Here is a 137,642-nt window from a genome sequence, read left to right as displayed (position 1 = left end):
GAAAAACATGTAAGTGTTGCTGCAGTTTTCTAAAGTGGAGTCCTGGAAAAATTCATGTAAGCTGTTCATAGCTGTAATGTGAAAGGGGACATTTGTTTCTTCAGAAGGAATTACTATAGTGCAAAATATGTCTTGGGAGATAAACAGAACATATTTGCCCAATCTGTAAATAATTTTTTCTTCTGTAAAACTTCTAGTGAATAAGTAACTTTTTGAAAGGCAAAAACACTGCATCTCTTTAATTTCTGGATAGAGAGACATACCTGTTCCTTAAAAAAAGGGGGGGGGGGGAAGAAAAGAAGGAAGGTAAGGAAGGTAAGGAAGGTAAGGAAGGGAGGGAGGGAGGGAGGGAGGGAGGGAGGGAGGGAGGGAGGGAGGAAGGAAGGAAGGAAGGAAGGAAGGAAGGAAGGAAGGAAGGAAGGAAGGAAGGAAGGAAGGAAGGAAGGAAGGAAGGAAGGAAGGAAGGAAGGAAGGAAGGAAGGAAGGAAGGAAGGAAGGAAGGAAGGAAGGAAGGAAGGAAGGAAGGAAGGAAGGAAGGAAGGAAGGAAGGAAAGAAAGAAGGAAAGAAGGAAAGAAGGAAAGAAGGAAAGAAGGAAAGAAAGAAGGAAGGAAGGAAGGAAGGAAAGAAAGAAAGAAGGAAAGAAGGAAAGAAAGGAAGAAAGGAAGAAAGGAAGAAGGAAAGAAGGAAAGAAGGAAGGAAAGAAGGAAAGAAGGAAAGAAGGAAAGAAGGAAAGAAGGAAAGAAAGAAGGAAGGAAGGAAAGAAAGAAGGAAGGAAGGAAGGAAGGAAGGAAGGAAGGAAGGAAGGAAAGAAAGAAAGAAAGAAAGAAGAAGGAAAGAAAGAAAGAAAGAAAGAAAGAAAGAAAGAAAGAAAGAAAGAAAGAAAGAAAGAAAGAAAGAAAGAAAGAAAGAAAGAAAGAAAGAAAGAAAGAAAGAAAGAAAGAAGAAAGAAAGAAGAAAGAAAGAAAGAAAGAAAGAAAGAAAGAAAGAAAGAAAGAAAGAAAGAAGAAGAAAGAAAGAAAGAAAGAAAGAAAGAAAGAAAGAAAGAAAGAAAGAAAGAAAGAAAGAAAGAAAGAAAGAAAGAAAGAAAGAAAGAAAGAAAGAAAGAAAGAAAGAAAGAAAGAAAGAAAGAAAGAAAGAGTGAATTTTTTAATTCTACCTTTTGACCCCAGTGGTTTTGGCACAAGTTTCAAATGTCAGACCAAAGAGTATTGCTCATGAAAAAAAATCTGCTGGCAAAAGTAATTCTCCTATCAGGGTCATATTCTAGAGTTCAAAATGTGGGAAAAATTATAGTGTTTCCCCATTTTCCTAAGAGATTATTCACATAAGCCTTTTTTAGTTAGAGAAAGCACTACTTGTGACTTTGCCTATTGAAATGCATTCTAGTGTCCATTTGCGCAGTTTCACTTGCGCAGTTTCACTGGAAGAGATGCCTGCCTTTCACAAGCTGTGTGCAAGCAGGTCCTTCCCCACTGCCTGACCTGGGGGAATAAAAACCTCTACAAACCCCTGCAGCTCTACAGACAGAGATTTCTCGTGGGCTCAAGCCCGAAGAGGTCTGTGCCCACAGAGGTGCAGTGTGAAATCCAGCATTACCTGCTGGTCACCTCACTCACTGAGACCATGTGAATGCCGAGGTGCATCAGCTGTGTTAGCATCAGGCAGGAACTCTCAGCTGGGCCTGCCCTCCTGAGCCCACAGTCAAAAAGGCTTTCTGCTGCAAAGCATGACAGAGCTGATGCCAAAATTTGCCTCACCAGAGGGAGAAGGGTGGGAGAAGTGAGTTCTGCTCAGATGAGTCAAGAAGATACTTTTTTCCTCTAAGCTATGGTCACCTCACCAGCCTGGATCCTCTGACAGAGGATGTTCACACCCCATGCTTTTTTTCCCAGTTTAATGGTGAGTCTATCAGGACATGGAACTCAAAGATTTCCTGGGTGTTAGCATGGAATCTACGTGTACCCACTGTTACATCAGTAATTTTGATACTTGCCAGAACTCAACAGAGTAGTCTCATCTCCTTGCCTGTTTTCTTTGGAAAAATTACTTTTAGCTACAATATTTTGCCTGAAATTTTCTTCTGTCTGCTTCTTTTTGAGTTGCCAACGGCAGAACTGCTTCATTATTTGCTGTATCAAAAAAAAAAAAAAAAAAAAAAAAAAAAAAAAAAAAAAAAAAAAAAAAACAACCCAAAAAAAACCAAACAAAAAACAACAACAAAAAATCACAAAACAAAACAAAAAATGATAAAGGAAAAAAAACCTGTTTTAGTTAATAGTCTGTCAGGAGACTACAGTACACAGATAGACATGCTTTTAAAAGATTGACCACAACAAAAATATGGGGTTTTTACATTTTTTGGCACTCAGCAGGTTGGAAGTACTTGGTATTTTCTCATGATTCACATGGAGATCCACCACACACTTTAAAAGAATTAATGAATATATCACCCTGCAGAACACTAATGCATGCATTACTCATTTTGCGTCAGCTTGTTTGAAACGTTTGCATGAAAAGGAACTCAAGTAGGTACTGTTTGATTTCATCACTTACAGTGTCTGTAACCTGACTGTAGTAAAATTTACAGCCCTGGACTCTTGTAGGACTAAAATACTACTACCCTAAGGATCTGTTGTGTTTTAGGTACCATTATATGCATGTGTTTCTGTTGGGATAGCAATCTGTGACTTCACGTAATCTACATTTAAAGCTAGGAAGTGTTTCCTTAAATTATGTTTTCAATATTATGGATCAGACATAGGAGATATTATGTGAAACTAGTGGAAGAGCTCCCTTGGAAGCAGCTGATACAAACCAAGACCACCAAGTTGCTTATGTCTACTCATCTGTAATTTAAAACTCGTTAACTCCCCAAAACAAAAAGACCTATAGTACTGCTAGACAAGTAAATTAATAAAAATCCAGCAAGGTGTCCCTCAGTTATGCAATAGAGCAAGGGAGAAATGAAAACTTCAAAACACACAAACTCTGACACCTTTTTGGTTTTATTCCTGAAATTCTTTATCATGTGAAGTAGAAAACTGCACAGAAAAGCCCCAACCAAAATAAAACTTGGAATAGCTTGCTTGTGGTGAAATCCACGCTGCTCAGAGGACAAAAGGCAAGTGGGAAAGAGAACATGAAGCCATAATACACGTGTCTTGGTTTAGATAGACAGGTATCTGCCAGGGAGGGTTGGAGTCTCCCTTAAAATGTAAGCCCCTCCCCTCTTTTCTAAATTATCATAAATTTGCAATTAAAAGGTTGTCAGGCAAAGATTTTGGAAATAGGTATAGCAGTTCTTTACTAGGGATATAAAAATACAGATGTTGTAGTACAGAAGAATAAGCAAACAAATAAACAAACAAGAAATCCTAGAAAACCCTGACAGAGTCAGAAATACAACCTGACACCCTGTTAGTCAGGGTGTTGGGAGCAGTCCAAAGTAAGCCCTCCTGGAGTGGCAGATGTGGTTCTGTTGGAGTAGAGATGGTCCCGTTGAAGAAAAAAGGATCGAGTACTGGTGAGATGGGTCTGGTCTTCCTCCAGGGATCCGGTGGAAAAACTGGATCCCTAGTGGGACTGTGGCTCCTTTTTATCTAGGTTAAGATGGTTTGGCTCCTACTCCCTGTGTGGAGCAGCTTACAAAAGTGCACTGTAATGTGTAGTGTCATTGATGAGCTCTTAATGGTCCATTAGCAGAAGACATTCCCATGGAAGTAGTGAAACAATGAAGAGAGATAAGTAGCACTCCACCATCTGGTAAGGGACACTGCCCCATTTGGGCAAAGATAAGCAATTCTGCTCCACCCAGATGGAATAGAATAATTTGCTCTTTACAAAACCCATGACACTATGTCACTAACTACCTGCAGCGCCCTGGCCTCCCCAAATGTGAAATGAGACACAAACTGAATACTGGTGACAAACTGTGTATGCAACTCCTTCTGAAAGCAGGGACGGAGATGGAGCACTTGAAAGCCTTCCTCCATGAACAGCTGCCTTGCAAATGCTAGCTGTCTCCTTCCCTAACTGAATTACATCGGGAATATTTGAAATATCATGGTATAGCTGCTAGAAGAAAAATATGCTAAAGTGTAGAACTATAAGCTAAAGGCAAATTTTTTAACCTCTCTTTTTTTTTTCTGTTCCTCACATGTGTGTGATTACAAAAGGTCCCCTCATATTTTTAATTAAAATTCAGTGCCAGAAAGCAGCTTACAAGCTCCTACAGTTCTTGTAATCTGTAGCACAGTCCTTTAGGGCATCATTTACCAAATTTGACCAATATGTTTAACTGTTGAAACAAAATTAGAAAAGGTTTGTATTATACACTGCTTGAATTGTGTGTAGTTAAGAGTAAACAAGCTCTGTTGGTTCCATTGTTATCTAATATGATGTTATAATAACCAGAGAGAGACAATCTTTGCTGTTGGAAAATTTATGCTATTGAAATGTCATGAAAAACTGGGACTTCAGACTTCACTGTAAATTATTAAGACACAACAGAACTCATGAGACAACACTCCTTTATAAAAGATGTGATCACTGAGAGATCCTTGGAAAGATATCATTTTGTAACAAATCATTCTCTAACAACAGTAGAATTGATAAGCAGCAGCTACCTGAGGGTCTATAATGCAGTGACCCTCACTTGAGTTTTAATGGCAGATGAGAGCAGATGCAGAAAATACAAATAGAAGCGAACAATCACTATTTCAGTTTTAAACACTTGTGATATTTGATTACAGTGCTGTAAAAAAAACCCTGAAAGTTGTCCAAAACAGTAAATAAACTTCAGGATAGCAATTTACTATAAACAGGTAAAAACACAATGAAAACATAAAAATCCAATTGTATAAAAATGTGTTCATGTACCCTGATGTTGGGGGTTAGGTTTGTTCCTTCTTTCTCTAAAGAATTTTTTCCCCATAAGTTACCAAGGAGACCAAGTGTTGGATACTTGACAGTACTTAACCGAAACAAAGAAGTGGACAAAAGTGGAAGGGGGAGATAATGCAGGTAAAAGACAGAGCTTGAGGCAGCTGCAGGCTCTTCTTTTTTTCGGCGTTTGGGGAGAGAGAGAACGGCTGTTGCTGGCTGGAAGAGTTTCACTGTGGCCAAAGGGATCCAGTCCTGGGAAATCTACTATCACCGGTTCGGCCGGAATCCTGAGTTTTCTCTGCCACCCGCGGGAGGTGGGGAGGCTCTGCCTCGCCTTCAGCTTCTTCGGCGCTGCTCCTCTTGCTACAGTGTGACCCTGCACCCCCTGCGCTGCCGGGACACCCTGCCATCCCAGCTACCAGCCCGGGACTTTTCCACTGTTTCAGCTTGGTGCTCTGAGGATCCTGCAGAGACACCAAAACCAAACTGCCCTGGGTTTTGTGAAACAAAGCCCTCAAGGTTCTTGGTACTGTTTTCATTTGTTATTAATGCTGTAGTTGTTTGGTGGGGGTTTTTTGTGTTTGCTTGCTTTGTAATACATACTAGAAAAGAACTGCTATTCCTATTTCCCAAATCTTTGCCTAAGAGCCTCTGATTGTAATTTATAATTGAAAAAAAGAAAAAAGGGGGTGAAGGGGGGGGGGTTTACACTCTCCATTCCAAAGGAAACTGCAGTTGGTTTTTTTTATTACCTGGCAGATACCTGCCTTCCCAAACCAAGACACCTGAAAAGACACTATCACTTCAGTGTTTATGCACTGCACAATGCATAAGTAAACTTATGCATGACTTTCAAAGGAATGACAAGTAGGAGGAAATTGTTAACAATAATTACTGGTTGATAGATTGGATCCGCACTTGAACTCCCATTCTGCAAGTCAAATGCACAGAATTTGGCAAGATGCAACAACATGTATTTTCATTTTGAACAAATTTTGGTCAGAAATAAAAATCAGAATTGATTTTTCACTGGGTGATTTTTAATTTTTTTTTTCCCCAGATGATAGGGAACAGTTTTGTTTGAATGTTTGCTTTTTATTTCCAAGAATGCAGTAACACTTCACAACAACTCAGTTCACATGAGAAGAACATGTTCAGCCTGAAGTAATTTGAAGAGGTAGACCTCACCTCACTAAGGACAAAGTATCATTCCAGATCTGAAATATCAAAATTTTAAGAGCTGACACTTAGAAGGAAGCAGTTTAGTGGAAAATGACATTCTGACACTACAGAAAGTCTGTATTGATATAAACTCACTAACTATGGGATATTATGTATATCTAATATATAACTAATATTATGCATTCTATAACTTAGATTATTTTACAAGTCTTCATATTGCATTTCATTATAATATTTGGATCTTATTTTTTTTTACATAGTTATACAAACTTTTACATAGTTTATATACTTACTAGAAAATTTAGCAAGGAAAAGAAGTCATGGGACAATGTGCCCTGGGTGAGGGTTACCTGCATGTGCATTGACATATAAGTGAAAGACTTAACACAGTTAAACAAAAGACTTAACACACTGATCTGGATCAGTCAGGAAAAGGCCCTTCCTCCTTTTATATCAGTTTTTCGATTGCTATCAGATAGATGATGCAATTACAGAATCACACAGAATCACAGGATCAGTTAGGCTGGAAAAGACCTTTGATATCATTGAGCCCAAGCTATGACCCAGCATCTTGTCAACTAAATCATATGGCACTGAATGGTAGTCCAATCTTTCCTTAAACACTTCCAGGGACAGTGATTCCACCACCTCCTTGGACAGTCCATTCCAATGTCTGATCAACTCTTCTGCGATGCAATTCTTCCTGATGTCCAACCTGTGCCTTCCCTGGCACAGTTTAAGACTGTGTCCTCTTGTCCTGTCACCGGTTAACTGGGTGAAGCGACCAATCCCACCTGGCTACGGCCTCCTCTCAGGAGGTGACAGATGGGCTGTACATCCAGGCACAGTTCTGTTTGCATAGCAGTGACAAGATCAAGTGCAACTACATAAGCAAATACAAATACACAGAAGGACAGTAAATATCCGACTGGTGTTGACATTGCCCACACACTTTTTTCCAAGTTGTGAATTTCCTGAGCTAGTTTTTCTGTAGTGAATGGTCACTACCTCAAGAACAGAATATTTCCTCTTGGGCTTTGTTCCTGTCTATCTTTTCTCTCTCTTTTTGTTTTGGTTTTTGGGGTTTTTTGGGTTTTGTTTTGTTTTTCTTTTTCTGACTTCGATGTGTCTTTCTTTACACCCACATTTTCATCTTTAAGGCAAACCTACACACAGATCAAAAGCACTGTTGGGAAAACCGCATTTCTGTTGACTCAAGTCATGGTGCAAGTCACTGTTAATGCTACAAAGGAGATGGAGACCAGCACTGTAGTGGCAGAAATAGGACCCTCCTGATGGCTGCCTCATGGTTCCACGTTCCAGGAGAGGCCAGCATCCAAACTTAAGAAGGGTAGCACAGGCAAAAATCAGCCACAAGTATCTTGTGCTCCGAAGTAACAAGGTGTCACTTCAAACTAAGCTCTCTTGATTTTCAGATGAAAAAGCATAAGGCAGGGAAAGAAAAATTCTGCTGCCTGCGTGGACTTAGACACTATTTGTATGTTCTCAACAGACGCACAAACTATTGTCTCAGCTGCCAATTAGCTTCTTAGATGTATTTATGTGGAACAAGTGACATCCAGTGGCCAGTACAGTCAATAACTATTCAGCTCTCAAACCAGGTGCTCCAGCATCCATATCTTTTTTCTTCCCTTGTTCTGCTCCCTCTTTCCTCCAAGTGCCCAAACCAGTTTTTCTGATTGAAAAGAACTTCTTCAAGGCCCTCACTAGAAGAATCACATGGGAAACTGACACAAGGATTAGTGAGGCACAGAGATAGCTCAGATCACGTTTAAATTAGGATTTTGATGTTCAGCTTTGCAATAGAATTTGATTGTAAGGCTATTTATTTTGCAGCTTGTTTTAATCCTCAAAAAGGCAGAATGAAAATTGATTTCCCAAAGGCAGTGTGATGAAATTTGCTACCTGTCTGTGATATTCATCAATTCTCACGGTACTGCATAGAATACTCACAAAAAACACAGCTAAACAGCTGAATTGAGAAGACATATTAGAAATTGTGTCTAAAAAATACCAGCAATACTGTTCTAGGACTAGGAAATGGACCATAGAAGTCACATTAGGCAACTTTCCTGGGTATTCTGTATTCTATTATGGTGTATTTTCATACCTGTAAACTACATTCAACCTCATCTTTATGAGCTCAAGCATTCCCATACTAAGTTTCACAGAAGAGATAAAAGACCTAGGAAATCATCTCATTAATCTGTTTTCCGGAACACTACTCACAGTAGCATCACATGGACAGAAGGCATACACCAGAGAAAATGGAGATGGGCAGATCTTCCACCTGCACACTCTGCAGTGATTCCTGTGACTGTCACAAGCACAAGGCCCAGTGACAGCATCAGGGACTTGGACCTTGCTGTTGTTCTTACCACCAGAACTCAGTGGAAAAGGAAATAGCACAGAAAAGCAGGCCAGTCCCTATCAAAAGGCAGCTACCGACCATTTGTGCCATGAAAACTACTCCATGTTACTTAGGGACACAAATGAATGTCAAGTTTATGGTTGGATGCCACGATCCAGTTACATAATGACAGACTGCTACAACACATGTAATTCTGTAAGAGACTGAAGTGTTTCAGTTAACTTTAAAGAAATATTTAATAAAATGTACAAATCAAGTACTCTAGTGTGGAAAAGATCAAAGGCCAAAAAACACCATACAGTATTTTTAAAATTTTGCCTTTTTTTCCTATCTTGAAATATCGTCTACACCTATTTAATATGCAGGCACATACTCTTTTGTTTGCTGTTCCCTACTTAAAGGAACATGATTAATTTTTGCTGCGTCAGTAGAAACATGTACATTCTATTTTAAGTTCTCATTTAAGAATTTTCAAGATGTTAGGATTTACAGTAAGATTAACAAATATTTCTGCTAGAGAAAAAGGAAAACAGGCATTCATTCAAGAATAAATACCAGAAAAAAACCCACACCAGATATATTTAGTACCACATTTATATTAAATCATTTTAGATCCCACAGCAATAAGAAATTTTATAAAAGTTTGTTTAACTTGCAATGGAAAGCAAGTTTTGTAAGAAGAAATAAAGTAAGACCCAACAATATGGCTTAGAAAAGGACAGGAATATTTCAAGCTAAGCACACTTCAAAGCTAAGTACAAGGCCAGTTCTTACTAGAGGAAGAAAATGAGGGCTGAAAAAATGAGTCTATTCTTTTCCCAGCTAAAGCAGTTGCCTAATAAAAGATGTCAACTCTCCCTTTCATTTTTAGTGTGTTATGACAACAGCAGACCACCAAACAATAGCAACAACCAATCCACCAAAAAGTAAAGTCTTTTTCAGAAGACAATGCCATAGCTGCTCCATTACACATTCTGCACGAGCTTAATTCTCAGTGGTAATGCAAATACAACCTAAGTCGAAGAGATCTGTTGTTTTTGGAACAAGCTTTCAAAAAAACTCTCTAAATATGCAACCAGGCAGCAATATATATTAAAGTCTTGGATACTTGAGCAAAATGTGTTTGTAGAGATATTTATGTGCTGAAACATAAGTTTTGACAGCATACTGCAACACACATACAGAGCGTTCTACCCCCACTGTTTAGACCTCAACAGTATTTATTTCTACAGGATTTTAATAAATCCTGTATATTTATTAATCTACAAAGGCTACTGTAGGCAAAACATTAGCCTTTAAAGATCTTACTTTGTGGGAACTCATGTTCCACACCCTGAACACATAACTAGTGGTTGGGGTGACAAAGATCAAAAGTCCTCTTGTAAAGTAGTGCTACCATCAAGGGCAGATATGAGGCAAACTGGGACTCCCCTGTTCAGAGTATCAAACCTGCCCTGGGGGAGAAAGGTCTGTTATTAAGGGCCTTTCTTTTCTACCATCCCTTGTTTAGGGATGCTGAAAATATTTCCTACACAGCAAATACAATCCAGTAAGGGGATAATGGTTTTAATGGTTTATCTATTCTTTAATCAGAAAACATGAATGTCATATATAAACATCTGAACGTTTATATTTCTTAAATGACTTTTTTTTTCTTTTTTTCTTTTTTTCTTTTTCTTTTGGTTTTTTTTTTTTTTTCCTGAAAGCTTGTGAATACTGTAATAAATCACAAGTAATTCCTATAAGGAATACAGAAATTTTTGGATACAACATCAGATTCAGGCTCTTCATTCAGGATGAAGTATCTTCTTTATTTTGTGGAAACAATTGTAAAAACACGAAAAAAATTTTGGGAAAAAAGATGCTGTACATACCGAAGTCCTCTTTGTCTCTGTTCCCTTTCTGCTGTATTTATATTCAACACAATTTAATTGCTTGCAAAGCATGGTAATTCTTTCCCATGTTTTTATTCCTACAAACTGTGGCCACCTCCTCCAACACAAAATGCAGACAATTAAGAAAATAACCAAAACTAATTTTCACCCACAAAATGAATGCATTAAAATTTATACTGCAAGATCATCAGAGTAATTCCCAAGGCAACTACAACTAGTCTTTAAAGTAAAAGCCATGAGGGAAGCAATCTTTGGAGCTAGGTAGCACAAGAAAGTTGATTCTAACTCTGCTTGGAAATGGAAAAATACCAATGAATTTAAACTCTGGCAGAATGCTTTGGTATTTCCTGCAAAGAACATAAGTCTTCAGGTATGGTACACCTAATGTCAAACTGATCAAAACCTGAGCTACTTTCCTGTCCTCACTTTGTAATATATTAGGTAAGTCTGGATGAGAGTCAAATCAGTATATTTTGAAGATCGAATAGAAAAGATATTGGTTGAAAACTAAGGATCAAATACTAACTTTTGCACCTCACTGGCATGGGATTTTTTGCGGAAAGAAAAAGCATTGTCTGCAGGAACAATTCTAACAAACTATCCTCTCAAATACATGTCTTTCACAGAGTAGAACTAACTCCTAAATTAAAGAGACAAGTAGGCTATAAAGCTTTTACAGCTATTTCGTGTGAGGAGTTACCTTATCCATGGAAGTATGTGCTACAGGTTTATTAAAATCAAAGGGTATAATACTGCCTTACAAACACAAGAGCAGCATGGGACCAGTTTGTAAACTATATGTTTTCCAGGTTCTGGCCGGCAAAAGATCCAGCTTTCTTCTTCCCTTTTTAAGAGCTGACAATTTTGAAAACAATTATTCTGAGAAGAATGCACGCACAGAAACAATGTGTTGCTAAGGCTACTACTTACTTTATTTTAAAAATGGTTGCTGTTTGTAAGCCATTGTACGTTTTCTGAGATGGAAGGATATCACACCCTTCCAAAGACTGAGATTTAACTGTTCAGCCCAAAGCCACAGAACTGGTCCTTGAATAGAGTGAAAGAGAATTGACTGTTACAAAAGTCAAAATCAACCCCTCTTGAATTTTTTTTTAATTTCTCATGTCATCAGCAAAGGACATAAAATTTAAGATGTCTCCTTAGTCAGAAGAATGCACTGCAATTCATTAGGGAGACCAATCCAACACATCTGCAGGATAATCCAAGCAAGCCTTTTTATATGCAGTGTTATACTGTTTATTACACTAAGGTTTTCAAACTGTATTTTGGTGTTCAGCCATCTCAACTTCATCCCAACATTGTTTTACTTAAACTTTTAATAAAATTAATTTTAACAAACCTGAGGAATTTCAAGGTATGTCTAACATGAGGACTACGTCATCCCAAAGTAACACAATACACCAGAACATGTTTCCACATTAAAACTGAAGCTTCTCACTCCTAACATCTCCCATCCAGGCTGTATTTATTTTATTCAGACCTGTTACTAAACACAAGGGGTTTACCTGTGCCAGTGCCTCACCACCCTCACTGTAAGACAAATGAGCACCAGGCAAGTAACATTTTAGGAACAACCCCAACAGCTGGTCCAGCAGAAATGAGAAGCTCCCTCTCTTTCCTAAACCTGGCAGCAGAGCTAGAAATACAGGGCAGTAAGGTGGGGCTACTGTAGAGTTTCCTGTAAGATAAACTCCATAAAAAACTTGCAAAGATGACTAGTTCCCAAGGTGGACAACAGAAACTAGATGCCTCAGACATAGTTAGCATTTAAGTACAAATCTCATGATAATGTCTCACAAAACACAAAATGGAATGAGTAGGTTAAAAGGCAACAGATACTGTTATCATCCTGCAGGAAAAAAAAAGTGGTTCTGAGGTCTACAGCCAAAGTTCAGCAGCTCTGTGGAGCTTAACCCTCACCTTAACCCTTTTCACTGATCAAATTAACCAGTTATAAAGTGTGGCTTATGATATTTCTGAAAATTTAAAAAAATAAGTCAGTGTTGCATCAGCAATATCACATGAAAATTATAGCAATACAGAGCACATTGCATTTGTTGCCATATTTTACTTTTTTCAGGTTTCAAAACTCAGATATAATTCAATCACATCAAATTATACAGTTCACTAAACTAGCATTAAATGGCTATTTCGGGGGACAAAATGCCAATGAAAAATAAGAATTGTTGATGTTGATTAGAGACTTCCTGTGTTATGTCCATACATCAACAAATCCACCATAACTATTGAAAACTGAAGTTCATTGTTCCATGGTCCGTAACAAAAATGAGCTTCTGAGAATGTAAAATCAGAAAATTAAATGGCTTTTCTTACCCACATCTGTAATATTTTAATAGGGGGAATAGGCAACTGCTAGTTATTACTGCATGAGACAGCTTTAACATCTGCTTGAGCTTTTTATGTTCATTAGCTGTTAAGTTTCCATTCTGTTAGGGATTTTTTTTTTTAAATTATGGGTTAGACTGACCATGTAATAGAATAACTTAATTTCATGCTGTACTAGAGTTCAACCTCAATCTCCTTTCAGAAGACAGTTCTTACTGAGTGTGAAGACCCTTCAGTCCTTCTGTCCTCCAGTTCCTTTGTTGCTTCCTTTAATAGGGAAATGATTGGATAATAACCAGTTTTATGGAGTTTTTTGTCAACAAAGGACAGGAAAAAATGGTCAGGAGACAGACAGGGCCTTTTCACAGTATCACATCTAATTGCAAAACTTCACACTCAGTAAATGTCATCCTTAGCACATCTAACAGAACTGCATTGTGTATAACCTTATTTAAAAGCCATACTTACATGTGAGGTAAAGGGCTGATCTTTACAGCATGACTCCTTTAATTCTCTGACATACAATTCCTTTTCCTCCTTTTCTGGCCCATTTTGACTCTATTATCAAAAAAAATTGACATCTTTTCTACCTTGTTTACATAATATTCTAAAGCCAGTTGTAGTTGGTAAATAAGGTGTAATAGCTACTTTCCACATACTTTTCCAATTAAAACTGCTTTGCAGAAGTATATAGAGTTCAAAAAAAGTGTCAAGAAGTATGAATTTAAAAATTAATAATGTAGAATTTACACAGCTATTTCTCTAATAAGTGAGTAAAAATGGGTATCAACATGTAATTTATGTATGCTGTGCAGAAAATTGGACTCTGAAGTGCCAGGTTTCAAAGTGACATAGAGGCCTACATCCAGCCCTGGAGTGTATGAGGTAAAACAAAACCGATGAACTGTCATTAAAGTAAGAACACAAAACTAACTCTGCATACATTCAGTTGAAGAACATGATCCCACTCATTCTCAAGGAACATGTGTCTCCAGGCAAAAGTGAAAAAGAGAAAGCAGAATAGTTGTTTCCTCTAACACTTTTTCCTGATTACTGTCTTCCCATTAGCTAACATTCCTCACTGTCTTTGCAACTGGAGAAAACACTTTCCTTCAAAGTCATTAGGATGATCACCCTGAAATAAGGGCTATAAATTAGTCCATTAATTTATCAAGTAACACATTAAATTAGTATTTTTGGATTGTTTCTGCTGCTCCAAAACATGACCTTTTTCAGAACTTGGAGCTTGAATTATTATGAAGTCCATTTATGGAAACATGTATGTATCTTCCTCTCAGGAAGAGCCATGCATCACAACAGCCTAAGACAGCAATGCAATATATCCCCTGGGCAGCTGCAGAGCAGTTGGATTATGCAAGTTATTACCATTTGTAATTTGCTTATTCACAAACCACCCCACACTAATCACATTGATGGAACAATACTCATTGCAAGTATTATGAAATGGGTATTTGAACTGCACTTCTTGGGTACCAAACAGAGGACTCAGACCTTGTTCCACTCAAATCCCCTTCTGTAAAGTTTTCCTGCAGAATTTGAAAGCTTACACAAAAGCTCACACGTGCTGGTGGTGCAAAACACTCTTGATTTGGCATGTTTCTTTGAATTGAAATGTTAAGATTGATCACTACAAATAACTGAGCCTTAGAATGGAAGACACTGAAATACATTCCCTCATCATCTCTTATGCACTGCAGATCTGGAAGACTACCTCAGCAGCTATTTTGGCACTCTAGAAACAAACCAAGCAAACAAGGCCTTCTGTGCTGAGGACATGAAATCCATTCCTATTTGTTTAAGGGTGTTTACTGTGGATGACCTCCAATCTAAGTCCTACAGACTAAATGTTCCTTCATGGTGCTAATATATCTTCTAGTTTCAAAACACCCAGGTTTGTGTGCTCCAAGAGTGCCCTGCAACAGAACCGAAAACGTAGCAAGTGGATAAAACTCCAGATGCTGGGGTTTTTATTCAAACTTAAAAACAGAAGCAGGTTCAGTCCCCAATTTCTCTATTTGAATGAACCAGAATTACATGCTTGCTGCATGAAACCAATATAGGAGGATACATGACTCATTAGATTGGAATTTCAGAAACCACATCATAGGCTAAAGCAAGAATCGGAGAGATTGACAGATCACAAAACAGAAACATTGCCACTTTGTAAACAGTAAATTTCCCCTATTTACAAAAAGATTCAAAGACAATTTAACAGCACAAATAATTTTGTACTTCTCAGTACAGAAAGTAAGAAATGTGTTTCTTAGAAATACCATATTTTATAAATTTAACTTCTAATCTAAGTAAGTCTCTGGCTCAAGAAGAGTGGAAAAATGATGAAAGATAGTTGGGCTTCAGTTCTGTTTTCAGTTCATCTTCCCCCACGCATCCCCTCCCTTTCAGCTGCCTCTGATGTTCAATGTGGTTTGTCTAAGATAAGAACACCAGGTGGGTATTGCAGAAGGGACTGGACGCTTGCACAATTAATGCATTCCAGAGATGGGGGAGCACATCAGCCTACAAATGCGTATGAAATGCTTCTGGAGACTCGGACAACTGGGCAAACTGGTCTCCTGAGGTTGCAGGCAATTCCAGTAAAGGAAATTCTAATTACCATTGAAAAGGAAAATCTAATTACAATTTTTTAAAAAACTCATTTGTTCCCAGCTGGAAGAATTGAACATTGTAACACAGGGAGGCTGACATCTCCACCAAGAAGTTCAAATGAAAATCTGTACCAATCCAATCAAATCGGACCTGTTTCCAGCAGGGAACTGGGTCAAATTAGTGAATCTTTCCAAAATAAATTTCTCTGTAACTTTAGTAATGTAAAAATTTGAATTAAAAGAAATAATTTTTTAAAAAAAGGAAAAACAAAAACTACAGTAAAAATTAAAGTTGTCTCAGTGAGTCATGGACACACGCTGCAAACTGCAAAAACTCCACAGCTTAAACAGAGACAGATGTCCTGCATACTCTCGTTCTTGCTGATCTGATTTCCATGGCCTGCTTGAGTCAGGCTAGAGCAAGCACCTCTTGGGTGATAATAAGATGATCGAGATAGGGTAGAGAGGGGAAAACCTTCACAGCAGCAGCCAGATCCATAGGAGACAGGCTAAATCTTTATCCTCTGTCACACCACGAGCCCACAGGCTCTGTGTACCTGCTTCCTTCTTTCCATCAAGTGGGAAGACAGATTACTTCATGAGCCAATGCCAGGCTGCAGCCCCTGGAAGAGACCTCCAGTCTGGACTGCACTGAACCTTGAGGAAAACATGATATTACTGAACAAACTGTCAGATGGCTAAAATTATTCACTTATCACTCACTTTGAAGGTAGAAACTGAAATCATCACAGCAATCAACTCAAAAGTCTTGCAGAACTAAAAAACAATTGAAGCAAACTATATGGTACCTGGCTCAAAGGGATAGGATTCATCTCACACCTCAGCCACTGGAAAATTAACTACCCAGACCAGGCAGTTATTCTAGCTTTTCTTTTTTCTTCTTTAATCTCAAAAAATCAATGTATCTTGTTCAAACACTCTCAGTTGTCTAACCCTCTTCATTTACTAGAAAAGATAAGTGAAGTTGCTACAGTCAGGTGACAGTCATACCTAGAAGGAAAAAATGTAAAGAACCAATGCAATTAAAAAAGAAAAACGAAAAATAATATTTTATTATGATTTCCATTCACTGCAGCCTTCAATCTCAACATTCTTTGGTGGCAGCTTGATTCTCTTAATTTTTAAAAGTAATCTTGGACTAGTTACCTACTCAGGAAAAACAACAGGGGAAAACAAAGACAGTAATCAACAGAGGAAAATAACTGACTTTTTATTAGCACTTCAACAATTATCTAGTGTTCCAAGGTAAAGCACATGTTAAAGAGAACCCTAGTACTAGTGATCCAAAGAAACAGAATGGGGTTTTTATCTGAGTACAAATAAAAAAAGTGTTCCCCCTCCCCTGTTTGCTAAAAGTAACTTTACTAAAATGTTCCTGATTCACAGCATCCATACAATCCCCAAAAGAAAATTATGCTTAGATCTCAAATCATATAAGTATCTATTTCAGAGAATGTCCTGAGTTCGAAGGGACATGCAAAGATTTGCTTCTGCTGGCATCTGTTTGAAATTTATTTTTAAGTTTTGATGAAATCAACAGTTGCATTGTCTATACCAGCCAAAAAACAGCTTTGATGATAAGACTGAATACAGTTTTGGCACAGTATTTTTTAGTGAATTTCCATGACAGAAGTACAGACAGTAAGGAGGAGGAAGTCAGTAACTACTTAAAGATGGCCATGAGTTATTAGTTCCTTCTTGTAACAGCACAATGTTGACCTTAAAAAGAACATTTTCATTCTCTTATGCATTGTCTCATTGGAGATTTAGTTTGAAGGGCTAATCTGCCCATGTTTTTATAAAAGTCTATATCCCCTGACCGAACTACATCTCCTAGGAGTCAATGCAGACTTCTCCAAAAGCCAGCTGCCTGATGAGAGTGAGAGATTCTTCTACCTCTCATTTTCTGTGACCTCTGTGACAAAACTGTAGTTGGAAATAAGAGCAGAATACAAATCAGTATTTAGCTTTGGTATGATTCCCTGACTTTGGCCTGCAGGGCATCACAGGTCTTCTTCGCATCTCCCAACAACATAGCAGTATTGGGCTTGTAGAAGATGGGATTGTCCACTGCTGCATAACCAACTCCCAGAGATCTCTTCATTACAATGACCTGCACATAAAGAGTTCATGCTTGAAACAGCAAAGCACAGCCACCACCCTTCCTCAAACAAAGGCAACACAAAACCAACCAATAATATAGGAAGAGAAACTTCTGATCAAAACAGGATGCTCACTGCTATAAAACAGTATTTCAAATTTTAATATAGCAGATAAATTGATATCCAGACCAATTTCTGAAAAATTTTGTTGTTAAAAACAATGTTACATTTCAGATTAAGAGATTGTGGAAATTACACATGCATTTAATCTATTCCATTTAATAAAGTCAAAGCAAGACCACTTTTGATGTGGCCATCATCCACTGACAACCACAACATTGAAGGGTTTTGAGACTTTAATTTCAAAGTGTTCAATTCCCTGACAAAATTCAGATAAGTGTTCACATAAATACTTGGTGCAACAGTCTCTTTACTATTTATCTGTATTACTTCATACATGGGACATTTAAAAAAAATCAGCCAGTTTTAGCTATTGTCAAATTAGTTAACTATGTCACCCTCAGCAGAGAAACTGAGTTTTACCTTAACTGTATTTGCATTTATTTATCAAATTGCAATATATGGCTACACACACTGCTGATAAATGTATATGCCTGTGACTGTGTACTTGAATAGACAACCCACAGAACAACTGAGGCCACAACTGCATTCAGAAAAAGGTATCAAAGATTTCACACCAAGGAAACACAAGTATATATACTTTAGGTTAGAGGAAAACTGTTAAGGAACTAAACTATTGGTTTAACTTGGATAGTCTAAGTTCTCTACTTGACTCAGCCATGCATTGTTTTGGGTTTTTTTCTGGTTTTTGGATAAGGATGTTTGTTGTCTTTTATTTATTGCTTTTTAATTTTATTTAAGCATTTTATTCATTCTTGCATTTCCACCTCAGAATTAAAGTTGCCAACTACAAACTTAACAAAACAGGTACTTTTTTCAGGGCAGAAATGTTTCAGGGCTGCAGATGTAAGCACTCTAACTGATCTTTTCTATTGCAGTAATCATTTGTCTCACTGAAGCACTTGATGATGATTATAAAATCATGAACAGTGCATTGCACTTGCAAAGCACGGACCATTTTATTGGACAACTTCGAGAAAGGCTTCTTGTGGAAACCAGAAAAGTGGAAGAATCCTGTTAGTTTATCCTATAAACCATGTTTCAAAAGCTTGCTAAGAGTAGGTGATAACTGAACTCTGTTAATCTCACCTGTTTGGACTTCCAGACCTCAAGAACTGGCATTCCAGCTATGATAGAGTTCGGATCTTCCTGAGCTGCTGAGTTAACTGTATCATTTGCACCAATTACAAGGACCAAGTCAGTTTCTGCAGCAAGACAAAAAAACACTGATGAAAAATTATCTGAAATGAGAACACTGAGCTGATGAACATTCTAGGCAGAAGAACCCCTAATGGTTAAGCATGCATGCAAGTATTTTACAAACTTATCAGGCAAATTATATGTGAGAGTTCAAATACGCTGCCAGCTACCTCCAACAAACTGCACACATCCACAGCCCAGTTCCAAGGGACTCATTAGACCACCCTGCCACACAAAATTTAAATCCTTTTGATATTTTAATATGGTTGAATATTAAACATAGTATCATCACTTTCAAAATTTTTTGTGCCTGGCTTTTCTTTTGAATATTCTTCTGAAAAACATTTTACTAGCAAGCTGCCTTTTAAATAAAGATACAAGAAAGCAAGAAGTTGCCAGTACAATGCTGTACAGGTTTGCAGCACATGACAGGGTTCAAGTCATCCACAATACTTGACCTAAAGAAGTAACAATAATTTTCCTCCGAGGAAATGGGGCAGTAACAGAGATAACGAAGATATTGCATGGCCATTTACTTCACAGCTACAAGCAATTAAAACAAAAGCTCTCCCTACTCACATCCCCGAAAAAGACCTCTAATCCTCTACAAAGAGAAAGTGAATGGCTTGACTTCTTGACTTTTTATTGTTAAAAATCCCTGTGCAGTGCAAAAACAGAATCAAATAAATCATCCAGTCTACTGGAAACTTATTGCTCACATGCTAACCTGGGAAGTCTTCATTGATTTCATCCATTTCCAGTACAATATCATAGGGAACACCAGCTTCTGCTAGCAGTACATTCAGCTGACCAGGCATACGGCCAGCCACAGGGTGAATTCCAAACCTAAAAGGGAAGAAACCCAATTAATAAGTTTGGGCCACTGTGTTTTATACATTAAAATTGTCACCTGTGACTTACAAGGCTAGAAGTTCTTAAGTACAAGCACAAATGGCAATTAATAAAATGAAACCTATTAAAATTTAACAGTTCACTTTCCAAGCAGCACCGTGTTTCAAACCTTGTGACAGGTTTTTCTGGGCTTTTACAAATGAACCTTTTAACTCCAAAACTACCATCCACACGAATATGTTTTTCAGGTCACTTACATCACCAAAAACATCACAGTCTAAATAAAATTGCCATGGAAAAAGGCAAGGGACTAAGCCACCTTTCTGAAGCAAAACCACTCCTAGACCTAGAGATGCCCTTGGCAAATGACTTTATTGACACAGGTATGTCCAGAGTATGTACAAGAAACACTTGTATGAGCACTCTTAATTCAACAGAAAAATTAACAGGGAATCCACTTCAAGCACAAGTCAATGCTTTGCTGAATAAGGTTAACATGCCACTTTCTTCTCAGAATTGACCTTAGGAGGAAATGAAGAGGGGACAAAAAAATGGATGGGGAGTGAAAAGGTGGAGAGCTAAGAAACTGTAACAGTTTAAGTATAAACATTTCATAAAATGTTTTCAAAAGAGCTCAAAAACAACTTAGAGAAAAAACACTGCTCATGAGTTACTAAAACTTCAGATAGACCAACAGAGTGGCACCTGGGGTGCTCAGGCACATATGCAGTTCCCTAAGAGTGAAAACCTGAAAAAGCCAGAATGAAGATGTTAAACTGGTTTAGCTGCAATCACCAAAGGTATATTTGGTTAGAAGCAAATCTGTTTCCTGTTGGTACTCTTCTGATTATCTACTGGCCCTTACAAGCAAGGCACATCCATGTCTACCGTCCTGTGCACTTTCTGTCTTGCCGTCTCCAGAGCTAGCACCAGACGGAATGGTGACTCATAAACACCAGAAGTGCCTCATATTAACATTGTATGGGGCTGAAGATGTTTAATTCAGAAGCCTACAGTTACTTTGGAAGAGAAGGGAAAAAGCTTGGATTTTTGAATTCTTGCATTTTGGAAGAGAAATTTCTGAACAGAAATCAAAGTAACTTGGGAATTAAATGAAAGTATTTCAGAATTCTTCAGAAAGGAGAGAATTACTAATAAATCAATTTGCCATGACAGATAGTCATATACGTCTATTTTCAACACCACTGTGACGGGAGTGGATAACAACACTGATGGACCACAAGTCACAGTCCAAACAGCACAGATCACTTGTGAATTGAAGACTATACAAATACATCCTTAAATGGGCAACTGAGCACTCCATCATCAAGGCAACATAAATACAATAAGAAATGAGACAATTGGAACTCTAGCAACAAAATTAATGACATATGATTAATCCACATAACACTAGATACACTAAAAATTTAAGCTCTAGGTCGACCAGTAGGATAAAAGCTACTTTTAAAAGGAATGCTTTTAAAGAAGAACGGGAATATTGTACTCAGCTAGTAAACATTTGGGACCCTGTTGCAAAGGCCAATACCTAGAATCAGAAGGAGAGCAAATACACAGCACAAAATACTAACACCTTATGTTTCACACCACTCACTCAGTAACACAAGCCATGTGTAGTACTGCAGATAGATCTCAACTATACCAAATTTGATCACTAACAGTACAGTAGGAGAACTCTTATTCTGAAGTACCCTTGAGAAAACTCTTCACTCCTCTGGCAGTGAAAATAGATTTTCCAACAAAATTCTCTTTTGTGTCTAATAAAATTATTTGAGTGCCTTTGTGACCAAAGCTGCTTTGGCAATACACAAAACAAAATACTCGTGAGGTTTCTATTAAGTACTATATACACATACAATCTTATTTCAAGGGCTGGAAAGCCAAAATTTAAGCTGCCAAGAGAATGAATTTCACCTTTGACTTCGCCATTCTTGGCAATAGGGAAGGAAAGAAGAAAAGAAAGGGACAAATTATCTTCATGCAGGAAGAGTTATGGCACGAACCATCAGTAGTTAGAGATTTCTGACAGACTCTGCTTGAAACCACATACTGTGTATTCACAAAGTTTGCGAAAGCTGCTCATATAAAAGCTTTTTTGGACAAATATTGAAGTGACTCCCAAAAGTCTGCTTGTAAGAATCTGTTAACCAAATATGACAGTAGCTTGCCAGTATTACTCGAAACTGGGTGTGCAAGAACATCCAAAACAATAATTAAAAACTAAAGCTTCTCTATGGCTCTCATTATTTCACAAGGTAACATTTACCCACCCCTGGAGTGAAATCGGCCTGTCCAATAGAAAGCAAGATTCAGAATTCAGGTAACCATGCAAAACAGATACCAAAAATCCTTGATTGTTCATAATGTGTCTAACAAAAGCAGCAATCTTGCCTCCAACTCACAACAGCAGCAGCTCTACAAAGCTATGTATATTTCAGCAAGAACATTTTGTTACATATGCTGTCTCAGATGTTTATAACATGAACCTCATTCATATTCAAAAAATTTAACACAGAAATTATTTTAAAAGAGAAACATGTTTTATGGCAGAAAATGCTTACAAGTGAAAAATTGTGAAGTTTTTTTTTTACTCCTTTGCCATCAGTAATGCAGGAGCTCCCTTAGGTTGGTTGGTTTGTTTATAAATCAAGAAGAAATCTTAAATCAGAACACAAAGTCACAATCATGTTGTGTATGACTTGAAACATTATTATGGTGTTTCACTGAAACACAGAATTCAACAAGATTTTTTTCTTTTGACCCTGACAGCATGAAGTGGGGCTTGCTTAACACCGACAGTTCCAATTACTGAAGTAAGTGTTCATCACCTTGCTATTCACACTTCATAGGAAACTAGCTTGGGGCCAGGATATTCAACTTTTTAAACCAGCCTCTACCTTTTAGTTTTATAAAGGCAACACAGCACACAAGTTTACATTTTGAACTTTTTCAAGTAATACAAAAAGTGCAGCATTTTATTTTAAATTTCAACTAAATATCTAAAACTCCTGACATACATGTATCTAGTACTTTCAGCACAGAAAATGCTTCATCTGGAGTTGGAGGGGATAGAAAGGACTGAAGGTGGCCAAAGTAGTATGAAGTTAGTAATATCAAAAAGACAACTGTAGCATGAAAAAATGACTGAAAAATCTCAGAACAGAAATTACTTTTCATACATCTCACAAAGTCAGTATCTATCCTTATTAGAGCTGGCCAAATAATATTCTTGTAATCAATACTGAAAGAGCTGGCTCACAAGAGCAGCACCTAACCTAGTGAAAAAGTGTTTCAGGATCACTTCATCAATGTGAAGATAGGGTTCCTGTCATTATACCAAAGCTGGGCAGAACATCTGGCTGGTGCTTAATTTAGCCTACTCAACACTTTAAATGTAATTCCCCAAGGGTTTTGCCTCACATCTCATTGTGCCTCCTCACATCTCATTCACTTTATTTAAACACCTCTCTGCAGCTCTGTTTTCAGTACAAACAACAATCCATTATTCTAGGTAACAGGAAGAGAAAAAAAAACCACAAACAAACTAGATAAACAGAGAAGTGCATCATTCAGGTATTCCCCAGCTTGAATCCTGCCATGTAACAGCTGCAGTGCAGCATGACTCAGAGTATAATGTTTATTACACATATGGATGACTCTAGGTTGCAAGCATCAACACACAGAGCTAGCCCAGCTAGCTTAGACCTGCAGTCATGCTAAAGGCAGCATATGCCCCCCAAACCAGTCCTACAGCATGGACCAAGCACGGTGGCTCTGCTGCAGTCAAGCCAGTTAAATTTAAATTGAGTTAGATAGGTAAATTACACATACTTAAATGATGGCTGATACTGGCTCCCTATTTCCAACCACTATCGTTTATGACAGCAGGGACAAGATCCAGATGGATCTTAGCTTTGTGCAATAGCCTTCCCAAGAACCCAACTACAGGCAAAGATCCTGCTTCCACAAGCACCATATACTGACCAGGTAAGTCATCCAGAGGTGGGCTGACCCATATGGAACCAACAGCACACCCACAATACTTCTCCCAAGAGCACACAGCTACAGCGGCATCCTTGAAGAAGCCACCAGGCACTGCATGGTTTGCAAGATCTAACTACAGCAATAAAGCACCAGAGCTTTAAACAGACATGTTGGACTCCAGCTGTCCCTTCATCTGCAGCATTAATAATTCAGAACCCATGCACCAAAGATTACAACAAACAAAGAAATGACACACAGGTACACACTTTGTGTTTTCATGCTGTGTATAACTCAGTTTCCCAGAAACGTGCACCAGCACACATTGTTCTTATGCTGCCACTCATCAGTGACAGTAATTTCCATCTTGCACAGGTGAGCTACACAGTGTAGCTAAGGCTGCTTGAGACGAGCATCTTAACAGCTCATCCTTTAAAATTCTTTTAGATTTTCTTGTAGAACCACAACTGATGATGGCTTTAAAGTGATACCATAAACAGTTGTAAGTAATCAGTCTTATTTATTAATTTGCAGATTAATGTGTAATTGATACTCATGCACATGTTCGATTGCTTTCAAGAAATTAAAGAATGAAGAAAACAATCAGAACACTAAACACATTTTATTAGAGCTCAGCCACTGAGGTATCAATAAAAAAAATTTAAAAGCACAGGTACAACACTAAATCAATACTACCATATTTTCAACAATGTAGAAAACTCTTGTTTTCATGTGTTCAAAAGTAATAACATTCTCCAGCATCAAAAGACAGAAATCCAGGTCCTTCAAGATACCTACCTACAAAAAGGTTAATAAAACCCAAACCAGAACACTAACTTACTAGCAACAATTTTGAAAGGCTGTTTAAGAGGCCATGTGCATGTTTCTCAACTATGAATTTCCAGAAAATCAACTTATTAACTATGTAATTATTTAGAAAGTCTACACGAAGCACAATTTTAAGAGTCTTTCCATACCAAAAGGCATTTTTCTTATAAAGAACATCTTACAATGCAGGAGAACAAAACATATTGATAGAAAATGTCTCAGGAAAGTCATACTGTGGTAAGAATTAGGACAGTTAACTGGATGTGGATATGGACAGCATCAACAACCCTTGCATATATTAGAACATACAGTTTTAGACTGTAATTATGCTTCTATATATAAAATTACTACAGAATATAATTTTATTATATAGAAAAAAACCAGAATTTCACAAGCAGGGTTCGACAAACAACATAACATGTGGCTGATGAACTTTAGTAAGGCAAGAACTCTCAACAATTTACTTGCTTCTAACTTTGCAGAAATACAACACCAGTTGTAGAACAGCCATTTCCTCTCCAAGGCCAATAGATTCTAGGGGCTATGGGATTTAGCCTATTAAAAGTTTTGTTGTTTATCCATCCATGACAAGGGAAAGCTATACTCTAGCTCAGTAATATCCAGCTTTCCCTGTGACTTTACTAATGCATTAAAGATGTGATCTGCTGCGAGACCATCTCAAGTGAGCAATGATGTTAGCAATGCAACTGAGTAACTAAAACAGTCTAAAGTTTCCAAAATCTCTCCTGTATTTCTAAATTTAAATCCTAGTCAAAGGTTACACATCATGTTATATAATCTGCAGTCTTCACTGAGAATGTTATGGCTATAGGCAAAGCAAATTAAAACAACAGCTTCTCTGGATCAGTGGTGAGCCATGACGCAAAAAAACCAGACCATATGACAGTCACAATTTTTCTTGGCACACGATGGGCATTACAGACTGATGCAATCCTGTGTCCATGCTGGCAGCCCTCCACAGAGTGTGTGTGAGAGTGTCACTACATCTGGATGGTGAGTGCATTAGGGTCCCGAGGCACTTCAGGCCTACTGAAACCAGAGGACAACAGCTGCACTCAATGAACACCATGGGAGCTCAGCAAAGTGATGAAAGGCCTGAATTACCACAAACTGTAAATACAGATTTATTTCATTAAAATACTAGGTAACCGCTTCAGTGATCCCTTCCTGAAATTTACTCATTTCAAGTATAAGCCATTTATTTCAAGGACTCATTCACTTTTCTCCCCTGCAAAGCCAACATAAAAGACACAAAGAGTATTTATTTTTTTTTATTTCACCAAGGTTGGTCAAAAAGAAGCTAACCTCCCACAGAAGCACTGAAAGGAAAGCCAGAAGTATACAAGACTGTCATCACATTAGCCATGAAAGGGTTTTTTTGTTGCACAACTAAGGCATCTTCAAATGTTTTAATGCGATCTGGACACACACAGAGCTGTTGCTAAACATGGAGAAACAAGGTGTGAAGACTGCTCCAGGAAGCAAATACACAACCACATACCCTCATTTCTCATGCATGCACAAACAAATACATCCATAAAGCAATTTTATACGAAAAATTGCAAAATCCTGGTTAAACACTAACGAGTTATTGCTGTTAAACCCTAGAACTCTGCTGTTATCCAACGCAATGCTGTAATATGCTGCAAAAGCTGACATGCAATTTTTTAATAAGGTTGGAAATGTAGTAGAAGAAAAACAAAACCAAGAAACGTAATTACTAGAGGACTGATTCCAAAGGGGAGTCACCATCTAACTGAAATAAACATATGGAAATCAGAGAATGAGTCTGGCTAACCAACATCTGCCAAAATACCTTGTTTGAAATGAACACAGAGTCTTAACTGATTTTAAAATATTAAGTTATCATAATTAGAAAACAAGCAAAATTTCAAAAAAACAGTAAGAAAGACATAACATTTGCTTTTCAGTGCTTTCAGAATCTGTAAGGTCTACAGAAAATCTGAGGGAGGAAAGGACTTGAAGCCAACACTGGCAACCCAAGAATTATCTCTGTGTTTTGGAGCAGCACTACAGCCGAATAAATTCATGAGACTGGAGACATGCACTGCCATAATCCTTTCATGAGATACTCAAAGATCTCTAATAAGCAGTCTTCCCTGCAATAGCAGAATCTTACAGGAACCCTCTAAGTGTAGGTCTAGGTTGCTTAATGGTTTGGAGTATCTGTCATAACAAGGAGATGCTGAAAACTGGTATTCTTCTGCCTGCAGAAGAGAGGGAGCAAGGGAATCTTATCGCTGTGTATGAATACAGATGGAAGGCAGTAAAAAAGATAGAGTCAGATTCTTCTCAGGGGTATCCAGGGAATGGGCAAGAGGAAACAGCTGCAAATTGCAACACAGAAAAAACTGGTTTTACCCTAAGGATGACTGAACATAGTAAGAAACTGCCCAAAGAGGCTGTCAGTCTTGGTCTCTGGAGACAAGATATTCAAAACCCAATCGGAAAAGATTCTAGGCAACTTCTCCAGTTGATTCTGGCCTGAGCAAGGGGGCTGGATGAACTAGACAATCTCCAGAGATCTCTTCAACTTTGCTATTCTGTGCCTCCATCAATACTGAAAAAAACTGCTTAACCAAAGCTCAGACTTTTTAGAGGTTTTAATGGAATTAAAAAACCAAACCAAACCACCTGTAATACTCTTCATCAAGGAAAGCACTTACCTGACGTTTTTCCCTTGTTCTCTCAACATCTTCACCAGATCAGCTATTGGGTACTGAGCTTTTGCTGCACATAAACCATAACCTGAAAGAATTACAAAATTTTAACCTATTTTCCTGTTTTAGTGCAGAAAGACTAGTTGCAGACAGTAAGTATACCTTCCACACAAAGATATGTTCTCATAATTACAAATAAATGAAAGAAATAAAAAAACACACATCGGATTCTCATATATTCCTACCCTGACCACTCTCTCTTAATTAATCTCTTTTTTGATCTCCTGACCACTTATAGTGCAGGGATTTGACCAGTCAAACTACAGAAGCACTTATTTCACCTTCACAAAAAGACATGCTCCTTTCTCTATCAGAAGAGAATATATCAGGGATATATTTTGAAAAATTGATAAAAGGGCAGTTGCCAGATTACTTCACAACCATTATCCTCAACAGAATTTCAATCTGCACAATGCAAACCTAGTAGCTGGATATAGCTTTTAGCAGCAAACAATCTTTTCAGTCTGTCTGAGCTAATTCATCATAGCAACTATACCTAGGAGAAAAATAAAAAGCCTATATTATTAATGGTGTCCTCAAGGTTTGACCACAGGAGAAAGAGGCAAAGTCCTTGAAGATGATAGCAAGCTTCATTAAAAACAAAGGTAGGTTCCCAAATTAGAACCCTACCTCACTGATGGTCTCATTAAACTTGAAGAAAAATAAGGGATGACTTTGTACTTTAGCATTCTTCACCTTCCAGTGCTAAAATGAGTTTAACATGATAGTCATGCCATTCAGTTGAAGGAGAAGTCTTGTGTTCCTTTCAGGGAACATGCTACTGAACAACGTGAACAGCCAACATAATTGGTTCAGACAATTCAGGATTTGGTTTTCAGGTTGGGGTTTTTTTACTTTAACTACAGTATTTATATTAACTACATTTTAGATGGGGGTTTTTGGCCTTTTTTCTCCCATAAACCAATGCAGAATTGAGCAAGTGCATAAGAAATGTAAACAAAATCCTGTCTTTCAGGATTTAACAGACAGATATATTGGTACCACTGGTGCTGTAGTTGTGCTTGGAAATTCAGTTAATTTTGTGTACAGCTGATGTGGTGTAAGCTTAATTTACAAAAGATTGTCTTTGTTTTGAATAATTTAAAATGCAAATAAAAAGGACAAACTCTGAAGACACATACACAAGGAAAAATGAAGTGGCACATGTCTCTGCACAGGGAAATGATAGCTGACAAGAGAACTAAAATAAATCACATGGACCCAGTCAACATCTGATATGCTGCTGTCATGCTGCAACCTCAGGCTACCTTTTTTCGGTTTGTTTCGTGTTTGTTTGGTTTGGGTCTCTTTTTTTAAACAATTGCATCCTCTGAACATCTTGCTGTATAACTCCAGAGAATCTTACCTGGAGTAATAATAATACTATTGGCTTCTTTTATCATTTCTACTGCGTTGTCCACACTGATTTCTGTATGAGTTCCAGTAATTTCCATGGGTTTCCCACCAGCTGTTGACGCAGTGCCATAGCCCCCAAGAATCACATTTGCAAGGGAACGGTTCATAGCCTGAAAGACAGGATGGTTTTGATCACATAAAGATGAAATCAAAAAATAAAAGTGAGAGTCCACAAAGAAAAGTTCTGACTAAGTTTTCTGAAAATATTAAAGGCTTCCTGACAACAGTCTTTATAAGCTGATTTGCCTTCTTATAACCCAAAGACTCTTAAAACAGTTTACCCCAGCAATCAGCAAACACCAGCTTCAAATGCATTACATTACACACGTAGTGGGAGACCACCAATATTTCTCCAAAACAAAGAACAAAACTATGCAAATAGCAAATATTGGTCTCTTTTTGTTCTTAAAAGGGAGGAATATGAAAGAATTCATGTTAGATGACAGAGTTTCTAAAAATCTTTTTGCATTGGTATATACACGCACACATGTTTTTGCAAGATACTTTCCATAGTTTTTAATCAATTCAACATGTAAGCACAGCACTACTCCATGACATCATGGAATCCACAAAGCTCTTACAGGTAGTACTAGAGAAAAACTCCTAGAGCAACAAGACAGGAAAACACAAAAGCAACTAATGAGCCACACAAAACCAGCCACATTGTAAAGTACTGAAGGGGGCCACTAACTTACTGGCTGACCACAAAAGGAAAACAAGAGATTTTAACTAGAAGGTTTAAGAGAAAAACACACCCTGGAAATCTGGCGCTATTAGACACATAGCCAGGAAAAGCCATTGACTAAATGCTTTCTTTGGCACGTCTACTTGTGACTGTGGTCCCAAAGCAATATCTGTCAATAACTGGAAATAGACAAAACTTGTAACTACAGGGGAAAAAAAAATTTGAAGCAGGAAAAGAAGAGGATAAAATGCTTCTTTAATTACACATATGAGTCATACATCTTCTGTACTAGCTGAGAAACCATGACTAAATTTAGGAATCGATCTGGAGAGACACACATATAAGTGGGAGAAATCACCCCTACAAAACTGTGCTTCCAGATGTCCGTTCTCCACTGACATTTCAAATCACTCAGTTCCACAGGTTTTTTGCTATAGCCTCAGAAGATGTGTCATTCTTTGAAATTTATCATAGCAAATAAGCAGAATGATGATGTCAGAAATTTTGTTTTTCCTGGTAAGTCATCACTGTTCCAGATACTGTAAGGGATGCACACAAACACAGTGAAATCAACATCTTTTACTGTCTGCAGCACACAATAGTTCACATGCGCTAAGAACACACTGTCTTTGGCATCTTTCTCAACATTACAGCAGCTGTGTCAGACTAGGCTGGTAAGACAGCCTAGGCAGAAGAATATTCGCTTCAGATGTTGCACATGCCAAGTTTACAGGAAGCAGAGCACTTTCTACAAATATCTAAACCAAAAGACAACAGTTAGACCAAGTCAAAGGGAAAAAATGAAGTAGATAAAATATTATTAGAAATCTGAGAACCAGCTAAAAGCCAGCATGAGTTTAAGCACCCTTGCCTGGCTCCACTGCAAAGAGCCAAGAACATCCCTTCCAAGAGAAAATGTGAGAGGCACAGAGCACCCAAAACCTTATCAAGCCATGGTTAACCAACATAGCTGGGACAGTGTGAAAACTCTTCTGCAGCCTCTTCCATCCTCTTTACCACCACAGACCACAAACACAGAGGTATAAACTGCAGGCTTCATCACTCACTGACAATCCAACAACTGACAGAAAGTCCTCTATGCTGTGCATCGATAAGTAACAATGGCCAGGAGCTTACAGTCCAGAGAAAATCTGAATCCTGAGAACTCCAAGTGCTTCCACTGTGCCCACAGAAACTACATAGCTAATACATGAGTGGTCAGCATACAATTTGTAAGACTAACAGAGTTTGTCCCCTCTCTTGCTCTGTTTCATCAACCCAGATAATGGTTCCTCTTCAACCTTTAATTTCTTCTGCATCCCATAATGATTCTAATACCAGAATTGCAATCATCAAGTACTCCCTCTGGGGAAGAAAGGAGGCACAAGGATATGCTAACAATCAAATGTTCTGAAGAAGATGTATTGTGTTGGTGTCTTAGAAGAGTCACAATTCACAGGATGAGCAAACAGTACATGCCTTTGCTTTTTGAAGTTAAATTCTCTGTCCTTACATGAGTTATCAAGTGAAGCTTTAAGAGATTAGCTAGACTGCCTCTGGGTGATTAAGCTACAGTTTTAATTGAAATTAATAGAAAAAATGTTGCAAAAATAAGGTTTCAGCTATTAAATTCTTTCCACAAGTACCTTTTCACCTGCACTAGTTAAGTATCCATAAATATACTGGTTTTGACAGAAATCATACTAAAGAGTAGGTGGGGGGGAATAAAACCAAACTGACCAAAAAGCAAAACAAAACAAAACCCCACAAAACCAAACCAACCAACAAAAAAACCCCAAACAAACAAACAAGCCACAAAAAACACAACAAACAACAACAAAAAAAAAGGGGGGGGGGGAGGGGGAAGGGAAGTGTTGCTTCATTAGCACAGGTTGAAACACCAACAGCAGAATTCATTGACACTCTTGAACATTTCTGTCTCCTGAAATGCAGATTCAAGACAATGATACTGAATTCTCTCATTATAACAATTCTTTTAAAAGTAATGATTTCTATTAAAGGAAATAAAGCAGAAAAGAAAAATTCTGATCTAAGAGCATGTTATTCTGCTTATTGTGCAGAAATGATACCAAATAACTTTCATTTTACTGGTTGATGAACTTCAGTTGTCTAAGCTTATATAAAACAGCACAAGATTTCTAGACACTACCTCAAAAACTAAACTTCCTGTAATCTGAGAAACATAGAGGGAAGCTACTCTGTCACTACCTATTTTGCTAACTATTCCCCCAGGCTTCCTATTTACCTGGCTTCCTCCAACCAACGCTGTAAGTACTTCAAAACTCTCTTGTGAGTGCTAAGAGAGGTGAGCAATATTAAGTAAGGAAGGAGACAGTAAAAGAAAAATAAAGGTATAGATAGATTACTGGTAAATACATAGCGAACAGTTCACATTTTCCCTAAGGTTTGCAAGAATTCCGTCCTTAAGGAACAGAGTTTTCATACCTGTGTTACCCATAAGCACTATTTTTCCTGTGATATGGACAAACTTCCTGAATGCATACAACTAAATATATGAGCTACATAATTTGATTTCCTTTTGATAAGGAGACAGAAAATGTTCAAGAATAAACAAAGTTCTTTGAAATTCATATCTGGAATTGTTCATTTGAACTCACTTTCATGTAGTTGCACAAGAATAACTTTTTAAGCTTTTCTGAAATTCTTCCTCAAGAATGATGAAAAAGTGTGATACCGAACATTCCTAACATGGTAACTATACTATTTGTCAGTGGAGATGAGGCAAAAGATGACTGCCAGAGATGACCAGAAGAAAACGTCAGACAGGAGAACTGATCACACCAGAGCACAAGGGCAGAAATGAAGCAGAATTACACAAGAGAGATTGAGGCCGGCAGCTGTTGCACCGCAAACACTTTTCTTTAAACCATTACCTCTCCATCTCTGAATACAAGACTTTTATACAAATGTTCCAGAAAAAAGGAGGTCATTACTAATAACACAATACAACTCTCACACCAAGTTGAAGTTCAGCCTTGCTGACACACAGGCACATCAGCAGTGAACTCGTGGAAGCCTGCTGCCACCCCGTGGAACTCCAAAGTAGCTGCCCTGAAGAAAAGAGTACACCTTCCTGCACTCCAAAAACCAAACTGTAAATCACTGGCTAACCAATAGCTTTTTAAATGAACACACTACTTAAAGTATCTCCTGCTACGTATTAAATCTAGCTTAAATTTAACCACATTTCAGAAGCTGTAAGACTAAAAAGTAAACAGCTGACCACAAGTAATTATGCTTCTTTGAACTCAGATTCAAACCCTTAATGCTTAAGTCAATGCAAGGGCTTTCCTCAGTTTTGAGATATGTCTCTCACTAAAGCAAAGAAAAATGACTGACATCTAGTCCAACAGTTTCAATCAAGAATTTTCTAGTCTATAAACATCTAAGCGTTTGAGATCCAATGGCTTATCTTCCTAAGAAACACGGTTAAAGTTTATTCATTACTCAGCAAACAAGCATAGTTTCTGTTGACTTCTTACCACACACATGATGTAAGAAAGGATGGCCCCAGAGGAGCCGATGAGTGCACCAACAATGGTCAGCAAGTTGTTGTTCAGGAGAAAGCCCTCGGCACACAAAGCCCATCCAGAGTAACTGTTCAGGACAGTAATAACTACAGGCATGTCAGCACCTCCAATAGCTGCTGTTAAAGTGACACCCTGGAGAAGGAAAGAAAATACTTCAGTGTCAGCAACAACTTAGGAGAACACCCAAAGACACTCAGCCTGCAGCATTGAAAAATAAATATGGAATCACAGAATGGTTTGTGTTGGAAGGGACCTTAAAGATCAGCCAGTTCCAACTGCCCTGCCTTGGGTGGGAATGTTACCCACTAAATCATGATTGCTTAGGGACCCATCCAACCTGGTCTCAGACACTTCCAGGAATGGGGCATCCACAACCTTTCTAGGCCACTATCAAGTTCCTTAGATCCTATTCAGGTATTTTCAGTGCAGGTATTCAGGTTGTGGTCTGAGGATTGGACTTACCAAATCTGGCTTTTCAGAGAGGACAGAAATGTACGCCACCATACCCATGCTCTGCTTAGACACTTATTCTTTAACTTGCAAAATTATCCTACCAGCTCCATGGAACTGTTCATACCATTAAGACATTCATATTGAGCAGTGTATGCAATACTCAGTTTACAAAATGGCAATATTCAAGGTAAATGTTGCAACACTGGTGTACACTGGTTTGAGCGAATGGGGGAAGTTACACATGACATGTCAGAAGTCATCTTAAGAAGTTATCATAATAATCTGTAGATCCAGAGCTCTTTGAACTATTTTAGGGATTAACTTCCCAAAAAGTCTTCTGAAATATCACTTTGTCATTAAAAAAAACTTCATTAATCAACAGCTGCAAAAAGTAATTATAAAAATGCATGCCAGTTCTCTGGAACAGTTCTTGGTGACAGCTAGATCTAGAAAAGTCAGTTGCTACTTGCTACTGCAAGTTGCCACACAGGCAGGCACCATGTCCACTGTGACTCAGGATGGTAAAACATAATCCATAAAGAGGAGACTTGCAAAACTGGAGAATAAAGTCCTTGTGTAACTTGTTTCACTTTCTACAATTCCTCAACTTACCATTATGGCTGAGAGTGCTGATACAGAACCCAGGCAAGTAATTCCTGTGGTGTAAGAAGGATCAATCATGTAGGGAACCATCCCACCAATGCTGGCAGCCAGCAGTCCTGCATTCAATGCATGTCGACCAGGCAAGAGCAGAGGCGCAGAATTCAGGATACCTACAATCAAATGCATTTTCAGACATGAACATGTGCATTCAGGGAAGCCTGTTTCTTACTTTCAGAGAAGGCTGAATAACTCAGCAAAAGAAAAATTACAAAACAGAAAAAGGGAGGCGCAGAAGATAAAACAAGTTAGTTGAAACTGAGATCTTCTGCTGACTCAGAATTGCAACACATTCAAACTTCCTCTAGATTCTCAAACACTCTTGTTTAACTCTGTTTACTTCCTAATTTCAGAAAGTGCTCCAGAATAATCAGAAAGATCTCTTTTCCTTTTGAAAAGCCTTTTTACTTTTCCTGCAACAAAGTCCTTTAACTTTGTCTCCGGGTCTTTGTATGTTGAATATGACACACAGTAGAAAGAAGCTTTTAGCTGGAACTTCTCCACAAGGATTATCTCAGGCTCTCAAAAACTGTGTGCTTAGAAAACTATGACTAGACAGATAACACCAAGTACGAAACACTCCTGCTTTCCTGCATTAGTTTCACAACTACCGTCAGTCACACGGAACTCCCACAGCTTCCCACATCTGCAGAAACTTGAGGGGTGAAAGGGGGTTCAGTATTTGTGTGATTCAGTTTAAAAAGACAGTCACATTTATTTCATGCTAGGATTTGGTTCTTTTCAAACCACATGACAAAGGGTTGAAACAATGTAAGTTTCCCTGTAATTACTTACATCAGAAATAACAGTGTCTTATTCAAATTTAGCTGAATTCAAGGGAAAGAATGAACTGATGGTCTCAGGCAAGGGTGTCAAAATATGTGACTTACTACCCTTTTCCATATCATAGGATCAGTAGTTCACTAGTATAGACAAGCTTACGAGCTTCACATTTCATATCATGATGATATGAAAATGCAAGGGAGAAAAAAGTAAACAGAAATAGGAGAGCAGGCTCAAACAGGCAGAGAAGTTCACCAGGGACATGCGCACAAATCACTGAGGCATTACAATGGAGACAGAAAAAATAATCGAAAAGAATTAAATTAATAATTACTTAGCAGAGATACATCAGAAATACATACTAAGGACAAATCCTTCAAAAGATTATTAGAGAAGACAGCTTTCCATCCTTGCCATATTTCCTCCTTCAATGGCTGGTCTCACAAACACTGAAGAAAGCAAACAGATGTTTCCCAAAGGAACTATTGCAAAGTTAACAACAGGATTAGTAACAGGAAGCTCTTAGCCTGAAATTCTTAGTACAAGTATTACCTCAGCTTCTCAAAAGCTGTATGCTTACGAAACCAAAAATAAATGCAAAAAAGAAACCTTCACATGCATAAGAATCAGGAATTAGTGAGTATTTAACTTAGAAAGCATATTTGCTAGAACAGCAAGAGGCTTGGAGCATGATGTTTGAGCTGTAGATAAATAGACAGTGAACTGAATGGTTTAAAAGTGAGGCAGCCTCAATACTGCAAGCTTCCTACCTCAATGAAGATTACAGTGTTAAGAACAAAATCCTAGTAGTCTCACTAGTGCTTACTTAACCCAGCAACATCAGAGTTTCAATTAAAATATCTGCTCAGAAATACAAAGTTGCAATCATACAAGTACAATAAAATCAGTTCAAGAAAAAGCACCAGGTAGTGTCTTAACAACAAAGCAAAACTTATTTCTAGACAAGATGAATAGTAGCCATATGCCCAAGCACTGAAGACAACCTTTCATAACTAAAGCTGTACACAAATCCACAGAGTTAGAAACAAAAAAGTACACTAGTAAAAATTAAACATATAAACTTTTACCTGGTGCTAAATACAATGTTTCTTTCCAATTACACAACAGCCTAAAAGTAGAGCTAAACTCTGAGGGAAGAAAAACCCTTTACCAAATATTTAATTCTGAATAGAAGGTCTCACCTTGCAGTTTTCCATATGCAACAAGAGAGCCACTGAAAGTCACTCCACCAATGTATGTGCCAAGATATGCCACAATCTTGGTGAGGTTTGCAGCAGGATCAGTGGCGAAGTGAGGATATTCAATCATGTACTCTGCTATACAGGTGAGCACAGCAGCCAAACCTACCAAACTGTGGAAAGCAGCTACTAGCTGAGGCAGATCTGTAATCTGGATGCGTTTAGCAATTGTCAGACCTATTGAGAGTTGAAGACAGAAGAAAAGTCTTAGAGAGTCTTAGAGAGTCTTAGAGAACACAACCAACCTATTCAGCTAGAAATTAGTACAGGATGGTTCAGTGTGTAATGATTACACACACACAAGCAAGCCTGTTCCAACTAGAAATTGATATGGCATTGAACTGAAGGCTGCACATGTGTATTTTGTGCAAGGGGGACATCATGAAAAATAAGATCAAAGCATATCATGTGCTAAGCTTCACTAAATAGTGAGAAATTAATTGTTTTCTGTGACACAGGCACAGTGTGAAAGAGGGAATTTGGCAGTATTCAGTCAGGAACTGCACAGAAGTATGAAGCTGGGCAAGATCATTTACCTCTGGACACAGTTTCCCTATCAGAGATGATGTGCTCCCGCTTTTCCACCAGTCAGCCCATTCTTTATCACATTCTGAGGCATTAATAAAAGCCCTGAAAGTTGTGATATTTTGTTCACACATTTGCAAAATAATTTTGCACAAGCATGAATGTCAGTTAGACAATTCACCTGCAAGCTATACAGTATTTCATGTACATACAGGTTGCATACATGCATGCATGGAACACAGACTGTTAGTTCATCATACACATACCTATGGTCCCACCAAGTGCCATTGCTCCTGACATCTGTGCCAACAGTTCAGGTGAGGGATTAAGGCTTCCAAGAGTTGCAGCTAAACCTCCTGCAACACCAATCATACCCAAAGCATTTCCAAGACGAGCTGTTCCTTGGGCAGACAAACCAGCCAGGGCACCAACACAGCACAGACCTGAGCCCAGATACATCACCTTTAAAATAAGAAAACTGTCAGTATAAAGTAGTGGCAAATTGCATTGATACACAATTATTGATTATTACACAAAAGAGCTGATTTTTCCAGAATGTGTTTAAGACACAATTCTCAATTGAAGTTGAGAAACTGTCATACAGGATGTGTTTTTGACCAGTTAAAATGTGATACCTATAAACCTTCTCCCCCACTTGATAATCTCTGTTTATCTGCAGAATGAATATTAACTAGAGCCAAACGAATTCTCCTCATCAGTTCAAATGCAATCTTTCGTTTAGCACAAAGTCAAAGCTAAATGGCCCTGTTCATGATAGGATTAGTTTCCGAATTTGTTTATGGCAAATTTGGACTAAGAAATAGTTTAGATAGGTCTGAACTACCAGCAATAAAGCACCCCAAAAAAGACACTGGAGCAAGTCCAGAGAAAGACAACAGAGCTGGTGAAGCACCTGGAGCACAAGCCTCATGAGGAAGGAGTTGGGGGTGTTCAGTCTGGAGAATAAAAAGCTCCCCGGAGACTTTATCACTCTCTATAATGCCTCAAAAAGAGGTTCCAGCCAGCTGGGAAATTGGTCTAATCTCCCAGTTAACAAGTGAGAGGGCAAGAGGAAATGGCCTCAAGTTGCTCATGGGGAAGGTTATATTAGATATTAGGACATTTTTCTTTCAGGAAAAGCATGGCTGAACTTTAGGATAGGCTGCCTAGGAAAATGGTGGAGTCACCATCCCTTGAAGTGTTCAAAAAAACTTGTGGATGTGGTACTTGAGGACATCGTCTAGTGGTGACCATGTCGTGAAACCCCAACACCATGGTGGTGGTGCAAGTCTGACAGCTGGACTTAATGATCTTAAAGGTCTTTTCCTACATTAATGATTCTGTGGCATTCTAATACTTTTGTTTGTAAAAAGTAAAAACAAACTTACATGAACTGAACTATAAATGTCCAGGTAACTGAAAAAACACAAATACATTACAAGCACCTGCCATAACAGTATGTTTGGATTCACTTTTTCGAAATGTACAAGGCAATACAGATTGATTTTTCTTACTATTCAAAAAAATTGCAAACAAAAGTTTACTATAAAAGGTGCTATAGGTAAAATCCCTGTACATCCCGCTGTGCTGAAAACTGGTCTCATCTCTTTTAACTGTCATGCCAAGTTGAACTTTCAGAAACACTTAAAACAAAGACAGATTTCTGTAGTTATTGTATTATTTAGACTGTAATTTAGGAAAGCAGTCCAACAAATAAAAGCACCTGCATTATGTTAACACAAAACCAAACAACAACAGAACTTTTAAAGTATGTTAGCTATGTGACTAAGCTTACAATCAATCAGCTTCAGATTGGCCTTGTGGGAGCGTGCAGCTGATGGAAAGACCATAGATTATTTGTTATTTACTCCTCAACAGAACTGGCATGAAGAAACATAACACTGAGCATTGGGCTAAGAGCCATAAAGTTATTTTCTTACTTGTTCAATGTTATAGCCACCACTGAGAGCAGCTGCATAGCCTCCTACAAATACACCACCAGGGAGCAGGTACAAGTAGTTGTACTCAGGAGGGTCTGTGGGACGTTTGAACATATCCAGCATTCTCTGTGTAACTAAAAAGCCACCTGGACAAAGTAAAGGAGCAATCTTAAAAAAATAAAACCTGAAATCAAGCACATGCCAAGATATAAGAGAAATATTTAGTAATAACATATTACCACACAATTCAGCAACCAATAAAGCTAGGAACCTAGAAAACCACCAGAAAACAAAGGTATAATCAGGGTTATATCTTGCTGTCTCTTTTAGCCTTTGGAAGAAATTCAAAAGAAAGGGAGGACTTGCTCTGGCTCCATACTCTACACTTACTGTAGGATACAGTTTAGTTTATTTATGACTGTGTTCTTTACCCCACCTACTCTAGCAAAAGCAGTATTTCTAAGTGACACTGCTCACTTTCTTGTCTTTTTTATTATTGAAGCTGAAACTTCTAAAGCTCAAGGAAACAGAATTTTGTTCTATGCCACTAGTATATATTTCAAGTAGGAAAATTAATACAAGTACAAATCCTCTACAACTACCCTCTTGGATTATAAAAAAAAATATATTGTATATAATCATCACCCAAAGAATACTGTGAAAGGAAAATACACATTTAAGTATTTCCTAAGAAAGGTTACTTCACAGGGTAAGCAAAATACCAACAATAACTACTGTGAAAATTGGAGGTGTGATAGTTTTTATTAATAAACTTTATTTAATAATTATTAATTAATAAATAAAATTTAATAATTAAATTTTATTAATAAAATTTATTTTATTAATAAATGCTCTCAGATTCTATTCTCAGACTAGTATTTCTGGAATTATACAATTAAATAGCTAGAAGACATTTAAAAATTACAGTAGTACTTGAAGTTCCTTGGGAGAAAACCTAACATTCATACCTGCAATATTGACTGAAGATATAAAGGCTGAAAGCACTGCTAGGCTTTGGGCAATGTTGCCAGGGAGATAGTGTCCTCCCATCAGTACCAGACCACCAACTGCAGTCAGACCTATTTAGAAGAGAAAAAAGTGTTACTGAAAAAGGTTACTGTGTAACCTTAGGCTCTATACCTATAAGAAGTTTACTTTCAACTGTTGGACAAATACCAGACAACTCAAATTTTGACCCCTACTTTACACATACGGGAAGACTACCACCGTCTTTTTCAGGAATACAAACATGTTTCAAAAGAAAAAAAAAAATTGTATATGAATGTCGTTTTGAAGAACACTGTGCCTCAAGCACAGAGTTACCCAAGTAGTTGTTCAATGAAAGAAACTTAGCTTTTAACAACCAAAGTACATCATTTGTGACCTGCCACATATAACCAAACACAGATATATAAAATCTTATTTATAAGAATTATGAATCTTATGGGTTTTTAAGGATTTCTTTTCTTTTTCTCCCTCTCTCAAAACACATACTTTGAAGAGATGGATAAAAGAATGTAAAAAAAGGAAAGGTAAGTTATTTTCAGGGCAATCTTTTGGAGAGATGGGAGGAAAGATGTGGACCATGAAAGGAGACAGCAGCAATCCAAATAAAACAAACTTTTAAGCAAAAAGTGAAAAAAATTACCTATGAAAATTAAAAGGATACAGCATCACATTTGCCTTTCTTTTGAAAAAATCATACTCTCAGAAATACAATGTTTCAAGCATCCTTGCTATTTATGAAAGTAAACTCAATATGCACAGCAGTACTAATTCAGGTAAAAGAATAGTGCCTACTTCCAAGTAGAAAACAAGCAGCTGTGTGACAGACACTTACCCGAGATAGCATTAGTCACAGACATGAGTGGGGAGTGCAGAGCAGGAGTCACACCCCACACGGTGTGGTACCCTACTATTCCAGAGAGGCCAAATGTTGTCACCATTTGTGTGAAAGCAGCATTAGGGGCTACAATGCCCAGCCCTAACATACCAGCTAAACCTAGAAGGAAAGCACAGGAAAACTTTGTAACTTTTCAATGACTTCTTACATTTAAACTGTATACAGCATGGGCCTAGTACTGACACAAAAGAAAAATGGAGTTCTCTGCATGGACTAGTTTCAAAATCAGGGAGATCATTTTGTCAAATGATACAAATACACAAAGTTCTTTCAGTACTAGTGTTTCTTTTGTAACAGAAGATAAAGTCATAAATATAATCCACACATATTTGTTACACATGCACACAATGCAGCAAAGATAGGTTTCTACATCAACACTGAATCCTGTCATTCTCCTGTTTTACAGAAAAATGTAGAAGTCACAATTATGTTGAGATATTACTTGGACGTATCAAAGCATATGTATGAAGAACAGGGATTAAAATTAAGACTACTGAATTCATTAATTACTTCATGCAGAAGTTCTGACGCACTGGGAGTAAAAAATGAAATGAAGAGCCAATAATTATTTGTCAAAGCAAATGTCCTATTTCCAATACTTCAGTAGATTGAGGTTATTTAAGTCTCCCACAATACAGTAAAATCTGAAGAAAGCAAAAACATTGAAGAGATCCTGCTGCAAAGTATGAGCACCATCCTAGGAGGAATCCTTCAGAATTATAAGCATTTTACTAATATTTAAGTAGAGCCAAACACACATATATGCACAGAGAATGAATCAGCACCTGTTGAAATGTCAATACTTTCAGTAAAATTTCAGAAGTTTTGTTTTTCCCTCTCAAGCAATTGTTACCCCACACTGATTTTGCACCAGGATACACCAGCCAGTCAACTGCTCTCCCAAACAGTTATTCAATTGAATGAGCAAGATGATGGGTCATTCAAAAGTATTAACCAAATAAGAAGCACACTACACTGATTCCCCAGCTATGGAAGCTGCCTACCTGCTGTGTATGCAGATGCTGTAGTCATGGTTTTTCTAAAAGGTGTAATAGTAGCTGCTTTTTCTGCTTCCAGCTCTGCTACAGTCTTCTGCTTCACTGGTGCTCCTTGAGGAATGTTGTTTGGTGGAGGTGCTGGGAAAATCACTTTGCCATCCTGACAAGAGATATTTACAGTTATGCCTGACATGGCAGATGCTTAGTGCTTAGAGAAGCCTTTTCTTCTTAATCCTGCAATTCGGGCAAGTGCTAACATCCTACAGGCATGCCCAGGAACAGGCTTTTTTTCTGCATCAGCAGAAGTTTGCAAGGCATGACCAAGTTAATCATACTGGTTTACACATCCTTCAGAAAAGATCTGATACTAGTGTCCAAGAGCACCTGGTGAAGATATGATCCTTAAGTGAAAAACACTTATGCAAAATAGAACAAAGCCTTGGAAATAACAAAATCTGCTACAAATGCGAACTGTAAACACAGCCTTTCCACACCTCAGATAGGAACCAAGGATGATAATCCCGCATTTCTTGTTATTCTTCAGGCCTCTGAGGAGCTATAAACACTGAGCTGTACACACCACTTGAACGGTCTGGGAGAGCTGAAGTCTGTGCCCTGAGGTTTTATTTTATTATTTTCTGATAAAGCTTTAAGTATTCTGCATATTCTAGTTTCACTACTTTTTTCCTCTTACTATAAAAGGAACACCTGGGGGTATTTTTAGGAAAGGAAGAATGTTTTTCTGGAAGAATGTTTCAGTCTGGTAAAGCCTCAAATACATTTTAAATAGCTATGCTTTTATCACATGAAACACCCAAACGTTATCTTTTTCCTATTTTCCATTAGTAAACACATTAAGTTCAGCCTTGACAAGAAGACAAGACTAAAAAAAGAGGAATTTTCAGCTGAATAAACACACAATTACCCACACGTTCAACCAAGCCACCTCTGAAGTCTCTTGACATGCAGCATCTCTGAGCACATTTTGAAGAGACAGAAATGATGAATGTTAGGTCTGTAGTCACAAATTAAGAAGAGAGTATTTACTGGCTTACCTTCATTACTACAGTTCCTCTAATAACATGATCCAGAGTCCCATAGTCAAAGTTATCTTTTGGATCAAAGTAGAAGTTCTCTTTGTCAGGACTAATAGCCTTAAGAAGTTTGATAATATTATTAGAATATAGGGTACTGGCCTGAGTAGACATTCTGCTAGGCAGATCTGTGTAGCCAATGTGTGTAACACCCTGAAAAAAAATCCAAGTAAAATAAGAAGGATATGTACAATCTCTGAAAAAGCATCATCTCTTCCAGTATATCCGTCTGGAAATATATATCCAAACTGTTTCACCTATCTTTGTTTATAACCCCAACTGAATTGACTACCTGCAGCTCTGACACTACTAAGTTAGGGACAGATCACTCAGAACAGCTACAGAATCCATCATGATCAAATCCAGCATCTTAAATTCTATTAGCAACAAAACTTCACAAAAAGGAAGACATATTGGTGCAAGAGCTTGTCTTCTCCAAATCCTACATTCTCTCAGAACCTAACTTCTTTAAGCAATCAGGTAGCAGATTAATTTGCCTAATGCTTAGCATCTTCTCAGTTTTTCTGAAAGGCAAGCACTGGAGACAACTTTCTGTATGCCAGTGGCGAGAACGGAGCTCCCTCAGAGCTGTGCAAGTAATACACCTGAGTTCCTATGTATGTAAAAATGTAACCTAATATATCCTCACTGCTTAAAGAACTAATGAGAACTAAAGGATATCAGGCTTTATGAAGGAATGGGAAGCTGAGGCTGGCATACACTCTTGGTGTACAAAAGCAGGCCTGCATTAAAACACTGCTCCCACAACTTACAGCTAAGATCCATGCATGCTTCCACAACTCTAACTTCTTAATGCAATGCTCTGGCACAATCCTAATAGTTGTGCACCACTGCTATTTTCCATAGCACAGAGCCAATACACTATATCCAGGGGTAATACTCTGACTAAAAGCGTTCCCGAAAAACTTTTCATGCAAGTATCTGCTCACTTCTCTTCTACACTCTCTAGTTTCAGGTTTTAAGCAATGACATCAAAAGCCCTAGAAAGCCACAAAGACAAATGCAACATGTGATTCCTTGAGATATACAAACAGAATTCTGCTTATGTCAATGACCGCCATGGAGTAGTGTCCTACAGGCTTCCCAGATAAAGGTATTATATCCTTGCATTACCAAATTACAGCCTAGGAAATCTGCTATTATAAATCTCATCACCCAGATTTCTGTAACTGTTAGCAGACTTCCCATAAGTACCAAAAACAAAACCTAAATAGCAGAAAGACAAGTTCTCAACTGAGCAAAGGAACACTGGAGCACAACCAAAGTAGTTCGGTCCAGACCAGCTTATGCTACATCTCCTTTGGGTTCCAAGTGCTTTGGCTACTCTATGGGAGACACACTCATGTTGTTGAAGACAAAGACAAGCAAAGCCAGCATCCTCCTGAAGCTGAAATACCACTGAGTAAGCCAGAGACTTTGTATTGAAGTAATCACAGAGAGTCTGGACCTCCTTAGCTTCATCTATGATAGAGAATGTTAATCTCCAGTCACAGGAAGTGATAAGCAAATCAAAGAACTACTGCTGTGTTTTTTAGATAGACCAAGAAATAGACATCAAATCCCAACTTCAACTCTGAAGAGACAAACACTGGACTTGGAAATTTAAGTAGCAAGAATTCCCCCATTAATTGTAGTATCCATTGACCACCAAATTAACACTATACAAAGGTGTTAGTTCTTTAAAAATAATCAAATTGATGCATATAAATAGTGACCAAGTGTAAATCTAAAGGATAACTTCAGCCCAAAGCAGCTGAAAGGCTGTTGAAAATTCAGCTGCTTATTTTCAGCATACAGTTTACAAAACACCATGGAAGTTCAGGTAAACTGAGAATTAATGGCAGATTAAAATGCTTACCTTATGAACATACATTTCTCCAGGCTTTGTAGTTTCTATATTTCCCCCTGCTTCTGCAGCTAAATCCACAACAACTGAACCTTCCTTCATTGATTCAATCATATCTTTCTTAAACAGGATTGGAGCTTTTTTGCCTGACAAAACAAGGCACATCAAATAAAACACAAGAGAGAGCTTTCTATCTCTTGGGTTTAGGAAATTACTTTTCCTCTTTGCTCTATATATAAGCTTAATTTTGTAAGCAAAATTTTCAAGTAATCGGTAACTAGGATAAAAAAAAACATAAGGTTTTGGTTGTTTTTTTTTATAAAGACAGAAGAGGTGCTAGAACATCCTGCTCCAAAAGCGTACAAGAAAGTTATGCATGGCAGTCTACAAAAGGTAAGTCCAATTCTGCCAGCAAACTGACAGCCTTAATATCCAATCTTACAATTCCAGTCATAATCAAAAGAAAAAAGAAAACAAAAACAAAAACAAATACAAATACAGTGTAAATTATTAAAATACAAGATTTAATACAATATCTTGTATTTAAATACAAGATGTTGTGCAACACAAAGCATTAAAATCTAAGTTCTTGCTTACTATGTTTCAATTACAAAAGACAGTACTGTTTGGATCAGACTTGATCCACTGCAAAGTTGTATAGCAGGAGTAGCAGTGATGCAATAGATATGCAGATATGCAAGAGAATTATATATTCTTACTCTATTACTATCTACTCCTTTTTTTAGTAAGAAAAACATAATGGTACTTGAGTCATACTGATAGTCTATGAAAACAAAAGTTTTCAAAAGTTAAAAAAAAAAGGACGCACTTTAAAACCAGGCCTTTATCATAGAAGTGTAAAAGTTCATGCTCACACAGACATAATTCACTAATCCCTCTGTTTTCATGCAGATGCAACTTAAAAACATGACAACTTGCCTAGAATTGAAAACTAGCACTTTTCACATAAAACATACCTGGAATAAGTGCTGTAGTGATGATAATGTCAACATCTTGGCACTGTTTGGCAAAGAGTTTCATTTCAGCTTCAATAAATTCTTTGGACATTTCTTTAGCATAACCACCTTGCCCCTCTCCAGATTCCTTTAAGTCTACTTCCAAAGGCTCAGCACCAAGAGACTTGAACTGTTCCAAGGCTGCAGCTCTAGAAAAAGAAAATTGTACAAGAGAAAAACCACTATTTTAAAAATACGCCATGACTTTACCAGTGGTTTTGGTAGCAATCTTTAGACAAGAGATGTAACTTATTCTAGTATAAGGGAGACCATAACAAAAGTCCTCAGCTTTCCGTATTCAGTGCAAAAAATAATTACATTGATAAACTTAGGTTCCAGACAGATTTGAATAAAGAATGAAGGCAGCCTGTGGTTTCCTGTATAGCCAGCAGAGTTGCTTCAAGAAAAGCCTCAAAGTTGAGGCTTGGCTGATTAACTCTCCTCATGCATTTCTGTTGTCATGACTTGGTAAATCTACAGCCCAAACTAAGGTGCCAAAAATGGAAGATAAGCACAGAACCTGTGACCTTGTCTTTTAACTGTGAGATGGGAAGTACGGGTGAGTCTTATTTTCACAGGGAAAACTGCCAGGGGGTGGTGGTGTTTGGACTTGTGACTTGTTAATATTCTGTAATTTATTTTGCATTGTATGACATCACATTAAATAATTAGACTAAATTTCAGTGTTAAGTGAACAGCCTCAACATGCAGAGAATTAAACAGAAATGTTCTTGCATAAAAGTATCTAGAGTGCTTCAGAAAGGAATTAAAATGAAAATGGAAAAGTTTTAGATAGGTTTTAAAATTAAAAAATTAAGGACTAATGATGACATAAAAATGGTAGGAAGTGAATTATGATTCAGCGCAGTACAAATTATTTCACTTTAATACAGCCACAAACAGCTTAATCATAAAGTAATTTCAGATTGATATTACAATTTTCACACCCTTACCTTGTATCAAATCCACGAACCACTGCACCCATCGATTTTGCTGCTCCTGCAGAAGCCAGCCCAGCAACCCCTCCTCCAATGATCAGTACCTAGAATGATAAATCTCATTAACCAGCCATTTAAACAAGATATCTTAGGATAAAACCAAATTTACTTTAGTAGACTTGCCCCATACATCCAACAGTTTAAAAGCTGTAACTCCTAATTACACATATCTAAGAGCCAACTTTTCTGTAGCTAATAGTTTATGTAAGCAAACACAGGTTTGCTCCTTCCTTTATCTTCCTTTTTTCCTTCCCTAATTCTACTTTCCTTTCTCTTCAACCCAATCGACCTGTAATTCCAAACAAGTAAACCTTTCCACTGCACTCCTCAATGCACCAGGACTACCAATATCTCTGAATTTTCTTAACTGCTTCTTCACATTCTCCTATTTTGAAAAAAAATTCCAACGTCATATAGCTAATCTGATGTTTAAAACTAAGGAAATTTAAATAAAACTCAAATTATTCTATTATTCCCAAAACAAAACCAGAACTGTTGTGAACAAAAAGTGGTATAAGAATAATTATAATGATTCCTAAAGACTCTAGAAACAAAGGCAGGAAAAAGAAACTTTCAACATAGTTTCAGCAACAGCTACCTCTGCTCAGAAATTAACATATTCTTTTGCCACAGTATGTGTTTAATTGCACTTACCTTCGCTGGAGGAACTTTACCAGCAGCTGTGATTTGACCTGTGAAAAATCGACCAAAGTGATTTGCTGCCAGGACCACAGCCTTGTAACTGTCAATCAAGGATGAACACATATCAGTGCCTTCCCAGATTCAGTAAAATTCCATTCATTACACCAATCTAAAAGATGAACATCTGACCAGAGCATGTGTAAGATAAAGCAAGTTTAGTATTTTACCATTGAACACAAGCTTAATATCTTTGTTCATATTTCTTTCCATTTTTGTTTTTTTTTTTTTAGTCATGGAACACATTTTCAGACATAATTTTCTGACTGCAGTATACTGGATGCCTACAGCTATTCACTCTCACAAATAAAATTTTACTTGAAAAATAAATGCCTGACTTGCCAAAAGTTAACTCTGTGGTTCTTAAAACTACCTTCCAGGTCTGTAACCTGAGGCTTGTTACAGAAGGGAGCATGAACAAGTAATTGCAAAACCCAGAGTAACTCTGCAGTTGGCTCACTTAGGCCAGAAAAGGCACATACAAGAAAGGTACTCTAAACCAAACTTCACAGAGCTATATGGCTTGGGGGAAATAACCTTCATTTGCCTCATCCAAGAATGGGTAGCTGGACACCAAGTTAACACTAGTAGAGCTACCTGAAAATAAAGATTAATGTGTAATTTTGTCTTAACATCTGGGCATATTTTCTTGCATTTATACTAACAGTGTTAAGGTTCAATAGTCCCATTCCACTTTTTTTCCTATTTCTAGCAAAAAGGTCCGTATGCCATAAAATTAGCTCAAATTTGGAATACACCTTGTATATTCTGTGCCTTCAAACACATTATGAATTTCTGTATTTTAGTAAAATTACACCAAATGAAAACATGAGCTAACATGTGGATGGATGTACACTGTTTGTGTGCACAAAGTCTGACAGCCTTCGCAATGGTTTATGCCTCAGACATCAACTAAGTAAAAAAAAGAATAACTTCAAAAAAATAAAATAAGCCATAAAAGAAATGTGGTACAGCAACATTTTAATTCACTGCAAGACCTAAAATTCTAGTTGCAAAGCATGGAGATGGTCTGACAATATTTGATCTTTTGTTTCTAACTGCCAAGGCAATAGCATTCACACTGAGTGTTGTTTGGGTTAGTTAGTTCCTAACAACACCAGATCCCCATGACAGACAATCTGTGTTCAAGATAACCTAGTTCAGAGCAAAAAGGTACTAGACAAAACAGCCAAGGCATTAGAAGAAATGTGTTCAGTTTTGTTTATTTTAAAAGCATTGCTCTGATCTGCTGCAAAGCTAACCATAAGAAATTTGAAATTTGCTTGAAACAGCTCGGCACGACAATAGAGATGTAGAATCATTTTAGATAAAACTAAAATCAAAGGAGATGATTTTAAACCAGCTATATGCAGTGAAGTAAAAAAAAAAAAAATCATACCCAGCAATGTTGGCCATGGAGCTAAGTGCATCATATCCCTGAGCAATGGTGACCCGTGGAACCTGATCCATAGCCAAGACAGTAGCTTTTTTTTCTGCAAGTTTTTTCAGGAGGTCTGGATTTTGTGCTGGATAGATAAAACTAATCAGGGTTGCTGCTGTCTTGAAAAGATCTGCCTCATGTACACCTAGAGATGAGTTATATATAGGAGCTCTCACCTGAAAAAAGACAGAAGTTTTCAAGTTAATCAGAGGACAGAAATCAAAACACATTCCACTTCCTTCCCCCCAGGCTGCAGACTGCCCATTCGCAATCAAAAAGTACAGAAGGAAGAAAGTTTATCGAAGGCTATTTACACAACTGAACTGAGTAACTGCACTTCTCAGCTGCAGTCCACATCATGGAATTGGCTCTGGGTGGATTGGTGACAGGGCAAAAATTGTCAGCACACACCTTCAGAAAGACCTGATGACTTCTAACTAGCAGTCACCTGCTTTTATAACAGACAGCTACCCTCAAACCCACCATTTTTACGCAAAATGATTGCTCAACAGATATGACAATTAAACTCTACAGACTAAGAACCACTAATTAGGTGGCAGTGCATGACTACACACAAGGCATTTCATGCCAGATATCCAGCTGACACTGACCTTCATCTATATTCACTTCTGAGTTTCTCACTTTTCTCCAAAGAGAAACCTACTTAAAAGGGCTGTTCACAAAGCAGCTCACAGAAATTCTATGTTCAATGCTGATGGGATAATTTTAAACAGAGCAACTGAGGGAAGCCTCAATAAGGTAAAATCCTTTTTCTTTTTCTTTTTTTTTTTTTTCCTTCAGGACTCTGCACAACCTAAGACCTCTGAAGTAAGATTGCTTTTAGCTGTTTTCCCAAATTTTTTACACATTTTTGCTGTGGAATTCAGAAAAGTCACAGAATCATATTTTCAAAATCCCAAACCACACTATTTAAAGGGTAACTAGAGTTATAGGTTACCCGTTTTGGATAAAAGATTTCTTAGAGGAGGGATCTCATCCGATTAGATTCCAGAACTAGTCTACCTCACTCTAGAAAACACAACTCTTAGATAGTTAAAAACTTGCTAAGAAATTATCCACATTTTTTTCAACACTGTCATTTACTATTTTTTTAGCATAAGTGCACACTTGAGCTATTAAAAAAATAGAAAAGTTGAATCAGATATCAAAATGGAAAACACTAATTTAAAGGATCTTCTTTACTGAACTTTCATAGATTATCAGAAAAAATTACCTATACATTTCTTCAAAAACAATGTAATAGGAAATATACTACTAAAGTAATTACTTTCACAATCAAATCAGAAGTCAGGACTTCCTTGGTCGCCTGGATCTTTGCTCCAGCTTCTCTGTAATGGTCATCAGAAAATTTGGAAGCTTCTCCAGCACCAGATTCCACCACAACATTGAAGCCCTGCTTAACCAAGGCTTGAACTCCAGCCGGTGACAGAGCCACTCTCTTCTCATTCTCAAATATCTCCTTGGGGACACCTACAGTCAGCTGTTTATAAGGAATTCCTGTAAGAGTAGCAGAAAAGACAGTATTAGTGTACTAAACACTAATTAACTGATATAAGGGACACTCTTCAATGTTGTACAGACACATGCAGACACATGTCACAGTTAGCAATTCTCCCTCCTAAGGGAAGAGGAAGCAGAATGCTATTTTCTAGGAACGTTGTTTACATTTCCTTATATTACACCATCTTCCTAGAGATCCGTGTTCTCTCAGCAGTCAGCAGATGAGCACAATCAGCCACACAAGCAGTAACAAGTGTTTGGTGCAGTTCATATCCATTGGCATTTACAGTTTTGATTATGTAACTGGCATTCTGATTTACACAATACCTGGTGTACTGGTGATAACACATTCTGCCTCAGGCCAGGATTTAAATCACTTTCTAGTCACTTCCAGGTTATTGCAAACAAAGCAAATGAGCTTGAACAGTGGAACTGCATTTTAACTGAATATGTTTGTGATGTATATCGAATTGCAGTTGTAATATACATTACAGTTTGTAATGTATATAGAGTTAGACCAAATCTGAATGGTATATAGAGTCTATATATGAATGCAACATGTGCACCACAAAGTACATCGAAAGGCATAACTACATCAATAAACTACTCTAAAAGCTACCACAGAAAAGAAAAATGTGAATTCAGAGGTAGTTGAAGAATAATGGAATATCCAGTACTAGTTTCTTTGAAAATATTTCTCTTCAAAGTTATTTCCTTGTCTTAACTTGTTCAAAGCTCCACTAAGTAGCACCAGGAAACTGTTGAAGCTGAAAATTATGTTTTAGTTAAAGTTTTCAAATTACAAACATCTAGCTTCATTTGAGTACAATTTGGGGGCTTTCAGTCTCATATCTAGGAGGTAAACTTCTCTGATCCAAACAAGTGTTTAAATATATTATTTATGAATACACAGGCTCAAGCAGAATAATCATACATAAAACTAATAAATTGATTCAATTACACTGACAGCATGCAGTCCAAGACACAGGCTGAATCCTGTACCAGCTTTCACTGACATCTATCCAGAGTGTAAACCTGGATTGTGACATTCTTATGTAAAACATTTACACTACATGAATATTAATGAACTGTAATTTGAGCTGTCTAAGCAGTCATTCATATTAATGATCAAGCAACAACAACAATACCCACCAAAGAAACCCCAAAACTAAAAAAGGGGAGGAAGTGGATGAAAGGCTTGTTTAAAATTACAAATCTCTTTTTAAATTGTTCAACAATACTACGTATTGCGATACAAAAAATTGTAACAGGCAAAGAATGCAAATTTTAAGAAGGGCTCCTTTTGACTTTGAGATAGAAACATGCAAAAAAGGTTTAAAACATACTAAGATATAAGAACTTTGAGGAACAAGATTTAGATTTAAAATATCAAAATTAATTACCTATGAAATTGAAACTGGACTGCAATGTGCTTAAAGTTGACAATCTGAAAATGTTTTTGGTTAGAAACTCTCAAGATATTGTCAACTTATTATGTTCTGAAAAAACGGCACAGAATTTCTAAGAACCGGTACTTAAATACCTACTTATACTTCTCAGCCTACTAACTCATTATTAAAAAAAAAAAACAAAAAACCAAAAAAAAAAAACAAAACACATCTAACAAGACAGAATGAAAGCTCAGCAGACAAAGAAGTTCATTACTTCTAATTGCTACATCAGGGGAGGTTTTCTGTGCCACAGGAGGTACAGATTGGACACCAGGAAGAACTTTTTCACTGAAAGGAGGGTTAAGCATGAGATGGATTGTTAAAGGGAAATGGACAAGTCACCATCCCTGGAAGTGTTTAAGAAACGACTGGTGCTATGATTTAGTTGACAAGGTGGTGTCCAGTCAAAGGCTGGACTTGATCTTAGAGGTCTTCCCCAGCCTTAATGATTCTATGATTCTAATTACTTTCACTTTTTTTTATTTTAGCTTTGTCTTTGAAAATTGACAAATAAAATAGTAACAAATAATTTGAAGATAGAAGTGTTTTCATATTTTATATGTTGGAGAACATTTGAAATGTTTCAACCACAAGACAACATTCAAATTCAGAAAAACAAACATTCATAGAGCATAAAGTCACAACAGAGGCAAAAAATGCACATCTAAAACAACAGATCCACAGAGGTAACAGAGCTTTGCAAGGATTTGTTCCACCAGCATACACCAGATCTAAACATTGCCGTGCAGCTCAGGCCATACCTACCACAGCAGCACTAACCACTTGTTACCAGCTGTGGTAACTGTTGCTGTCACTCAAATTACCCTTGTCATTTGAAGATACTTTTCTCCCAATCTCTTCTAATTACTACACAATAAAGTCCTGCTTCTGATTTTCACTAAATCAACTCGGTGGAAATGAGCTCTCTTGTCTTTCAGAAGCAAGAACGAAACCTAGAAGATTGAAATTTGTTAGGATTAAAGAGACCAATCAGAATTTCAGAGAGGAAATAGCTCTGGGGTCTATCTTCCCTTTCTCCTTTTGGAAGTTTTTGTAGCACAAGAATGCCAAAGGGGAGGAAAGGAGGGGGGAAACATGGGGGAAAATAGGGAAAGGGAAAAACAAGGGGAAAAGAGGAAGGAAAAAAGGGAGTAAAGGAAGAGTAAATGAGGGAAGGAATAAATTACAGCATAAAGGAAATAGATAACTGCAAATTTAAAGGCACGGAGACATCTGACTAAAGCTTTTCTTTTATTCAACCTAATCTTCTTTTAGCTCCACAGGCTCAAATGACAATAGATGCTTCTAATTTCCTTTTGCTCACGTGCTTCCGTGTAGAGAACCAGAATAGAAGAGTAAATGGCTAGGCATAACAGGACAGAAATATACACTCACTACATGCCAGATGCATTTCCTCGTTCCTCAATTCTTTCTTTCTTGCATGCAATTAAAATTAGTACAACTTTTTCAGATAGAAAGTACTTGCACCTTATTTAGTAAACAGAATGATTACAGACCAGCACTGAGGAACATGCTCTTCTCCAGAGCTTTGGGAGATAAAATCCAAGATAAACATTTCAACAAGTCTCATTTGCCTCACCTACTTTTCTTCTCTGTCCCACTACAGAACTCCAGTAACCCATAAAAACAAAAGCAAATGAACACATAAGCAAACTGTCAGTTTGCCAGCTTTTAGCTAGAGTAGGTATAGGACACTTTTCAGGTAGACTACCCTGAGCTTCCATATGATTCAGCACCAAAATGAAGCAGATATCTACAGCTCAAAATCAATGATCTACCTTAAAAGTGCAGTACAGGTCTTGGGAAGAAAGGGTTAAGAAGCAGAACACTGCCAAGGAGGATTGCAAAGCTCCCTTTCAGCTGGAAATAACTCTTGATAAGCCCATGAGAACAGCAGGTCTGTGATGATTTATTGGTGCCTGTGTCTCCTCCTGTTCTCCTCTGCCTGGGTGCTACTTCAGCAATATCCTCTCAGCGAAGGAATGGAAATAAATTTACCCTTTGGATTCGAGACATGAGTTTGTGGCTGTCCCAGCTGCCTGTCTGTGCTAGCACACACAACAGGGTACGATCAATACTCTGGCTGGAGGAAGCTTTGTAGTTAACACAGACTTGGTTTGTTGAATTTAGCAATTTCATCAAAGTCAATAGTTTTGAAAGATTGAAATCTAGGATTATAAATTCATGTCCTTGATTTAGGTTTTATTTTGAGGAAGCTCATCTGCTATTCTTGCCAGGGGTTTAAAGTTACGTGAGAGTGTGAAGCCTACAAGTTGTCTCTCTAATCCTTCATGTCAGATAATCTCTTTAAGAACTGCCTTGAGTATGTTTTAGAGACTTACTGCTTTACAACACCGCGGACATCTTCCAAATACTGACTGATACACACATACCTGGAGCACCTTTTTGAGTGATGAAGTTTTTTTTAAATATTGAGTAGAAGATACACAGTACTTAGATCCTGCCACTATCAGAAGTAGAATCAACACATTTCACAGGTCTTAGAATGGAATATACATTCCAGTGAAATGCTGCGGCTTATACATAATTTAGAACTTTGAAAAACTAGTAAGAAGCCACTTTCTCATGCCCTTATCATAATCCTAACTGTGTAATGAAGACATATTCAAACTTCAAGTACACAAAGCTATAACACTGATTTTCTCCATGTAACTTTTATCTACAAGAATCTTAGAGAAGATTCTAAGTCAAAACTATAGCAGAAAATACAGGGTTTTGAGCTCCTTAACCTGACTTTGGGAAGCAATATCAGCCAATAGAGAGTGACTTAGGGAAAAGGTAAAGGAGAAGTTTTGACTGCATGCCATGTGTTCTGGGATTGAAAACAGGATGCCTATTTTTTATGTTACTCTAATAGCCTTTAAACAAACCATCTCACCTGTTCTGAAGACGAGGACAAATTCCGAAGAACAGCAATATGATGTTGGCAAAAAGAAGAAAAAATGGTACAGAAGATTAAATGAACACCAGATCCCCCCTATTACATAAATAAGGAATTTAAAAAAAAAAATAAAGGAAATTAAAGGAGAATGTTTCTTGTTTATAAATAAAATAAAGCTTACTTAGAGAACTAATTTCAAAAGAACTGCTACACGTTTAGAAAAAAACAGGAAATTTTAAGAAGGAAGCATCAAAATAAAAAGGATATTGAAAATCCCAAAAGAGAGAGGGGGTAAAAGTCACAGAGCTATAGGACCAACTAATATGGAAGTATAGCTCAGTCAGTCACTCCCATATGCACCTTTCCCAGGGCTTCATAAAGTTTTTTATCTGTTTCTGAAGCAGCTGGTCCCAGTGACTATCTGGCACAGATTATAGGAATAATTGTTCACACCTGTATGAAAGTTCCTATGCTTCCAATAAGCAAGCAGCAGCATAATAGCTGGCAGTAAGAAAATTATCCATGCTCCAAGTTTACTTTTCAGCTGACTCTGTATCTCTGTATTTCTTCTCCTCAAGCAGCTATTTCTCTTGTACATAACATAGCCTGGATGGAATGAAAGCTAATCTAAGACAAGGAATGTAATAACTACAACCTTAAGAAGAATCACTGTGACACTAGTCTTTTCAGAAAACTTACTCTTCTTAGTGATACAGTGATTTTATCAAGTGTTACTATAATCAAAGCTAATTTCTGAAAGAATAAAACACAGTTATTTTATATCTGTTACATTTTGATTCAAGATCACTTTGAATATAAACATAAGCAATAGCCCTGCTTCTAATTTGTCATTAAATTGCTGTTTTATCCTTGATTTGTCCTCTACTGAATGACAAATCACATTGCCACGTTACCAAAGTGTACTACAACAACAGCTTAATTATCAACCAAAAGACTACCAAACTTGTAATTCTCCATATTAAATAACTGCATTTCATGAAAACTACTAATCCTTAAATAAGGGGTTCCACACAACAGATTTGAAGGGGCAACACTGAATGTTTCAACACATGACAATAACGGGAATTCTCCAGCCTTGTGGGAAAATTTTTCAAAAAATATTCTTAAAAATGAGAAAATTCACACACACAAAATAATCTGCCAATTTCAGTAAAATAAAAGAGATTCTTCAGTTTCATGATGAAATTTGTGGTCTAAGTCAAATACAAAATTGATTCCAAACTCAAATAAGGACACTTACCTGGGATACTTCAGAAAGAACTTTGAACCTAGTTTCCCATGTTCCAGTTTACGCCCCCAACCAAGGGACAATCTGCCATATGAAGACTGACAGATGTCTTTTTCATTCAGATGTTTAACACAGAAAAAAAAAAATTGGAGCATCTCTAATCTATCAAAGAAATTCTGCATGCAACAGTGATATAGATTTATCACGAGCCCTCAAAGAAACTTCCTCTCATGACACTTCTTTGGAAGTTCCAAAATCTTCAGTCACCAAGTTGAAAGGACCACAAAATGCACCATTCATTGTTAGTGCTGCCACAAATTCTACGCAACATAGGTTTCTCAGAGCTACTACATGCTACTTTTGTGTCCCATGTTTTCACAACCAGGCACTTCTGTTTCCAGCAGCACTACTTTCCTAATACTCTCAAGTATCTTATGCAGTTACCTACTATCTGCATTTGGAAGAAGCAGATGTCATGTGTGCAATCAGTCCAACTCTCCACATTAATCTTTTGCAGACGAAGATCCTACATCTGCACAGAAGCAGAGTCTCTAAATTCCAAGGGAGACATGACCCATGCAGTAATAATGGGCAAAAATAGCATTAAACCTGCATTAGGTATTCTTCAGTCTTCCAACTGTTAGGTATGTACAGCATAGAAGAGAGGAAAAAAATTGTCAGTTCTGATCTTCATATACCAGGCTCATATTAGAAACTTGAAACAAGGGTGCCGCCTTTCCCAGGTTTTTTTTCCCCTGAAAATACCTGAACTCATCCATTATGTGCTGAAATGCAATTTGTGCAAATACTCCAACAAATCCTAGACATGAAGACACAGATCAATAGTTTTTCAAAGTAATACGTTTCCTAAACAAAGGGTTTTTAGACGGGATAATAATGTCTACATATACTCAGGCTAGCAGATGCTGTCTTTGTGACGTCTGTATTTTCCTCTCACATGCACACAAAGAGCTGCACAACCAAAACTACCAAAACTCATGGGGAACTCAGGCTCTTAACTAAGAAAAGCATTTATTTAAATACTTCCTTCAAACAATGAAAGTATTAGCAGGAGCTCAGACCCTGTAACCACAAAAACTATGTGGATCCAAAGCATTCATAATAAATACAAACACCTTCTGCACAAGCCCTATAAAGCCAGTCTAAAATCGTGCTGCAACTGGCTCAAGTATGCTGCTGACATGATTTAAGAGTGTTCTTTCTATTTTAAGTCTTTTCTGTACTAATGCAGATCCGAAAGAAAGAAAAAAAAATTAAACAATTTATATTCATGGGGATTTTTTTTAAATATTATTTACAGCACTTTAATCAATTTACCTGGCTTTGGAGCTGCCTGAGACCCAAGCACCTGGTGGGTTCTAAACATTCGCAAGCACGGCATCTTTGTGGAATGCACCTTCGATGGGAACACATTGCCAAAAACAGGAGCTGAGCACCCACTGACAGCAACACGCAAAAGGCTCGCCATTGCACCTAGACCTCGCAATAAATTCCTTGCCACGTATGGAATCCCTGCAGCAAATGTGAAAACAAATCACGAGTTATTAATGACACTGGATGGAAGGTATGTAAACACAGCAGGTTTAGGACCAGTCGACTGCCAGCAGCCACGAGACAATCATTCCTCACCGCCTTTATCTTTCTGGCTAGAAAACAAAATCAAATTTTTCCTAATTAAATAAGACCAAAGCAACTGGCGTGACCGGCCGACGTGGGGATCGCATTTCTGAGACTCAAGACCATTTTCTCTTCACACCGTTGGTTTAAAACAGGAACTCTGGTACGGGAAAACCGCGGCGCCCCAAGGCACCAAAAAACCGACTCCAATCCGACTCCCTCAGGAGTGACCTTGGGTGGGACACAGCTTGCGGGCTCCTCAGCAGAGCACGCACTTGGGGCGGGACACGCCGGGCAGCGGGCAGGGAAGCCGGGAATGCGCTCTTCGTCCGGAATCCCGCCGGGCCCCCGCGGCAGCGGCCCCTTCTCTCTCCCGTCGCTATTTATAGCCCGCGGCCACCGAATAACCTTGGGCGGGCGCCTCGTCCCCCGCCACGCACTGTCCCCGCTCGGGGAACACCCCACAGCCGCCACCTCCCCGCTCCCGGGCACCGCTTCCCGGGCCACCTGCCTCCTCCTGCAGGTCCATCCCGCCACGCTCCTTCCCTTCCTTCCCTCCCTTCCCCCCGACAGCGGGACTCCGCTGCCTTCTCCCCGCCAGCGGCTGGCCCCCGCACGCACGAGAAGAGCGAGGCGGTGCCGGCGCAGCCCCGCGCGACTCGGCGCACACGCCCCGCACGGAGCCCCGCACAGGCTCCTCCCGCAGCCCCGCACCGAGCCCGCACAGCCCCGCACACGCCTCACGGGAAGCTCCTCACGGGGAGCTCCGCACACAACCCCGCACACAACCCCGCACACAACCCCGCACACAACCCCGCACACAACCCCGCACACAACCCCGCAGGGAGCCACACGCACCGCCTCAGCCCCACACGACGCCGCGCTCCCGCCCGCGGTGCCGCCGCCGCGGCTCCGACCGACCTTGGGGCGGGGCGGGGGCGGGTCCGCGTCCGCCAACCCGGAAGGACTGAGGGGCACGTGGGGGTCGGGGGCCCGCGTCACGCGGCGTCTGAAGGGCGGCGGCGCGGGTCGGCCGCGGTCCTGGCCGAGCCGGCGGCTCCGACAGCGGGAGAGCGGGATAACCGCGCCGAGCTGCCCGTGGCTGTCCTCGGAGGGGAGGCGAAGGTCGCGGCTGGCGAGGAGACGTGCTGAAACGCGTGTGTTGGACGTGGGGCTAACGCCGTAGCACGTAGGTGGTGTCCTCTTCATTATTGTTACTTCTTAAAATGCGCGATGAAGCAGCGAGATGTCGGAGTAGTAGGTGCAGTACGGGAACAGAAAATGGGGAGCTGTGTCAACTTTGGACATTAGGAGGAATTTCTTCACAGAAGGGGTGATTAGATGCTGGGATGGGCTCTCCGGAGACGTGGTAGAGTCGCTGTCCCTGGGAGTGTTTAAGGAAAGGCTGGACGCGGCACTCCGTGCCACGGTCTAGTTGTCGTAGTGATGTTCGGTCATAGGCTGGACTCGATGATCTCAGCGGTCTTTTCCAGCTTAATCGATTCTGTGCCTCTGTGATTTTATAGCTGTTGAAATAATACATGGTTGCATCAAGAGCACATGGTTGCATCAAGAGGCAGTTCCAGAGGACAGCCAGGCACACTGCCCATTGCCTCCATATATTGTCTTCCGCGATCCTGCATGTGTTGTCTTACTTCACACGATCTGTGGGTTCCCTGTATGAGTTAGGCGTATTTTGTTTTGTTGGGTGGTTTTTTTTTCTTTTTATTTTACTTAAGTCTGTGTAGCTGCTCATGCAAACTACGTCTTGCTGGATGTGTCACACAGCTTCTAGACTTGTAAATGGTGACTTAGCAAGTAAAGTATTGAAAACATGAGAGTTACCCTGAGAGTAATTAATAGGATACTCTACTACTAAATGTTCATTACTGTGCTTTTAAATAAGCTTGTGTAAAATCTGTAGAGCTTTAGAGCTACATGTTATACCTGTGCTTTATGTTTTGGGCTCAATAACCATTGACTCCTACTACCTGCCTCATCAGCATGGTAGCGATTGGAATAATTCCAGCTATTAACAATAAATTAGACTTCAAAAGCTAGAACCAGCCCTCTCCTTTTTTCTGATTAGAAGTATGTTATCAGCATTGAAAAAAACCAGAGTTTGTAAAAATGCCTGTGGTCTGAATAGTGAGAAGGTTACAGTGTGTGACTTCTCTGCACCAGGCACTGAAGATGTGTGTGGATTTGGATCTGAACTAAGTTTTAGATTATTAGGTAAGACACTTAGGACAAAGCATGTATCTCCTAGTGGCTGCCTAGAAGTGTTCATAATTGTATTTGGTGAAAATTTTAATCCAGTCATTGGGTGCTTAGGATAGGGCTGGCTAGTTTAGTGATCTCAGTGGTTCTGCTGTGTGGTCTCAGGCTTGAAGTAATTCACAGCTACTCAGGCCAAGACGTTCTTATCATAACGTTAAGCAGTCTAAAGGGGTCTACTGTTGTAGGTAGTATTCGGGGGTTTTCATTTTGGAATTAACTACCTGATTATTTTTCTTAATTTTGTTTTAGGTGTCTGCACTTGGGAGAGGAAATTGTGTTCCCAACCAAACACAACTGTGTTCATGCAAACTTAAGTAGTGCATCTGCAAGAAAAATATGGATTTGGGATCACATTCCACTTTAAATGGTAAGTAGTTGCCAAAAGGTCATTAAATTAATATAATATAAAATGTCTGCTAAGTAAAAAGAATTCACATTTATGTCCAAAGGTGAAAACTTACCTTGTTCAATAACTTAAGGCATTCAGTTCCTCTTAGGTGTATACCTTAAAGAATGAGATTTGCTAACTTGATAGATTGATATATTCAAAAGTGATCCCATTATATACTGATGGACATTTTTGTTTTTCATCTTCACATTAATGTAAGCTTTTCATTCTCCTCCTGGTAAGGCAAAGCCTACAGATGTAGACAGAGGTCATAATTTAGGCATTAAAACTGGAGCTGAAATAACACAAGAACACTGAATATTTTTAATGTAGAAATTTAGTAGCTAATTTATGATCCTTAAAGAATTGGTAATACTACTTAAATTAGTTTTGACAATGGTTTATACAAGTGAAGTATTATAATTTTTTTCAAGATTAATTCAAAACATCCTGCATCGGCTCTCAATCCAGTTGCATTCTATATTTCCTGAAGGGTTGCCTAGGAACACTTTCCCTATTAACCTCATTAATTTTAACTTGTGACACTTTTAAGGTCTGGCCACCTTTTTATCTCGCCAAAAATCAGTCCAATTCATGCCTTGAGGAACTAATATTTTATACCCTGCCCTTTCCCTGTTAATAATTGAAAATGGTAACAATGTAATAATAAATTCAATAGGAACTTGACTTCTAAAGACACCATTTTACAGTCTTATTGGATTTTTTTTTTAATACTAGACAGTGCATTTCTGATTTTTTACTTGCCTATTTTTTCACCCCTTCATGAATGCTGAAGAGCTTGACCAAATGCCACATAATCTTTTGATTTTGTCTGTAGCAGGAACAAGTGGCAAGGGTGGCACAGACCAGGGAGACAAAATATAAACTCCCTCAGCAGGATCAGTTGAAGTGTAATTTGTGGCACACCAGATCATGTTTGCCCTCCTTATCCTGAAAGCCTATTTTGAGACAGAGTTTGCAAAACAAGTAGAGCAAGACTTTGGACTGAAATTGAAAAAGAATAGATTAATTAAATTGTAAATGGACATGTGAGTTGAACTATTCACAGTTTATGTGATAATATTAGGAAAAATGCATACACATGAACCATGTTCTTCAACTGGTTCCTGTTGGCATAGAAGGTGGTTGTAAAACAACAATAAATCAGAGGAGCATTTGTTGTCCCATCTTGTGTAAATTATACATGAAAACATGTTGTTCTGAACAAACATACTTTTATTAAGTAGCCCTAACCATACAATAACATGGTCATGTTGGAGGCTTAACTTTATGGGGTTAAATTTAGAATTTCGCCTGCAGCTTTTCCACCCCTTTCTGGTGGAAACAGCTGTGTATACACAGCGTGGCGTGATGCACCTGTGGCTGCAGGTCTCCCATTGTAGCTGAAGCCTTGGCCCTGCAAGGGTCACCTCGCCTCGCTCGTTACCGTGGAGATGCACTCGCAGGGGATACGGTGCCTTTGGAAACGCCGTTTCCAGGCTGCCGCGGGCTCGGGGCGGGCGTGGCCGTCGCGGCCGTCGCGGCGCTGCGCAGGGGTGAAACCGAAAGTGCGGGGCCGGGGCGGGCCTGTGCTCCGCCCGCCCCCCGCGCTCCGCCCGCCGCGCTCCGCTCCGCTCCTCCCTCCCATGAGCGCCCGAGCCGCCCGGCCTCAGCATGTCCGAGAGTTTCGACCGAGCGCCGGGTGCCGGCCGGGGCCGCGGGTGCGGCGCGCCGGAGAGCGGCGGCAGGGCCCGCCCCGCGGGCAGCGCGTCCCTCGGCTCGGGCTCGGCCGAGGAGCAGCAGCATCAGCCGGGCGGCCTCTTCCCGCAGCAGGAACCATTGCGGCCTCCGAAGACGGCGCCTCTGGGCATCGGTATGGCAGGTATGGGCTGTTCTCCCCGCTCTTTCTTTTCGCGGGGCACCTGCGCGGCTCCCCGCGGCGCCGCGGGGGCACCGGCAGCTGCCCCCGGGAGCGTGGTCCTGTTCCCAGGTGGGCGAGGTGTGCGCCGCGCTGAGGCCGGGTCAGCATGCTGAGCCCTGGAGGCCGGCGGACACCTTGGTGGCTAGGGAGGGGTAGGAGGAAGAAAACCAAAGAGAATCAGCTCACCACCTGCTGACCGATGCCCAGCCTGTCCCCCAGCAACAACTGACAACTCCTGGCCAACTCCCCCTCAGTTTATATACTGAACGTCACATTTTGTGCTATGGATTGTCCCTTTGGCCAGTTCGGGTCAGCTGTCCAGTCTTTGCTGCCTCCCTGCTTCTTGTGCATCTGCTCACCGTCAGAGCATGGGAAACGCATGTTTTTGGCACCTGCCTTATACTGAATCCAAACCACAGTGCTGTATTAGCTAGCAAGAAAATTAACTCTATTCCAGCTGAAACCACCATTACTGGATTATGGTCCTAGACCAGGTAAAGGTGTGATGTTGTATTGCAGCTGCTTGCAGTACTCTCTATCCTTTCCCCCCTTTTGTGCCCCTACATCTGAATGTGCTTTTATCCATCTGTTAATCTGACTGCAGATGGTCTCAGCCTTCCCCTTACTGAAGAATTCCAGCCTATTTGCAAAAACAAACCCAACCCAACAGTAACACAAAGCAATGCTTGTTGGTCAGCTTTTTCAGGTAGCTATCAGGTTCTGTTTTAAATAAACTTATGAGCTACTCTGTGAAGACAGCTTTGGAAGATAGTGTTTTAAAAACACTTCAACTGAATGTTTTGGCAAATGGTATATAAAAACAATAATAGCCAAAGTCCTTGAGAATTTTTTGAAAGTAAGTGTTGGTAAAAATCAGTGATGTCTGTCATTTATTGACCTTCCAAATGTATCTTGTGTTTGTATCTAAAATCTGTGAAAAATCACAGGATAATCAAATGTACTACAAGCAGATTTACGAGCTACTTAGGTTAACTCTTAGAAGATGTGTTTACATGGAGAAGTTTTTTCCCCTTCTCTTTGTTTCTTTGGTCACCCACCCATGAGCACTGTTTACTTTCTATCATATGGAAAGACATCTAGAGTGTGTTTAAATGAATATCCATACCTAAGAATGAACAATAAAACCTATGTATTTAAAGTAAGCCTATGTATTTAAAGGAAGTATATTTATAGTAAAGCCATACTTCAAGTAAAAAAAAAATGTATTCTGTGTTTATTCTGTGTGCATATCTAATGATTTAGTGATTTCTAAGACAAGCTGTTAATTTTTTTTTTTTTTCAGAACACCTGCAAAAGACAGGAATTCCATCCGGATCACAAGATAAAGTTTCAATTCTTGACTCTGGACCAGAAATGGCTGAACCTAATTTAGCTGTGGATCCTGTAGCAACATCAAATTTGTCTGCTAAAGCACCTGAATTTTATCCACCAGGATACAACCAGAACTTCAATCAGAATTTCACAGTGAGTGTTTTAACTTCATTCCTTAGTATATGCCAATTTACTTGTATTCAAATTAATAGTGTTTTCCTGAGGTCTTTTATGTCAGATAATTTGAATTTTATATTTTCTGAAGTGATTGCAAAAATTCTGATGATGACCTCCAGAGTTGCAGCCAAGATGTTAAGTGGTAATGGGTGAATATTATGATGTACATAAGACCCTCTGCTGTTGGATATTTTACCAAAGTTTGCTGCAGATAACCACATTCCTTTTTGACTACACCAGGATTGGTTACATCCAACGTGAGAGTAAACAGTTTTTTTGGTGACTATCTCTGTTGTAGTTACATCTATACTGAATTTTAAGTGAAAGCATAACTTCACTTTTATGCAGAATTCACAGGTTTTTGAGGAAAGCATGGGAAAAAGCTTGAACTTTAGCTTTTCTGAGCACAGGCTTTGCCTTTCCTGAATTTCCTGTGCCACAGGTACTATTCGTCATGACTGCCTAAGCTAGTGTACCATCATGTGTCTTAATTCCTTCAGGGGTATTGTGTCACCAAAGGGCAAAAAGTGTTAGACTCATTCCTAGCAGTTACCCACCCACACTCCTAATAAGAAATGTATTTCCAGCCAGACTCACATCAATTTGTAGATGCATCATGCAATAAAAGCTGGTGCTTCCATTTTCTACTCCATTGTTTTCCATGTTACTGCTTCAGTAATTCTACTCCAGGGAAGATCTCTGAATTCTTGGAAAATCTTTTTGTTATGCAAGCAGTCAGATTCTGGTACTCTATCTAAACAGGTGGGAACTTTTACAAATACAATCAAGTGATAAAAAAGGGGATGCTGAATCAAATAGATTTTTAATAACTGGTAGAAAAATATTTTGAAATCTTTTCCTCAGCAGTAAAATTGATGTTACCTTGGTGTTAGCAGCTTTTCCTGTTTACTGTATGTAATTGCTCTCCTGTATAATAAAGCCCACAGCCAATATACAACAGTGCCAATGTGAACTTTGATGAATCCATAGTCTAGGGGAAAAAATAACTACTTTGCCCCAGCACTGGTTACATGTTTTCTATAAATAAAGTGTTTCAGTTTCAAGACAAAGAAAAAACCCAAACAACCTTTCCAATTGCATACAAAGTGTGCTCTTAAAACTGCAAAGTTTCAATACCAACAATGTTGCTTTTCAGCTGTTTTGCAAAAACACACAAGTATGTGGGAGTTCCTGGTTGCTATGCTGTTGGAATATGCTATGAATGTGACTCATCTATTAATAAAAATATCTCTGAAAAAACGTTAGCAAAACATGTTTCAGGGACTTTAATCAGAATATGATACACATAAAACTGTGGTATTTTTCTTTCATCCTTCACTATTACAAAATCTGTTGGTTTTTTGAGTTTAGTTACTGAAGGAATTTTATAAACTGGTCTCACTTGTAATAGAAATAAAAAATTTAGTACACTTTACAGTTACACTGCTTTTGACCATGAGTTTTAACATTTGAATCAAAACAAAGTTTTGAGAAAATTCTTTTTTTACTTTGTTAGTACTTTTCAGCTTTCATATATGAAGATACCTACATTTTTAGATCTGAAATATTGTATTTCTCTCATAAAAGACACAGTTGTTTTGCAATAGCAAAAAACATTTATTATTTTTTAAAAAAGTGTTGATTTCTTGTTTGATTGTGCACCATTATAATTACTGTGTCTGTCCATGTAATATTTGATATTGGATTAGTTAATTTCCAGTCTTTCCAGTTTTTTGATGCTCAAAACTATGAATTACCTGTGAAGGCAGTTTAAGGAGTACAGCTTACGAGGTTTACTAGAATTTTCAGGAAAACTTTACCAGGCCTCCGTGGAATTCTCTGTTTGGATACAGAGTCCAACCCCTGAGAAATTGTAGATGTCTGCAGCAGAATTAGTGACTAGATAGATTTGGATTGCCAGTGGGAAACATCAGATTTGTTCCGTGGAATGGCTGTATGGTAATAATATGGCTGTCACTTGAACAGATGGCCATAATGACATTCTTCATAGCTTTAGGACTGAGATTTTTGTCGTTTTAGGGTTCCACAATCCTTCCCTCCTGCTTTTTTCCTTTTTAGCTTCAGTAATTTCCATCAGAAGATCAAGCCACTGAACCTCATTCAGCATGCATAGGTGGTTTTGTATATGAAACAGTCTTTTTGTACTTGGGTTTGCAATAACTTTGTTGGAAACTTGTTGAGTGCATATAACTGAAGGGAAAAAAAAGCTTGTTTCTAAGAAGTCTGAAGAAAAATCAAATCAATTGTAAGTTTTTAGTGACTAAGTTCATAAGTCGAAATGTGAATTTACTAGATAAAAGAAAACAACAATCAGTACATATACAGAAACTGAGTCTTAAGAGCAGATTTGTCCTGGGAATTTTTGCCATAGACTTTTTGTTTTATCTTGATGTAAAACGGTTGAGTTTTAGTACTTATCTAGCATTCTGCTCTTATGTATGTAAACTCATGAACTGACACACGATAAAAGAGAGGCAAATCTACAGTTTTTCATCAGTAATTCGTTCATTGTGAATAATCCAGGATCCCATCTATAGCTATCAAAGATTGGAGAAAGAAATTGGAGTGCTGGCTTGATGGAATAATTATTGAAGTTAACAGAAAATTTCTAGTTGACTTTTGTGGCTTTAAATTACAACTCTGTAGTGATGTGTAATCTTACAGGCTTCTGTTAACCACCTCCTCTTGAAAAATCCTCAAGGGTCGTTTGCTTTGTTTTCCTTGGGTCGATACATTGCATGGTTCTACCTTTATGTTAAATTTTAAAATCTGACAATTAAAAATGCAAGTTCTTTGTCTAGAAGCTATTGGGCTAGATTTTGTTAGTTTTTAAAGTATCGAGTATAAATAATTTTAATAAAGTTATGTATTTCTGAATTTCTAAAGTACTCATTTTTCACTCCCATTTATTCAGTTCCCTGGTGTAGCTACTGAAACTTAGACTTCTTTTGAAGTTGCATTTTTAGTACAGGTAGATGAATATGATACAGAGTTTAGTTCTCTGTGTTTAGCTTCTTAGTTACGAACTGGAAATAAGAGTATACAACAGGGACACCAGTATACCAAATGGTACTGGGATCACTTACAAAACGAGGGTGTTCTCCAAGACTGGATTCTTGCCAGGTGAGTGTGAGAGGAAGGATACTTTCATTTCTGCTGAGGATCTTGTAACAATCTGATGGTTGTCAGAATGAGCAGCTTCTTTTGCTAGCTACAGCAATTGCAAGCTCTGGAACCTGGCTGGAGAGTTTTCAGGCAGGTTGTTGGGAGAGATGCTAGTTCAGCTGTATGTGATTAAGCTGCAGTAGCTGCTCAGTAATGTAATAGTTTTGTGAAACAAACTAGTTTTAAATTTATTGTACAGAACTCCTACTGGGCTGTTTGAAATTGCTTTATATATGTTGATTTCTTTTAGTGAAGCAGAGTAGTCATATATAGGCCTTTTAGCCTTTACTTTTTGGGTTTGTAAACTCCAAGCCGTTAGAATCATAGAAGACTTTAGGTTAGGAAGGACCTCTGATGTGCATATGCTCCAGCCTTCAGGTTGTCAAAGGCTTTATGTAGTAATAATTTGCCTCTATTTCTATAAACCCGTGTGTTTTTCCTATTTCTGGTGGGCAACATTAAGTTATTTATTCTTTAGTGTTATTAACTGGCATATCTTCTACTTAATTAAATATCGTAGAAAAATCTTTCTAGTTTTACTTCTGTTACACTGATGTGTACTCCACCTCACTAACTTACGGTGTGTCTGAATGATTTTGGAAATCTGCTTTTTTTACCCACACATTCTTCACAAGTCATGAAATTAATATCAAGATGTGATTTTCAACAATGTGTACCTGTCTTTCTTATAGTTATACCCAGCTGGAAAATTTTCACAGATCTGTGTTGCTTCTCAGTAGAGGAGAGACAGGCATTTCGAAGACAAAATAATGAAAAATCCCTATTAAGGAAGTAGAAGGGGGAGGGGGAGAGGGAGAGGGAGAGTATAGTTATAATCCTTGTCGACATACTTATGTACACTTAGTAAAAAAAGGAGCTTTATCATTTTAGCTCAGCTTTACTGTAGATATCCTTTAAATATTTTTAAATGGTGGAACAGTTGAGAATTCTGATTTTCTTTTTGTTTCTCTTATATAAGTTTTGAATTGATAATTGTAAGTAATTTTTTTTAGAAGTGCCTCTTCAGGCTCCTTCTTGCATTTCTGAAATCTATGAGGTGCTTTACAAAAGCTTTTGTGTGGTGTGACAAAGTGATTTATTTGTTCTGTGTTACTACTAGTGATATCACAAAGTATGCTGTTTTCTTTGCTATTCCCTTCATATTCCAGGATTATAATAATCTGGAACAGTATTGACTTTGGATACTCTCACATAGATTCAGTTCTGAATGGACAAAATCAGTGTTCTTCTGTTCCATCAGTGGGAGCATAAATACCAATAAAGTGATATTGTGTATGCCCTCCTCTCTTTAGAGAGCAAGTGTGTTTACTGTCTTGTCTGGTTTTAAACCTCAGTAACTGTAAATTGATGGAATTCCATTTGAATAGTTTCATTTCATGCATTGTAAATCTTCCATCTTTTGCCAAGAGATGCAAATACACTGACTTTAAAATATCATTTTTTCTGATTATACTTCTTACATGGGAACAATACTATGTGTTTATTGTATTTCTCTAATTGTTCTCCCTTGTGCATATTTTTTGGGTACTATACATGCTTATCTAAGCCCAAAATACTTTGTTTCAAATTTTCCATTCTTTTTCCTTCTACATTTCATAAATCCACAATACAGTTAGTGTCCACACCAGGAATGGGTGTTGGGCCTCAGTTTGGTAGTTCTACTCTTAACAGATAAACTTACTTTGTTTGTCAGTTAATCTTGCAGCCAACTTGGGAAACTTACTTCTTTTTAATCCATCTTTTTATGTATTTTACTGGGAGACCCTAATGTCTGTAGAAATACTTTGCCTGGTTCTTAAGGTGATTGGACTACATGGTGTTTCTGAGGTCTGCAGTCTAGGAGGTGTTGAGGTCTGTGCTCTGTAAAAGTGTTGAAGTGAACTTTGTAATAAAGGTCTCTATTGAGTATGCAGAGACTCAAAACTAAGGGCTGTATGTTTATTTCTGGAGACAGAAGGTGTAACAATTATTCCAGGTTGGTTTTAAGTAGTTAGTATATTCTTTCACTTCTGTAGGATTCTTCCTTTGAAGATCGATGCGATGGCTATCTGACTCTGGCTGAATACGTACAAGACTTTCTAAATCACCTCACGGAGCAGCCAGGTTGTTTTGAAACGGAAATAGAGCAGTTTGCTGAAACACTGAATGGCTGGGTTATCGCAGATGAAGCTTTACAAGAACTTGTTGAACTCATCTATCAGCAGGTAGTGTATTCTGTCTTACAAGATGGACATTATGCCTCTGTTACCCAGTGTCGAAGACAGGCATTCCAGTCTTTGTTACATAATTGTATCAGCACAGTATTTTAACAATTTGATATTCTTTCCTTTTAGACTGAAATATATGGGGAGGGTTTTTGCTCAGTAAATTGAAATGACAGCTCAGATTTGGGATCCCTGAATTGTATACATTTTCCCAGTTTGCTCTGTTTCCTTTGTTGTGTGTTTGTATCTCCTGGGTAACATACTACAGTTGAAATTATGGTACTTAATTAAAGGAAGTTGTATTTCAATTGAGGTATTTATATTGTAAAGATTGAAGCAATTTATACAATATTGTATACTTTCATTCCTTTGAAAAAAAATCTTCATAGTCCTAAGATACTTTTAATTCCTAGGTTTTTAAAAATTTAAATTCATACCTACTGTACACACCACCCTTTGGAAAACGGTTCTTTATTGCCAGGCTTTTTTCATTATTTGAAATATACCTATTTCAGAACAGCGTAATTGGAGAAAAGGAAAACTCCTCTAAAGGTAACTAGGTCCAGTCCCTAGTTGATGGCCATGGAAATGAGGACAGAGACCTTGAGCTGAACTCTGCACTAATTGGGGGAGCCATTGGAAAGAACAGCTTAATATGTGTTGCTTAGCAAATGAGCTCCTGTTACTGTCTTTTGGGCTCGCTGCAGAGAATAAAGCCATGCTTCTGGCTTGCTCTTTATTATGTTGGGTGTCTCACTCTTTCACAGGTTTGTTGCTTTCAAGTTCTACCTTGAATGCAGACTTTTACTCAACTGCAGAATATTTTAATCTGGTGTATGTAGAAGTGGAATGACTGGTTGGTCATTGTACAGGACTGTAGAGTCTCATGTTTCTCATTATTATACAGAATTAATGCAAATTTAATTGAGACCAGTTTAGTTAGACATGATGATCACCTGTGCTGTATTTGGCAACATCATTTTCCCATTCTTTATTTGAACCCAGGGAAGATAGTTTAGAAGGAGATTAAAATATTCCATATAACTTTATTGGAAAAAAAAAAAAAGAGAATTTTATGCTATTTTTAACTTCCTGTAATTTAAATACATTGACTCTCATTTAGTAGATGTCTTTAATGTTGCCTCTTCCTCTCTGCCCCAGCTTAAAAACAAGTTCAGCGTTAGGGTTTACTATGACTTTCTCAACTGAGAAGCTCAGTGTTAGTCTGAAATTATGTGAAAAATAAAGTTTAGTGCCAAAAAGCTATGCTAGTATGCAAAAGCATCTCATTTTAGATATGTTGTATGTCAGGCTACTGTAGTGTTTAAGTGAAGCCAATTACACTTACTACTCTTCTGTTTTGAGCAGAGGCTTAAGTATTTGTCTTCTGGCTTTTCACAAAACAATTTAAATTGCTGAAATTTTTAAGCATCTGCTTCAGTGATACAAATTTGACTCAGCTAAGCAGATTTACAGATGCTAGGTTTGTAGAGGAAATCTACTGAAATGAAGTAAACCCAAGTACTGCAGAGTCTTCCTTTCACCTCTGTGTAAGGTATCTTAGCCTGTCTATAAATATTAATTATATATTTACCTTCTTATTTATGTCTGAACGGAGTGAAGTGCCAGTTCTTTTGTCTTACAAAAGTTGGACACTGGCTTCATAGTTTAAGAACCTTGACTTGTAGTCTAGTTAACGCAGTGAATTGTTCCTGTTAGAGGAACTACAGTTTCTCAAGATATGTGCTGGTAGATCAGCCTTCATGCTTAGATTGTGACTTTTTTGAATTGGAGATAAAGTGGCTTTACCAGCAATAATTGTTCCAAGAATATGATTTTGCAATGTAATGATTATTAATATTATTAATGATTATTAATATTATTATTTCTAATAATATTAATGATTATTAATATTATGAGGAAGATATAGGATGAACTTTTTTTTGTCTGTGTATGCTATGCCAGATCGTAATACCTAAAATTTAGTTATTTCAATGTTTGGTGCAACCACAAGCACAAACCAACTAATAAGAATATAATGTTTAAAAAATGCAGATGAGGTTTGAAGAATTTGTGTAGGTGTTTGGGTGTTAAAGTTTTTGTCTGGTGCGGGTTTGTTGGTTTAGGGTGTTTTTTGTTAGGAAAAGTATTAAAAGGGTTTGCCTTATAAAAAAGGAGTGCCTCTTCTAGTCAGAGCAACTGACTGAACCAAAGCACCGAAGTATTTTTGGGTAGTTCACATGCCTCTTACTGGAAAGTGAATTCCATTTGCTATCTTAATTACTTTGTTGTATCTTCCAAAGACACTTAATTTTTTTTTTCCAGCAACTCTATGCACATAGTAGAATTAGAGTAAGTGAATATTTTTCTCTACACATAAGAGGTGGCTAGGTGTATTTGCATTAGCAAGACTTTTTTTCAAACATGTTGGAACAGTTCAAACATGCAAACATATCTTTAGCACTGTTAGATGATCAAGATGTAAAAGAAGTATTCAAAGATGATAAAGCCAAAGGAGAAGTTTACTGTGTTCTTAATATCCTCATTTTCTTTTGGGCAGAGCTGGTGAAGTTATTTGCAGCAGAACCTCTTTTCACTGAAACTGCCTCTGAGAAATAATCTGAAATTCAGGTGTTAGACGAGGCTTGAAAATGAGTGAACAGTTGCCGCCTTTTGTATTATCAGATTAAAACAAAAGATTTTTTTACTCAATATCATTCCTACCACCTTTTTTTAGATGACAAAGGTGTAGATGTTCAGCAGTAACAAGATTGGTTGTAGAAATAAAAGGATCCATCAAGAGCTGTTAATTGTAATGGTGTAGTCTTACTCTCTGATTCAGAAGTTTGCTCTTCTGCAGATTGCTGGAGCATGGATGGTAGAAAGTATTTCTCTTTACTTGCCGTATTCTTACACTCATTCCTTGGGTATTAACCATGGCAAAAAGAGATTATGGAATAAATAGCTTATCAAGTGAAAGAAGCCAGTTTTTTATGATGTTGTTTGAATGTACTCATTGTTCCTTGAGAGAGTATGTGTTCTTTAAAAAGTATCTTAATATCCACTGTTGATTTTTTTGTATAAGCAGACTGTGAGTGACTTTGAGAAACTCTTTAGTTGTAAGTTGCAGTGCAGAAGTAGAGTTACATGGAGACAGTGGCATAATGGTGGTTGTTTTCTTAGAGCCACAGAATCACAATATAGTGAACTTTTAAGTTCTGCTGAAATGCGTATAGCAAAATGTTGAAGCAATACAAAAGTGAACATGGTAAATAGTAATTATTAATCATTAATTTTCTGCTCTTGAGTTGTCTGATCAACATTAAGCATGGATTTCAAAAAAGCTTTTAAAAATATTTTCTGATAGTCTAATAATTAGTTTTATAAATAATTTATTTTCCCATTTTTATTTTGGAAGGCCACGTCTGTCCCAAACTTTTCATACATGGGAGCACGGTTGTGTAACTATCTATCTCACCATCTAACCATTAGTCCACAAAGTGGGAACTTCCGACAGTTGCTGCTTCAAAGGTCAGTATCAGTCACTTGAAGCCTGTTAGTCTCTTCTGTTACATCTGTCTGGTTTTAACTCTTCCTGTTGTGTACATAGAGATACTTATTTTAAAAAGTAGTATAGGTTGAGGAGTATCAAACCACAGGTACATGCTGAGTATTGAGCACATGCATTTTAAAATATTCTAATATTTTTAAATATAAAAATAGGACTCCATTTTAAGTTCTCTGGATCTGTTGCACCTAGTATATTAGACTGATCCCGAAACAGTGCAAATTGGGAAGTTAATCTGCTTTAAAAGTATACTAAATGCACATAGAGTATTGTCCTTGTCCTTTGATTCTTGTCAATACTTTCCTTCATTGTATTTTTTCTTTAGTACTTCTGGTTTTGTCTGAAATTGCTGTGTAAAGTTTTATCACTGATTGGCTAACTGACTTTGTATCTATGAAATAAGTGTATAAAATCCAGAAGGATAAATTTATTCTGCTTCAGTTACTGCAGATTTCTGGGGACCTTAGCTTAATAATGATTAGACTTTGTAGTGGACAAAAATGCAACATTTTAAAATTGTTATGTATCTTTCAAGTATTACTGCATGACATTTGAAGGCATACTGTACTTGGACACTTCAGAATTCTTTAGAAATTTACCTTTTGTTTTTTGTTTAAAGACATCTGGCTTGCTAAGCTTCAGGTTTGCCTCTTATTTGAAAAGTTTTTACTTAGTCCAGGAAAAGTGTGATAAACTTTTACTGTAGGGCATTCCAATGGTTTTTTATTATAAGTGTGATGTTGTGGTTTAACCTGGCAGGCAGCTAAACAGCCTGGGGCCCCTCACTCACTTCTCCCGCCTTCCCAATGATATAGGCAAGAGAACTGGGAGCAGAAAAAGTAAAATGCACTGGCTGAGGTAAAGATATTTTATTAGGACAGAAAACGATGGGAATATAATAACAGTGATAAAAGAATTAGCATATACAAAAGAAGAGACACACTCTCACCACCACAATGCCCAGACAGTTCCTGAGCAGCAGCCCCCAGGCAGATTTGTCTCTGGTTTATATGCTGAGAATGAGGATGCATGGGATGTAATATCAGTGTGGGGTCAGTTGTGTCTCCCCTAATTTCACCCCAGCCTCCTCACTGGTGTGGTGAGAAGCGGAAGAGTCCTTGATGTAGTGCAAACACTGTGAAGCAACTGTTAAGACCAGGGTATACAGAAGCTGAAAATACTCATTTTTCTCTTAGTTTTGTTGTTGTTGTTGTTTGTTTTGGTGTTTTTTTTTCTTTTAAAGTTATTAATTATGATTTTTTTTAACTGTGTGTTATTTGAACATGAAAGGAAATCCCTGTTAATGTTGCATTTTCTGGTTCTTGGTTTTGAAGCAAACCCAATGGATAACATAATTGTTAGCACCCTGAAGCCATTAATTTAAAGTTGCATGTGTTTTGCATTCTAATATGGATGAAATTGGGAGCACAGAAGGTGTGTTCAGATAAACAACCTAATAATGTGACCATACAGATGTCATCTTCTGTTTCTCAACAAAGTTTTTACCTGAAATTTTGTATTTCAGCTCATTAGATTCTTCAGGTTTTCCACTGTTTCTGAATCCATTACATAATCATTCAGTATACATTAAAATTTGTCTGGGTTTCCTTTTATCTCAAACATTTTTTAATTTTGTTTTTGTACTGTTATGTAAACTTGTGTATTTTTGTCACAGTTGCTAAATACTAGGAAAATTACTTCACTGCCATAGTTTGTTAATCCTATTTTTTGTATTTATTTTTAAATTAGAAAGTCATGGAATCATTTGGGTGGGAAGGGACCTTAAGAATCATCTAGTTCCAAGCCCCTCTGCCATGGGCAGGGAACCTTCCACTAGACCAGGTTCCTTAGAGCCTCACACAGCCTGCTTAAACACAGGGATGGGGCATCCGCAGCTTCTATGGGCAACCTCTCTCTGTGCCTCACCACACCTACAGTAAAAAATTTCTTCCTAATACCAAGTCTAGACCTGTGCTCTGTTAGTTCAAAGCCATTCCACTTTGCCCTGTCACTACATCCCCTTTGTCCTTCTCCTGCCCTCTTGTGCGCCCTTTTTAGGTACTGGAAGGTGCTACAAGGTGTCACCAATGCCTTCTCTTCCCTCAGTTGATCAATCTCAGCTCTCTCAGCCTGTGCCCATAGGAGAGATGCTCAGGCCCTGTGGTCAACTTAGTGGCCTTCTCTGGTCTCAGTCAATATGTCTGTGTCCTCCCTGTGCTGGGACCCCAGAGCTGGATGCAGAGCTCCAGGTGGGTCTCACCAGAGCAGAGCAGAGGGGCAGAATCCTCTCCCTCCCCTGCTGCCCACGGGGCTCTGGGTGCAGGATACAATTGGCTTTCTGGGCATAAGCATGGTCTGTCACATTGATCTTCTCATCACCCAACAATCCCAAGGCCTTCTTGGCAGGACTGTTCTCAACCCCTTCCCTGCCTAAGCTGTTCTTAATGCTTGGGATTGCCCTGACCCGTGTGCAGAACCTTACACTTGGCCTCCTTGAACTTCATGAACTTCATGTGCAACCCCAGTTGCACAGGGCCACTTCTCAAGCCAGTCAGGGTCTCTCGTGTGTGCCATCTCTTCCCTCCAGAGTGTCACTTAACACCACGCAGCTGGGTGTCATGAATTACGTATCACTGTCACTTAACATGGCAAGATAAAGAATTTTTTAAATAAGTGTAAAGGCATCTAAGACAACGTGGTAAGCACCCTGAAGAGGGGAATGTGTCCATTTCTTTGGGTATTGGCTGCCTGTGTTACTGTTGCACATCCTGCATATTCAATTGTATAAATTGCGTAACTGCATTAATTTCTACATGTTGTAAGTTGTTATCTTTAATTTTGCTGCATCAGCTATCTCAGTGTTTAAAGACATAATCATGTAATCATATGTGTTCCTCCAAAAGGATGCAAATCCACTGTTCTTTTGTGAAGGCCTCTCATTCCTTTACAGATCATACATCCCAGCATTCAGCATGTAAAGAGTTTTCATACAGTTCATAAGTTATCAGCATTCCTTTAAATGAGTGGCATGTTACAGATGTTGAAATGGCTACAGATGGTATAATTGTGTTTTAATTTTCACAGGTGTCGAACTGAGTATGAAAACAGAGATGAAGCTACCAAAGGGGATGAGACTACTAGAAAACAATTTCATGCCTTTGTGCTGTTCTTAGCTGAACTTTATCTTAACCTAGAGGTAAGAAGAAAGTTGAGTGTCACATGGCTCTTCATAAACTTTTTTGTTTGTGTAGGTAAACACTGAAATGGACAATAATTTGAGGTCTTTTTCTGAAGGCAGAGGGCAGTAAAGTAAAAGAACTTTAAAACAGTTTCATTATAATGCGTATGTCCGAGAAACATATAAATAAAAAGGATAAGATCATTAGAAAAGAAATGTATAAAAATTAAAAGTGCGAGAATTTGTGCAAGAACGAACCACAAACATCTTTGAAGTGAAGCTTTTGGTATTTTCTTCTACTGGCAAAACCCCCAGATGGTTATACTTAACCAACATAATAAATGCTATTAAATGCCTAGCAGAAGCAGATCAGGATCAATAACATGTAATTCAGTATTCAGGTACGAATAAGAAGTGTTAACAAACTCTTGAAGCAGATATGAAAATCTTCAAAATGAGGAATTGAAAATAAAGACTTCTAAAGATATTTCTTCTGGTAGTTGAGTCATTGGCTCATGCATGAACTATGCAATCTTGTATTTAGATTTGGGTTTTGTATCTGTGATATGTACAAAAATGTATACAATTTTTTTTTAATTTTTATGCCTGTGCATTCACCAAGTTCACTTCCTGCTGTAATGTGGTTAAAAATATATGTTTGGCTTGATTATTTCAGATTTAAGCAAACACTATAAAAATGTTCTGCTGACATGAGGAAAATCCTTCTCTTACTTCCATTTCTGGACCATAACTGGTCCTTGAAATCAGCTTTTCACTTGCTAGGAAAAAAAAAAAAGGAAGATTTTCAAAGACTTTGGAACATAGGAAGTTGTCCATTTGTGGAGTATAACATGTTCCTTGGCATACACCATTTGGTTTCAAATCACTTTCTGTAATTTTTTAATTGTATAAAGACTGCCTTCTAGAAGTAAGCTACCACTGCTTTAGACAATATGTAATGCAGTTTGGAAAAGAGCATGAGGTTCTGGGAATTTGGTATTTTTGGGGCCTTTAGACAGGCATTTGGTAGGCAGCTTTTCTTAGCAATTTGTTATCAGAGAAACAAAATTCTAGACGTGCATTGTTACACCACAATTGTAAGGACATTACTCAGGTTAAGTTTCCCATACCAAGCTGTGTGGTGCAGTCAATGTGCTGGAGGGAAGGGATGCCACCCAGAGGGACCAAAACAGGCTTGGAAGGTGGGACCATGCAAACAAGGTCAAGTGCAAGGTACTCATCTGGGCCAGGCACAGATACAGGCTGGGTGAAGAATCACTCAGGAGCAGCTCTGCTGAGAAGGGGTTTGGGTGTTGGTGGGTGAGGACCTCAACATAGCATGCATCAGAAGATGTTTGTCAGCAGATGGAGGTAGGTGATGACCTAGATGATGTTTAAGGTCCCTTCCAACCTAAACCATTCTGTGATTCCAGGAAAATCTGTGTTCTAAAATGGTTACAGTATTTGGCATATAGAGGTCAACCATATTGATCACAAACCAAATCATACAGCATTCAAGAGAGAAAATGTGCCTAAATTAATTTCTAAAACTTAAGTCTTTTAAATATTGGGAGGTTTTGTATATGTTTTGCAGATTAAAGGAACAAAAGGACAGGTTACACGGGCAGAAATTCTTCAAGAAGGCCTTCGGGAATTACTGAATGCACTCTTCTCTAATCCTGTGGACAGTAATTTGATATGTGCAGTGAAACTGCTGAAGGTGAGACAGTAGTTTTAAAAGAAAAAAAAATCAAGTTTTGTAAACTGCCTAGCTTTAATATAGGGAATAGTAGGGTAAATTGCAAACAAGGAAGTATTTGTAGGGGTTTATGTATTACAGCATTAGCAGAGCAAACTACGTTTTTTTTGTTTTCCATAGTACCATTAGTAGTGAGCCAGTAAAAAAAGTACCAAGATGCTCTAAAAATAAATTCAACACCATTTGTGTACAAGTGAGCAATAGAACTGAAGTTAAGGTGCAAAGAAGTAAATGCTTCATCCAAATCTCATTTTGCTGCTTCTCATGTGGGAGAAAACTGTACCAGTCTAAATTAGTTGTGAGATCTTCGGTATACGCTGCGTTCTGAAGGACACTTGGCCATTGAGGTCCACCACTTTCTGTGGCAAAAGGTTGTTAATATCCATTACTTCATTCTCTGTTGTCTGTGTCATTACTATTGTAGAAATATATAGATTTTTCTTTCATGTTGAAAATAAACCTCTTTGCTCATAACCCCTATCTTTTCCTGTAAAATGGTTATCCTCTGTGTAGGAAAAGCTCTTATCTTCACTAGGTATCATTATACTTGTAGTTGGGAAAACAGTTTAAATCAGGAATGAAGGTTAAGTGCTAAACAGTATTTTTCTGAAGATTTTGGGTTGGCTTGTTTGTTTTTCTTCATTCTTTACCCTTCATCATACTCCACTGCTTCTCAGACTGTTCTATCTTGAATTTCATTTATGACAGCTTATTTTGATATCATAAACAGAGAGTAGGGAAGAGAGATTTTTGTAATTTAAAACTTTCATTAGAAGTTTGGATGTTTAAGGAGGTTGCTTCACAGCAAGTGTGAGATTCTGCTCAATGAGCACATTCACTGCTGTGGTCAGTCCTTATGTTGGCAGTGCTTCCCTGAGGCAAGGCCCACTGAAGAACATCTTTAAGCAGCAATACACAAATCAGGAAACTTTACAGTGCAGTAAAGAAGAAAAGAAGAAGAAAAATAGTAATCTAAATTGTTATATGAAACACTGTTGTATCTAAAAGGTGTTACAGAATAGAAACTCTTTGTTTTGTCATGCAAGTGTTTTCTGATGTTTTACAGTATCTACAAATGTTGAATATATATGTAGCTAGGCTGGGCTACCTCATGAAACCTTGGTTTCACTACTGAAGAAATAAATGTCTCATTTTATCTTTTCCATTTAATACAGTGATAGATACAGGTTTTTTCTCTGTTTGCTGTGCAATATGTTTATTTTTAATTCATCTTGATGCTCTTACCTAATTATCCAGGATTAAGGTAAGACCACTGTGGAATACTACAAATGCCAAGCAAATGCTGACCAATATACTTGCTTTTCTCTTGGGATTTTATCCCTTTGTATCCTCAAGTGCCTTTCCAAGCATTTTTGATCATGTAATATTTATGCTGAGGAGATTATTGTAACTGGCAAACTATTTCTTTTTTCTGATTTAACACCTGTGCAAGTATTGGGCAATGAAGTACATATTCTTGTAGTAAAAGGCTTTCATCCATAGCTGTTCTAGACTGACTGCTCTTAAGGCTTTCCTGGCAGCAGCTTTAGCCTCCCAGATTTTTATGTATTAAAATTCAGGTTGACTTCTTCAGATCATTCCGGTCTCTTTTATATATACCCAGATGAAATTCTCTGGCACGTGTGATGCTGGCCAAGTTGACTGAAGTGTTTCTAAAGTTCAATAAAGTATTTGCTGTTGTCATGCAAACTGGTGGAATCAGCTGCAAAAATAAGATTTAAAGGAAGTAAAGGATAGTAGTATGTACTTAAGATGTGACCAATGTCACTGAAGAGTTGTTTCAGAATCATATCTCAAGACTGAAACAAGTGGCTATGAACTTCTAGGTAACATAAATATTGGACATAGAGCTCCTATATTGTCTGGAATTTAAAATACTCTATTTAGGAGGTCTATTAATCTGTTTAGCAAAAAGATACAGGCAGCTGGGAGCATCAGCCATCAGGTAGTCCCAAGTGTCATGAATTGTTACTGAATTTCTTATGTTGACTGTTTATTAAGGATGTCTAATTTTCCTTTAAAAAATTACTAATCCCTTGTCTTTAGTTGACAGGTTCCGTTTTAGAAGATGCCTGGAAAGAAAAAGGAAAGAATGATATGGAGGAAGTGATTCAGAGAATTGAAAATGTTGTGTTGGATGCAAACTGTAGCAGGTGAGAAGATAAGTTTACTTGCAGTGTTTTATTTATATGAAAAAGAACACCTTGAAAAATCTTCAACTATAATGAACAGGTCAAAAAATTATCTTTAAAATTTATGTTTATGAAAATTAATGTGATGTGTAGATCATTTGCCATGTAAAAAAAAAAAAAGAAAAGGTGTTTTTCAGTTGAAGGGTAATGAGGCTTTTTTGGCAGTTGGGTTGATTTTGTTTTGGGGTTGGTTTTTTGTATTTTAGTTTTTAATAGAGATTCAAGTTCCACTGTTTGGTTGGGTTTTTTTAACCTATTAGGTCTTGATATCTTCAATAAGTGCTGTAGGCTCTTAAAGCAGGTATATATAAAAGAGAAAATAGGGGCAATATCTCAGTTTATGTACTTCTAATTTTGAATTGAACAGGATTAAATACATATAAACAGTGCTAAATATGTAGCAGTATTAAATACAGACAAATTACTGTAAGTGTAAAGGCAAAATGAAATATACTTTGTGGTTTGATTTTTGTTTGGGTTTTTTTTTCTGGAGAGCATACCTTTTTGGCAAGGTCTTAGCTTTAATCTGGAAAAAAACGAGCAGTTGACTAATGTATTAGTAATATATTAGTGGCTGACTAATCATAAAATTGTCATATAGACCACCTTTGTGCATGAGGTTATCTGATTCTGCTGCGCTTCATCCTCAGCTTCCTGCAAACTTACTAAAAACCTGTAGAGGGCTCAGATACTGATCTCTTGCCATATGGAGGGAGGCCAAGAGTAGCTCATAACATCTGTGGGGTGTAATTCAGCTGCCCCCGAGGATGAGGAAATTTTTGGTTCAGGAACCAAAATAGGTGGCACAAGTGGACGCTTCAAAGATACAGAACAACAAACTACTTTTGATGCCTTTTTGCTGGTCCTAAAATCATGAGCCAGACACAGGTGACCAAAAGAGGTTATCCTTAAAAGGATCCTTAGGTGCACAACTCCCTAGGTTGAAAAGCACCAAAGGTGCACACCCAGCATAATGTGTATACAGTTTCTGTATGTTTCAGAAATTAGCGTAACTAACAGGGATCCTCGTAAGTGGTGAGGTAATTCTTCCTCCAGCAATCCTTTCTGAATTCCTCCCCCCTACTTAGATAGGAACTAAACTTTGTTTATGAAAATGTGCCTGGGAGAGCTGGTTTCAACCTTCCCTGATAATCCAGCCTTGGACCATCAGCCATTGGAGCCACTGAGGAATTTGTTTAGTTTTTCTTCTAATAGATAGATAAAATGCTAGCTGCAAATATTGTAATAGGCTACAGAGCTACAAATATATGTGTAAAGACTACAGAGAATACATAAAAGAAAAACGTCAAAAATCAATTTCATATTAATTTCAGCTGGGAAAAAAACTGAAAAATTTATTCATTTGTGTATTATTTAATGATACTCTTCTCCATGGACTAGCTTAAAAGAAAGCACATTTTCTCTTATTTTAGGGATGAAGTGAGTGTTGGTATCTAATGTACTGGGGGCATTACTTCTTGATTTTGACTAAAACATTTCAGTATGATGAAGAGGACTAAAGTTAGAATCATAGAAAATTAAAATAAAATTTGAAGATCATCTCCCTTTTTTTTCCCAGTATTACTTTTATCAAAAAGGAATTTGTTCTTCAACTAATACAGCAAGCTGTGGTATCTCAAAACTACAGCAATTTCCTTTTACATATGAGCTCCTTACTTAACAGCAGAGGAAATGGAGAGGGTAAATATCTCATAATAGACACATAAAGCATCTAGACTTGAGCTGTAAAATTGAATTCAGAATTATCTACATGCTGGACCAAGTTTTGTCCTTCAACTTGTTTTGTTTTGGTTTTTTTTATGGATTTAACTATCTTGTATTTGCACAGTAAGAGAAACCAAATTGCTTGCTTGGCACAAAACATTCTAATTTTTGTAATGCTTCTCTATTTCAGAGATGTGAAACACATGCTTCTGAAACTAGTAGAACTGCGATCTAGTAACTGGGGTAGAGTTCATGGAACAACTCCACATGCAGAAGCTACACCTGAAAATGACCCAAACTATTTTATGGTAAGAATATATGGACATTTCAGTTCCTTAATTTCATGTGAATTTGGTTTGATTCATTAACAATTGCATTACTCAAAACTACAAACCTCTTTCTGAATATATGTAACTTTCTGTATGACTTTATTTTTAGAATGAACCAACATTTTACACCTCTGATGGTGTTCCTTTCACTGCAGCAGACCCAGGTATGGCATAAATTTAGCTTACCTGTCTTCTCAATCTTCTTAAATGTTGTAATTAGGTTTATGGTCTGTTGAAGAACAAAAAATGTTATTTTTCAAGAGTCTAAAACCTGTACAACTTAAATGACAAAATTCTGCCTGAAATCCTGGTTTGGTGGAGCACATGATTTATTCTGTGTTAAAGGTGGTAGATGTTTGAAATGGAGAATGTGCATTTGACTTCATACAGGTCAGAAGGACTTGTTCAGTAGTCCACATCATTTGGTCTTTCCAGAAAGCCAGAAGTATTCAAGTCTTCTTTTGTTTGTCCATTGTTAGCATCAAAATCAAATCAAAATCTTTGATTTCTTTATCTGTAATCTAAGCACAACGTGGCATAACATCATTTGAGGTTAGACATCTGCTACTACCTTTACAGTTCTTTGGGAAGTTAGGCATCATTCTTAGACATCCATTCATGTCTTGAGTAAACATTGCAGAAGGAGCTTTTCCGGTTAATGTTTCCTGCCTTTTATGGTTTCATTAACCAGCCAATTTTCACACTTTATGTCTTCTGTTAATTTAGAGGACTAGTCTTATATGTTACTCAGTCTCATTTTTACTTTGCCAGATTATCAAGAAAAATACCAAGAGCTGCTTGAAAGAGAGGATTTGTTTCCATATTATGAAGAAAATGGAGCAGATCTGTCAGGACCTGGAGAGCTGTATGTTTTCTTTTTTGATGACATATTTTTTTAATAATAGTTATTTTTATTGTGATGCTGTGATAGTGCAAACTTAGGGTTCCAATGTTGACAGAAAATGAAACTAAATAGTATAATTTTTTCTTAGTTCTACAGTGGATGTATTTGTTTGGGTTTAAATTGGTTTTTAATCACGTTTGAAACCTATTTCATGTTTATTCTGCTGAATATGGTAATTTTAGTTTATGCACATGTACAAACATACTTCTGCATTTAAAAAAAAAAAATTGCAAGCAAAATGAAGCACCAAGCCTTCAAGTGTTTGTAGTGAGGCTACCTGAATTTGTTTGACTGACATGCATGAACATCTCAGCAAGAGATGATTACAGACTTTCCAGTGTCTTTCAAAGGGAGAAAGTGTTAACTTTCTCTACTCAGCCAAAGTCCTATTCCCTTCAATTAGTGGGCTACTCAGTATTCTTGTAGAGCAAGAAAAGCAACCTAATGGCAAAAGGGGAAGCAGTAGGTGAGAATATAGTCTGACTTTTTGGCACTGGTTTATAAGAAAGAAATATGTAAAATAAGTAGAAGAAATATGGACTAAAATGCCTCTGAATTTTATGCTTACAGAGGAGGACTTTCACACCATGATTTGACATACAAGAACATTTTCAGTGTTGTTTTTATGTGTGATAAGAGTGCAGGCATGGATCACTATTTTTTAGTAAATTAGAAAACTTTCCATTTGTACATAGCTGAGGGGAATGTCAAGAACTTCGGAAGATATATTAGAGACGCTGTCAGAAATCAACAGGCTCATACTGAAGGGAAAAAATTCACCCATGTGAACCTCTGCTTAGAAGAAAAATGAAAAGTGGAGACAGCAGTTAAAAACCACAGCAAATCCTAAGAGTGACATGTAGAACACTCTGAGTCAACCTTCAAGCAAGGTGACTGTAACCTTCTTTGTTGAAGGCTTAAGTAAAGCTTAGACAAATGTCTGCTGATTCTCTGTCAGCTATTTCTCACGACTGACATCAGGGAGAAGGGTTCTGTGTGAGGGCTCTTCTGAAGGCTACACTTCAACAAGAATGAAGGAACAAATGAGAAATATGTAGACTGCTTCCTCAATGCACAACACTTTGAAGCAAAAAGACTTTTCTTACACATTTTCTATGGCCTTCTTTTACATATCAACAAACAGGAATGCAGGGTTTCTATATTAATGTATTCTGTCTTTGAACTAGGATGTTGACCAATCAAAATTACATTAATATGGTAGTAATTATGGTTTTTTGTAAATGGATCATTACAGGTGCATTATTAAATTTTAGGAAATTTGGATTGTGTGATTGCATTTTCTATCATCTTGGAAACTATTTCTGTCTTTTACACTGGGCAGCATAAGATGATGTAAAAAGGTGGCAAACGCTGTAGGTATTTGTACATAGCTGTGCTGCTTTGAGGTTTCTGTGTATTTGTTTTCCTAGTACCCACTGCTTTTTCCTTTTCTTTCCCTTTAAGAAAATGTCATAAATACGTCATTTATAAAGCTTTGTTTTATTCTTGACATCTACACAAATTCTAAAAATCTGTTGGCTCTAGAAGTCTGTAAACTTAACACCTCTGGTGATTTTTTTTTTTTTGTCCCCTCAGGTATTTTGATGAGATTGATGATGAGATGGACCCAGAAATTGAAGAAGCATATGAAAAATTCTGTCTAGAATCAGAACATAAGAAAAAACAGTGAGATGTTATGTATTAATGTTAGTTTATTTAACCATTTTAGATATGTTTAGAGTGAAGGGGGACACAAAACATTTGTACCAAAATGAGAAACCAACGTTTCTCTAAGTACTGATGTTACACTATTTCCATTTTGTTTAACAGAATCTGCCAAAAATTGTAAACTTATGCCCTGTAACTTAAAATGTTGTGTATATATCATAGTTTATTTTGTGAAAAATGTTTTTTGAACAATGTTTTGGCTGCAATAAAAAATATTTTAAAATTATAATTGAAATTAAAATTTAATGGGGAACTGTCCCTTAAAACTTCCCTTGAGGAAGAAAGGGAAAGAATAATGATCTGAATTTGCTTGCTTGTTTGCTTTAGTATATATTGGGATTTACTCATCCTGTTTACCATATACAATGTATCTTGCATTTACTTCCTCCACTTCCCCCCCAAGAAGAGTATGGTCCAAATAAGAAAGAATTTTTTGTTTCTGTATATCACGATCATGAAAAGTGGCTTGTGAAAGTTTTGTGTATGAGTTTTTGTTTCGTTCATTTCCTTTTTATTCTTCTTTCAAAACACACATGGATGAGGTCTAGACTTTTCTTTTTTCCTGCAATAAATGTTACATGTTGATATGTGAAAAAGCAAGCAGTATTTTGGAAGTGAGGTGCTTTCAAGATCTTTGGTTCAGATAAGCTTATTTTCAAATCTACAAGAAAAAGCTATTCTGTAATTTGTTGTGTTCTTCAAGGCAATAGTAATACAGTTATGTTCTAAAACATGCCTCTCAAGAGTATGTGCAGTGCTTTTTTTTTTTCTTTTTTCTAGTAATGTATCTAACATGTCTAACCATTTGCAACCTTGTAACTTTCTTTTATTCTTCTAATTTTATGTAGTTTGATTTAATTTCGTGGTTGGAGTAAATTCACATATTTCATAAATGTTAACATTCTGAAGCCAACTGCTCTTTTTTTGACTCCATATAATCATGTTGGTTTTCCTAGGATATTCCATTGTTGTTGTTGCCAAACTCAGTTGAACTGTTTCCTGTTACTTGTTGCTGGTTAGACTTGAGTAGAAATCCTTACCAAAAACAAACACAAGTATTTCCCAACAGTTAGCTACTCTAAAGAACACGCATTGTAAATATGCATGTAAATAATTCTGATAATATTTCACTGTTATTTGTTTGGTTAAGTTGTGCATCTGCTAGTAGAGTAAGCAGTGACTGTTTTCTGGATGTTTATTTAACATACTTATTTAGGTTGGAGTTTTGGAAAATAAAATTTAACTAGCTTTATTTCCTTTGGCATAATATCACTACCTTGTCTTCTTGCTTTAAAACAAAAACAATTTTTTTATCTTCTTCTATCTCTCCTTCACTGAGCATTCCTTTCTCTTCTTCAAAGTACACAGTTGCAGAGATGACTATCTTTTGATTCTTGCTGGAAAAATAAAATGTAACAAAATGCAATATGTTCATAAAGACTGTGTTAGCATTCCAAAGTCTTTCAACTAAAATTGAGAAACTAGAAATGTGAAAACTAGATGACTTTCAAATACATATTCTCTAAATTGAGCATAATTTTCATACAAAACTTTTAATCTAAATACAGGGCAGACTTTCTGCTGGCTTTACAAGCAGATGTCTTGTAGAAATTATATTTATTCAGAACTTAAAGTCCCAAGGACCAAGCATTCATATACGCTTTACAGTAAAGTAACAGTGACTTGAAGGGATTGCACTTCACATGTTTTAGTTTTCCATGATTTCTGGTGAGTCTTCTTCTTCTGTAAGGTAGCTGTCTGCTCCAGATGTACTGTCAGCTTGTGGAAACAGTAATTTTATGAGCAGATAAGAAGCATGCCAAATCATTGAGTAAAAAAAAATTCAGGAACTAGGAATTGTATATAGAGAGTGCAGCTTAGGTCAAGTTTACAATACAAGTTTTTTCCTCAACTGACAATACTAAAAAAATCATGAAGTGAGACTTTTGTTCAAACTAGTGTAGAAGTTTATGTTCTGTACCTATGAACTTTATAAGTGCCTTCAGTCTTTACTGCATAAGGGAAAAATTAGTTTTAACTCTGTCCTGCTGCATAAGGAAAACAGGATAATCTTTTACTAAGTCTTTCCCACTTGTCTTAAATCTCACAGAACTTCAATACAAGCTAGTGAATGTGAGAGAGCAAAAGAAAGCAGCAAGTTTCTCACTGTCAGGATCCCCTTGTCTGCTGCTTGTCTGCCCACTCTTAATAGCCCATTGTTCTCCATATGATAGAGATGAGTCATGAGAGGTTAAAAGGTTATTTCACCTGAATTTTAGCATTTCAAATGCACTGTGTAAAGTGTTTCTCATCTACAGGTTTCTGAAAATGCCTTGCAAATGTACAATGTAAACATTTTTAAAAGATGCATTTTCTTAATAGCATAATGGTAAATCAGTGAAGGCACAGAAGCATGGAAAGCAAAATTTGGGAGAGATGTGAAGCGAGGTTCTTCAGCACTGGTTCTGAAAAGAAACAGGCTTCACATTCAAATTTGAGCATGAGACCCAAGCTTTGCAGATCAGTAAAAGTATGCATGCTATTTCCCACTCTTGACAAATTAATTGTGATTTAGTGAAAATGTTTAGTATTTGAAAAATCACACTTTGTTTAAAGTAATTTCAAAATGGGCTGCACAAGTTGCTGCTTTGCATGTGCTTAGCTCTTGAGTGATTTTCATATCCAGAAATGACGGCAGCTTGTTCTTAGTATTTTCCTTTAAAATCTGCAAAGTTCTTGTTACTGGCTTTTTTCTTTTCTTTTTTTTTCTTTTTTTTTTTTAACAGAGGAGGTCACTGGGTTTTAACTGTTGGGTTTTAGAATAATTTACCACTAATGAGAAACAAGATTGGCCCAACAACATCAGGTATCACAGGTATCACAAACTGCACATAGCCCAGATCTTTGTTTGTCAGGGTTTTTTTTCAGTATAATAATCCGCTGTGGCACTGAATGTAAGTGACACTCAGTCTGGTTTGTACTAGTAATCTTTATTTCTCACTAGAACATTACTTCCTTATCATATTCTGCCTTTCCTTCCTACTAGACACAAGTTGTTGAGTTACTGACAGTTCGAGTATGCAACTTCTCTCTGACTGAATTATAGTTCTTATCATCCAGTTGATGCCTGTGGATCACTAGTTGATACCTGAACAGAAAATTACATTCCAGCCAAAACTGAGGGAAGATACTACACTGTATCCTGAACTGCTGATTTGCCACCTCTACTTCAGTGTGACCTACTTCCACAGTTCCTATGCTGAGGGTTCCAACCAGAGCAGTGAGATTGCCAGCAAAATACAATGCATCATCCATAAATAATAGTATTCATAACTCATTCATAATCCCAATATATACTTTGGAACTTGCTTCAGGCAAGTACTGAACAGTATAATGCTCATTAAAATGGGGTATTGTCAATAGAACCAGGTTATTTTGATGCATGGCTGTGTCAGCAGCCACTTGACTGGGTGTTGATCTACTCTCTGCTGAGACAACAGCTGTCGATAATGGAAAGTTGTGCTGAACACAGTCATGATTGCACTGATCTGAGAAACCTGTACTTCCCTAAGCAGGTAAGGGATGATCTTTGCAGTTATGAGAGACCATATGGACTGGTGGGCATCTTCAACTGCTAAGTGCTGGGAGTGGAGGTTGATAATAATTGTCACTTAGCTGTGAACTGTCAATCCACATGGAAGAGCTTTGATTAAACTGTAAATATTGGTGGGGGGGTGGAGGGTGTATATAATAGTTTAAAAAGGGGCAATTAGGCATCATATTTAAAATGTCCTTTGGCATCTTCGTCCTTCTCTCTGTTTAGACAAAGCTTCTACTGCGCAGTTGTAGGTACAGAGCTGTGTGTTGGCTCACCCTGCCTTGTGAATGAGTGAATGAAAAGGAGCTGTCACCAGAGAATTACTTATCTGTAGTCTGTTTCTGGGCTATGTTGTAGATGTGTTCCAGAGGTGCTTCTGTGGGGAGCTGAGGAACGAATTGCTGAGCTGTGGGCTTGCTGCATAGGGATGCGAGAGGAGCAGTTCTGTGCGAAGCCCTGCTCTGCACCGGGGCACCTGCTGAACGAGGCGTCTCTTGGAGAGGCACAGTTACAGGTAACTGTGTGGGAGGCCTTTGTACTGCTAACTTTTGTTTATGGAGCAGCAAAAGACACACACAAACACGTACCCGTTTTCAGCAAATTAAACGTATTCAAAAAAAAAAAAAAAAAAAAAAAGTATAAAGACACTGTATGCAGTTTCCTCAAACTTATTTTATAGATGCGTGTATTGAATGCGCTTACCTTCCGTCAGAGAGCGGGAAAGCGCCACCACCTCACCGACATATTGAGCTGGGGCGGAGCTCAAGAGAAGGTCGGATGAGGCTCGGGCGGAGTTCGGGTGGAGCTCGCCAGGAGTTCGGGCGGTGCTCGGGTAGAGCTCTAGCTGGAGTTCAGGCGGAGCTCGGCCGGAGCCCTGGCAGGAGGCCCGGCAGGAGTTCGGGCGCTCGCCCCGCCCCGAGGTTCCCGCCGTTCGGCGGCGCGGCCGCCTCAGCCGTCTCGGCCCGAGCGCCGCCCGCGGTTCTGGCTCGGCCTTCAGTGCGATGGAGGCGGAAAGGCTGATGGTGTTGTTCGGGGACGACTCGGTGGAGGTGCACTACGCCGGAGGGTCCCGCTTGCTGCTGTCTCCTTGCGGCTCCGAGTATCTGTACGAAGCGGCGCTCCCCGCGGCTGCCCACCCGCTCCAGCCGGCGGAGACCACCCGCCAGCGGGTCGCTTTCGTCGTCAGTGCCTACCGGGTATGCTGTGGGCAGTGCCTTTGGGGACGGGAGCGCTGTCCCTCGTCCCTGCGCCGCCCCGGGGAGCATCCCTTGGGCAGTGTCAGGGTTGCCTCCCTGCTCGGGAACGGGGCGGCCCGGGGATCACAGCCTCAACATGAATTCTTGTTTTTCTCAGTTAAAAAAACGGAGAGGGTTTCATAACCTCCACAAAAAGTATGAAATCAGCATAAAATTTTATTACTGCATGTAAAAACTCGTATTAGGGTTTGTTTCTCTCTGCACTTCAACAGGAACAACTTCTACGAGCGCTAGATTTCAGGAACGCGTTTTCTTCTCGCCCATACTTGCCTTCACGTGTTATACCTCCAGAAAGAAAAAAGGTGGGAATACACATTACACGTGTAACGCTTTCGTAAAATAAACTTCTCTAGCGGATTTAATATAATTTCACGTGCATTTGTGTGAGTACAGGCCGTGGAGATTTATCGAGTGCAGTTTGGCTAATGGAGCCGTCATCTTTCTTAAATTACTGACTTTTTAAATTACAGTTTTAACTGTTGGTTAAACCTCTGTTAATGCGTTTTCTTTTGTAGAATAAAATGTTACAATTAGTTTATTCCTAGCTAGGGTAAAACCTGGGATTTTGTACATTGTTACATTTTGGCAATAGAAACTTTTCAGGAAGGTCACAGCGCGAGGGAGGTGTTTTCCGAGGCTGTCAGAGCTCCCCATTGAGGTACCGATGTGAAAATGCTACTGGGGTCTGTGAGAGGAATGGGCCTCTCTGTGGGAATGGCCACTCCAGGTCAGACTGAACATCCATGCAGAGACCAGTTTAACATTTCTGGAAGCTTTGCATCTCTCTGGGTGTTCCCACTGAATATGAGTGTCTGCACAGCATGGTGGGAGTCTTAAGACAACTGATTAATCAAGTGAGTTTCAAAGCTTTTAGACTGATCCTTTGTTAGTAACACCCTTTATGCTGATGTTTAGCTGCCTAAAGCACTGTCACTCAGTGTCACTGTATACTTAATTAAAAGACATCGGTCCTTACCAGTCATGCAATCACTGCAAATTACAGCAGCAAAGAGCTGATGCTCTGCTCTTAGCACTGAGGAGTGAGTTTCACCTTCTCTGAGGTCTTGAAAGATGATGTTCTTTTGGAGGTTGGCTGGTTTTCCTTTTTTAACTTAGAGCATCCCTTGTGACTACCTGCTTCAGGATGCTGAAGGATAACTTTCCTAGGCCACAGCAAGCACCTTACCATGTTGGTTGGCTTCTCCCCCACACCCCTTTTTTTTTTGCTTTGGTTTCTTCCCCCTCAGTTTGAGAAAAACTCCTGCTTTTCTTAAAGCCGAAATAGTCTTTTTAGAGCTCCTGAGACTGTCTTTCTCCAGCAGTCTACTGTCACTTTATTCTTCTGTGGCCTGCTATCAAACAGTGCCCATGTTTTCAAGGCCCTTGCTGTTTCCCACACTCCAGCAGTCCACCATAAAAAAGTAAGAGTTTCTAAGCTTCAGCTCTCATGACAAATTGTTAGTAAGCCTGACAGCTCAGCCCTAGGCCTTGCAGAGTTAACCTAAGGCCTGAGGCCTGTGACAACCAGTGACAGTACTTCCATGGGCACAAAAACACTTAGACTGCATTACTTACCTTATGCTTGAGTTCAAAACAACCTGTTCTGTGGTGTGCTTATGCTTTCTTTTGGCTGCTCCAACCACCCACATGTCTAGACAGAGCCATGAGGGGCATCTTGTCAGTGGTCTGGCCTGTTCAGAACAGCAGCTAGTATTCAAAATGCAGGTTAACTGTGAATGTATATTCAGTGGCATCACTGTATGTTCAGTTTGTTCTTGTTCTATTCCTAGAACTTTCAAACATTTCATACTGATTAAACTGCTGGTGAGCACTCAGTGTGTTTTCATGGGACTGAGAATTACAACACCAGGATCCTGGTTCGTGGCAGTCAGCTCGGAGCGTATCCTCTTTTATAGAAACATATAAATATATATAGTTAGGATTGTCTTTCCCCATTGAGGTCACATTATGTTTATCTCAACTAAGTTTTACCTGCAGCCTTGTTGTCTGGTATTGGTTATTTTTTAGTGTCCTTTTGCAATTCTTTATCAAATTCGCTGGTAATTCCTACGAACAAGATCATTTGGCCATTCTCTACCATGTTTCTGAAGAAGCCATTGGAAACAAAAACAAGTACAGTTGTGCCTGGTCAGTTGCCCATGTACCTTACTAATTTATGGCTGAACTAAATTAACACTATTGCTAGATAGAACTCTTTTAGTACAGGAGGAAGTAGATATGAAGGTCAGATGTTTTGCTTCCTCTGAGTTCATACACACAGATAAATACAGAGCAACATTTCTTGTCATACATCACCTTACAGAAGGATTGAATTAATATAAATGTAAATGGTCCATTGCAGTTTCTGGGAGGCAGGTAATTTTCTATCTTGCTGCACATTCCAATCCTTTTTCTTGTATTAGATTCTTCTCAGTGATATCTTAGAAATTAAATGGCCTGACCCTGCAACAGCTGATCTGACAAGGCCTTTAGACAATGGCAGTGTGAAGATCTCATCTGTAGATGGCTATGCTCACCTTTACTTGTCAGAATTGCAGCAAGAATTTACAGTGGAGTTCTTATGCAAAGTCAGCCAGTCATCTTCAGTATCCTCATGCTCCGCTGAAAAGTACAGCAACTATCAAAGCAGAGATCAGCGTGGAAAACCAAGTAAAAATTCTGCTGCAGAAGTCTCATCAAAGCAAAGAAGAATAGAGAATAGGAATAAAAGTGGCTGTGCTGAAGGTAAATACAGGGAGCCAACCAAACCAAAGGACCAAAGAGATGGAGATGGAGTCCCTTTGTTCCACACAAATTGTTCTTCTGAATACACATGGGTTACACAGCGTTGGACTGTTTCCTTGTGCCCAGAAGAATGGAAATACCCTTTGTCTTTGGCACTAAAATGCTGTAACTTAAATAATGTGGAAAATGTAATGAAGACAAATGAGAAAAACACCTGTACAGCTGTTGAAGGTGATGTTTTAGCAGACTCTGAAACACATGAAATGGTTTCTTGTTTACCTACAGCTTTGCCACTCAGCTGCAGAGCCCCACACCTACACAGGTAATTTAAACTGTTTGCTTTGTAGTTGTTAACTTATGCTTTACAATTCTACAGTCTGGATCTTCGACTTCTAGCAAAATAATTGAATCCTAGCTATTAAAAAAAAAATTAAAATTACTATCAGTTGTGGCTTTTTAGGAACTTCTTGACACATGACATTGTAAAACCACCATTCTGTAACCTACTGTAATGAAGCTATAGTGATTAGTTCAGATTAAAAAAAAATATTTTCTGACATGCTATATGAATATGTAAATGAAAAAGAATATTGAAAAAAGAACACAGTTTTGTATTGGGGTGAGTTGGTTTTTGCCTTTCCAGTTTGGAAAAGACAATATTTCTGAGGTGGGCCAGTGGCATGTTGTCTGTCAGCATCACTTAAAATAAGAAAAAAAAAATCCATTTGCAGGATTGAGAAGTTTAATATGGTAACTGAATTGGATCACTAAGGAATTGGAGGACTCTGAAAATAGGCATTCCTTTATCTTTTGAGTAAGCATGCATGCAACAGTTCTAATTACAGAAATAATTACCAGCAAACACACACACACACAAGAACAAACAACATATAGGCTTAGTGAGGCTTTCATTGTGTTTTACACACACAGGTGGACATTCTGTGACTTCTTTCAGAATGAAGATAAGGAGAATTATTCATTTCCTCAGCTAATTCAAGTTGTGTGGTGCCAGGGTGTTTTCTACAGGTATGTAGGAGATGATTTGTGTTATCTGGAAGATGATATTTGTATGGGAATTAAAATCTAAGGTGAAATGTTGTACTTTGTCTCTTTCTCACTCTTTGAGAAGTGGAATACAATCTTCACGTCAGAGACTCTTTTTTTCTGCTGTTTGTTCATTGGACTTCACTTTTTCTAGTGCAGTGTACTATCAGGTCTGAATCTGACATAATGTTTAAATGATCTGATTTCTTAAAGGTTTACTGGACTGCTGAAGAACCCACAGATTTTACTTACAATAATGGTGCTTGGTTTCATTGCAAATTAGTTTTCTCTTTTTGTTGCTGAAGATTTTCTAGTTTAGAAATGTTTGTCTTGGTGACCTACATAATTCACATGTTCAGCTGTGGATTTACCTGGCAAGTCACCCCTTGTCCATATGGTTAACAAAAAAAAAAAAAATACAACAAAAAAAACCCAAACAAACAAACAAAAAAACACACCACAACCACACACCAAAACAAAATCAAACAAAAACAAAATTTTCAAATTGAAATTGCTACGACTGCTATTAGCACCTAAAAGCCTTTGATAAAAGCATCACTGCTGTTTAAACGTTTAATCTTCCTGCTGAGTGTTCTTAATTTTTCCTCAGTTTAATTCATAAATTTTCATCTCAACTAAATAAAATGTTTAGCAGCACATGAGAGTTTTTTCAGAGCTTTTTTTCTCAATTAAGACCTTCAGATTGTTCAGGAATTCTTCAGTCTGGCAGTTTTGTGTGAACACTGGGTATGGCTGGTCTACTAAGAAAGTAGGATCACTATGTTTTGTGGTCAGTGGAATGAGGAGTTCTTGAGAGGTGTTTACCTTGACATAAAAAAGGCTTTCCTCAGCTTATTTAAATCCCACCCCCATGCACATGTGGAAACAAAGAGCCTTGTAATGTTAATATTCTGTGTCAAGAGAGATTATTGGTACATTCTGCTGCTTGTGAAACAGTAGAAATTTTTCACATGTGAGTTGCTGAAAATGTGTCACCGCTTGTTGTACTCTTCAGGTGTAATAACATGTTTAGCTTGTCCAGTGACACAGCATTTTAAATACTTGCTAAAAATCTTGTTTTTCTTAGATTTATCCATGGTAGGAAAAACATCACAGAAATTTATCCTGGTGATGACTCATTTTTCAAGTCAGAGGGAGCATTTTTGGGAAAATACTTCATACGTTATGCAACCCAAAAAGGAATAAAAAAGGTACAAAACTATTTAAAAACTAAAACTATTTAAAAGGATGTTCCAAATTCCTTCAGTTTGCAGCTTCCTTAAGACATTTGTCTATGCAGTATGTAGTGAAGTCCCTACACTATAATGGTAATTACTGTAATGCTTCAATCAAGCCATCAGTCATACAAAAAGATGAGATTATTCCTTCTGTTCCAGAACGTATTTTTGTAAATTTTACGCAATAAGAAAATTCTTCCTCGTTGTAACATTTATTTTATCAAACTCAAGAGTAAGAGTCTACAACAACCATTTCACACTAATTTAGAAGTTTAGTCTTGAAGCAAATGTATTGATTAGAGTTTAATCTCTTCGTACTTGGAAGTGTTTTCTACTGTATGAACACAGAACCTAGAAGATGCAGGTTTTGTTCTGGCTTTGCTGTGGACCAGTTGTTCAGTGCTGGAAAAAGGATTTTGCCTCTGTGTCTGTCTGTTAAGTTCCCCCAGAGGAGAGGTCCTCTCAAGTGCTAATGCAGTGCCTTGTGTTTTTAAAGCAGAATTAAGGATCAGATTTTTACTCTTGGAACCCAGCCTTTAACCTGCAGTCAAGCATTGCTACTCAGTAATGACCTGCAGTCTACTGTCTGACAAGAGAACTTCCTGGTTCTTACAGTGTGTAAAGAAACTGAATATTTGAATATTTCTTCACACAGACGTAGGCTTAAGAATACACTTTTCAATGGATATTTGTCCGTGTTCTGTGGCAGATTTAAATGTGATTATAGTTGGCTTCTGGGAGGTTAGAAATTTCATAACTTGCTCTTAATTCTGTTTTCATGCAATGGTACCTGTAACTAACTCATCTTCTTTCTGCTCTTTACTCAGGTGGAAGAAAAAATGTATTCAGTGAGCAGCCTACCTCCAGATGTGCCAGGACATCCATACTCTATATCCTCCATCATTACTCAGGCAACCAAGTAACTTTACCTTTGTTACATTAATTCTGCTGACTTAGAAAGGACAGGAGTTAAAATTACACAAAACATTAATTATTATCCTAAGTATAAAAATTAAAGGAAGTTATCTTAGCACTGAGTACATATTTAAACTTACAAAACAAAATTTGCAAATGCTTAGAAAACATAACAGGAATTAAATGCTTAATACTTTGGGTTTTTTTTCTCTCCTCAGAATACTTCAGTATTGCTGCAAAACAAAATTGTCATTAAGTCATAATTATTATCTCTGCTGCTGGAAAGTGGTACGTAGTTGAAAAATTATAAATCTTGTAGTGTTATAAGGATGATTATACAGGCTGCAGGGAATAGGACTTAATCTAGAGGAAAGAATGGTGAGTGTATCCTGACAGATTGGAAGGGAGATATTTGGGAACCAAAAGCATGCCTTTAAAAGTTATATTTAAGAAACAATTTCATGATGCAGAGAGCTGGTTGTGATCTGGAAAAACAAGTGAATTAAAAATCTGGAACAGATACAATTTTAATGATGTTTATAGCTTTCTTCAGGTTTTTAAGGTATTTGTTTTGTTCTAGGTATCTGAGACTGATGAACAAGAAATGTTGCCAGTTTTGCTTCGTGAAAAGGTTATTCCCAGCACAGGAAGACTGATTGTGTACTCAGATCATAAAGTCCATGCTGTTTTTTCGGATAGGATGACTGTGACTATGGTTTGGGATTTCAGCTCTTCCTGTAGTGAGATCCAGGTAACACGTGACTTAGAGGAAGGACTGTTCCTAAAACTTTCCATGAAAAAGTGTTACTAGGAAACAAATGAGAACACCAAACAAAAGTTCGGATGCCAATAAAATACAAAAACAAAAAAGAATTGAAAATTCTACAGGTTTGAAGATATTTTTAGAAATAATTTATTCTTGAATAGCACAAAGGAAGAGTTGGGGCTTTGCCAGGTGTTTTTCCCCAGCATTTGTCATAGCAGACTATAGTAGGTTCTATCCCTAGCAACACACAGATTTGCAAGTTTTTTCAGTGGATTGTTCATAGATATTTCATTCTTAAATTGGCATATTATGCTTGCTTTTTTTTTTTTTTTTTTGGACTGCCGCAGAAAATTAATATTTGGGTTTTTTTCTTTTCTTCTAAGATAAATGAAGATATAGGCTGGTGTAAGTTAACTACCCCAGATGGGCTACAGCAGCTAATACAGATAAGTCATCCTGGAGTCTATGAAAGGTAATTTAAATAATTTAAATTAATTGCTTAATTTAAACAATTTAAATATAAAAAAATATTTGCTGTAAATCCTCTTATACGAAGAAACAGTACGTACTGACAATATACTGGTAGCGATGGAGCAAACATGTAATTATAAAAGCTCCATCTTACTTCTGGCCTGCATGGCTCAGGGCCGCTACATGCTGTGGTTCCATCATAACTGTTACGGCAATGTCTTTTTAGAAAAATAACTAGAGCTGCAACTTGGCATTTACTTCAGTGGATTTAAAAAGAAAATAACAAACCCCAAAAGCATTTATCCTCTATAGAGCTGATATATAGAACTGAACAGCAGTTTATTCAATTTTTGCTTTATTACAGATATTGACCTCCACCTGCAGATTATTTTTTCTAATCTGCTTGCTCCAATTACAGCCTCATTATAGGAATCATCAGAAGTTTTCTGTGCTGCATTTTAGCAAGCAGATATTCACAAACAGAAATTAACACTTGTACACTATTCATTGCAAATTATACAGCTTTGTTGTAATTTACTATAACTGTATAGATCTAAATATGAAGAATATTCTAGACAAAAAATGGCAAGGGAAGCTAGGAGAAAAAGCTAGATTTTGAATCATAGCTTTTTCTTTCAGATCCAGATGTATTCCTTAGTGCCTTCAGTTTCTTGCTTGAAAATGGAGTTTATTTCTCACATAAATAACTACTTTTCAAATTTTCATATTAACACAGGTACATCAGAACAGCAGTAGAATGGTGCAGAAGTTTGAATAAAAGAAAAGAGATTGCTGAACATACTGCACACTCTGTAACTGAAGAAGATTGGTATTCATCTTTATCCCAATTAATTTACTATAAATAATGTTGAAAACAAAACTCAAAAATATTATAAGCTTTGAATTTTATATCTTGCACTTCCTAGTTGTCAAAAATGAAATTTTTTAAAAATATTTATTTCTTTTATATATGGTTTTGTATTTTTCATTCAGTGTTTAAAATGTTCAGTGACTTTCAGGTGAAGGTTGTTTCATTGAGTTTTGCCTGTCTTACTTAAAAATCAGAATTATGGAGACTTTGTCAAAGGACAATTAATGTTACAAAGACAGTGTCTTGCAGTGAAAAGAAAAGATACCAGACTAAGATGGCTTTTAACAGAACATCCCGCCATCCAAAACAGTACTTTGAACTGCCTAATGACATTTGTATCTCTTGCTGACCTATTTGTCCTTTTTAATACATACTACTGACCAAAAATCTACTGACATCATCTGCAAACATATTGGGATATTAAAAATGTGCTAATTGAAATCAATTACAGTTGTACTTGTTACTTAAATTATAGCAGATTCAGCTGATACATTTTAGAGCTGATGAAATGAAAATTCTATCTATATTTATATGTACTTACAGCAAAGAGACTATTCTTAGAGCAGAGACTCAATTTTTTGAAACACAAATTATTGACAAATGTCAGCCATTGAATATTGGTATCAAAGACAGAGAAAACACTTTATTTTCCAGTTGGATTTTGCTGATCTAATTCTCAGTATTGCCAGAAACCGTTAAAAATTAAAATCTGAAGAAGAAAATATCCTTGAGAACCTTCTATGATACTAAATCATCTAATAATCTTTATTCTCTTGTACAGGTCTGCAGATGCTGAGATTGAAAAAATACAGAGATTTAATTGTATCTTTTTAAAAGCTGTAAAGATTTTTTTCACTTTTATATTCTGCTGTTCATCTGTATGTTAAAATCTGCAGTTCACATCATCAAAGGCTCCCTCTTGATCTTAGCTTCTTCTACTGTCTCACTTCTTAAAACAATCTCACTTTCTTATTTATCTTTTTTTGGTTTATCACTTATTTTGTGGTAAAGATTTTTTAAAAAAAACCACAAAAACAGTGTCAAAGTACAAAACTAAAACGAAAAGTCACCAGAAAACAAAGCCCTTTGATGTGTATTACATCAGTTTTGCTAAGAGTCATCTGCTGATCTGTTCTTGAAAGAGGAACACACAGTTGCCTTTGGGCTTGATGTTGCAGTATAGTATCTTTCTGTCCATCAGCTACCATATTATTGTTCTATTGTGTTCAGCCAGCTCAAAATGTGCACTGTGCTGAATCTGCTTAAAGCCACTCTATAATTGTCTTTAAGCCAGGGTTCAATTCTGTTAGTATGAAAAGTGCATGCTGTTAAACCGAACTGTAGCACCCGTTTTCTTTTCAGAATAACTTTTGGATAAATTGAAGTCTAAAAGATGTTTTTCTATAAATGTTGTAGACATTTTAGGTTAACATTCTTTTTCTTTTTTTTAGCTGTATGTAATTACCATGCTACAAAATGGGAGACTTTCCTAGGCAGAATGATGAATACAAATATAGAGACTGTTTTTTCTCTTTAGAAGGAAGAGTCTGAATTTTTTTCTTAACAAAGTAACACTAGTTTTATTAGACAATAGCAACATTCTGAAAAGGACATCTGCTGCAAAATGCAATCCATCTGGTGTCCCTGACAGAAAAAAAGAAAACAGGGGTGAGACGGAAGAACTCAGTGAAGGTTGTGTCTTAGAGGCTTTGGAAAAAACTTCTAAAGTCATTCAGGATATTGAATCTCTGCTTGCTGCTTCTGGGAAGTGAAGCCTCCGGGCACATGAAGCCGTGTTCCATGTCCTCATAGGAGCTGTCCCAGTGGTGTCTGAGGGGGTTCGGAGGGGAGAGAGGAATGAAGGCTGGAGCAGAGGGACAGGTTGCCAGTATATTCCTGGTGAAATCTATCAGGTGCCAGTGTAATATTAATAACAACGCCAGTGTTATATTTGGTATAGGCAAAGAGAACAGTTGAGATAATGGAGCACTGCTGTATAAATAGATCAGGCCTGACCTGACAGTGCTGCTTTTAATGTATAAATACATGTTCAAATCAATTTGATTATCTCTGCTGAAATGACCAGGGTAGACACGGGAAGTTGTTCACTGTAAAAACGTTCGATTCAGATGCTTACACCAAGAAGTCTTAGTACCGAATAAAATGTTTTCCAAATGCTTTCTCTAGTGCTCTCTTTGAGTAAATAAGTACTAAATTCAGGGCAGAAGACACTCCTCTGCTCTGTGGTCTGTCAGTGGCGCAGCATGTCCTTAATGACAAAACACTAAACTCTCATCATCGATTTCCCTCCGAGCACTTAAAGGAGCCAAAGCGCGTACACCCAAATCCTGTATTTAATAATCCGACAAACATTTTCCCCTCACGACCAAGCCCCGCTGGCCGCGCTGGGCGGGGATGGGAGGAGACGAGGCGGGCCCGGGTCCCAGCCTGCTCCGCGGCCACGCATGCTTCCTAACCGGCACCCTGAGGCTCTTTGCAGCCCGGTGCCCGAGGGCTTCCCAGCCGGCTCCGGCCGGGATCGGGGCGGCCGAGCCCCATGGGCTGAAGGGCGGATGGCGGCGGCCGCGCTCCAGGTGGGCTCGGGGGCGGGCGGGGCGGGCGGCGGTGGCTCCGGCGCCCCTCACCCCGCCGAGGCCCCGCGCCGCCTCCCCTCACGCTCCTGCTGGTCTCGGGTTCCCAGGTTAATTTCCTGCTCGGTTTAATTCAATTTGTTCTTCAGCGTCCTGGTAAAATCCTACCGCTTCCTTCTGGGGTTTTGTCCTCTCCAGCCCCAGAAACTGCGTTATAATTACCTGGCCCAAGTATATTTGCTAGATCACCACAGTAATGCGTTGTAATTATGTCGCCCAAAAATATTTGCATGATCAGTCCAATAATGTGTTATAATTATCTGACCCGAAAATGCTGGCACTGTTAGTTCTTCACAGATAGTCCTAGGCTGGGATCTCCTTTTCCACGAGATGGTGCGCTAAAGGTTTGAGCTGGTGTCTTAATTTGTCTTCTTGCACTTTTTAGTATAAATTAACATCCAGTATCAAATAACAAGGGGTTTAGGAGATTATAGAATTGTAAGGGACTACAGTCTTTTAACTTCTTGTGTAGAATGCATAATTCTATTACTTGGCAGGGTTTTACTCGGTTGTAGGTTGGACTTGATGATCTCAGATGTCTTGCCCAACCTAATTGATTCTGTGGTTCTGTAACTTCGTGCATTAAATTCCTGTATGTATTTGTGTATCTGATAGCGTTGTGCAAAACTGGGGCAAAAATTATGCAGAGCAATATTTCTAAGTGGTAATTTCAGCCCCTGTATTTTTGTTTCGCTCGTACACCATGGCCTCCTAGTGCCAACTGTTTTCCTGAAAGTATATTTAGAGTTTTGATTTAAATGTCTTCTTGTGTCAGTAATTTAAAATGTCAACTGCGTGTTCATAAAAATTACTTCGGTAATTTCCTTAAATTAAATTAGGTGCAGCTGCAGAATTTCGTTTTGAGACTATAGACAGAGGTTATGCTTAGTGCTTTATCTCATGTAAAAATGTCATGGGAAACCACAACTCAAAGCTGGGTTACTCTTACCAGCTGTCATGTCTTATATAAAACCAACCTAGAACTTTCCTTCAGGATGTTAACTGGACTGACCACACCGAGGTTTTTAAGCATTCTTGTGTAAATTATTCCCCATTCTTCTGTTTTAGCAACAATGTAAGCTACATAACTGCTTTCTGAGATTTACAGGCTGGGAAAATTGACACTTTATTGTGATATTTTGTAAAGAGACTGAAAAGCATCATTTTTCAGAGAGGAAAAAAGTTCAAGTGTTACATTAAAATTTATAATTTCAGAGATTATTTTGGTTGACCAGAGTTTTGCTTTTTCTGGTCTGATTTCCTGCTTGATCTGCAAAGTATTTCTGGGTAATTCTGTTGTACCTGGGAATGTGAGTTGATTTTTACACAGGTGGCACTCATTTTTGTCTCAAAAGGAGGCTGAAACAGATGGTTTAAAAATAACAGTTGGATGTGGCTATTGACTGTGGTCAACTTGAAGCCAGTTTTGCACCGTGTTCTTCATTCTGGCTCAAAGAACACATGCTAATACTGCCCATAGCAAAAGTGTAAGCCTAACACAGAACTGACAGAGACCTGTTACTATATTAATTTCTAGATCTCTCTTTATCTATTCCAAGGTCTCTAAGTGATGGGGTGGAATTTAAAAAGAGGTCCCTGAATGGGACTCATAAATGTTTCATAAGGTGAGAATCTTCTAGGCACAGGAAGAAATCTGTAAAAATGCATTGCTCTATCTGTTGATATGCAATAACATAGAAGACTGAAACTGTTCTTTTTGGACTTTGTGTTTTATTTTCTTTTAGTTGCTATCATGTTCCGTTTTTATTTCTGCTCTTCTCTTGGTTTATGGTCTTTTTTCTGCTTTCGTTTACAGAGCTTCAAAGCTTAGCTGGAGTTGCTTTTAGCTCAGTTATATTTGTTTACAAATTAATTAAATGTATGTTTATTCTTTCTGGTTTTTTTTTACTGTTGTTCATATTTCATGTATGCGGTTTTGCCTATATATCCATGCTTACTGGTGCCTGGTTTGTTTTATTTAGGATAGTGCAAATGGTGTGTGGTATTTCCTGCACTGGACTGGACAGACTGGATTCAGGAAGCACAGAGGCTCAGCACTGAGGCATAGACCATAGACATTTCCTACTGGAGTAAGGCACCTGTGATGGAAAAAAAAGTGTTCTCCTAGTCCCAGGGGAAGTTTGATTGTGAACACTGGTGTGCTTTTTAAAGGTATGTCGCTACATCACCTCTCCACGGATTGGGTTCTTACACAGCTTTTATGGTAATTTTAAATGAAATCCAATCTGATATGATGACCATATAGAAGAAACATTTGTGAGGAGACTGCCATTTTTTTTTCCTTAAAATGGAATTCATTCAGCAGTGTCCTGTGTACCATAAGGTCACCCACCAGAAAACAGGACTTCCATTGTTTCAGGAAATGCTTTGTGTCTACACATTCATTCAGAAGAGGCACAGTCGTGGTTAACAGACTCTAAACTTGACCCACTTTTTTCATCTCTGTGCAAAGTCCATATATTATTCATGCTTTCTTCTCTTTTACTTTTTAAAATGTTTTCTAAATAAATGATTCAGTCAGCTTTTTCTCTTCCTACAGAGATGCCAGTAGTTCTGTCTTGTGGATAATTCTACCACAGGCAGGCATGTAAATAATCTGGAAGAAACATTTATATCTTAGATGCCAGTAGTTCTGTCTTGTGGATAATTCTACCACAGGCAGGCATGTAAATAATCTGGAAGAAACATTTATATCTTATCTTTTATATCTTTTATCTTATATGTTTAAAATCGTGAATTGTTATGTGTCATCTTAGGAAGTCTAATACGCTCAAAAAGGCCCTTCAGAATAGGAATTTACCTAATAAAGAAGGGTTGTCAAGATGTAATGTATTGCACAGAAATGGCAAACTCATAGGAAGAATCCATTTTTAGGTAGGATATAGGCTTTAAAACTGTGGTCTGTCCCTACAGCTCCCCAGAAAGACTAGCATAACAGCTGGGACACCTAGAACTTCTCTTGCAAAAGGAGGAGTTATGAAGGTAATGTGGCAGACAATAGATAGGTCCTAAAAGTAACAGCCAACTTCTCTGCTGGAGCACATGCTGAGGAAATGCTTAGGTAGTGTCACTCTGTAAGGAGGTGGTTTTAATTACTTTGCTTGACTAAATGGTTTTTGTCTTTGTGTTTATTATAAATAGTGAAGATACTTTAGTGGGTTTGGTTTTATTAAGGTTTATTCTACATTCTCATCTCCAAACTAAACAAGGCATTGCTCAGGAAAGGGTACCAGGGGAATACTACATATGTTAGCAGAGAATGTAAATTAAAGCAATGGTTTGGATTATAGGTTGAAAACTCTGTTTTAACAGTTGTTGTATAGAGAAATCTGGGATTTTGAGCATCAATTCTAAGAATCCTCCAAACTGAATCTTCTTTTGTTATTACAGTATAAGTATTTCATTGGATTAAATCATGTATTTAAGATAAGAATCTATCAGTTTCAGGGAGTCTTGAAACATATTAAGTGTATTATTATAGATATGTTTCAAGTTATTTTGTAGTATTTAACATTTCATTAAGTGGAATTAGAGCTCTCCATGTTACTTGTGCTGGTTCTAATTAAAACAGGGCAGGTGTTTTAATTCAGAACTGTAGTGTATAAGTCAATAAACTAATTGAAATAAAAAATTCCCTGGGAATGTTAAAAGCAAACACTGAATTTGGGGTCCTAATGCTCAGTTGTATCTGCGGTAACAAATGTTTTATGCAAATGGATTTTCTTGGTTTAATAATTTTTTTCTGATCTCTGACATTCACAGAACAACTGACGATACAAAGGACAATGCACACTGTGTATCCTGATGATATTTTGTGTGCTGCGACATGGTTTTTGTCATGGCATCTGAGACTGAAAAGGCCCATGCTCTTCTCCAGACTTTCAGCACAGCATCAGTTATTTCCAGTCTAGGTTTGGGGATATTCTGCTTTGTAGCAGACAGACTTCTGCAGTTTTCCTTCATTCAGCAAAATGACTGGCTCCGAGCCTTATCTGATAATGCTGTGCATGGCATACTGGGGATGTGGTCCTGGGCAATAGTGATTGGACTCAGGAAGAAAAGTGACTTCACTGAGGTCACCCTGGCTGGCTTCCTTGCCTCTGTCATTGATGTGGACCACTTCTTTCTTGCTGGATCTCTGTCTTTAAAGGTAAACCAATAGATCAGTAATTTGTTGATTTATCACTGTTTACATTACTGTTCTTCTGCCATGTCCTAGAGAAAAGTTCCATTGATAATATAATTAAATACATTTAATAGATATACAGGAATTATGCTTATATGCAGTTGGTATGATCTTAAAAGCCACAAAAATATTTTACATCTACTGCTCAGTTTCTGCTACTTAGAAGGAAAAAAAAAGAGAGTTTTGCACATGTACATGCTGTTCTACATGTATCACATACATGCTTCAGGGGTTAAATGCTGCCTTGCACACTTTTGTGGATGAAGTGGATTATTCCACTTCATTTTACAGTAAGGGTTAGAAATACCTGAAATACGGAGTAGAAATATCTGAAATGTAGATGATAAAGCTTCTGTTTAATTTAATTCAGTCTTTATGAGTAATACATTGGGTTTAGCCAGCCCTAAATATTTCTCCCATGAACAAGCTATATGTGAGCTGTCACCTTGAAAAAGGCAGCCTGAGTTGTATTTAAATATAGTTCACTGAAAAAAAAAAATAGCAGGAAAGCAAGCATCAGCTTATTAATAAAAGTAAAAAGGTCAGTGGATCGTCATCTATTTACAGAACTGCTTGTTAGGACAGAGTTTCTCAATAGGATTAGTACTACCAGATTATGGCACTCTTTTCCGGTAGTTTTCCACACTGTTCATAGAGAAATAGCGGGAAGGGAAGGGAAGGGAAGGGAAGGGAAGGGAAGGGAAGGGAAGGGAAGGGAAGGGAAGGGAAGGGAAGGGAAGGGAAGGGAAGGGAAGGGAAGGGAAGGGAAGGGAAGGGAAGGGAAGGGAAGGGAAGGGAAGGGAAGGGAAGGGAAGGGAAGGGAAGGGAAGGGAAGGGAAGGGAAGGGAAGGGAAGGGAAGGGAAGGGAAGGGAAGGGAAGGGAAGGGAAGGGAAGGGAAGGGAAGGAAAGGAAAGGAAAGGAAAGGAAAGGAAAGGAAAGGAAAGGAAAGGAAAGGAAAGGAAAGGAAAGGAAAGGAAAGGAAGAAGAAAGGAAGAAGAAAGGAAGAAAGAAATCCTGGATTTTATATTCATGTAAGTGAAGAAGAATGGTTTACCAATTTTAAAAAAAAGTATTTAGGTGACAGCCAAGTGCAAGAGGCAAGTGTTGCATATAGTTGAGATATAAAAATCAGACTTAAAATGGAAAAATAGTTTTTGTTTATGTACAGTATCACTATTTATTGTAGAGAAAAGATGCCTTTTATTTGTGTGTTAGGTCAGTAAAGCCTCTTGGCTTTACCAATCCTGAGGAGAAAGGGAAGAATTGGGTCCATCAACCTCCTGGCCACATTCCCAGTGCAGCCCAGGATACCACTGACCACCATTTTGCCACAAGGACAGCCAGGCTCCAGCATGTCCTGGTGCCTGACATCATTCTTCCCTAAGCAGCTCCTAGTTCTCCCCTTTTCTGTACTTCTGTACAGCATGTGGAAATGCTGTACAATTATAGAACCATGAAAGGTAGCTTGGTTAATGGGTCGTATAAAATTATTACTGAATAAAAATATGGAACAGAATTTAAAGCTCTGATTATTCTTATCTGGTTTTTTTCTTATTTTAAACTCAATGAATTCAAGTAAATGAATGGCTAGCTATTAGAAAGCATTAAAATTTTATTACTGTTTTTTTCAGGCTTTTGAGCTGATTACCAGTATTTTTCTTAATTACGACCACTAGATGTCACACTTCACCGGTGTCTATTTGAGAAGTTGACTGTTGAATTGTGTCATGGAACTGGGAGGTGACCTGCCAACTGGCAGTGATGCAAGTTTAAATACTCTTACACCTTCCATGATGGGGAACATTGTGTAGCCTAACCTATCCCTGCTATGTGAAACGAAGTAACTTTGTGTAATTCTGTGACTTAATTTCTTCCTTTGTTGTTTCAGTTTGCAAGCAGATAGCAGTTCATTTTCTAATCCAGCCTGAATTATTGTTGATGGCAGTTAGATCTGGTTCTCTTATTCTTTAAGGCTTTTTTTTTTTTTTGCAAAAGACAGCCGATTTCTGTGCTCTGCCCCAAAATGTTTTTCCAATTGGAAACACAAAACATAACAGGTAGAATCATAGCCCTTTTAGTACCCAAATGTTTAGTAGCCAAAAGCTGAGGTGAGGAGAAGACACGATGCCCAAAGGTTTTTTCAAAGTGATTTGCCTATCAGCTCCTTTCCTTTCCATATGTTAACTGGGCTAATAAATGAAATAATCCAGTGTAGGTCTCTTGACTCTTAGAGCAAAAACAACTTGCAAAGCCAGTGTTCTTTACAAAGACTCTCTTCTTAACAAAATGACTTTAAAAAAAATAATCTTAAGGGAATACATTTATGTTTTTTAAACTTCATACTATTTTTCTCCTCTCCTCTGTATTGCTTTTTTGCCTAAATTACCTCTAAAAGATCCTGTCCAAACCCATGGACACTATTTTAGGTGAGACATCATTTGAGCCAAATACTGTCATTTAAGTCCTTTCTATGGCACAAAAGTACAATGCTTCTGTTCTTTAAAAGCAATATAATAATCTGTTACAGATTTTGTCTTCTTGCAGTACCATCAAAGTCCCTTTGGTTTGTGATGTAACATATTCCCCATAAACGTTGCTTCTGTGTGCTGTCTGGCCAGCAAATCTGATTGTGATATGTAATTTTTCTTTCCTTGGCTTAATACGACTTGCCTCTCAGTTTCTTGGCATAGTATCAGGCTGTCGCCTGTATAATTTATTACTTCATGGGATACTTTTTTACTGTGTGTTTGTTTGATAATTTTTACTACATGTTTGTAGTTACAGTCCCATTGTTTGTCTTTAAATTGCATGGTTGCAGGTGACTGCTTTAAGAGACTAACAAGTTTACTGCTTTTGCAACACATTACTAAATAACTAATAAATTAATAAGTCTAATTAACTAACCATACCATTATTACAAATTTGTGCCAATAGTATATATCACATTACTGTACACAATCACCTGTTAAGCTCATCATCATCACTTTTAAATCTGATGATGAGTTACTTTTTCTGAAGTAATCTTTTTATGCAGCACGAGGCGGTACTGCCTTCCACCTCCAATTGCTACCTTCACACTACTCTAGTCACCTACTTCTGTTCCTGCTGACGCCACCGAGCACTTGGATTGTGTGGCCACTGGTCTGTTTTTCATGGTCATCGTTATTTTTCTGCAGTGTTCAGGTTAAATAGTCACCCGTGGTATTTATATGTTTGCTCTGATAAATACTTGTGTACCAAGCACCATGTGATCTGACCTTTTGCCCACATTGTTTTTGCAACAAGTATGAAGTCTGCAATGACTTCCCTACTTGGAATTCATAGCTCTTTTTGTTCCATGTGGTTTTTACTGTGCACACAAGTACAGAAGGACTTGTCCCACGCGACTCCAAAGGTGGTAGTTCCTGCAGCCTGTCATCAGTCAGGAGTGCTGGTCTGACATGATGGGCTGCTCCCAGGCTCCCACAGGGACTGTAGCCCTCATGTTGCATGTAGACACTCACGTTGCAGAACAGACGTAGAAATTGCTGTCTTGCTGCTAAAGACTCACCAAATTCCAGAAGTGTAGAAGATGCAGTCGGTGGCAAACAAGCGTAACACTGCTGAGCAGTGTGGTACCCATGACTGACCTGGGCTGTACAGGGGCATTTCTGGAACTGGAGAATAAACTTTGCACAAGCACAATTAATACAGCATTGAATATGTTACTATATTGTTACTACTGAAATATATATTACATTGAATATGTTACTATGAATTAAAGACTTCAGGCTTGTGAATCACCACAGAATATCAGTGAGGGAGCATTTGTTGTTGCATAACATCCATGGTGTCACCATGAGCATTAAAGCAGATAATTTCAGTGGGTTCTCCTGCATGCAACTATTGTCTCCTATCTCCAGCTGTTCATTGTAGTGAGAGAGGCTGGAGGAGCAGAAACTGCAAAATGATTTTGCACCTAATTGAACATGTAGGCAAATGGAAAAGGTTATTTGCAAATAAATTCTGTTTGCAACTTTTTCCAGGAGGTTTAAGGTGGAAAAGGCTTGGGTTTTGTTGTTGTTGTTGTTGTTTTGGGGGGTTGTTTTTTGTTTTGTTGGTTTTGGGGGGATTTTTTTGATGTTTTTTTGTTGTTGTTTTTTGGGGAGGTTGTGGGGTTTTTGTGGGGTATTTTGTGGTTTGTTTGTTGGCTTGTTTGGTTTTGTTTGTTTTTTAAGATCTGGTGCTTTCTAAAGGCAAACAAATTTGCCTGTTAAGAGAAAGAGAGTACTGCAGCTTATATTAGCAAACAGAACTACCTGTCTGTCTCCAGGGCTTGGCAGCTCAAGGATGTAAATGTTTCTTAGTCACAGAATATAAAAGAGGAAACAGACTGTTCTTCTCTCAGACCTTGGGCAACAGTATATCAGAAGCTTGATGGCTGTACTGCAGTTGCAAAACAGGACTTTCTCTTGCTAAAACTGAACACTCAGGTTTGCTATATGAACAACCCTGCCATCTGAAATTTATATGAAAAGAATTTAAGCATCAGCTTGGCACCGATACAGATAAACTGTGTGTATAAGTAACATTAAAATTTTCCTTACTCACTGTTTTGCTGTTGGCACCTAACCTTAATAGGCCAGAGGGAAAAGACTAATTTAGACTTTGCTACTGTTTTTTTCCAAAGTGCAGAAATAGAGGCCAGTCAACAGATTATCTGCTGAAACATATCACTATCCAGGTTTTTTCAAAATTAGGTTAGTATGTACTTTTGAGGCTCTTGTTGATAGTAACAAGAATCCGACTCTTTGTAAGGCAGTGATAAACAATTTCACCATCACAAGATTTTTCTACTTTAATCCGTGATTAATCTGCTTGTGTGAAACAGAACTGAAGTTGAAGAAAATACACCTTTTGCTCCAACTTAAAGGAATTGGGTCTACAACATTCAAGTTAAAAATTGTTGAGACCATATGTGAGCTTTTTAATCCCATTACCTGATCGGGAGAGTCACAGACGAGCATGTGGTGGGAAGCTAATAGAGCAAAGCTTTCTGCAGGTCTTTTAATGTTGGCTGTGGTTTAAAGCATGTGCTGTTATATTCCAAGGTAGTCCATAATTTCCCATCTCTCTATTAACTGGCTAAGGCTACATCAACGCTTCCTTGCAGAGAAGATAGTCTTCCACGCAGTTATCTAAATTATGCATTAGTTTGATGAACCTGTTCCAGAGTCCCACTGCCAGGCCCTCTCACTGTTGAATCCTGCAAGGACTAACACAACTGAAGAATGAACAGATTAGAGATGCTTTGTTTGCCTTCTGCCCTAGGTGCAGTGAGGGATGTGCTCAACACAGCAAAGATACACTGTCATGTTACATCTCTGGTGCCTTGCTACAGGTTTTCTGAGTGTTCACCAGTGTCTGAATTGAGCCAATGAGTATGACATCAGCACTTCCGTAGACCTTTTAGTAATGTGCTGTTGTTTCTCCTGTGCTTACAGACACAAGAATCTACTTATTTGTCTAATAGAAATCGGAAATATGGTTATTTTTTTTATTGTGTTTGAATTTGTGGTCATAGTTGTGTAGCTGTTGCTACTGAGTACACCTACAGAACACATGTATATTAAATTGACATTATCACTAATGGCTAAATCTAATCTCACTAGCTAGGCATTCACCTTATTGAAACCAAATATCAGATTTTCAGCTGAGTTACTGTTAAACAAGTTGTTGATACAAAAAACCCAGCCACAAATGTTTCAGATCTTGGCTTATGAGCTTTGTTTTGCCTGTCCATGAAACTACTGTCTCAAGGTGATCAAAATATATGTAACTTTGATCATATCTTTGTCCTGTTGAAAATTATTTTTCTGTTCTAAACAGTGTGCAACTGAACCAACTTTACAGATGGCAGCTGTAGTAAAATACAGGATGTATTTTTGGAAGTAAATGCCATTGCAGCACATGATTTATTTGAAGTAAAACATATTAAATATTTCAAGTGTATTGCATGGTTGTTTTCATTTTAATTATCTTGAAATTAAATACATATAATCAGTGCAGCTGATTATACAAGTTCCTGTGTACCACATGACTATGTGACAAGTTTCCTCATCCCTCTCCCTCCCTGTTTTGCTGACGATAGTACTTAGTAGGATGCGTGATTCATATCACACAATAGAGAGACAGGGCAGCACACTACTCTCAAGTATAAAATTGGCTTCAAATTAATTGCAGTGGAAAGGAACAGTATGTTTTTTGTTTCTGCTTCCACTTAGTCACCTGACAACACACCTGTAGACACTCATGAAACTTTTCTTCTCTTGTCATAGTTGTAGCCATTGGCAATAATATTTTTCTCTTCTGCAGGCTGCTCTGACTCTTCCACGGAGACCACTTCTTCACTGTTCTACTGTAATTCCTGTGGTGGCTCTGACATTAAAGCTTATCATGCAGCTTTTCAGGCTTAAGGACTCCTGGTGCTTTCTTCCCTGGATGTTGTTCATATCCTGGACTTCTCATCATGTCCGTGACGGGATTCGTCATGGCCTCTGGATCTGCCCATTTGGGAAAACTCCTCCCTTGCCATATTGGCTATATGTGGCAATTACAGCATCTTTACCTCATCTGTGTTCATTTATTATGTATTTAACGGGCACTAGAGAATTAATGTCTATAAAACATGGGATCCACATTGATGTATAGGAAAAATGGCTGTTAAAGGTGGTTTGTGCCAGCACTTGAAATAACCTGCCTGTCTGTCACTGAAAGGTTTCCTTATATCTCCTACACCTTCTGAGTTAGGCATTTTAAGGTTGTGGAGCCAATTACAGCTCGTCTCAATTTCTTGTGGTCATAGAACCTATTTAATGGATAACAATAATTTTATATCTGTACATCTCTCTTGTACAGTGTGTGGTCTTCCATGATAGTTCATGCATAGCGAGCTGCTTATAAAGTACTTAGCTCCTCTCTGTAGTAATGACATTACATTTTACTGTCATGGTGCCATTCATCTGATCACCATTCACTTTGTAATCTGCCTTTGGAGAATACATTGCATCCAGATAGTATTTGTATAGCACTTTAAAATTGTGAAGTTCTATATAAATGCTAGATATTACTGAGGATCTCATAGGGTATGGCACTTCTAAAGAATCCCTCAGCCTTTCAAATTTATTTATGTGTTAGGAGTCCTGCTGGACTCTTGTATTCAACTATTTTAGAAGAAATACTGCCTGTATTTCACACTGTCTATCCACACCTCTTTGAACCTGTACCACTGAGTGTTTTACTAAATTCTATATCCTCCTGTAGTTGCTTGCTACTAAAATTGCAGATAATTACTAGCTTCAAAATTAGAAAGGAGTAGACAGTTTGGTTATAGTATTATGGTGTGTTGGCCAAATTGTTTAGTTCTTAAAAATACACCAATTATTTATACTATTTAATTTGGAACCAAGGAATTTTAGTACATATTAAAGATTTGTGTGAAGATTCAGGGAGACACAAGAAAATAAAAATTGCTTATAACACAAGTTTGCTTAAAGACATTACTACTCAGTAAAGCATTTTCCATTCAGTGCAATATCATCCTCATAATTGTAAAATAAAATGCACTAATATTATTGTTATTATACAGAAATAGAAAATTCCTTATAAAAAGTTCCATAGGGAAAAGTGTTATTATGCTGCAGTTTATGAGGTAGTAATTTGCACTATGGACTATTCAGTTTTCATTTACAGACACTTCTCAGAAAGAGTCCCAAATTAAAAGTTGTTTGGTCTTGTCTAACTAGACAAGACTGTCTAGACTTGTGTAGTTTATGATGTACAAACTGAAAATTATTAATAATTTTTAAATTTTTTATTCACTGCCCATTAAAGACATGGGGCCTTAACTACTCCAGCTTGTGATAAATAGCTGTCAAAGGGGATCATTTTTATGGAACTGCATGTATAAGGTAGCATGTGCTTAACTTAGGTTACCAAGGGGTGTAAGGATTTACGTGATGTGTACATTTACATTATTAAGTGTATATTAGAATAAAGTTTAAAAAAAGTATTAACTGGGATGTCTGTCTTAATGAGTACCAGAAGCTTTCTGTGGGTGCAGAATACTTAAGGCTCTTTGCAGCACTCTGTATTAATTACGGAAAGTGTTGCACCTCTTCAAAATGTGTCTTTGCACCAGAAGAATAGTCTCTGTCCTGTCTGTTCTTCATGTTACAAATGTATGCCAATGTAAACTTGTGTGATAGTACAGTGGGCCTGTCTAGCCTTTATTATAAAATGAATAAAAGGTTTCTTTCTTGGAAAGAAGGTTGCAAGAGCAAAGCATTTTTTAGAGGGTTATCCTCATGCTGTGGATTTCTGTCCTTCAGAGTTTTCCAGAAACAGCATAAGAAATATCTTGCTTTAGAGCCCTCAGGTCAAAACTATCTTTTATCCAAAGGCATGATGGTTAACTAGAGGAGCATTGCTCATTCATTTGCTTCTATCCTGTATTTTAAACTACAGGCTGTGAAATGCCAATAATGAATAAATTTTTTGCAAGGGGTGAACACTGAAGTCCATGTAGAAAATGTTCTGTATTCTTGTTTCATGGTATAATATTTGTATAATTTTGTGCTTTATCCAGATTTTTTGCAAAGAGAAATGTGTATAGAAACAATGTAGAATTACACTTTCTCACTTTTAGACTGTAGCTGTAGCATTTCTGGTAACTGTGTGTCTACCCACAGTCCTTAAGATCAGTACAGTACTCTTATAGCTGTGTTTAAGGTTCAGGTAATGGGTACATCTTCAGTCTTTTAAAACTACATATTTTAATTCTCTTTATGTCTAGGTATTTCTGTGTGAGCTTTCACAGTAACTTTGAGCTGTATTTTGAAACACTATTTTTTCTGGCCATGTTCTTACACCAGTTCTATTCTACCACAGCAGTAGGTGAACCCTACTCTGAAACATTAAGGAAAGTAGCAAGTACTTTGTACCATGACTTCTTTCCCTCCAGACAGACTTGGCAGTCTCACACCTCAGCCTGACATTGAGGCAGCTTTAGCTGAGACCATCAGCAGCTTTTCAAGGTGAACAGACACGTGTCATGTACTGCTGTAATTTGTGGGTAGCCAGAGTAGGGTACAAAGGGGAAGTCGGGTGTTTGTTTCAGCCTGTGTGTCGTGGGCAGAGTGGGAGCTACAGAGGTGATAGAGAAGCCCTCCCGTTGAGTCACAAGGCACAGACCAGACACTCTTGCTTTCTGAACCCCTCGCAGAGGCCTCTGGGTGCAGCTGGACCCAGCCTTAGCCCCTGACTCTGTCAGTAGCTTATGGTAATGGATTCAATAGGCATTATTGAACCTTTTCACAGTTTTGTCCCACACGATTAAGGATGACAAACCAGAGATACTTATATAAAAATAAGTTACTTGTTATGATGATGAGACTAAAAAATCTTAATCAGAATTATTTACTACACAGTATAGATAGCTATAACTACTAGTCTAGTGAACTCCACTATTTTGGAAGCAATATTGAAGCAATTATATCAAAGGTAGCAGGAGAAATTATGAAGCAGAGATTGATTTTACCTACCCATACCAACAACTATGGGCAAATCTCTTTCTCTCAGCTTCGAGGGGTAACCTTGAGGCAAATCCCAGCTCAAGAAAGGAACGTCCACACAAGCTCCAGAAAATGGATTGTTGGACGACCCTCCCCACTCATTAAAAAGTGGGAGTGGGCCCTATGTTTCCAGATCAGCTGTATCAGCTCAGCATCTTTAGTTAAGTTGGTAGTAGTGGTAGTAGTAGTAGTAGTAGTAATAGTAGTAGTAGTAGTAGTAGTAGTAGTAGTAGTAGTAGTAGTACCAACACTTGTTCGTTACTTTATCTGGTACTTTACCAGGTCTGCCACAGCCTCACCTTTCTATCAGGTATGTTTAACTCTGGGATTGAGTCAGGCTCCTTCAGCCTTATTCAGAACCAAAAGCACTGGGACAACCCCCTCTTCCATTCACTACTGATAGCTTTGCAAGCAGGGAATTATTTGAGCTGTTTTACTCCTGTCCAGGCAGAGCCTCCTGCGAAGCCTCATCACCCAATACCTACCTGCTACAGGTGACTTGCCCAACAATTCCTTACCATTATTTCCTTTGCATTTCAAATTCACTGATGTTTCCAGCTATGCATGGATACCTGCCATGTGTAGCGAAACCATTACAAAAATAAACCAAGAAACTAAAAATATAATGACTTCATGCTTTACTGCATGCATCAGTATAAAGGGTAAATGTAAAATGCAAAAAGCATGTGAATTACACAAAACTTGCAAAGTTTTGCAAAAAAAACTTAGCTTGCAAAGTCAAGCTAATGGTGTTGTGCACAATGTATGATACATATCACTAAAATATTAGGTATTTCAGTGATTCTTTTAATCCAATCCAAACATTTTCCATGTATTTTCAAATTGAACTTAAAACAGTGATGGAAGTGTAGGGTTTTTCTGACTTCCTTTGTTAGAACTGTGCTGGTTTTTTTTTTTCTTTGACAGATTGCTGCAGTATAAAGTAGGTACTAATAGCCCAAGTTAAAAGAAAAATGTTAGACTGTTTCTTCTCCCCAGTCCTGGAGAAATAAAATAAAATTACTCCTTATTGTCTAATGGCCTTAACAGAATGCATGAACATGTTTCCTGTAACTTTGTATTTTCCTTTAAAGTCTAATCTGTATTTTCACCTGATTGCTGGTATCACTTTTACCACAGTACAGTATATATTGTATCATGTACCCTTAATAAGGTATTGTTAAGTGAATTATTCATAATTGATCCCATGTCCCAAGGAAAATTATGCTAAGTTTGAATTAAACTGAAGTAATTTTTACAGCAGGCCACTGATATTGACTTATTATGAGAAGAACATTTCCTTTGCTAATGTAAATAAAGTTCCAGAGAGAGAGAGAAGGGGTTAAAATTCAGTCTGAAGGAAATGTTAGTACATAGTTAATTTTGGACACATACCTTTTTATTCCATCACTGTCAGTACGAAGCTAAGTGATGAAATGCATCACAAGAGTATATGTCTGTTTGAGTGATTGAGCCAATCTAAATTCTGTCAATTATGCAGATTTATTCAGGGCAGAAGAAATTTTGTATTCTCAGTATTACATATCATGAGCTTTGATCAGCTGGTAATTTTGAGCCCAAAAACTAGGTTTTGTTTCCCTGCTACAGGCAGACCTTGCATTGAGGCAAAGGAAGAGCTGTCAAGTTGAAAGACCTTTGCATTCATCACGAAAAAAAAAAAAAGAAAAAAGAAAAAGAAAAAAAAAGTAGTAACACTTTTCCTCAAAATTACAAGTTGGTGCCTTCAGTTCTTTCTTACCATTCCCTTAAAATTAAAAGCCTTAAATATTACACCCTCTGAATTTTTGAATTTATATTTTCAAATTGTATATTTGAATGCTGTATTGTAGAATTGTTTCCTGTTATTTAAACCCCTATTAAAGTTAAACGGTACTTGTCTTTGATACAGAGAGATAGAGATAGATGAGACAGAGACAGAGATAGAGATAGAGATGAGATAGAGATAGAGATAGAGATAGAGATAGAGATAGAGATAGAGATAGAGATAGAGACAGAAACAGAGATAGAGATATAGAGATAAGACAGAGATAGAGATGATTGAGATATATCTCACACACTGATCTTTCCTTCTATGTTCATATAATAATTTTGCATTTGTTTAACTAATTTTGTATTGATTTTTCCTGGAGTGAGGAGAAATGTTTGTCTCAGTTCCCCCTTAGACTGGGGAAAACCAGATGTGCTACAACTTAGCAGAAACATTTTAGTGCAAGGAAATCTTCAGAATATTTAAAACAAGAAAGGAGATTATACTGTCCTTTTGATGGAAGTGTTCAGTAGGTTTTCTAGGCAGTTTTTAAAAACAGATCTGTTTAATCAAACTGAAAACATTTGTCTTAGTAAATACAAGTGAACAATCTGCATGAAATTGGATTTGTATAATGAAACTGTTGCAGGAGTAATCAAGTTGCTGCTGCTACATCCACCACAGAAACTACTCCTTTGGCCTAGGAATGTTAGTAATATCCCTGGAGCTTTCTTTGTGTTGCCAACGGAATTCAGTCTTACATTGTTCTCATTTTTCCCATTAAAAATTACATTGAGCAAGGGCTCCTTGCCTGGTGTGGGGTAATTTCCTTAAACTGATGTCCAGTCATTTACATTCATTTTTTACAGATGAGCCAAAGAAGCTCAGTACAGTAACTGTGCAAAAGAAATGAAATCAGAGGTAGTGGACATAATATTGGCATAAGGAATTTAGAAGGTACAATGCTTCTAGTGTCACATTTCCATTCAAATTGCTGATAATCAAAACCACCTCCCTTTTATGTATTACTGCCAGCAGTTTAGAAGCAAAGTTTGTGGTGACTGCTTTAAAGCTTTGAGGTGTTTCTGGGGCAAGTGAATACCAGAAGATGCAAGTAGTAAGGCTTTATGAACATATTTCCAGAAAAATCATCTGTGGCATCTTGTTCATGTAGCTGTATACAATATGTAGATAGAAACAGCTATTTCCTGGTCTTATTGTGATAACATAGTTGTGGCTTGGGGAATTTTGGTACAAAATGCTCTAGCTATTATGACCTTTTAGCACAAGTAATTTTTGTTCCATTAGTCCATGTAGAGATATACCTTCCCTTCTATTTGATAAGTTTTGTGAAGGTGAAAGTTCAAGTGTTTTGCCAGCATCTTCTGTGCGAGTGTTCTCTATGCCTTGTAACACAAATAAGCAAAGCAGAGGCACTCAGAACTTAATATAAAAATGTATGCACTGATTTATTTGTAATTTTTCCCAATGGTGAAAAATAATTCCACATGCTTTAGCATCATGCATCTTGCATTTAAATATCTATATAAACGTTGACCAAATGGTATTTCTATTTATTTTATATGGCTGCAGAGACACTGTTAGTGTTTCATGTCAGGTTAGATGATAAGGATGATCCTGCTGCCTCAGTCTACTGGATTCGTCAGCTGGGTGTAGCAAATGTGAGTGGTAGACATCTGTGTGGTAGTAAACAATCATTGAGACCTTCTCTATTCAGTGTGTGACTGAAGCTCAGTCTATTCAGTGGTTCTTAAAATGTGATTTATCGCTTCCTAAGAGAGATATATGCTTCTGGTGTACTGACTTGCATTCCACTTGTCACAGATTGTTCTAACTAGATGGAAACGACTATAATTGGGATTGTAGATTGGGCTTGTCTTCCTGTCTGTCCTGGGTTGAAGTATATTCTATCACCATCTTCATGAACTGTTGAAACCAGGTGAGGCAGCGCTCCCTGCCTCCTCCACTCTGGCTTATCTTCTGTTAATGGGCCCATCAGCACCTTTGCTACACAGCTCACAGGTAACCACCTCCTGGACTACCTCCTGTTAATGGGCCCATCAGGCCTTATCACATGACTCACCATCCCATTGTGAGATGCTCCGCCCAGAGGGAGAAACCAAGCATTCCAGCCTGGATATAAGCTGAGACTCTGAACACCAGAGGGGCGCTTACCCACTGGATTCCCAGAGGACCTGAGCTACCAGACCTTTCTACAGGATCACTGCTTCAGGAAGACCACCTCATCTGGACTGCTTCCATCACTACGCTCAGGTTGTATTCTGACTCTGTCAGTGATCTTTTGTATTATTGCATCTATTTTATTTTACTTTTCTTTCTTTTTTTTTTCCTATTAAATTGTATCTCTGACTTGGAGCCTCTCATTTGTTTTGCCTTCAAACTACTACATTTTTGGCGCCCAACGTGGGGCACTAGGCACTGAGAAAAGTCAGAATTACAATTTTGTATTGAAGAAGTCACCTGTTCGCTATGATGCTCAACATGCTTACATGTGTCTTGTATCTATCTCTCTATATTTTTCCACAACTGGGGTACTATCTGCCAGTCTTAATGCTCCTGCGTAGACCAGGGTATGGTACTAAAATTGCTTTAGTGGTCTATTATGTCCATTGCTTGATAAACTCCGAGGCAATGAACATTATTCAGAATATACACCCACTTTTGTTTTCTTGTTCTGGTCTAGGATGCTGCATCTGGGGCCTCAACAATCTCACCCAGCCCCTGTGGCGAGGGGTGAAGAATGTTTTTTTCCAGCTTTTCAGGCATGACACAGCAGTTTTTGAAAATATGGAGTACCCTCTGGATGCCAAGGACAGCATGATGTTGTTGTTAGTCCTGCTTTGTCTTCTCTGCACGGCCCGCGCCATGCTTAGAATCAAAACACTACATGGTGTGATACAGCATATTCTGAAGGAAGAGGAAGAGGGAAAAACAAGCAGAGCAACAGTATCAGTGTCTACACAGAGTGTCACAGAGGCGAAAGGAACCAAAGGCAAGGAAATAGTGTCCTCATCTACACAGACTGTCACAGAGGAGAAAGAAGCCAAAAGTGAGGCAACAGTGTCCACATCTATGCAGACTGTCACAGAGGAGAAAGGGACTAAGGGTGCCATCAGCATCTCCACACAAACCATCACTGAACCGGAACAGCCTAAACCAGTAGCAGTTGCCCCCGTTCAGAAGAAGAAATCAAGGACCAAATCAGTCCGCATAGTGACTGATGAGGGTGCAGCAGGACCTTCACACCCAGCAGAAGAGACAGAGCCAGAAATCATCACTCGCTCTCTGTCTCTGGGTGAACTGCGTGACCTGCGAAGGGAATTCACCCACCAGACCAACGAGTCCATCCTGACCTGACTGCTCCGCATCTGGGACGCTGCAGCCAATGACACCATTCTGGATGGAAGTGAGGCCAGGCAACTGGGATCGTTGTCCCGGGATGTGGTCATTGACCAGGGGATTGGGAAAAGCCAAGAACCTCTAAGCCTCTGGCAACGACTGCTAACAAGTGTGAAGAATAGATACCTTTGTAAAGAAGACCTCCAAGTGCACCAAGAAAAATGGAACACAATAGAACAAGGTATCCGATGCCTGAGGGAATTGGCTGTGTTGGAAATCATTTTTTCAGATGAGAGATTTCCTAAAAACCCAGATGGTGTCCAGTGCACATCACGGATGTGGTTGAAATTTGCACGGCTTGGACCCGAGATGTACTCACGTTACCTGGCAACACTGCAGTGGAGGGAAGGTGAGGACAGGGTAGGTGTCTTGGCTAATAAACTAAGAATTTACGAGGACACTGTCACTGCTCCAGTTCATACCCATGTCTCGTCTGTGGAAAAAAGACTGGCTGAGCAAGTCCGGAACTTGATTGAAGAAGGCCATCAGAAACTGAAAAAAGAACTTAAGGAAGAAATTTACCATATCCAACCAGAGCCAATGAGAGTCTCTGCCATTAGAAGCAGGCGCTCCCCAGCCAGGGAGAGAGGATACACACCACGAGGTAACCTCTGGTCTTTTGTTCGGGAACATGGAGAAGACATGAAGAAGTGGGATAGAAAACCCACCTCCTCCGTAGCAGCCCGGGTACGTGAACTGAAAAGAGAAACACCGACCACAAAGAGCCCATCTAGAATCAATGTTGCTCCGGTCTCTCGTGCACAGAACTCCAGACGGTACAGGAATGATGATATGACTGATCCTCTTGAAGAAACCTCAGAAACATATTTACAAGAAGAGAGCAATGTATGCCATGACCAGGAATAGGGGGGCCCTGCCTCTAGCCAGGTAGAGGAAAGGGACAATCAGATCTACTGGACTGTGTGGATTTGATGGCCTGGAACATCTGACCCACAAAGATATACGGCTCTGGTTGATACCGGTGCTCAGTGTACTCCGATGCCGTCCAGGTATGTGGGAACGGAACCCATTTCCATTTCTGGGGTGACAGGAGGATCCCAGGAGCTGACTGTACTGGAAGCTGAAGTAAGTCTAACTGGGAAAGAATGGCAGAAACACCCCATTGTGACTGGTCCAGAGGCCCCATGCATTTTGGGCATAGACTATCTCAGAAATGGGTATTTCAAAGACCCAAAAGGATACTGCTGGGTTTTTGGCATAGCTGCCCTAGAGACAGAAGGCATCAGACAACTGAGTACCTTGCCTGGACTCTCAGACGACCCCTCTGCTGTGGGACTACTGAAAGTTGAAGAACAACAGGTGCCGATCGCCCGAGCAACAGTGCACCGTCGGCAATATCGCACCAACAGAGACTCTGTGGTCCCCATCCATAAGATGATTCGTGAGCGGGAGAGCCAAGGGGTGGTAAGCAAGGGTCGTTCACCCTTTAATAGCCCTATATGGCCCATGCTTAAGTCCAGTGGAGAATGGAGACTGACAGTGGATTACCGTGGCCTGAATGAAGTCACACCACCACTGAGCGCTGCCGTACCAGACATGTTGGAGCTTCAGTATGAGCTGGAATCCAAGGCAGCAAAATGGTATGCGACCACTGATATTGCAAATGCCTTTTTCTCCATTCCTCTGGCAGCAGAATGCAGGCCTCAGTTTGCCTTCACCTGGAGGGGCGTGCAGTACACCTGGAACCGAGTGCCCCAGGGGTGGAAGCACAGTCCCACCATTTGCCATGGACTGATCCAGGCTGCACTGGAAAAGGGTGAGGCTCCAGAACACCTGCAATACATTGACGACATTATCGTGTGGGGAAACACCGCAACAGAAGTCTTTGAGAAGGGAGAGAAGATCATTCAGATTCTCCTGAAGGCCGGCTTTGCCATCAAGAGGAGCAAAGTCAAGGGACCTGCTCCAGAGATCCAGTTCCTGGGAGTGAAGTGGCAAGATAGACAGCATCAGATATCCACCAAGATCGTCAATAAGATCACTGCAATGTCTCCACCGACCAACAAGAAGGAAACACAAGCTTTCCTAGGTGCCATAGGCTTCTAGAAGATGCACATTCCTGAGTATAGCCAAATCGTGAACCCTCTCTACCTGGTTACCCGCAAGAAGAACGATTTCCACTGGGGCCCAGAACAGCAGCAAGCTTTCGCCCAGATCAAGCAGGATATCGCTCATGTGGAAGCCCTTGGCCCAGTCAGGACGGGATCAGAGGTGAAGAATGTGCTTTACTCTGCAGCCGGGAGCCACGGTCTGTCATGGAGCCTTTGGCAGAAGGTGCTGGGTGAGACTCGGGGACGACCACTGGGATTCTGGAGCCGAAGCTACAGAGAATCTGAAGCCAACTACACTCCCACAGAGAAGGAAATCTTAGCCGCCTATGAAGGAGTCCAAGCTGCCTCAGAGGTGATTGGTACTGAAGCACAGCTGCTTCTAGCACCTCGACTACCGGTGCTGGGGTGGATGTTCAAGGGAAAGGTTCCTACCACACATCACGCCACTGACACCATGTGGAGCAAATGGATCGCCCTGATCACACAGCGCGCCCGTATTGGAAACCTGAATTGCCCTGGGATTCTGGAAATTATAACAAACTGGCCTGAAGGTGAGACCTTTGGACTATCCTCTGAAGAAGAGGAGGAGCAAGTGACACGGGCCGAGGAAGCCCCACCATATAATGAGCTACCAGAGAGTGAGAGACGATATGCCCTTTTCACCGACGGTTCCTGCCGAATTGTAGGTGCTAACCGGAAATGGAAAGCTGCTGTATGGAGCCCCACACGATGAGTTGCACAAGCTACCGAGGGGGAAGGTGGATCGAGTCAGGTCGCAGAGCTTAAAGCTGTCCAGCTGGCTTTGGATATTGCTGAACAAGAGAAGTGGCCAAGGCTCTATCTCTACACTGACTCATGGATGGTAGCTAATGCTCTGTGGGGATGGCTGGACCGCTGGAGAAAGGCCAACTGGCAGCGCAGAGGGAAACCCATCTGGGCTGCTGAGATTTGGCAGGACATCGCCACCCGAGTAGAAAGGCTGACCGTGAAGGTTCGACACGTGGATGCGCACGTCCCCAAGAGTCGGGCTAATGAAGAACATCATAACAACAGGCAGCTGGATCGAGCTGCCAAGGTGAAAGTATCTCAGGTTGATCTAGACTGGCAGTACAAAGGAGAATTATTCCTAGCTCGTTGGGCTCATGATGCCTCTGGTCATCAAGGGAGAGATGCAACATATCGATGGGCTCGTGACCAAGGGGTGGACATTACTATGGACAGCATCTCCCAGGCTATCCATGACTGCGAGACCTGTGCTGCGATCAAACAGGCCAAGCGAGTGAAGCCTCTGTGGTATGGCGGACGATGGTCAAAGTATAGGTATGGGGAAGCCTGGCAAATTGACTACATCACCCTTCCCCAAACCCGCCAAGGCAAGCACTACGTGCTCACCATGGTGGAAGCAACCACTGGATGGCTGGAGACCTACCCTGTGCCTCATGCTACTGCCCGGAACACCATCTTGGGCCTGGAAAAGCAGGTCCTGTGGAGACACGGCACCCCTGAGAGAATTGAGTCAGACAACGGGACTCATTTCAAGAATGGCCTCATAAGTACTTGGGCCAGAGAACACGGAATCGAATGGATATACCATATCCCATACCATGCACCAGCTGCTGGGAAGGTGGAACGCTGCAATGGACTGCTTAAAACTACCCTTAAGGCACTTGGTGGAGGGACCTTCAAAAATTGGGAACTGAACTTAGCGAAGGCCACCTGGATGGTCAATACCTGAGGGTCCATCAATCGAGCCGGTCCTGCCCAATCTGAATCCTTGCATACAGTGGATGGAGATAGGGTCCCTGTGGTTCACATGAGAGGTATGTTAGGAAAGACTGTTTGGATTAATCCCACCTCGGGCAAGGGCAAACCCATCCATGGGGTTGTCTTTGCTCAAGGACCTGGTTACACTTGGTGGGTGATGCAAAAGGATGGGGAAACACACTGTGTACCACAAGGAGACCTTATTTTAAGTGAGAGCTGTGTGTAGGATTTCATTATATATATATATTTGTGTGTGTGTGTAGTTTAAGGAAGGTATTGATTTGGGATGATGTAGATGGTAATAGAATAAGGGGTGGATAATGTCCTGGGTTGAAGTATATTCTATCACCATCTTCATGAACTGTTGAAACCAGGTGAGGCAGTGCTCCCTGCCTCACCCACTCTGGCTTATCTTCTGTTAATGGGCCCATCAGCACCTTTGCTACACAGCTCACAGGTAACCACCTCCTGGACTACCTCCTGTTAATGGGCCCATCAGGCCTTATCACATGACTCACCATCCCATTGTGAGATGCTCCGCCCAGAGGGAGAAACCAAGCATTCCAGCCTGGATATAAGCTGAGACTCTGAACACCAGAGGGGCACTTACCCACTGGATTCCCAGAGGACCCGAGCTACCAGACCTTTCTACAGGATCACTGCTTCAGGAAGACCACCTCATCTGGACTGCTTCCATCACTACACTCAGGTTGTATTCTGACTCTGTCAGTGGTCTTTTGTATTATTGCATCTATTTTATTTTACTTTTCTTTCTTTTTTTTTTTCCTATTAAATTGTATCTCTGACTTGGAGCCTCTCATTTGTTTTGCCTTCAGACTACTACACTGTCCTTCACGTGATTTCCCCTTGCTGGAGAAGGGAACTATCTCTTCAAGGACTATTTTATCTAGGGCTTCTTTGACATGTAACATAATTATATAAATATTAAAAAGTGAAACAACTAGAGGCATTTCTCAAGAGGCACTGATGCTATAGTTGCTTCTAGACTGCCATATTTCAGTAAAGGGATGATGAGCTTTTTAAAATCAATTTTAACTTTTAAAATGCAGATGAAGCATTTATTGTAAAGTTAGACAATTTTGTCAAAATCTGTCCAAACACAGGAGTTTCTGTTTGAAAGTTTTCACAACTTTGGTGAGAATATTTATCATGGCTGAAGTTTTCAGTGCTAAATCTTTGCTTGAGTTTACTATTTGTTCTAGATTCAGTATATGGAGTCTTAGACTAGGAACACGAAACCTGTTAAAATTTTGCACCTTTTTCTCCCTTGAAACTTTACAAAGAAGAGGCTCTGTTTAAGTTTCCTAAAGTAGAGCTTGTATTAGGTAGTCTAGCTTGCTAGTCTCTGTGGTAATATAGAAATGCTGACCACCTGATACTGTCATAATAAATATTTATTGCAGTGAGAAACCACTGCTACTGCTCTGCAGCACTACCAGGAGGGTGTGGGCTGTATTTGCTGTTGCTGCCTGCAGATTCAGTGCAAAGAATGAGTGCTGCAGTGTTAGTTAAGGGAAACCATGGCTTGAGTATGTGCTGTATGGGGCTCCATGCTTCAGTGGTTTCTGTGAGTGTTAAAACCTGCTTCTGTTACAAAGAAAATAATGAGTTTCAAAAAAAGAGGACTTTTTCCCCAATGAATTTCAGCCACTGAAAGTCTTGTTGAATGATCAAATTTCTTGAAAACTCATTTCAGATAAGAAAACTAGTTTGGCAGTGACTTGATTTACAAGTAAGTATATTCCTGCTGGCTGTTTCAAAGTGAGGGATGTTGGCACATTTCTGTAGTTCTCTCTTGCCTGGATTAGCTTTGCAAAAAAAGGACATGTTTTCTTAGTCACCAAGAGTGAGCATTTCCGCTCTTTAGTGAATAGAAAAAAGCTTTGAAAGTGATGAGGACAACTTTTTTTGCCTTTGACGCATATTCACAAGCATACACCTTGTCACAGTTATGAAAGGTGTACAACTGTCGGAGTCCAGGGCATCCAGAGGAATGCCCTGGGAGGCCACAGACCTGAGCAAGAGGGTTTGAGATCTGTACAGGGGGGTTTGGAATCTGTACAGGGGGGGTTTGGAGCTGTACAGGGGGTTTGGAGACCCTGGCATGGAGCTCAGGTGGACACTGCCTTTGACTTCAGTCCATGGGAACTGCTTCCAACATTGAGGGAAGAATTACAAACCACAAAGATGTGAAAAAAGTAGTTTAGTTTGGTATAGGATGAGAAATGATGTAGTTTTGAGTTTTTAGAATATAGGTACATGGGGAGCAAGATGGAGGGTTTAGGGTGTTACCCTTAGTTCTTCCTTCTTCTCCCCTGGCCTCCATCTTTTGGTGATGGTGGCACAAAGTAGTTTAAAGAGATTGGATTAGAGTAAAGTTGACCATTTTAGTATAAGTGATAGGTATTGGAATATAAGTGTAAACAGGTGATACGTAACTTTCTGTATAAAGGGACTGCGATGTCCCACTGTGGGGGGAGACGCCTCGTGTCCTAGCTGCTGTTCAGATCTCGGCCAGGCACAGAGAACATTTTAAGATATGAAACAATAAACAACATGAAATATCAAGAGAACAAGACCTTGAGGACTCCGCTTCTTTCTTTTGACCTGGCTCGGGGCTTTCAGAGGGAAAAAGGACTTTTAACATCTTTAAGCTTGGATGAGGAGACCTAACCTGACATTCAACAAAAGATGTAAAATGCCTTGGAGTAGGCATGCACCTAATCAGAATGTGTCTGAACTGCTTACCTAACACACTCTAGAATCTCCTCTGCAAGAAAGTAACTGATAGTGTGAAAAAGTCTATTGGGAAACAAAGCATTGAAGACAGAATTGCTTTGCTCTGGCTTTTTTCTTCACCCAGTTGTTCTGCCTCCCTGCCTTGCAGGAGGACTGGCCTTTGAGGGAGTTTGTTCTCACTGCCACACAGTGCGCACATACATCAAGCTTATTTGAAAGGGGAAATGTTTCAAATGCACAGGTGAAGGTGAATTGCCTGATTGTAGCAGAATGCTCTGTTGCTCAGTTGATGATAGGTGATACCCAGAGGGGGTGGGGGAAGCACCTCTCAAAAGGATTACTATTGATTGAAGGTAGAGAACACATTATTTCCCTGGCCCTGGTGATATTTCAGGGAACCTGGCAGGAGTTACTTTACTGCTGGAGAAAGGAGCTTTACTTTTCCATACTGACATAATTGCATCTACAGAGGTAATAAACACTGATGTTCTCAGTGTAATGAGAACAGCTTCTACTAAAAATTTCCAATTTTGTGCTATATCTAGATTTGCAAAATAAAAAAACAAGGCAATAGAATATCTTGCATTGGAGATGTTTGAAAACACTCATATCTGTCATGTTTACAAAGGGTGTTTGCTGTTTCTGCTTCCTTTCTATTCCAAAGATAATCATACTTGCCAGCCTTTAGCTGCTTCACACAGAAGGAAAGAAGTTGTAGAGTTAAATACAGAAGAAAATTTTGTTTACCAGTGTTCTGAAGGCTTTTTGCTAGGCTTTCAAAGTGAAAACAGTTGAGCAGAGGTGTCATGGTGCACACAGAAAATATATTTCAATGCTATTGAATGTTTTATTCCTTCATACTTTATCAAAATAAAACTTCACTGCCTCTTGTTTTCTTTCCTCCAGTTCATGGCTAGCCCTTTCTTTTCTGTATCTCCATGAGTCTCCTGGTGGTAGCATTTCACATTTGTCTCCAATGTGCTTTGTAAGAATTACCCAATCTCACTAGGTCACTAATTAGTTTACAGGAGGAAAAAAAGCTTATTGTCTAATATGAACAAATGGGGTAGCTGAGCCAATAAGTGTGTTCAAAGATAAATTCTTTGAAGCTGAAAAAAGAGAGCTGAATGGAAAATATTATGATGGAATGTAGTTCTTCAAGAAAAAGACTGATCTAAAGAGGAGCTTGTTTCAAAATCTGTAAGGACAAGCTTGGAGTTTCATGGTTAAATGGTATGTACCAGTCACTTCCTGCTAGCTGACCGAAAGTGATGAAATAGTTTGGGTTTTAAAACAAACAAAAACAGAGCAGGTTTTACAAACAGCTTTCCAGTGCCAGGAAATGGGATCTGGAATAGTGATGAGGAACTAAGATATCAAATTCACTTGCCAAAGTAAATCAACTCCATGCCCCAAGTTAGTCAATTAATATAAATGCGCAAGACTCTTCCCATCCAAGTCTTTGATGGACTGTAAACCACTGGATAATTTGAAAAAAACAGGCATAAAGAGATTACAGGAAGACAGTGTGTGTCATGTCTTCTGGAGGGCACAGAACCACCCCTGGGCAGGACGGTCAGCATTTACTTGAAAGATTTGTCTCTTACTGCTGTTTGATTTCTGTTGCAACCTGAAGACTGGATCTCTGAAGACATGGACAATTCAGGGTGGTCCATCCTTAACTGGAAACATACAGTCAGTGGTATTAGAGTGTAAATGAGATTAAACAAAAAATTTGCTTGTCCAACTTCAAGTGGCTAACATGACCTAAAAGGCATTTAAAGTGCAGATTTATAGCTGTGTATCTTCATGAATCAAATTAACTCTGTTACAGCTGTGCAGCCTCTATCTGCTGGCTGTGAGAGAAGCTTGGTTTGCTGTGGTAGTTTCATGATGTAATCTTTACTGTAAATGAGGAATATTTAGTGACCTCATTTCTTTAAGTGGAATTCAAAAGAAAAGTAGGCCAAATTCAGCAACCAAGGCCCCTCCAGTATTAATGAGCAAGAACTGTAGAATGTATAAATACATATTATTAATAGCATCCTTATTAATAATTTCTTGTCCAGGTTAGTGCAGGGAGGTTTTAGTCATTCATTGTGTTAGATGCTGTTTAGCAGTAGGACAATCTGTGTCCAAGTGGTCTTACAATGTAAATAGTTTGGTTTATATCATGTAGGTAAACTTTTAACTAAAAATATGAAAATAGAGGAAGTGATTGTAATCTTATTTATGTTCAAGTAACAGACTTTATAAATGTAAACTAAAACTAATGAATGCAAACGAGTAGTTCTTTTCTCAAATTGTTGGCATTCCCCATATCCCAGGGACTTGTGAAATTCATGCTTCTGATATTCCAAAAAGAGAATGGCCAGGAATATGCCCACGTTTGTGCTTTTTCTTTAAATTCATGTTAAAAAAAGTTCTTAAGTATGTTTTTCTGAGACAATGACATCATGGATAATGATGGGGAGGAACTATATCCAATTCATGCATCATTTTACTGTTCAAAAATTTACTCTCTCTGTGTTCTGTTGTTGGTAGAGTCTGGCCTCTTTTAAAAGCATGACAGATCTGATTTTTTCTAAATGTGACAGTAGAAATTACCCAAATGCAGTCCCGCCTACTGTGTTTCATCATAATACATGATGGAATTGTACACTGAAATTATTTTGTTCCATTCTGTGGGAAAAAATGAACCAAGAAAAATTAAAATGGCATGAGGAAGAAGCTGTTTTGGATGACTGCTCCCTTTATGTTGAGTTTCTCTACTTGTGCCAAACTACCTGACAGGCCCAGAGGCAGAATGGGCATTGATAGGAAATTTATGCAAAGACACAGAGTGAAAACACTCTTTTACAGTGGGCCACAAGGCCTGTTCAGGAGGGAAAGATCCTTCATTAGTACCACCTTCACATTTCTTAGCCTGGGCTATAAAAAGCATAAAAGAAGTCTTACACTGGTCTTAAAGGAACTGTGAATTCAGCTCTAAACTAAGAACCAAGTATGAGACTGTGTGAGACTGGCAAATGCAGCATAACCTCAGAGGCCTCAGAGCTGTGAGGGGACAAATACATGTTACCTGGCAGACCTGAGGTCCTGTGAAGTTGTACAAAAGCCTCAGTGCTAGCTAAATAACAAACATGTAACATGAGGGCATGATGGTTTATAAGAAATTTAATGTCCTGGTATAAACAAGGGCTGCAAGTGATCATAGTTCAGGGCTGGTAATGACTTCACCAGCTGCTGTCAGAGTCAGAGAATTTGGGTCAGGAAAAGAGTTAGAATCACATTTGCTCCCTGCAAAACTGGTGCAAGGCTGCTGTTCCCCACGCATTTCTGCAATGTGCTGCACGTGCCCTGCACGCAGTTGTGTTGGGATAACCTTGTCTGCAGTTATGTTTGCACTCGTCCTGCGTAAGCCTCTCTGACCCTAAACATGTGCCTAGACAAACTGTAACACCAGAACATTTCTGTGTTTATTTATGTCGGTAGAAGACAGCACCAACCTTTTAAAAAAACTTGACTTAATGCATTTCCATTGAACATTGTTGCTTTTTGATATCATCCTATGCATACAATGTTGGGTTTTAAAAGATACAGAGATCAGAATTGATCCTCAGGGTACAGCTTGTCCAGAAAGACAACTTCAATTTTTTGAGGACTCAGGAGAAGCAGGTTAGTAACAGAACTTCCTGCTGATCCAGACCACTAACCTTTGTGGTCAGATACTGCCTCTGTAGGACATGAGCTTTCACATGTTTGGGAGTTTGTAAATAGACCTTCTGTTCATCCCCCATTTTAGTTTTTGCATTTTGGAATCAAAATCACAGACTCACCACTTGCTCATTCAAAAAGTCAGTTAAAGCCTAGGGAAAAAAATAAATAAATAAATAAATAAATAAAAATTTCAAAACTTAGGGGTACCTGGTCTTTGACACTTAGCTTTGTCATGACAGAAGGAAAGTCTGTTGGAAGGTAGAGTTGGACACTGATGTAAATGTCATATTTTTTATTTGGTTTCAAGAACAACTCAGCTATGTAGTCAAGCATACATGTTTATTTTAAAAATAATAAGGAAGCATGCAGAATTATTGGTCTTTGTTCTGTTCAAAAACACAATTCCCAATGTACTTATTTCCTGCTTGTGCACCTCAGCATCAGGTTTTCTTCTGGGCCAATCAACCATAGAAAACATCTGCCATTCTTTCTCTTCAGCACCCAGCTTGTGTTTCTCTAAATTATTATTTTTTTTTTAAACAGAGATTGAGAAGGGAAGGGTCTTCAGTTTGTCCTTTTGCTCACTGCCTCAATAAATTAGGTCCTTCTTCTGATGCTGCATAATGGTGTGTCAGCCCTAAATATCATACTGGTTGTATGGAAAGGATTGTAATTGAGCAATCTCAGATGATGGGAACATGCCATTAGAAGCCAAGATTTTCAGCTCACCAGCAATAATGTACTCTTTGGCAGTCTTGAAGTAAGTTTTTGAGGTGAATCTGGGGCTATGCTTAGGGCAGATTTCCCAGAATGGTTAAACATCTGCAACATGATGCTATTACAGCATTCTATCAAATGGTACCCCTTGCTCCTTCAGTAATTGTTTTTTGAGTGTCTGCCTCTCTAGTCTGCAATATTTTCATGGTCATCTTCTCTTCAGTGTGTTTTATTCATTCAGGGAGGAACAGAATAACAGAACTTGTATCAGCCTCAATTTTCTCATAGTTCTCAATTCAGAGAGATTTTCACTTCTCTTTTGAATGTCACTTCTCTTCTCTGTTAGCACCAGTGCTAGAGCATTCTCCCCTCCTCCTGTGGTAGGGGCTTTCTCTGCTGTTTTGGTGATGGTAATGGGATGGTTATTGCTGCCACAGGAAGAGCCTGAGTCCATACAGCCACCTCCAGGTAAAATGCCTGGGGGGGGGTGTGTGTGTGTGTGTGTCTGTCTGTCTGCATGTGACTTTGAGTGTCAGCTGCTCTGGACGGAATTCAAAATACCCATAATAAAGAGTTTACTGAAATGGACAATGGGAAATACTAGGTATTTCTCTGGAATTTTAGCACTGCAGCCAGAGCTGGCACCTTTGCCTTCTTGGTCTGTAAAGTCCCAAATGTCATTTCAGGACAAAAACCTGCATCTTCTTCCGAAGAACTCAACTTTCATCCTATTCTGTCAGAATTTAGCAGTCAGGGAATGGGAAGTCCATGCCCTGAGTTAAAGGCAAGAGCACAGACAGAGACAAGCCTTTCAGCAACTCGTGCAAGTGCTGCACCTCTGTGCACCAGAGAGTCCTAGGGAGGCTGAGCACAGCAGGAGTGTGTGAACATTCATCTGGTGCAAGGGGAATGGGTGCTCCAGTCCCTCCTCAAGGGAGGGACTTCTTCCCTGTTTTATGTACCCAGAAGATGTAGTTCTGAGTGTAAGACAGATCCCACTGGGCCCTAGCTGGCTGCTGGAAAGCTGTCCTGATGTGTGTTTGTATCCATACCTGCCCTCTTGGGCAGAGGACTGAATCTGGCTTGCATATTGAAACTTGCATATAAAGCACTAATAATTTTTACTGCTCAAAGCTTTCTTTGGGACTCTTCTCTTTTTTCCCCAAAAAGAAGTACCCACAGATAAAGTTTCTGGTATGGAGAAGGCTGAATGAGGGTTCTGCAAACCATTTTAAAGTCAGAAGTTTATGGTAGGCACAGGCCCAGCTGATGCAGTCTAGAATAGGGAACCCAAACATCACAGTTTTGGGTTTTGATACCTACATAAATGATTGAGGCATTTCTAGGAAGTCCAAAGTATATATGTAAATCATTGTGAAATCTGTCCATTCATGATTTAAACCAAACTAGAAAAAAATTTATTACTGTGAATTGATTATTATGATCATTTACAGAGTAATATGTAGTATCATAAACCTATTGCATCTATCCATGTGTTAGAAACCTTCATCAATTAAGTCTTGCTGGAAACAGTAAAGATCCAAATTTGTTTTAACACGAATTATGCTGGTTTAGCAAGCTGGACTTAATCTTCCTCAGGAATCAGCACTCCTGTGGCAAAAGAACATTGTTGACTGCAAGGAAAGGATGAAGGAAAGAGCATTTACTCTTGCCTCAGCTTGAGTAACTGTAGAAAGGTACATATAAGTGGGGGCATTATATTACACTACACGCTGCAGTAGAAGAAGTTACAATCATTAACCTCTGCTCAAAAACGAAAGGCTTAGATTAAATGATCTGTCAGTTTGAGCTGGCTGTTCTACTTTCACAAATCAAAGGTAGAACTTCAAAAATGATTTTTAAAAGCATTTACTTTGTTTCTCAGGACAGAAGAATGACTAGCTTCTCATTTGCAACAATTTCTGCCTGCAGGTTAGTGCTTTGATTTGAGCTTTGAATGCAATCCAAGTCAATATGTCAAAAAAAAATCTTTGCCTTCTTTCAGCTATACCTGTAACTAATGCCACTGTCAGTTCTTGTCAGCCCAATTCTTGGAAAAGAATTTTTGGCTAACTCCTTCTTCCTTTGTACATTGGATGGCTGCCTGCACATTCATGTGGAGCCATAGCACAATATTTGCTATTGTTCTCTAACTTTGTTTTTATTTTTAATTTCTCAGTCTTGTAAATCAGCATTGTTTCCTTAGTTTACATTTTGTCCTGTTCCAATGCATTTATCATTTTAAATTGTTGACACATTATATAGCCTCTATAAAGTGGGAAGCATGTTCCGGGTCTGGCACAATCCTAGTTTCCTAGCTGCACTTTCATGTTGAATAAATGGCCATTTACTTTTTCCTGTACCTATAAATGACACCATGAACATAAGACAGAGGGACATAAGATATGAAACTTGAACTCAAGCTGAAAGAACTAAGTTTTATTCAGTGCGCTGTTGTTTGTTGCCAGCAGCAGAGAAAATAATACCCAGATACCTGTATTAAGTGGTTTTGAGAACATAAGGAGGTGTCCATGTCTGAGTTACCTATGGGGACACTTAGAACTTGTCATACAGGAACAGGTCTTAACAAACATAGAATGCTTTGTTTCTTCCTCTGTCCCCATCACTGCTACAGCTCCCTCTATTCCATTCTCTCACTGTGGAAAAACCCTTGCAATCTGTACCAGGCCTTTAAAACTCTACCATCCCACATGAAGTAATTGCCAGAATAAACTAGTTAATTATCTGCAAGGAAACAAAGCATCCTGATTTGCAGCATCAACCAGACACTGGAATACAAAATCAGTACTGACTGAAGCTGTTTCTTTAACATGTTACTCCAATAGCACCTGTCTCACTGTATTTATTTTAATCTAGTTTGTTCCTCCTCATGCTACTTTGAAAAAGAATAATGCTGCTAATATTCTTGTCCTTATGTAGGTTTAGGTTAATAAAGATCTTGTGATCTGTCTTAGCTTTGGCCAGGGTGGTTTAGTTTTTATGAACTAAATGGTGACAATGAATCAACTTGCTGATTTCAGCATAAAGGACTTCCCCGAAATCATGCTTTAAACAACACATATTATCTTCTACTTTCTTTCATTTTAACAGTAGACTTCTACTTCAAAGTGTAGTAGCCTGGGTTTGCCCTGGTCTCTTATCCTGGTAGATAACTGTAAATAGTAGAAACAAACAGGTATTAAGTAAAACACTGATAGCCTGAAAGGCTGATTGCAATTTAATAATTTATTATTAGATGGAATTGCAAAACCAGCGTTGGGACAGTGTAATTATAGACTAAAGTCCCTGAAGTTAGCAACTTCTTCTACCTTGTGGTCTTGAAATTTAGGAATAGTAAGAATGGCATAATGAGCTAGAGCAAAGATGAGCTTGGTTGGATAGTGTAGGAAATTTCTAGACTGATTTTTCTAGTTCAGGCCTGGGAAAGGTCAAAGCAGGCAGCCTGGACTGCACTGGCTGTGGTGGAGTACAGCAGCTGCTTGCTACCCTTACAGCCACAGTGCTCGGTTCAGACTGAAACCACACAGCAATCTTTTTAGGGGTTTGGGAGCTTTGAAAGAGTGCTGAAAACCCAGTGTGACAGGAATAAGCATTTCAGGAATTTCATAAGGCATTTCAGTCCTTACAGACTAGAAATGCCTAGGTCAAACGCAAAGCTAAGGCAAGGCTGGGGTCTCCTTGAGGTTGTACCTCTTTGTACTGCAGCAGGTTTGGCCCACAGCATTGCACATGTAGCTTCCATGCAGGTGACACCTAATAGCACAGGGTTTTATTTTTCTTAATCTTCAGTCCTGCAAGTATTTGTTTCCTGAAGTACTCCTACTCTTGGCAAGTCTGTTGCTGATGAGCCACATCAGTGAGGAGGGCTACAAGGATCATCCTGGGGAACTGTGTGGAATACAGCCTATCTTCCCATCTAGCAAAACACTGAACCACACGTCTTCAGGTGAGAGGAGGAATCCTGCAGAAGTCCATAGTGCCACACAGGACAGAACTGATGCCAAGCTGCGGCTCAGGGTGGGGCTTTAAGGCACGTTCACCCCCAGCAGCCAGCAGGTAGGATCAGGTGTTAGTCCTGCAGCTCACCACCTGCTCTGTGGCTGTGCTCCTGCAGCTCCAAGGAGGAATGGATGTGAAATTTGTCACTGTTTTGGTTGTTCTAGCAGTCATGGTTAGTCAGACGTCTGAGAGTAAGTAAAACTGTACTTTATTTACTTCTACACTTTAATCTCTTAAAGACAAAAAGACCTGAAGTGTGCCTACCTGGAACTGTGTCTGCTTGAACCTTTGCAGCTCTGCACAGGACCAGAGGTGATAGCTTTAAGGTCTGTGCTGCTTTTCTTCAAAAAGTCGAACTTGGGTGTCTTAACTGCAGAGAGCAATTGGCATTTTCAGTGGAGTCACGGCTTCACCTGAGAATTTCCTCTGCAAACCTGATGTTTCCATAACAGGTGTGAACACCTTATAATTCTGTGAGGTGGTTTAAGCAAGGAAAAAGCCATGTGAGCTATTTTTCATAGGAAACATTACCAAGAAGGTTTTAGCTGCTGAAGGTGTAAGACCTTTAAAGCAGTGATTTCCTGAGGGAACACCTAGTAAAATGTCAGTATTTGTTTTAAGAGATTTCTCAAGTTCAGATGTAAATTCCTCCTTTACAAGCTTCCCAGAGGAAATGGGTTTAGAATATCACTTGGTCTTTTTCCTTTAAAGTGAAGCTGCCCTGGGTGGCAGAGGTTTCAAAAACCTTTTAATGATGAACTTCAAGTAACAGATTTCTACCAGCAGAAAAGCAGTTTTTCATGCAACTTTGCTCTGTGTTCAGTGCAGCAAGTCTTAAGGATTCAGAAGATCTAACAACACTTAAAAATTAAGCTTAACTTTAAACATAAAATTAAAAAAATAAATAAACAACTTTAAAAGCTTTCAAAACCAACTAGGCAAGGCTGTGTTTGAATTCTTACTTTCTCTTTGTAATGTTTTACTGTAAAATAGACTGTGGTCACTGAGAAGGTAACACATATTCTGGAGCACTTTCTTCAGGATGATCCTTTTTCAGGCTCTACTGGCTTCAGTAGGAGTAGGATTTGTAGAATTCCTTGAAGACTCAGACAATTTATGGACAAAGTCTGCCATAGGATTTTATCCTGTTAAAATGGCCACTGCACCTGCTGGCATGGGAAGGCTCTGCAAGTGCTTCTGTTCCAGATATGTAATGTGGCCAGTCAGCAAGGTCTTGCACAATAAAACTGACACATGCATGCACAGGTCAAAGTAAAGGTTCTCTTGGAATATGTGCTTTTACACTGAACCACCTGACACAGGGTAAATGCCTTTACCATCCAACTTTCCTCATCCAGACCTGCTCCATATTTGACTACAATGCTCAAATAGCAGAACCCACAATAAAAATCAGCAGAATTTCAGGTGGCTGGCTGGGTTACAGGCACACCCTTCCTGAGCTGAACCAGATTTGGGCTTAACCCTGCCTAGGCTTACACTTCTTAGGCTCACCATTATTCATCCATTTATTTCAGGGTGACAGTAGGCATACAAGGTCTGGGCTGGTACATGTAAACTTGTAGAAGTTTCCTTTGTATGCGGATGTGAATTGGCAGCTGCTGACAGAGGCCAGGAAAGCCATTTGTTGTCCAAAATCACACCTAGCTACAGGCTTAAACATGGCCCAGCCACGCAAGGCCAGAAAACGAGATCAAGGTATTCTGTAGAGTGTGATGGGGATTTCCCCCTCCACAAACTCTAACCCTCTAATCCCATTTCCCACGATATAATTCAAAACAAGTTTTTGCAATTTTTCTTTAAAAATCCTGATAATCTTCCATGATTGCATCTCAGTGACAGGAATTTACAGGGTGCCACAGCTGCAGTGAAGGAGGCAGCACTGCATAAAGTATGCAGCAGGCTGGATAATGGAGCATATTCCAAAGATGGTTGGTTTGAATTTCAATTTGAGAAGACAAAAGCTCTCTTCTGGAAGACCCTACATGTATTTCATGTTGAAGACATGAAGAGAGAAATTTGGTAATTTGCATAGAGTAATAGCATGCAAATCAAATGTTCAATACTACAGCATAGGAATAACAACTAAATAAAACTGTCTGAGGCTTCTCAAAGGAGTTATCTGGACTTACCCTACTGAAGGTATTCCAGTAATGTTAGTCTGGTCTGTACAGTGTAGGAGATGGGTTCCCTCTTATCAAAATGTATTTTCTTATAGAAACAAACCAGATTTATGTTCACATGACATGCATATTAATATGCAAGACATTGTGATGTTTGTTTTTGCTAGGAATAGCAGAAATTTCCTGCTTCTGGTAAGGCAGTAGATACTACCGGTTTTTTGACCACATCAATATTAGAGTCTCTTTCACCAATTTTCAACCTGCATTTCTTTGATGCTCTGTAATCCAAGCACCAAGGATGTTGTATGGAGACAGACAGCTTGCAAACTAACCATGATTCAATGGATAAAAACCCATCCTAAAATCCTGACCTGTAGGAAATTCCCATCTATCCATCTCCAATCAGCCTTCCAGTTTTGAGAATGTCCATATTAACAGCAGTCCTCATAGCAAAACAGGAAAAGCATCACTGCATAACTTTATTTGTTCTTTATATAGTATGCTTTTTAGATTTATGTATTATTATTTATGGTTATGTGATTATAGCTCAGAATCCCTTCTATTTTTTTTCAAACTCTGTCTCAGAATTGTGCTTTAACCATGTGTATTATCGTGTCAAAATAGTAGGATGCATTGGAACATTTTTCAGCATTTGAGTTTCCCTCTCAAGCCCAGCTATTAAGCAACCTCCTTGTTTTTACAGTCTATGTCTATGCTGCATTTCCCAAGAATTCTAGCATCCTGGTTTGTTCACCTGTCAATCAGGATCAGAACCGTCTGCATAATGAAATAGTTATTGGCTTGCTTTAGGTTAAGATGAAAAGACCTTCCTTGACATGCTCAGCTCTTAACATAGCCTCAAATTTGTTTTAAATGACAGAAACCCTTTCTGGCAGCTTTATTAAATGAGTGCTAAATAAGCTGCCTTATAGTAGTTAATGTTAAGTGTAGGCAATGTGATAGTAAATTCCCTCCAAAGGCAGAGCCTGGATTCTATGCTCATAAGCCAACAACACAGGACTAAAGTGCTGAAACTTGTCTGTGGAAATGGCTATATTGGTACCAGATCATACCAATACACACCATGTTGACTAAGCAGGCCATTAATACAATTATTCAATGAAAAGTTGTGTGGGTTTTCTTTCCAGAGGTACAAAGCCTACTTTGTAACCACAAAAGAATTCCATTAGGAAACACTAACTGTGCTAATAGCACAGGTGTGCCAAACTTGTGCAATGTGTGCAGAGCTGCAACCATTCAGCGTGAACTTGAGGCACAATTAGCAGCAGGTCTCACATTTCAGCATAGAAATAGAAAGCGCCTCAGATTTATGGATCTCACCATGAAAGAGAAGCATTTCCTCAGACCACAGAAAGTGTTGGGGAACTCATCCTGTTTACCAGTTTGTGCTGGCTTCCCTTAGTTTGTGTAAATTCAAGAACTGTCCTGGTTTTCTTGGTTACGTAAAAGAACAAGTACAGCATGGCCTTTCCCTCAGGCAGTCCAGTTCATGAAGGTGAACCCAGTGCCCTGCCAGCAGTACTGACAGGCTCCTGTGCGCTGCCAGCAGGATTCAGGAGGAACCACCAAAGGCCTGATCAAGACACA

The 137,642-nt window shown here is 38.6% G+C and overlaps 4 protein-coding genes across 9 annotated transcripts; 3 read left to right on the top strand and 1 right to left on the bottom strand.

Moving 5' to 3' along the window:
- Positions 1-16,391: 16,391 nt before the first annotated feature.
- Positions 16,392-58,273, bottom strand: NNT (nicotinamide nucleotide transhydrogenase). The gene is made up of 22 exons (XM_066181118.1): positions 58,203-58,273; positions 57,045-57,239; positions 49,851-50,080; positions 48,521-48,738; positions 47,077-47,164; positions 46,378-46,466; positions 45,386-45,573; positions 44,421-44,554; positions 42,503-42,694; positions 41,454-41,607; positions 40,387-40,548; positions 39,515-39,625; positions 38,547-38,692; positions 36,873-37,068; positions 36,025-36,258; positions 33,992-34,152; positions 32,879-33,058; positions 28,620-28,779; positions 27,200-27,281; positions 19,540-19,658; positions 18,702-18,817; positions 16,392-17,482 (listed from the first exon to the last, which is right to left on the bottom strand). The coding sequence occupies exons 2-22, from the start codon at positions 57,193-57,195 to the stop codon at positions 17,333-17,335; spliced, it is 3,261 nt and encodes a 1,086-aa protein (XP_066037215.1). The 5' UTR covers positions 57,196-57,239; positions 58,203-58,273; the 3' UTR covers positions 16,392-17,332.
- Positions 58,274-58,350: 77 nt separating this feature from the next.
- Positions 58,351-85,644, top strand: PAIP1 (poly(A) binding protein interacting protein 1). 2 transcript variants are annotated; one of them, XM_066181117.1, is made up of 12 exons: positions 58,351-58,533; positions 59,874-59,991; positions 63,237-63,418; positions 68,665-68,853; positions 72,272-72,384; positions 75,506-75,617; positions 77,194-77,319; positions 79,426-79,532; positions 81,487-81,604; positions 81,735-81,789; positions 82,397-82,490; positions 84,126-85,641. In XM_066181117.1, the coding sequence occupies exons 2-12, from the start codon at positions 59,961-59,963 to the stop codon at positions 84,217-84,219; spliced, it is 1,221 nt and encodes a 406-aa protein (XP_066037214.1). In that variant the 5' UTR covers positions 58,351-58,533; positions 59,874-59,960; the 3' UTR covers positions 84,220-85,641. The 2 variants fall into 2 exon arrangements, with proteins under 2 accessions (XP_066037214.1, XP_066037213.1); XM_066181116.1 differs by lacking the exons at positions 58,351-58,533; positions 59,874-59,991 and adding an exon at positions 61,660-61,894 and having other exon boundaries at positions 84,126-85,644.
- A 3,152-nt stretch (positions 85,645-88,796) lies between these two features.
- On the top strand, positions 88,797-99,327 carry CUNH5orf34 (chromosome unknown C5orf34 homolog). Its single transcript, XM_066181115.1, has 12 exons — positions 88,797-89,051; positions 89,324-89,413; positions 91,535-92,178; positions 92,787-92,882; positions 93,988-94,111; positions 94,966-95,057; positions 95,272-95,341; positions 95,634-95,804; positions 96,203-96,291; positions 97,027-97,119; positions 97,943-97,983; positions 98,740-99,327. Exons 1-12 carry the CDS (start codon positions 88,857-88,859, stop codon positions 98,931-98,933), a joined length of 1,899 nt encoding a protein of 632 aa, XP_066037212.1. The 5' UTR covers positions 88,797-88,856; the 3' UTR covers positions 98,934-99,327.
- Positions 99,328-99,643: 316 nt separating this feature from the next.
- Positions 99,644-112,327, top strand: TMEM267 (transmembrane protein 267). 5 transcript variants are annotated; one of them, XM_066181109.1, is made up of 4 exons: positions 99,644-99,755; positions 101,795-101,984; positions 103,596-103,983; positions 110,375-112,327. In XM_066181109.1, the coding sequence occupies exons 3-4, from the start codon at positions 103,660-103,662 to the stop codon at positions 110,708-110,710; spliced, it is 660 nt and encodes a 219-aa protein (XP_066037206.1). In that variant the 5' UTR covers positions 99,644-99,755; positions 101,795-101,984; positions 103,596-103,659; the 3' UTR covers positions 110,711-112,327. The 5 variants fall into 5 exon arrangements, with proteins under 5 accessions (XP_066037206.1, XP_066037210.1, XP_066037211.1 ...); XM_066181113.1 differs by lacking the exon at positions 99,644-99,755 and adding an exon at positions 99,815-99,862; XM_066181114.1 differs by lacking the exon at positions 99,644-99,755 and adding an exon at positions 100,138-100,156.
- The last annotated feature ends 25,315 nt before the right edge of the window (positions 112,328-137,642 follow it).

Source organism: Chamaea fasciata, unplaced genomic scaffold (assembly GCF_029207755.1).
Source record: "Chamaea fasciata isolate MVZ Bird 193981 ecotype frontalis unplaced genomic scaffold, bChaFas1.0.hap1 SCAF_4, whole genome shotgun sequence".
NCBI classification, from domain to species: domain Eukaryota; kingdom Metazoa; phylum Chordata; class Aves; order Passeriformes; family Sylviidae; genus Chamaea; species Chamaea fasciata.
This window is presented reverse-complemented; position numbering and strand designations above follow the sequence as displayed.

Bases quoted from the DNA above. Each gene is read 5' to 3' on its own strand.
- NNT (XM_066181118.1), bottom strand. From the start codon at position 57,195: ATGGCGAGCCTTTTGCGTGTTGCTGTCAGTGGGTGCTCAGCTCCTGTT. The intron at 45,574-46,377 runs GTAAGGGTGTGA...TTCTTTTTCTAG, and splicing joins GTTCGTGGATTTGATACAAG to AGCTGCAGCCTTGGAACAGT. The intron at 18,818-19,539 runs GTTAGCATGTGA...GTCTTGCTGCAG, and splicing joins AATCAATGAAGACTTCCCAG to AAACTGACTTGGTCCTTGTA.
- PAIP1 (XM_066181116.1), top strand. From the start codon at position 61,687: ATGTCCGAGAGTTTCGACCGAGCGCCGGGTGCCGGCCGGGGCCGCGGG. The intron at 77,320-79,425 runs GTGAGACAGTAG...CCTTGTCTTTAG, and splicing joins GTGCAGTGAAACTGCTGAAG to TTGACAGGTTCCGTTTTAGA. The intron at 81,790-82,396 runs GTATGGCATAAA...TTACTTTGCCAG, and splicing joins TTTCACTGCAGCAGACCCAG to ATTATCAAGAAAAATACCAA.
- CUNH5orf34 (XM_066181115.1), top strand. From the start codon at position 88,857: ATGGAGGCGGAAAGGCTGATGGTGTTGTTCGGGGACGACTCGGTGGAG. The intron at 92,179-92,786 runs GTAATTTAAACT...TTACACACACAG, and splicing joins AGAGCCCCACACCTACACAG to GTGGACATTCTGTGACTTCT. The intron at 95,805-96,202 runs GTAACACGTGAC...TTTTCTTCTAAG, and splicing joins CTTCCTGTAGTGAGATCCAG to ATAAATGAAGATATAGGCTG.
- TMEM267 (XM_066181109.1), top strand. From the start codon at position 103,660: ATGGTTTTTGTCATGGCATCTGAGACTGAAAAGGCCCATGCTCTTCTC. The intron at 103,984-110,374 runs GTAAACCAATAG...TCTCTTCTGCAG, and splicing joins CTGGATCTCTGTCTTTAAAG to GCTGCTCTGACTCTTCCACG.